At 34.1% G+C, this 137,794-nt stretch overlaps 8 protein-coding genes and 3 non-coding genes across 16 annotated transcripts; 6 read left to right on the forward strand and 5 right to left on the reverse strand.

Annotated features, from left to right (window-relative positions):
- The first annotated feature begins 785 nt into the window (after positions 1–785).
- LOC102628344 (kinetochore-associated protein KNL-2 homolog) lies at positions 786–7,122 on the forward strand. Of its 5 annotated transcripts, none has more exons than XR_003065926.2 (9): positions 787–1,040; positions 1,139–1,224; positions 2,302–2,446; positions 3,028–3,124; positions 3,246–4,690; positions 5,357–5,569; positions 5,732–5,790; positions 6,667–6,721; positions 6,823–6,842. XR_003065926.2 is itself a non-coding variant. In XM_006480709.4 (9 exons), exons 1-9 carry the CDS (start codon positions 906–908, stop codon positions 6,861–6,863), a joined length of 2,145 nt encoding a protein of 714 aa, XP_006480772.1. In that variant the 5' UTR covers positions 789–905; the 3' UTR covers positions 6,864–7,122. The 5 variants fall into 5 exon arrangements, 3 of the variants coding, with proteins under 3 accessions (XP_024955587.1, XP_006480772.1, XP_006480773.1); XM_006480709.4 differs by having other exon boundaries at positions 789–1,040; positions 5,357–5,438; positions 6,823–7,122; XM_006480710.4 differs by having other exon boundaries at positions 790–1,040; positions 3,252–4,690; positions 5,357–5,438; positions 6,823–7,122.
- Positions 7,123–8,798: 1,676 nt separating this feature from the next.
- On the reverse strand, positions 8,799–9,149 carry LOC102629016 (hypothetical protein). The gene is made up of 2 exons (XM_006480712.4): positions 8,968–9,149; positions 8,799–8,845 (listed from the first exon to the last, which is right to left on the reverse strand). Exons 1-2 carry the CDS (start codon positions 9,086–9,088, stop codon positions 8,799–8,801), a joined length of 168 nt encoding a protein of 55 aa, XP_006480775.1. The 5' UTR covers positions 9,089–9,149.
- Positions 9,150–9,608: 459 nt separating this feature from the next.
- LOC102629303 (origin of replication complex subunit 2) lies at positions 9,609–12,750 on the reverse strand. Its single transcript, XM_006480713.4, has 6 exons — positions 12,340–12,750; positions 12,148–12,254; positions 11,667–11,799; positions 11,076–11,370; positions 10,203–10,430; positions 9,609–10,122 (listed from the first exon to the last, which is right to left on the reverse strand). The coding sequence occupies exons 1-6, from the start codon at positions 12,466–12,468 to the stop codon at positions 9,923–9,925; spliced, it is 1,092 nt and encodes a 363-aa protein (XP_006480776.1). The 5' UTR covers positions 12,469–12,750; the 3' UTR covers positions 9,609–9,922.
- Positions 12,751–22,773: 10,023 nt separating this feature from the next.
- LOC102629767 (histone H4) lies at positions 22,774–23,469 on the forward strand. The gene has a single exon (XM_006480715.4). It carries the CDS (start codon positions 22,970–22,972, stop codon positions 23,279–23,281), a length of 312 nt encoding a protein of 103 aa, XP_006480778.1. The 5' UTR covers positions 22,774–22,969; the 3' UTR covers positions 23,282–23,469.
- On the reverse strand, positions 23,270–26,911 carry LOC102630056 (THO complex subunit 4B-like). Of its 2 annotated transcripts, none has more exons than XR_003065934.2 (6): positions 26,288–26,516; positions 26,004–26,153; positions 25,494–25,562; positions 25,228–25,412; positions 24,266–24,787; positions 23,270–24,123 (listed from the first exon to the last, which is right to left on the reverse strand). XR_003065934.2 is itself a non-coding variant. In XM_052443489.1 (6 exons), exons 2-6 carry the CDS (start codon positions 26,441–26,443, stop codon positions 24,577–24,579), a joined length of 771 nt encoding a protein of 256 aa, XP_052299449.1. In that variant the 5' UTR covers positions 26,444–26,516; positions 26,889–26,911; the 3' UTR covers positions 24,128–24,576. The 2 variants fall into 2 exon arrangements, 1 of the variants encoding a protein (XP_052299449.1); XM_052443489.1 differs by lacking the exon at positions 23,270–24,123 and adding an exon at positions 26,889–26,911 and having other exon boundaries at positions 24,128–24,787.
- A 12,500-nt stretch (positions 26,912–39,411) lies between these two features.
- On the forward strand, positions 39,412–39,515 carry LOC112498739 (small nucleolar RNA R71). Its single transcript, XR_003066157.1, has one exon. It is a non-coding gene; the product is annotated as a small nucleolar RNA R71 (small nucleolar RNA).
- A 12,339-nt stretch (positions 39,516–51,854) lies between these two features.
- On the forward strand, positions 51,855–57,860 carry LOC107177392 (uncharacterized). The gene is made up of 4 exons (XM_052443770.1): positions 51,855–52,037; positions 52,484–52,545; positions 56,487–57,519; positions 57,606–57,860. The coding sequence occupies exons 1-4, from the start codon at positions 51,855–51,857 to the stop codon at positions 57,858–57,860; spliced, it is 1,533 nt and encodes a 510-aa protein (XP_052299730.1).
- An 8,952-nt stretch (positions 57,861–66,812) lies between these two features.
- LOC112498725 (small nucleolar RNA R71) lies at positions 66,813–66,920 on the reverse strand. Its single transcript, XR_003066143.1, has one exon. It is a non-coding gene; the product is annotated as a small nucleolar RNA R71 (small nucleolar RNA).
- A 6,597-nt stretch (positions 66,921–73,517) lies between these two features.
- Positions 73,518–74,012, forward strand: LOC107177393 (uncharacterized). Its single transcript, XM_015531138.1, has one exon. The coding sequence runs from the start codon at positions 73,518–73,520 to the stop codon at positions 74,010–74,012; it is 495 nt and encodes a 164-aa protein (XP_015386624.1).
- Positions 74,013–84,740: 10,728 nt separating this feature from the next.
- Positions 84,741–90,442, forward strand: LOC102630665 (cation/H(+) antiporter 20). Its single transcript, XM_006480718.4, has 4 exons — positions 84,741–85,088; positions 85,215–86,246; positions 88,794–89,720; positions 89,899–90,442. The coding sequence occupies exons 1-4, from the start codon at positions 84,909–84,911 to the stop codon at positions 90,286–90,288; spliced, it is 2,529 nt and encodes an 842-aa protein (XP_006480781.1). The 5' UTR covers positions 84,741–84,908; the 3' UTR covers positions 90,289–90,442.
- Positions 90,443–126,617: 36,175 nt separating this feature from the next.
- On the reverse strand, positions 126,618–126,721 carry LOC112498724 (small nucleolar RNA R71). Its single transcript, XR_003066142.1, has one exon. It is a non-coding gene; the product is annotated as a small nucleolar RNA R71 (small nucleolar RNA).
- Positions 126,722–137,794: the final 11,073 nt, after the last annotated feature.

The following is a 137,794-nucleotide window of genomic DNA, read 5'->3' on the forward strand; positions in this document are numbered from 1 at the left end:
GACAGGCAAGTGGGACAGGCACCTGTCTCATATAAAACCAGTAAATTTATGTGAGACAGGTGCATGTCTCACTTGTTCTGGGCTTCAGTTTTACTCGATTTTTCAGGGGTTTCAATGATTGATTTTCATTTCTCAACTCAAACTAACTACTTTAACAAGTCACATTATTTTGTTAATGAAAAATAACAACATTTGCAATAAAAACTCACTTCAATTTTGAACTCAAATAATAAAATCAATAGATTAAAAGTTTAGGTTATGGTAAGAGTATAAACTAACCTTAAGAAGCTCTCTAATTGATAATTATATCTTCAATTATGTAATGTTTGTTTGATGAAATTTGCTAATTTATTGAGAGTGATGGAGTATGTTGAGTGGTGAAGTTTGTTAAGTTGAAAAGGGAAAAGTGGTGGAGGTGCTGGAATTGAAGAGGAAAAATAGCATGCCTTTGTAAATTTGATGAAAATGATGAGGGTAATGTAGTCCAAAAATAGGATATTTGGCTAGTTATGATAGAAAAAAATTTGAGGGGTTAAAGTTAAAAATTACCTAATTTTTTTGACTATTTTTGTAAATTTCTCAAATATAAGTGGGATTCACTAATCTATCATACGATACGACAGAATATCTTTGTCCTGTGTTAAGTTAGTGAGCCCACACAAGTTTTTCCCATGAAAAAGGGCCGTCGTCCGGCCCACAATAAAAGTGGTATTTACCGTCTAGAACCAGTAAACTGGCAAAAAAGGACGTACACGTGTAACGTGGTCAGCGTGAGTACGGACTTGAACTTGATTTTCCCGCGATATTTCTACAGAAAGCAAAAGCCCTAGAATTTCAATTTCAGAAAAAAGCCCTAGATTATCGTTAGTCATTTTGATCATTTCCCCAGCGGTGCACTTTGGAGTATGATATCTCTTATTAATAGACTCCTATCCCCAAAATCTTCTACACCTGCTCCCAGTCGAGCATCTGAAAACAGCAACAAAAGCGATGACGATGACAACGGCGACGTATTAGCTAGCTCTCGTTTCCAGAAAACAGTTGAGTAATATTTTTTTTCGCTTCTCAAAGGCAAATTCCACTTCCTTGCGTGCTTTAAATTTTCCTTGATTTTTTTTTTTTTTTTGGTTTTCTAAAGGTCATCTTATACAATTGGTGGCTGGTTAAAGCAAATACGGATCATGAGGGAAACAGACTTGCCATTGCTGGTTTCACATCCAGAGAGTAAAGTTCTCTATTCCATTAGGGTTTTGCTTTAATTCATTATTAAATTTTCATGTCTGCTTGTGAACGTTGTATCTAAGAGAGGAAACACGGCTCGTGTATTGTTGCATTTCTAATTCTGGTGGATTCCTGTCCAGCCTAGATAGATCACCCTGCTTGGTTGTGAAGATGAATTGGAATAATAATTCTACGGGAAACTGGGAATCAACCAACCAATGGAATTCCGATCCCTCCTTCATTCCTTCCCCTTTTTCATTTCATTCCTTTTGCTTTTTCCATTCATTTCAGTTCCCTTTCCAGTGTGCCAATCAGACATGTCCTCAGTTCTTAAACAGAATATAAGAAATTTTTTGTTAAAGTTAACAAAATCTAAAAGCTTAGGGTATGTTTATGTTTGGGGATTGATGTTACAGTTGTTGTAGGAGAGGATCACTGTATGTCAAGCTTTAACGGGAGGGTTGGTAAACATTAGTTTTCCAGTAAAAGCGATTGTTTTTTCCGAATACTTTATAACTAAAATGCTTTCAAAGTTCAGAACAAGCACAACAATCCCAAACATACCTTTTTTGTTTGTGCCTCTGCTTTACTTTCAAAGTTCTGTTGCTAAAGTATTTGATAATCACCCACTTTCACTAGGTTGCTAATATTTACCTACTATCCACCCACTTATAATTGACAACTAATGATTCCATTCCATAGAAGTTAAGCATAAAAAACCATGGTCGATTCCAAACTTTCCCTGAAGCTAGTAAGCAGAACGGTAATGGTGACAAACTAACACACCCCTTCACAGGTAAAGTTGGACTTATTTGACAGACTTATTATGTGGTTCGTCTTGAAAACCACTTTGATGTATGAACACAAGACCGTTTGTTGGGACTGAACACAAAACTATTAAGGCAAACTTGGCTTTGATACCAGTGTTAAAGTTACCCAGAAGCTTAAAGTTATAGGTATTATTAAGTTCAAACATACACCATTCAGATAGGAAGTAGGTTATGATTTTATATTTTCAATTTCTCTATTACAGAAACTGCATTTCATTAAAGCAATACTTTGTTTACCATTCTGTTACAGGCTACAAGCAAAGCGCGTATTTACCTCTGCACCCATTGCTAAAAGTTATGATCCTTTTTCGCTTGAAACGTCAGATGGAATCTACATTATAATTAGAGGACTCATAAATAAGTCACGCACATTGGAAAATGGGTTTTCATCCGACGTATGTTCCTCTTACTGTTTGCCTTTTTCCCCCTTCCTTGTTGCATGTGATTTATATTTTGCAGCATATGCCTTAGAAACTAGCCAATACATCAGGCCATTAATCTACTGTTTTAATTTTCTTCTATGGGATTTGGAAAGTGAATTTGAGGATGCATCCTTACTCTGTGTCTTTTGATTTATCAATTTGATGGTCAATAGTTATTTGCTTGTTTTATAAAGTGACTTTATATTCCGCGAAATGGATTTCTGCTGAATTTTTTTGCTGGCTTTGTGTATTTAAAGATTTTTTTCACCCACTAAGTTTGCTTTATGCAACCGAATCTAAGTGCATATGATTTATTCATTTGTGTAACATCATTGCTAACAATTTCCTTGTTATATAATAATTCAATAGGTTTGATGTGAGATTGTGCCGTAGCTCATGTGCATAGTTAGTGATTGAAATTATTTAGACCAATGTGGATTAGATATGGTGTTTCTTTGTGACCAAATCAACAAGCATGTCAGTGGGAATTCTATATTTTGCCTACTTCAGAAATTCCTAACTGAAGGTTGTGCTTTCCTTTTCTATCCAAACAGGTTTTTAGTCACTTTAATCTCGGGTTTCATTATGATTGGAAAGCATATGCTGAAAAGTGTTTCATGAAAGAGGTCGAGGCAGCTTTAGATCCAATATGTATGCTTTTAACCTCTAAATTGCACTTCCAATGGGACATTATTTTGATGAATTTGATAGTTCTGTGCAGCCACTCACTTTGCTTCTTTTTTATTTCACTGTATATCCATGTGCTGCAAAGTTGCAGCTGATGCAGGTACAGCAAATTTGGATTCAAATGCAATTCCAGTGGATCACAAGAAAGTAAAGGGCAAGAGGAAACGTAATGCGGGGGATATAAACAAATCTTTTGAATATTTCTCCGAGAATACTCTTGCTATTGCATCCAAAAGTTCCGACTCGTCCCGCCATGCTGCCAACCACAAAGACACTGTTAATACAAACAATCATGCCTCAACAAATTTTCCACAATTAATGAAGTCTGAAAAAGACAATGTTAGTTCATTGGAGGATAACTTAGCAGTGGCGGACACGGCGGAACCTTCAGGCTATTGTGTGAGAGGATCTTCTAAGAGAATGGCCAATTCGACAAGCAGGAGGAAAGGCAACACAGGGACAGCGGCAAAGTCAAAAACCGAAGAAAGATCAAAATTAGATGGTAATACCATGAAGAATGTTGCTTTAGGAACATCTCCGGTACCTGAAGGTTCTGATACGGACAATGCTAATCCATCCAACTTGGACCCAGCTGTGTCCTTGGGAGATTCAGAAGTAGCGTTGGGAATTCCAAGGACTTCAGAGAAGCATAAAGAAAATGATAGAAGTAAGGATGGATTGGATTATCAAAATATAAATAGCTCCCCTGCTTCTTTGCCCCAAGACTTTGACACAAATATCAGATGTCCTGGTGAAAAATCAAGTGGGATTGCAAGTTCATGTTTGCTGAATGTTGGCCATATGGTGATGGGAAATTTGGAAAGTAGAAGGAAAGGCAATATGGGGACAAAAATAAAGTCAAAAACTGAGAGAGCAAGTTCAAAAGGCATTACCGTCAGGAATGCTGCATTGGAAGATTCTCCTGCACCTAAAGGATCTGATGTGAATAATGGTAATCCATCCAATTTGGACCCAGCTCCATCTTTGGAAGATTCAGAAGTAACATTGAGAATATCCTCTAGCGAGCTGAAGACTTCAGAGAGGCAGAAAGAAAATGACAAAAGTAAGAAAAATGATCATCTGTGTGGTGAACTTCAAAAGCCAGGATATGGTACTTTGGTAAGAGGCAGAGTAAAAAGTGCACAAGGTCAACCAGAAAAAATATCTCAGGCTGGAGCACCAAGGCAGAACAATAACCCAAGTCGTAGTAGGTTGGTCAGGGACAAATTAAAAAAAGCACGAGGTCAACCAAAAAGAAAAATTCAAGCTGGGACACTAGGGCAGAACAATGACCCAAGTCGTAGTACTTTGGTAAGAGACAAATTAAAAAAAGCACAAGGTCGATCGAAAAAAAATTCTCAAGCTGGGACACCATGGCAGAACAAGAATAACTCAGTCAAGTCTCCCTGTGTGCCTGATGATATTGGGCATGATTGCAACTTGGAAACTGCAGTTGATGAAAGAGAACGAAATGCCAACGTAGTCTCGTCAAGGAAGAAAGCTCAAAGGAAAATTAATTTTGATGCACATGTAAGTTATTTTATCGACAGGTTTAGGAGCAAACAGTTTAGAAATTTATACTTGGAAAAACTTGTATCATCTGCAATAAAAAAAATTGGATTAGATATAAAAATAATAGAACTGAAAAATTCTATGTAAGAAATGTAAAGATGATAGTAAGAAAGAAGAGGTATGTTAACTAGAATACCTTCTCAGTTGAAGGTGTGTCCACATTTAACATTTAACATGCACCTTTTTATTCGAAAGATTGTCATCTTATGGGTTTCCACATTTGTTGTGTGGTTCATGTGATCAAAACATAATTTAAAAGCTAGGGATATGTTATGTAACTAGTGGCTTTCGGCTTTATGTTGTTGCCAAAGGCAAGTGTATGTACCTGGACCAGGCAGTATTAGCATTAATCACATTATAATCCAAGATAACAAGCAACGGGGCTCTATATATTTTGGGTAAATTTAGTGCTTATGTTTTTCTGTTAGATATTCATTTTTATTCATGCTTTCATTTGGCGATGATAGTGTTCATGTTGCTCTGGTAAATGACTGAAGCTGTCAGCAGGTTCTGCATTTGCAATGTTCCTCACAATTCATTAGTTTATCATGGTTCATTTTGGTATTGTTACTTGTTTCTTAAATCTTTTTTTGAACTTTTATTGAAGATATTTTGTCTACTTAGGCAAGCCCTCATACTGAGGAAAGAAGAGAAAAATCTTCTATAGTCTCTCCAGAATCTCTGAGTCTCAAACGATCCAGATCAGGTGATTGCAATCCGAACTTGGATAATATCTTGAAGCTCTATTCAAATAAAATCATGTACGGCATATACGTTTGAAGTAAGTTATCAAAAACATAAGTTCAGAGCATATTAGTTCTAACATCCTCCACTCAGGTAAACTTTCCTGAATATTGCTTGTTTGGTAATAGTCTTTTTCAGTTCTTGGATGGTTAAATGTTGAGCGATGTTTGGATAATCCTGTATATGTTAAAAATAAAGTTATTATTGCCCTGTTTTTGCTGCTAAACTGTTTAGTTGGATTTGCAAATATTTCAGGGAGACTACTCGTACCTTGCCTAGATTTCTGGCGGAATCAAATTGCAGTTTATGATGCGGTTTGTTTCATCTTAAACATTTTATCTGTTCCATTTCAGCTGATTGTTCTCACCTTCCTAAAAAGATTTCTTTATTAAATAAGCTTGAGTTTAAGATGACTTGTGCCATCCCTGTTATGGTGCTTTTGATGGTTTTGCAGTACAGCTCCACTCTTTTATAGACTGGAATACGATTTTTTTTATTTTTTTTTAGAGGTAAGGGGGTGGGCCAAATCCAAATAATTTTTATTTTCCCCTTACCTCCCCTAAGGCTCGAACCCAGGTGATCAGCTGTTACAAGCTTCATGCTGTTACCAATCCAACCACGTCCTTGGAGGCTTGGTATTTGTATGCAGAGGAGATTTTAATGCCTTGACTTTTGCAGTTAATATTTTGAGATGGGTTTTAAAAAAAAAGGATAATCTAGGCAGAACAAACAACTCTGCACGCTAGGTCGCAATTAAACACTGGGCATTCATTTAAGACATAAGCACATGCTTATTCTAGTATCTGGTAATTAGTACACTTTGATAGAGGTTGTTGACATTTTTTTCTGTCAAAATACACTTGATTTAGCAATATTCAACAAATGAAGTCTCTAGACCAATACTTCAATATCGAACAATTTAACCGTTTTGCTAGTTTTTTGAATGGATGCTGATAAGTTGCGACTGTTCTACTGCCCCCTCCTTACTACACGATTCCTTTCTCCAATCTTACAGATGGTTGAGATGGTTGACTTAAGATTAAGAAACTAAGCATGCTATGCAAAAATAGTTGAAGGATCTTGTGATTTACAAATTATTAAGACATGCATGCTTTTGATATAAATGATTTCTTTTTTCCTTGTGGTTTTGCTTTTGTAAGGATGAGAACTTATCAACTTTGTCCGTTCAGGATCGTAATATTACGGGAATTCAGGAAGGATTAGATGTTTTGAGATCGCCAAAAGGTTAGTTTTCATCCAACTTCAACTGGCCATTCGAATTTGGTATTATTATGTTGTTTAAGCTGTATATCACAACCACCAATGGTCCGGCGTTTTGCTCCCAGGGATGAAATCGGAGCCACCAATAAGGAAGGGGAAGAATTGAGTCATCACGGGAGCTTTGACTCTCATTACTGCATTTCGAATGCAAAGAAGGATAGCTCAACGTTTGCATTGGCGAAGTGGTTACATCACAAATGCTGGACGGGCCAATGATGACAGATGCCATATGTTTGGGATTTGTTTTACAATTTACCTCTACCATGCTTCAGTGGTAGCATTATGGAGTACTCTGATACTCGGTATGTACTTTGGAAATCAGATTAAAATGCTGCTCGATGTATACAAGAAGTTTCTTTTTGACAGTCCTCAGTTTGTGAATATTTAAGCACGCAGGAAAATGAAGTCAGCGACCATAAAAAATTTCACCAATTGCAGGTCACTACAAGGTCAATCACCATCCTAAGTTGAAAACGAGTGCAACATTCATAAACATTGTTTAGGCAATGCTTCAACCTCAATGATTCATATGAACAGAGAATGAGGCCATGGCTTGGACAATATCCTCTTAACTCTGCAATTGTTTCAAATGGCATGAAATACAAAATGACGGGCAGTGCCTTCATTCACAAACCTGAAATTAAACAAGCGATACATCTTCCATGGAACCAAGTTCATAGATATAGTCGGTTTCAGTTTTTCAGCCAAACATGCAACTGGAACTCCAAAACATTCCCATAAACCACACATGATCAATCCATGGTCTAATTGAGTCAAAATGGGGTCAAATCCCACATGCTTATAAATTCATCAAACAGATTCAGCTGTTTTCTCATTACAAGTCAAACAAATAGGCTAAAAATGAAGAACAATTTTGGTTTTTTTTTCAATAGAAGCTCAAAAGAAGAAAAGACAATAAAAATATCTGGGAAAAAAATTCAACCATGTGTTTAAACCGTTTCCTTTTTATTGAATAACATGAAACCGATGAACTTCCATAGAAACTCAATCCTGGTGACCTCTGTCCTTCCCAGGGGCTTGAAAGTTCACCTACAAAAGGTCAAAGGCTTCATAAGAATACTGAATGGTCTACGAAATGTTAGACAAATAACATATTTTTAAGGCCAACTGATAAGGGGGTAAAAAGAAAATCATAACAGAGGAAAGTCCCAAAAAATAACCAGCAAACAGAAATCAGTGATGGTCAATGAATCATGTCTAATAGAATATAAGACCCATGTGATAGGAGAGAAAAATCTTAACAGCTATATATTCGAAAATACTCTTATTAAGAAAATTTTGTTGGAATAAGATTTCATTTAGAGTTGATGACAAGATGAGTCAAGATGCATCTAACTTAAGTGGCAAGTAGCATATAAACCATTGACAAAGACTTCAAATTGGACTTTCTAACCAAAAAAAATCTGAGGCAAAACCATATTCGATTCTCTGTGCAATAATATAATTTGGAATATCAAGTAATCACATAATTGGAGGACTGCTTGAATGAGATTACACATTATTTAAAGGATTTAATCATAAACCGCTTTCCAACATAATTTAAAAGAAAAAGCCCATCATCGTATACAGTTATATCACATAAAAGAAAATAATCAATCATGCATGGTTTAATGTTTTAAGGCCAAAATTTTATATTCATATGCTTTAAAGACATCATGAGTAAGACCAGAGAGAGATATAACAGAATCTTTGTCAAGCTCATTTTGTGAAATGTGAATTTCCAATCATCATTGGTTTGTAATACAATGCCAAACTACTTGTGTTATTATCTCAGTTAAACATCTACTTTGAGAACGTAATTTAAAAAGCATAACTTTTTTTTTTTTAATTTAAAAACATACACACAGAAAGAGAAAAGTAAAAGTAAATTGGTGAGGCAAAGCAAAAGTTCAAGCAACAAAATAAAACCCTAATTAACACTAAGCAGCAATTGAACTAAATGGGTGAAAAGCATTATTAAAGAAGAAAGTAGGCCATATTTGTAATAAATAAGGGAATTTAGGGTTAAAAAGGAGAGGCATTACCGCTTATGCCTCTGCACGAAGGGGGAGTTCTTAGCATCTTCCTCTGAAAAAAGAAAAAGAAAAGAAAAGAAAAGGAAAATTGAACAAATCAGAATTCAATTTGTGATGAAGCGCATTGAATAGAATGAAAATAAATAAACTAAAAAATAAATGAAAGAAAAATACCAGTGAGACCAAGAGAGAACTTGGTGATTATGGTTCCTGTAATGGCGAAGCCGACCAGAAACGGCCAGTTCCTGTTCCATTCTCTCCTGAAGAATACGGGCCATGGATCGAACTTTCTCATCTTCCTCTCTCTCTTTCTCTCTCGCAATCGACTTTCACTTGACAAACATTTTGGCTCAGCTTATGGACCATATAGCGTGTGAGGATGATTGTGGGTTACGCGCCTAGGTGCCGCGAGTGGGGTATGTTCCTCAAGTCAAGCAGCGTGTGACACAGTCCGTAAATAACAATGTATGTCCGGTCGGGTCGGGTCGGGTATCCACATTCAAATTGTTTCTGGTTTTACAAAAGCTACAAAGAAGTAAATATTTTTTTAACTTAATTTAAATTATTTTCTGAGATTTTAAATAATGGAATGTTAGAAATAAATTAAAATGATCAAAATTAGTCATATAACTACACAATCAATACATAAAAATGATAAGAATCATGAATAAGTAAATATTTGAATTGATCATTGGAAAGTCTTATTTAGATTTTGGTCTTAGGTTCGAGTCTCATCTAGTACGCATGTGTTCAATTAATAAATATTTTCCCCAAAAAATTAAAAAAATTATATAAAAAAAGCACATCAATCATCATCAAATCAAACAAAGTAACATGATATCCTTATTCCTCACAACTTTTAACAATTCCATATAAACGCTGACTAAAGAAGTCAGCTCGACCAGTACATGAATACCTCCTCCCGGATAACAAAATTTCAGTCCAGGTAGAAATCTTCGACTTTCAATTTTGCTCAATAGTGATCAAGTTTTATGGCTTAAAAACAGCTGGCCGTATAAGATCTAACCAAGCGAACTATTATCAACCGCTATCTTGCGCTTTGCGTCACTTATAGACACGATGAAACTGTTACTTGCAAATTAAGCAATCTGCAGTCGGCCAAAACATCCTATTGATTTATCTCTGATAACAGTTTCTCGAGAGCTTCAGATGCAAGAGGGATGTAAAAGCAGTCCTGACCATCAGAATGCCTTCTAGTCTTGACCAACTCATGATCTTTGAATTCTGTCAAATGGGAGTTCAAAGTAACCTGACTGCTTACCAAGAAGCGCTCTCGAGAGGTTGAATACAGAGTATCAATTGGCATGCCTGAAAAGTGAAAAATAAAATAGAATACATATAAGAAATAATATGTGGACACATGTTTCAAGTTATATATAGATACTTGCCTTCTTCATCAGGATGAGACAGTTGATATTCCGCCAGAATTTTGAAGACACTTTGAGCATTTGGTGTCAAACTTTGTAAAACAATTGCAGCTGTTTTGGCAGTTTGAGCGCTGCTGCCATGAGCTAGAATCAAAGGAAAGAACATTCCTTCAACCTTGTACGGTGCAAAGGTAGGCACATGATACCAGTGCCATTTAAACTGAGTGTGAACCATTTTCTTGTCCCACACTATCAGAAGATTCAAAATGAGATTTATTAGGGTCAATGCATTAAATGCCACTTAAAATAGTCTAACAGCAATGCTACACATCTGTATCCCCTTTACTCAGAAAATAATGTTGAAAACATCATGCTAATATATTGAAGTTGAAGACTAGGGACAGGTTTTGCTCTCTGATTGTTACATAGACAGATGTACTTACATCTATCTGGGGTTCATATTGACATGGCAGCATGAATTATGGGCTCGACTTCGTTTAGGAAGATATATCCTATAGCCAGACCTAATTGACTGACTAAATCAATCCCGTTTCACCTTCTGCTTCAGAGTAAATTAGATTAAGAATATTGTTTCAAAAAGAGAAAAGATCAAATGTGTAGCATATTCTTTCAAGCATAATGGACTCCCACCACATACAAGGTTTCACTGGTATATCAACCATTAACCATCTCTCCTATGGACTACTAAAGAAAAAAGGTGGGAATAAAACTCAAGAGCTTCCAACTTCATCTTACACTAATTTTCAAGAAAAGAAGTACCTTAAGGATTTAAAAACAGCATGGACAAAAGAGTGGATGGGAATAAGTAACATAAACGATAAGCTAGCTAAGCAACTATTGATAATAATAATTTTAAAAAAAAAACATACGTACGAAGAGGAGCATTCACATGGTCAATAGAGGCAATCATACGAATATGGGAACAGAAAGCAATTCGTCCAAGATGCTGCTGAGTTTCAGAGTCTCTTAACCCAGGCCCATCAATGTTGTGAATGACAACACACACAAAATAATCATTCTCCTTCAGTTCTGACCCATCCAAAAATGCAAAAAGATCATCCATGGAACGAGAATTAAATGGTTGTTGAGCTCTAGGCAAGTTCCCGGAAGGGGTCTTTCGTTTGGATTTGCATTGATTCCATAGAACTTCAGCTAATGTTATCACAACCTACATTGCAATCATTTAAAATTCATAACTGAGATGCAAGAACATATAATCAGGTCTATGACCATTATTTCAAGCCACAAGCCATTTCCACTTTACAAACTAAACGACAAAAGATACAGTCTTTATAATGTTTGCAACATATATTATGATTTACGTTCCTACCTAGAATAAATCATCCAGTATTCATTTCATTTTATTAACTTCATTTTTTGTATCTTTAGACATAGATATATCTGTATGGTGGCTGAGAAAATAAATCAGATATAGTCCATGACTTAAATCCAGAATGATGGTACCTGTTTTATGTTAATTGACTGAAGATAGCCGTTGATTACAACTACAGAATATTCAGTCAAAGCTGTCGAAGCAAAATCCTCAAGCAAAGCCTTCTTCGATCCAAATCCATACATTAAAAGGCCAAATCCACACCTAGCACCATAAAGCATGAATCAAGATGCAGAAAGAGATTTTTTGAACAGCCAAGTTACGGTCATTAAAACACTCACCAGAATAATAAAAGTGAGCAATCTTATTCAACTTAAATGGAAACGGTTCAAATCAAAGTGTGTTTGTTTAGTTCAATTAGGAATAATAACAACTTCACAAACAGACAAAGTTAGCCATTAAGATTGTTTCGAAAAAAATTATCTTCATTAGGTAAAATACACAAACAAGTAGCATCCTTCAGAGACATTCACAAACTTAGTGGGAATTACACTCAACAATTGAAACAATAAAATAATAATAATAATACTATAAGTGAGTGCGGCTCCATACCTTAGCATAAAAACCCATCTAGAATACAAGCTTTTGTAACTATCTATTAGAGAAACAATCTCTTTCTCGTGCTTGGGTTCAATATTAGATGCTGCTGCTCTCAGCTCCTGCAATAAAATCACAAATATCAGTTCCTAAGCCCAAAATTTCAGAAATGTAGGTTAAAATTTAAGTGAAATTGAAAGCAAGAACCTGTTCGTCAACGAGGTTGATATCAGAGAGCTTATGGATTGATTTCTTTCCAGAGGCGGCCAAATCTTTTGCCAGAAAATAATTTCTAGAAAATCCAAATTCTTCTTCTTCTCCATCGTTCAATTCCATGACTTTAAGATTCAAACTTAACAAAGAAGATACAAAAGTAAATTTTTTTGAGAAACCAAAATGTATAACGAGAGCCAATTGGGAAAGAGAGAAAGAGAAAACTGATCAGAGTATCAAACAGACTACAAAGCCCTAGGCATTTTCCCGCGAATTTCTTTTTGGGGGGCCCAAAGAAACAAAGCGGTTCGATTCGGATTGGTTTGAGTTCCACATTTCGGTTTGCGCTTGCGATTCGGCTTAAATTTTGTGCTCGCCCAAAAACAAAAAAAAGGTAGAAAGAGAGTTCTCAACTTATTTGAGTGTTCGATTGTGGGACACAATCTTAAATTATTAGGGCTTATAAGATGACTTGTTTTTGTTAAGGTCCTGGTACGCAATACATACCTTAAAAATTACAGTATGCATTTAGTAAATATTAATTGTTATGGTTTTAAAGTTAAATTAATTTGATCATATACTTATATGATGAAAACTTATAGGTAGCGTTTATTTTTTGGATTAAAGTGTAAATCCTAAAGAGTGGGAATCCTAGGATTAGGAGTGTGGAGTGTGGAGTGGGAGTGAGAGTAGGAGTATGTTGTTTACTTACACTGGAATGGAAGCATAAAATGAAAATTAGAATTCAATTTATGTGTTTACTTTGTCTTGGATTATGAGTAAATAGTTTTAAATTACAATTTTATTCTTATTTAAAGAATTATAATTTTTAATTACAAAGCTAATAAAAAATATATTTAATGAATAAATATTTATTTTATTATATTTGTAAATTTATAATAATTATTAATATTCTTAATTATGAACATCACAATTTTTATTAATTTTAATTTTAATATAAAATGAAAAGTTATTTTATTTTATTTAATATAATTATATTAATTTAAATATAATTATATTAAATTTATTATTATATAAAATAATAATATAATATTATTTAGTACAAAATTAATATTTTCTTAGAATAAACATTTTATTATTATTATTAATTATTAATATATAATAAATATAGTACTATTATTTTTAAAATAAATATAATAATATTATATTTATTAATTCTCTATTAATATAATAATATTATTTTTAAATAATTTTAACTTAGAATCAATGCAAATTATTATTTAGTTAAATATAATAATATTATTTAAATAAATTTAATATTATTTATTTTATTTTATTAATTATAAAACATTAAATTGAATTAAATAAAAAAAGGATAGAAAAGGGAGAGGTGGGACGTGGGAGTGGATTCCCACTCCCACTCCCCACTCCAAAAATGGGTGGGGCCCACGGAGTGGGATTCCCAATCCCTTCCTAATTTAGTGAAGTAAACACTGGAGTGGGAAAAATTTGCATTCCTCACTCCCACTCTAGAAAGTAAACACAACAATAATATCTTTGTTATTTTTTAAAAGTTATATTTACAACACATTATTAACTTTTATATAATTAATAATGATAGAGGTACAAATGCCTTGTACAAATAAGTGTTTACCAAATACTAAAAGTATTTCGTAAACATTAGCTGTTGTACCTTAAAAGTTAAATTGATTTGATCAAACACTTATATAATGAAAAAAATTACAATATTTTTGTTATTATTTTCAAAATTATTACGTAAGAGTTATATTTACTGTAAACTATTTATTTTTATATAATCAGTAAAGATATAGCTACAAACACTTTGTACAAATAAGTGCAAACAAACTAATATGGTATGAAGAAATTGGTTGCATGAAATCATCATCAAACCCACATAACTGAAAAAAAAAATAACTATTAATTTGTACATGCTTCTTTAGATAAAACTGTTTTAAGCTCTGTCATACTTCTTTTTTCCACAATAATTATGGTTTAAGGATTATAACACTCCAATATTAAATTAGGCCTAAATTGAGAAAATAACTAGTTGGACAAAAATGTAGTAAGCATTTGGTAAATTAAAATATTGAGAGTGTTGTGAGCTGGCAAAGTTGTTTTGTTGCATAATATAGTTATTAAAAAATAGTATAAAATTTTCTATTCTAATTGCCGCATCTTTTAACACCAAATAAGTGTTTTTTTCCATATGAGTATATTTTCTAGTGATGAAAATTGCAACTATGATATATTTATGTCCAAAGATGGCCAACAACGTCAAAGGAAGACCCACGAGGACCTGCGGGTTGGCACAATACAGTGCACCATGCAAATGGGCAATTTCATGTTGTGCCATTTTTTTTTTTTTTGAGCTCAAGTCTAGCATGGCGCATAAAAAAATAATTATAAAAAAATAAAGGACACAAAATTTACGTGGTTCGACAATATGTCTACGTCCACGGGAGTAAGAGAAAAATAATTGTATTATTAATAATTATTTTAGTACAAATTTGAGTAAAGAAATCTCACTTTCCCAGAACCTAAATACACCCAGTACTCTCTCACACACTTTCCAATTGCTCACACTCTCAGAACTCTCAAAAGCTTAGAAACTTATAAGCTTAACAAATTTTGGGATGAAATGAAATGAAGAAATGCTCTCTATTTATAGGCTTGAGCTAGTACTATTCCACCTAATTCCTCTGCAATTTGTCAATCTTCATCTCTGTAAATTTGACAAATTTTGCTAACTTTTCTATTTTTCTTCATTTGGTGTAGGATTGGCAAATGCCAAATATTTTACAGCTTGCAATTTGGTGCCGACTTTGAAAAACAAAAGCAATGCATGTGGCTCACTTTTCTTTTTCAACCAAAACTCTTTGACTTTTCAACAATTCTCCACCTCGACGAAGATTTGTCCAAATCTGAACTGACTACCAACCAATCATCATCCCCAAAGTGGTTGCATCTCTGTGACTGCCTATGTACCCAAAATTTAGGATCAAACCAACCGTAGTTCAAAATTCCAGAAGAACATAACTTAACATAATCGAAGGATTTGAATTAGTTTCAAACAATGTTGAAACTTAACTCCAGAAACTATCTTCGTCAACATATCTAATGGATTATCTTTTGTATCAATCTTCTTCAACAACACAACACCGCTCTCGATAATCTCTCTCACATAATGATATTTCACATCTATGTGCTTCGTCTGAGCGTGATATGTTTGATTCTTCGCAAGGAATATCGCACTTTAATTATCATAGAAGACCGCAATGTTCTCCTGGATTACTCCCAAATCACCTAACAAGCTTTCAACCAGATAACTTCTTTTACAACTTCAATTACTGCCATATACTCTGCTTCTGAAGTGGACAGAGCAATTGTCGATTGTAAAATCGATCTCCAGCTAACCGGACCTCCACCCAATGTGAATACGTAGCCCGTTATTGATCTTCGCTTGTCAATGTCTCCAGCGAAATCAGAATCACAATACCCAACACATTGTTGACCACAATCCTTCTTGAACAATAAACCAACATCAACTGTCCCATACAGATATCGGAGAATGCACTTTACCGCAAGCCAGTGATTTTTACCCGGATTGTGCATGTATCTACTAACCATGGTCACTGCTTGAGATATATCGGGCCTTGTGCATACCATAACATACATAAGACTACCCACAGCACTAGCATATGGAACACGAGCCATGTAATCGTACTCCTCTTGAGATCTAGGACATGAAGAAGAGCTTAATTTGAAATGAGGAGCTAAAGGTGTACATACCGGTTTAGTTTTGTCATCCATGCCGAATCTTTCTAGCACTTTCTTCAAATAAGACTTTTGAGTCAACCATACGCTCTCATTCTTCTTGTCTCTACGAATCTCCATCCCAAGTATTCTCTGTGCATCACCCAAGTCTTTCATCTGGAACTCAGAAGCCAGCTGCTTCATTAATCTTTCGATCTCATCTCTATTCTTCGAAGCTATAAGCATATCGTCGACATAGAGTAACAAATAGATGAAAACTCCATCTGGTAGTCTTCTAAAGTAAACACAATAATAGTGTTTACTTCTGGTGAATTTCTACCCTTGTATAAATTGATCAAATATTTTATACCACTGTCTTGGCGATTGTTTCAGTCCGTACAAAGATTTAATCAACCTATACACATGATTCTCCTTTCCAGTAACTCTGAAACCACAAGCCTGAATCATATAAATTTTCTCCTCCAAATCTCCATGTAAGAACACCGTCTTAACATTCAATTGAGCCAACTCTAACTCATATTCTGCAACTAAGGCAAATAGGATACAAATGAAAATATATTTTACAACTAGAGAGAAAACTTCATTATAGTCAATACCTTCCTTTTGAGCAAAACCTTTTTGCCACGAGCCTTACTTTGTATCGAGGAGTTGATTGATTCGAAGATCCTTGCTTCTTGGTGTAGACCCATTTATTGCTAATAGCCATTGTCCCCTTTGGTAACTCTAAAAGTTCCCGAGTTTGGTTTTGATGGAGAGATTTCATCTCTTCTTCTATGGCTAACTTCCATTGATCACTTTCACTGCTGCGTAATGCTTCACTGAAAGTGTTGGGGATGTCATCATCAATAACTGGAAGTGCATAGGCTACCACCATATCTTTAGTAAGCCATCTGGATTTCTTTATCTCTCTTCTTGGCCTCCGTATTGCTATAAAATCATCATTATCTACATCATCAATTGTTTCTTTATTTTGTGGGACATCAAAAGAAACAACATCTTCTTCAACTCTAGGTGTCACCTCCATAGTTGAACCTTTCTTTGATGTAGAACTAACTGGTACATATGGAGTTACATCAAACTCCACCCGCTGACATACCTCTTTGGTCTTATTCTCCACCTGTTGAGAACTTGAAGTTTTTATCATTGAAGCTTCATCAAATGTGACATCTTTATTATACACAAACTTTTTGTCTTCGATATCCCAAAGCTTGAAGCCTTTTACTCCACCTTTGAATCCCACAAAGATAGCTTTTCTAGCACGAGGATCCAATTTACCATGATAATAAGCTGGACACCCGAATATACGAAGGGAATCATAGTCTTGTGCATGCTTTCCAGACCACATTTCCATAGGAGTTTTACCTCCAATTGCAACAGAACCGGTTTACCAAGTGACTTGCGTAGCTCACAGCTTCAGTCCAAAACTTTTTATCTAAACCATCATTAGATAACATACATCGTACCTTCTCCAGTAAAGTACGATTCATACGCTCAACCACACTGTTCTGTTGCGAAGTATGTCTCACCGTAAAATGTCTTTTAATACCCTCGTTCTGGCATACTTGCAAGAATGGATCAAAAGTATATTCACCCCCATTATCAGATCGTAATACTTTGATCTTTCTGTCAATTTGAGTCTCCGTCAATTTCTTCTATTTCACGAAAATCTCTAAAACCTCATCATTTGCTCGCATGGTGTACACCAACACACGTCTAGAGAAATCATCAACAAATGTAACAAAATAATGGCTTCCACCAATTGATGCAGTCTTGGTTGGTCCCCATATATCACTGTGAACATATTCAAGGATCTCACAAGTATCGTGATTAGCTGTACCAAACTTGATCCTTGTTTTATTGCCTACTACATAATGCTCATAGAAATTTAATTTACAGGTTTTGATACATTTTAAGAGTCCGTGCCTCATCAGAGTTTACAAAGACTTTTTGCCAGCATATCACAATCGTATATGCCATAGCTTGGTGGTGTCACTGTGCGCCTCAACAACATTTGCTTCATCAGTTGTACCTCCCTTAAAATAGTATAGATTGTGATGTCGAACTGCTCGTAGAATTACCATAACCCCATGTATAAACTTCATTATACCATCTTTAATGGTAACCTTGTAGCCTTTAGCTTCCAAAGCACCCACAGAAATTAGATTTTTTTTTTAAAGCTGGAACAAATCTAACCTCTTTGAGTTCTCTGATCATTCCATCAATCATTTTAAGTTGAATTGTTCCTATCCTCATTGTGCGATAAGGTTGATCATTCCCCATCACAACTACACCGGATTCCAGATTACGAAAATCCGTAAACCATTTCTTAATTGGACACAAATGATAGGTTGCTCTAGTATCAAGTATCCACTCACTCGAACTAGCTACGCATGCTGCAGGAGTAATACTTGTGAATAATCAGAGTTTTCATCTTTCCATGCCATGTTTGCTGCTGTTGGTTTCTTCCCATCTCTCTTTTGAGCCTTTGGACAATCTTTTCTCCAATGGCCCTTTTCATGACAAAAGGCACACTCGTCTCGAGCTATATTTCTGCTTCTCGATTTGGATTGAGAATTCTTTCCACCACGCTTTTTCTTTTTCTCCATCGCCCAATCTCTGCTCACCAAAGCTTTAGACGATGCTCGTTCATAATTTTTATTATTATTTCGAATCTCCAAGTTAGTCAATGTTGTGCAAACATCTTTGAAGATGATCACGCTTTTCCCATATATCAAGGTAGTCACAAAATGGCTATATTCCTCTGGTAGTGAGTGTAACAGAATCATAGCCTTAACTTCATCCTTAATATCTTCATCAAGATTCTTCAAATCAGCAAGTAACTTTTCAAATCTTGAGACATGATCGTGTATTGACACCTCAGGCTTCATTCGAAAATCATATACTTGGCTCATTGCATGAAGGCGATTTTCAGGACTTTTTAGCAAGTACTTCTCCTCCAATGTACGCCACAAAGTCATCGCACACTCTTCATCCTTCACCAAGTATTTCACCTCCTTGATCAAACAAGATCTGATCTGACCACAAACTTTTTCATTCATACGATCCCAAATTTCTTCATCATACAAATGTCTTTTATTTTTCAGAACAACATTGAGATCGATTTGAATAAAGGTATCCATAACTTCGTGCCTCCGCATGCCGAAGTTGATTTTCCCATCAAACTTTTCAACATCGATCTTCTGGCCTCCTATAATAGGTGCTGAATAGCGATTTGACAAATCTCACCTCCCACCTGAAGTGTCTCCTGAAATAGTCTCGGTAGATCTCTCCCCAATTCTGGAAGTTTCACCTTCTACCATTTTCTCAACGAACTATTTCCACTTGAAAAACAGTCTCTATGATGTTAATTTCGCGTGAATAAATGCACCAGAAAGTTCCCAGGAGACTGGATGGGAACTCGGTCCCAATTAAAAACTAGAATCCTTAGACTCTTATCGCCTTTGTTGACAGAACTTTCCTAGACATACAAAAATACACACTACTTATAATAGACTGTCTCCCAAGTACAAATGACCGTCTCCACCGTATTTGCGAACAGTACTGTATACGAGAATAGTATTGTATACGAGAATAGTACTGTATACGGGAATAGTACCATATACGTGAATAGTACTGTATACGGGAATAGTACCATATACGTGAATAGTACTGTATACGGGAATAGTACCGTATACGTGAACAGTACCATATCTCCCCAAGTACGAACCGTCGGCTTTGATACCACTTGTTGTGCGCGGAATGCGGAATCAAGCGCACTAAATAATTATAGAAAAATAAAGGATACAAAATTTACGTGGTTCGGCAATATACCTACGTCCACGGGAGCAAGAGAAAAATAATTGTATTATTAATAATTATTTGAGTACAAATTTGAGTAAAGAAATCTCACTTTCTCAGAACCCAAATACACCCAGTACTCTCACACACACTCTCCAATTGCTCACACTCTGAGAACTCTCAAAAGCTTAGAAACTTATAAGCTTAACAAATTTTGGGATGAAATGAAATGAAGAAATGCTCTCTATTTATAGGCTTGAAGCTAGTACTATTCCATCTAATCCCTCTGCAATTTGTCAATCTTCATCTCTGTAAAATTGACAAATTTTGCTAACTTTTCCATTTTTCTTCATTGGGTGCAGGATTGTCAAATGCCAAATATTTTATAGCTTCCAATTTGGTGCCGACTTTGAAAAACAAAAGCAATGCATGTGACTCACTTTTTTTTTTTAACCAAAACTCTTTGACTTTTCAACAATAACCCCATGTTTGCAGTGTTGGGCTATGTCTGAGAAAAAGCATGACAAACTTTTTCTCATTTTTTTCATTGTTAGCAGGCATTTTCCAAGCCCATGTACATTTTTTTTCCCATATGCCTTAATCAAATTCAATAGAATTAAAAGTTCAAAACTCAAGTTAATATTTAATAATAATAAATTAATATTAGAATTATTTTTTAAAAATAACAACTAAATTTTTTATTTTGTTAATTTTAGTTAGTAATTATATTACAACATCTATAAATTAATAACTTTGATTAAATAAAAAAAATTATTAGCAAGTGACTAAATTGATAATCTCACTATATGCATAAAGTGATTTTTTTTTTTGAAATCTTTTAGGCCCAATGAAAAAATAAATCAATAATTAATCAAATTAGGGGTGGGGAAATATGATCAACCTGATCGGGCTTTAGGTTAAACGTGTTAGGAAAAAAGTAATTCGAATTCAGCCCAAACTTGTAATCCAATCGATCCAAATATAATTCAAATCAAATCAAAAGTTTGTTTTTGTATCTGATTTGATCCGAACCCAATTTTGCGGATCGGATCAAGTCGGGTTGGGTAGGGTTATTTGCCCTCCCCTAAATCAAGTACAAAGATATATTAATAAAAAATAACATATAAAATTGATATTATTAAGAAATTTTTTTAATTGACAACTTCAAATTTCTCAATTCAACTCATTTCCAAAATATATGTCCAATGACTTGAGACTAAAAATAAAACTAATGAATGATGTGTTTTTAGAGTTTATGTTCTATGTACTTCAACCATTTAAAATATTTTATCTTCTGGTGATAGAGTTACGAACTCTTACTAAAACTTATTTTGTATAAACTGATGTGATATAAATGCATTGATTAGATGAAAATATAAAATAATAAAAGTAAATGATATAGGCCAAGAGGTATTTAATCATGCCATATTATTTTGTACAAAAACAAGTTTACACAAAAATTTATATCTTTATTATTATTCAATTTGAAAAGTATGAATATCAAATTTATGCTTATATACAATATATTTACATTAATTATTGGCTCGTAAGTAGATGTTCTAACATTTATTAATATTTTTTTGTATGTGTGTGATAATTTTTTAAATTCATACATGAATTTTGGTCAAAGGCGCAACATAAGTCCTAAGATATCACAAGTAATTAAAAAATATTAAACTATTCTTATATTAATAAATATTTATTTACTAATAAATGAATAAATTATTCATTTATTGATAAATTATATATCCTTATTAAGATAATAGTTTTCTTAGTGCTTATTTGATATGACTTATCTAGTGGCCATAAGTGCTTATTTAATCAAATTAAGCACTTTTGAAATTTTTTTTGGTGTTTGATTATTTTTTTAGACTGAAATACGTTAATTTACATTTACTAAAAAATGGCCCAAAATTTGAGCTTTTGAGAGTAGAAGTTAGAAAACTTTTCTAAAAAATATGTAATATAAAAAATACCCTTAAATATTTCATCAATTACATAATATCCTACTATATACAAAACTTACACAATAAAAATTGTTGCTGCCGTATAAACGTATTGTTGCCACTTCACTTTTTTTATTTTTAAATAAAATAGTCGGCACTTTAATCATGTAAAATCCTACACATACCCAATACTTGAGAGAAAACTCATAGTCACAGGGCTAGTTTAGGATTGTGGTTGAAATTTAATAAACTGCTTATTCCATAATTTTTCATGAAAATAATATTCGGTAAATTTTGTAAAATCAGCTTATTTTATAATTTTCTCTACTTTGTCAGTAACTTTTAAATCAGCTTATTTAAATGGCTGGAGCTCCATGGACGAAGGAAATGGAAAATATTTGGCAGGGAAAATAGCGTCATTTTTGGCTTTAGTAAATGATGCGTTTCATTTTCAGGGTTTGACCCGTGTAAATATTATTTTTGTTAGATAAATTATATCAAACAAACACCTATATTGTAATGAATAATTATCTATATTTAATTCTTGTTTCGAACGGTTGAATTAGTCGTCACAATTAGTTGAAACGAGAAGAATTAATCGTCACAATTAATTGCAACTTGCTGGCGGGAAATTACGAGCCTAGGGAACTAGCGTTCAATCAATTTTCCCGATTATACTGAAAAATAATGCCATGTCACCAATCCGTTCAAACAAAAACGCACCAATGAGCTATAGTAATGCTACATAACAAGCACAAGCGTCCGTTCATTTAAGCCTACTAGACGGCCCAAACCCCAGAAAATCGAAATGACGGGGATTCCCAGTCCTATCCGTTGATAACATGCCATCCAGCGGTATAGATATCCCATCTCCCATTTTAATTAAACAAAAGCAAGCCACTCGTATCTCACTTTTGAACCGTGGATAGCACTAAATCCAACGGCTGAAGATTCCCCTCTCAGTCTCTCAACCTTTTCACTCTACCTATATAAAATACCCACCACCACCTCATTCCATATTTCACTACAAAAAAAACGAGCAAAGGTTGAGAGTGGGGGAAAAAAGAAAGAAAAATTCCCAATTAGTTTGAAAACCGTAATTAGCATTTTAATTTCGTAGCAGAATGTCTGGACGCGGCAAGGGAGGCAAGGGATTGGGGAAGGGAGGAGCCAAGAGGCATCGCAAGGTGTTGCGTGATAACATTCAGGGCATCACCAAGCCGGCTATTCGCCGTTTGGCCAGAAGAGGAGGCGTTAAGAGAATCAGCGGTCTCATCTACGAGGAGACACGCGGCGTCCTCAAGATCTTTTTGGAGAACGTCATTCGCGATGCTGTGACCTACACTGAGCACGCTCGCCGAAAGACGGTGACCGCCATGGATGTCGTTTATGCGCTCAAGAGGCAGGGCAGGACTCTCTATGGGTTTGGTGGTTGATGTGGCGTCGTTTTGTATTTTGTGTTTTAGGGTTTTCCTTTTTTCCTGTAAATCAGTGAACGTGGTTGTGTCTAGCGAGTGGGTTTAAATTGGAGGCAACTTGTATTTGCCGTTTCCTAGGGGTTTTTTATTTTTTTGGTTCATTGGTGTTTTCATCTTTTGCAATGAGAATCTAGTTGTTTGCTACATTGAATTGTTTTTCTTTGATATTTTGATTTGCCTTATGAATCTGTTGTTGAATTTAGTGTAGTATCGTGCAAACGAAATTGATAGCAATCTGCAAATTGTAAGCGTACGGTAATGACTTCGAAAATGTTTAGACAAATGGGTAGTTCATTTACGAGGATTGAGCAAAAAAGGCTTATGGGGAGCTGTCAATTTTGAATCTGGCGATGTGATTAATGTTTATTGCTTACTTGCGCGAGGAAATTTGGTCGCGTATTTAGTTAAAGTTCCCAAGGATAAGACCCTCTCTTTTCTTGCTTCACTGCATCTGATGAACAAAACTTGTATATTACAACTACTACCCAGACAAAATACTTGTACGATTCTAGTGAAATTGATCATCATACCAAGGAGCAGCCACCAGTGAAGCATTCAAACGGTTAATAGTGTGATTATTTCTCCATAATTTAAAAATGGGGAATAAAAGACTGCCACAGTTCAGGACAGCATCAGCAGTTGTCAAAAATATGTTCAGGCTTCATTTTCTATAAGCTTGTTTTTTCACTGCTTCATCATGTAGTTCAACTCAGCATATATGGTGCGGTTAACAGTAAAGTTGGAACAAACCAGTTATGAGTTCCACAATTGTCCATCATTACTAGTGTTGTCAACAGCACCTAATAATGCAAAGAGAATGAATGTAGGTAATGAATCATAAGTTTGGAACCGATTACCTTGCACAAAAGGCTGCCGGATCAATGACAACATGACACAAATTATAAATCCATGGTCAAGCCATCTTGAAATATAAATTCTCACCTGTTTAAGAGCAGAAGGAAGCCAGGGGTTTGATCCAAGTCTTTTGGTTTCTTGCAGCCAAGCTCCAAGCACTTCAAGTTATACAGCTCTAATTGCATCTCTAACTACTACGACCCCAGTCAACAGCCAAGGGGTGATACGGAAAAATGCAAACAAAAGAAATGCAAGATTGGCCCAGGTACAGACAAAAACTAGACAAACACTATTTCTAGGCAGGTATGACATGTACTTCCTCTTATATAAGTAGCCATGTTGACAGAAAAGAACATACTTAATATGATACTAAGGTGCTAAACAGCCAATTGAAAAACTCAATGAACCATGCCATCTGATTGCTTTGCTTCTATATGGTACTTCTCCAAATCTGCATCAAGATCTTCTACAGAAAGGTTTGGCTTTGCACCTTGACCTCTACCTCTTCCACGACCCCCCCTGGCACCTCCCCTGCCTCCACGGCCACCGAGGCCACCACGGCCATGGCGAGGCCTTTCAATGGGAATGGCACCTCCCATTCTTAGGTGACTGTCACATGTACAAAAATTTATCAGTTCCAGGAAAACAGAACTTTTACTAATTTACTTAAAAAATAAGATGGTACTTTCATGTTCCAAAAGCATTAACTCTTTACAAAACCAACTGTAAGAAAATTATATACTGATGTACCATGTAACAACCAAACAATCATGGTGATAAGAGTTATTCTACACATACTGATGCTCCCTAGAATGAATTTTTCAGATCTCAGTACACAGATAGGAGTCAATCCAGAATCAACAACTTAGTTCCGTCAATTCATTACTATTTTACATAAGAAACGCGTGAGAGCATTGACAAAAGAGTTCTTTTATACTTATCCTGCAAGATGAAGCAGGCTTGTATGCTACTTTACAATTTAATAAATAACACGGGTGTTAAGCAACTTTATACAAAAATCTCATGAAAAGTTTTTTTCAAATGCTAACCTTCTTGAAGTGCCAATTTCGTTTCCATACATGACATTTGTAATTGGAAGCACAGCAGCTGGAGGTCCAATATTTGTTCCAATTATCTCAATTTTCATTGGTTTTCCATCTAGCTGGACATTATTGTATCTCTTTACAGCTGCTATAGCATCAGCTCGTCGTGTTAAGACAACTTCTGCAGTTCCCTGGAAGAAATGTCAATATGCATAAGTATGTGCGGAAGAAACAGTAACAAGACTATGATTATCCCAAACTTGATAGGCTACCTTTGATCTTCCACTCCTATCAAAATGAACAGAACACCGTTTAAGTTCACCAACCTCTGAAAAAAGCTCCTGCAGAAAAAAAGAAAAGTTCAAATTTCACACAGAACTCCATATGCAATCATCTTCAAGAGTGAAGACGGAACATAGAAATCATAAAAAACGTAAGAATAAATAAATCAAAAGCAAAAAAGATCCTTCTCTCTAAGGTAGCTTAAAGAAACTGATTTTACTTCACAAATTTCTCTCTCCTATCCCTTCAACTCGCTGGTACCTCAAACTACCAAAAAATTTTGTTGTAATCATCTGTATAAATTCTAAGATTGCATATGAAAGATTAATGCATTATCACGTTCTCAGCCAATCATCATCAAATCACTACAAGGTTTATGCTCCTCACTCACTACTTTCATATTAAACTAATAGAACTAATCAAACTTACAAATCCAAGTAAAATAAACGAGGAAAACGACACGGTTCCATTAAAAAGAAAAAAATAAATTAGAAAAATACCTTGATGTCTTCATTAGAAACACCGTATTCCAAGTTTGAAATATAAAGTTTGGTGCCACTCTCTATCGATGAAGATCGAGCCGCAGCAGCTGCAACAGCACCGTTGAAGATCATGTTCTGTGGCCACGTGGCTTGCGGAGCTTGAACCGGCTATAACAGAAAAAACTCCTTTTCAATTAAATCGACAAAGACACATCCAATCCAAGAATCAAAGTAATTTCAAACACGAAGCAGCGCTGAAATTTTCTTTTCTTTTTTTTTTGTTTTTTAAAGAAAATAGTGACCTTGGAATAGGGCGCCGTTCTGTTGACGCTGCGCTTGAAGGTGTGACGGGCGGGGCCTAGGCCCGAACCTCTGCCGCCTCCGCCGCGCCAGCGAGAACTGGACCTCTTGTTGGATTTGATGATATCATCGAGAGACATGTCCAAGGCGCTAGTCATCCTTGAAGAAACCCTAAATGGGCTGTGAAGGTTGCGACTAATGGCTAAGACAAGCAGGGCCTCGAGGATTAAGCTAGGGTTTTACAGGAAATGAAAGGAACTGGGTCAGAGCGGTTATTTAATTCCATAATTTATTATTATTATTATTTGGTTATTTTTTGAGGTAGAATATTTAAAATATTAAATAAATTATTATATCTCAAAAAATAAAGATTTCAAATTTAAGCTTTTAGAAGTTAAAAATATTTTCTAAATATTAAAATATTTTAAATATTTTTTTATTTATTTACTGATTTTTATTTAATTCATTTGTTTAAAATTATCTTCATGGTTTTTCATAAAAGCTTTGATGAATAATTATAAAACTAAAATTTTTTGGTGAACAGAACTTAAAAGTTTTGTTATATAAAAGACAACGTAACATCAAATTCGTATGAAGTTTTACCATGAGCAGATTGTATGATTGTATCCATTGGGCAAATATCAGTTCGATTAAGATTTGGGATAGACACCAGTCGATACAAGCAGAATAACTAACCAAAGTACGTTCAATTTCATCACTCCATTGGTGAAGCCGGGGGTTATCGGACTTAGAATTGGGCACACCTGTGCAAAGTGGAATCAAACAAATGAAAAGAGTAACCCATAAGCAGCTGCATTAGCTAATGTAATATTCTTCCATCGCTCTTTCAAGCAAGATAGGGGGCACCTGGAGAATGTTATCAATTTGAATGTCTGGATGCGGATGCGGATGCAGTAAATGGAAGTTGGGCTCGACCAACAAGAGAGTAAGCGACAGCAATTGGCATCAAGCGCTGTCGTGGTTGAGTTGGTTATCACGTCAGTCTAACACATCGAAGGTCTACGATTTGAGCCAGGGCAACACCATTAGATTTTTTTTATCCCCATTTTAAAAACATTTTGCCGACTAAGACTTCTATTCTTGACCTGGGCATCAAAAGAGGCTTGGGTCTCGGCTAGGATTTAAAGCCTAATGGGCACTTTATTAAAAAAAAAAAAGGGATAAAATATTTATGATATGTAGTGTTATCGTAAAATATTATTTTAATTTTTAAATATCTAGATATGATTATTACTATCTGTCGACGAAAAGTCAAAACATCCACCTTAATTAGAGGAGAAGAGAAAATAAATTTACCAAATAAAGCCCATGGCACATGTTAAGACTTTACTTTCAATCCAAGTTTAAAAGAAAATTAGATACTCATAATTGAACTAAGGGTAAGATAAGAATTTATTAAAATACATAAAAAATATAAGATGAAGAAGGAATTACAGAAAATAGAACTAAAAAATAAATTCAGGGATGTCAAATTAGGGGGGGAGCCCCCCTTTTTATAAATATTTTGAGTAAATCATGGTTATCGGATTAAAAATATTTTGGACGTTCAAAATTACGCCATGTGTCAATAGTATACGGTTTGACCACACGGTTTGAATAGTGACGTGGTTTGATCACATGGTTTGAATAGTGGTTCGGTTTGAACAGTGAGACGGCATGAATAGTGACGCAGTTTGGTTGTAAATAATCCCATGTATAGGCATGTACCGTACGCACGATTTTTGGTCCACTAACATGCTGCCACGTCACTGATCAATAATACATAAGAATTTTAATCTAATAGGATCGTGACACCTCATCAGTCAATGCCACGTCATCGGTCAATGCCACGTCATCGTTATGTAAATATGAACATTGTCGTGAATAGTAACATGGACAGTACCGTACATGTGAACAGTGCCATTTTTTCTTTATACTCCTAAGGTTTTCGACTGTCCTGAGTTCAAAAGTGATGTCCGTTTTATTGTCTGATCTCTCGTTCATTGTGAAATGACCATGATGCTCCTAAAATACATAAAATACTTAATTCTAATACAACACACATAATTAAATCACAAGAGACTTAAATATATAAAAGTAGGGGTGTTAGTAAGACTTGAAGTGTAAAATGAAGATTTTCTCCTTTATAAATATACACTTTCTAATATTCAACATAACCCCCAACCAACTTATTGCTAGTCCCTAACAATTAAAGCGAAAACAAAATTCAAACCCAAAATGATTGTTTTTTAAAAATAATTGTGTTTATTTAATCAGACTAATGATAACAATCAAATAAAAGTATAAGTATTATCTCCAGTCTAAAAAAATATCACTCCCACATCAACCATCGCATGCATCAATTCAGAAGACTTTATCATAGCTATAGTAATCAAGCCACTTTCAAGAATGACAATGTCAAACCCCAAAATCTTACTGGAAGTAGTGTCACTCTCACAAAGAAATTAAACCCAATAAAAATAGTTACTCCAATGAATGGTAAATTGAGAGAAAATAATAAAGAAGTGATATCACACACTCTCACACACTCTCACCAAGATGAAAGAAATATGCTCACAGCTAAAAAATAACACGATCTTAAGTCAAACAAAATGCTAGTCAACCCAATGTATTCATTTCTTTTATTTATTATTATTTTTTTATGTATCACTACATCTTTTTAGCTCATATAACTACCTTCTACTTCAAACTATAGATCCCTAAAATCAAGAAGGACTTTTATTAGGACGTAACGTAAGCTAGGGACATTGTTAACAAAGGAGAGGAAATAAGGAAAATAAAGTATATGTTTGAGAAAAAGTAGAAATCTTTTGGAAATTACAAGGTGGATTTCACTTATTTATTATTGTTATTTTTTTTGAAACAACAATTTTTTTTTGTTTTGCTTTTGTTTGGCACAACTTCAATGTACAAAATAATTACTTACATTTTTCTCAAACATAAATAAGTGATAAAACTTGTAAGATATCAGGTAATACTCCAAATCGGAGTAGGTCAAGATGATAAGTTTGACAAAGAATTTTTTTTAAATAAATAAAAGGCTCAAAAGGGTTAACTATGGATATTTTACAAAAAGGAATGGCTACAAAGGCTCAAATGAGTCAAAGAGAGCATTTTCATCGTCTTTTAGGGCTTTAAATAATCTTCTATATCTACTAGTTAGATGGATCTCCAGAAGTAGCAACACACTTTTTTTATTTTTTTATCTTACAATTTTTTTTAGAGGGTTAACTCAAAGGAAATCTAGAAATCATGTATAAAATAATAAACTGCTAAACTGTATGAAGAATGAGAAAAAATGATTACTCTCTAAGAAAAATGACAGGCTCAAAACCTCACTTGGAATTTATTATGACATGTGCATTCCTTCAAGCAACTTATATTTGTCTCCGACATCAACATATAGAGTAGCAAACATGGCGTAACATCACTTAAGACCAAATATAATACAAATACTAAAATTTGAAAGTCATCATATCATCCAATGTTAAAAAATCAAACATTTTTTTTTTAAGGTTCAAAGGATATTATACCCCCCAACCTATTCTAAACATGAAAAGAAAATATACATGCAGAAATGTGAAAATGATGTAGAAAAATTAATTAGAAAAGTTACACTTAAATTAATTGAAAAAGAAAATGTTTGAATTTTTTTTAACTATGAAGATGCTTTTTTCAAGTCATTACACTTTATATTCAGTCATTTTCGACTCAAAAATTTAAAAGTGTATATTTATAAATAAGAAATTAAAAAGGAGAAGTTAGAAAAAAATGATTGTCAAAGCTTAATTAAAAAAAAGAAAATGTCTGAATTTTTTATTTTTTATTTTTTTACTTTCAAACCAAGAAAATGTGTTTCTAGAGTCACTATATTCTATATTCAGTCATCTTTAACACAAAAAGTTAGTCACGGTTAGTCTCCACAACAAAAATCAGTAAAAAGTTAACCAAGATTCCACAATTGTCAACTATTCCCTCCCTCCAACTAGAACGAAACATTGTCCTCAATGTTTTAAAAGAAAGAAGTAAAGTTTAAAAAATATCACCTGGGTGGTGCAACACAGAAGAAAATATTTACAAGCGGAGAGTTAAATCTAATTTGCACTTCTTACTGCAGCTACTATTACCATCATTATTTGGATACTCAAACACTAAGATCCTAGGGTCTGGCTCTGGTCTATAAGCTTGTAATAGATCAAGTAGCTCATTAACAGTTTAAGCACAAATAAAAAAGTTTTTTTGCTATGGAAAGAATGAAATAGCTTTTTATTGCATGGTTAAGAAATATGATAAAGCCATCATAAAAATTATTGACATTTAGCAAACTGATGGGTTTCTGGTGAATATTCAGATGGGCCCAAGATGCTAATGTGATAAGTGCTTATAGGGTTGCAAGATTTCCTGGTAGGAAAATAAAAGTATCAATATGATTAAGCATTTAAGTTATTATCTCTTGCATACCTGAGACGACTAATTATTCTCCAGTCGATGAGTCAGACAAATTACCCAAATGTTTTAGGGCTCTTGGGATGATGCCTAACACTTAGCTTCCTCTGACAAAAGCAGTTTCTGAAACCAATTTTGATAACTCTCGATTACCTCCATATACCAAGTGTAATTTTCTCTCTGCTATACTTCGACCAAGACTTATGGCTACCTCAACAAACTCTTTATGTTTGTCATAGTTAAATCCAAAAAGCACACAAATGTTCTTGAATTTTTTATTGGGAGTAGCTGCCATTGGGATACTTCTCAAAAATAATTTGTGGGTGCTTAACAAAAAATCATATTTAAGAATCTTGGCGACAGTGGGTCACACCTGTGTATGAGGTAGCATGTCTGTGTCAATTAACACGTAAAGTACATGGCTTGAGAGTAAAAAAACAAACAGTAAAAAAAAAAACAATGATAAAATAAAATTATTAAAGACAATAATGTAAATGGTTAAACAATAGAGAAATAAAAGAATATTTATAGGTAATTGTGACTGTGTCTCACATCTTCCTCTGGTTTTACGTGCAGAAATGACTTGAATGCCCTCTATGGGTCGAGGATGGGCTTCCCATCCAGTCTTCTTATAAACTGGGAAACAGGGTCATTTATAGTCAGATTCTCGAGACTATATCGTGCATGCTCTTTCTGGAATAATGACCATAACTGGAGAACTGCTCCTTGTACATATCTACTAGGATGCGTTTCAAGAGACAAAATGATATGATCCAATGACTCCTTATTTAAGCCATCCCTAATGAATTGAATTTTGTCTTCCTTGTTATCAGACACCATTCCTAAAGAATATTGTTTTTTATTGCATCTTATTTTAGCACACTTTTGACAAGCAACAGAAATTCTTCGAGCTCTTTATTTTCTTGCATAATTTCCTTTACCACAACTAGGCATGTATGCAATAAATTTTGGAGGCAACTCACCTGCCAATCGTACGACCTCGATTAACCAATGGATGTCAGCAGGTATGTTATTCCTCATAAGTAATCGCATACTTTTGGACCAAACTTTATAGATTGTAAGGAGGACATTCTGAGGAAGTGAAGGGAATCGATTGTAAAGCTTTGCTAAAATCTCGTTTCTATCCATACCTTCACCTTAAAAGTCAGTTATTATAGGAAACTGAAGTAACTGACTTGAGTTTCACGGAGTACCGTTATCCGCCACTTAACCGGGGTTACAACTAAAGCACACGAACATAGTAAGAAACTAAAACACACAAAGAAAATTATAATCGTTCTCTTATTGAATTTACCTCAAGCTCCAATTGGATATCGTAGATACCTCCCTCAATATCTCTGAGTTGTCTTTCTAAATCCTCAACATAGGATACTAACGCTGGTGGTTGTAGATCCCAAATATAATGTGTTTTACAAAATCGTATCTGGCCTCTAAGATGAGATTTTACACGTTAGAGTTATCTAAGAAGGTTTAAGAGGATCTGTCTAGCTGAGGCACTCATGATTAACAATGATAAAAGAAAACTTAATAGTTAAACGAACACACTTATGTAAAAATAATTTCAATTAGCAAAAGAATAATAAAAAGAAAGAAAAAAAATCAAATCACCAAAAAAAAAAGAAAAATCTTAATTCAAATATGATAGGTCACTCAAATTTATTTTAGTGTCTTCTCTATGTGGTTGGTACTCTAGATATGACTTTAATCTGTGACCATTAACTTTAAAAGTGACAACGTTCTTTAGGTCCTTAATTTCAATTGCTCAATGTAGAAAAATAGTGTGAACAATAAAGAGTCAAACCATCGAGAGCGTAACTTACCTAGGAATATGTGCAAACGAGAATTAAATAAAAGCACTTTCTAACTTGAAGTGAAAGATTTTCTCATAATTTGTTTGTCATCAAAGACTTTTATTCGTTGCTCGTGAATCTTGGCATTTTCGTATGCATCGTTACAAATTTCTTCAAGTTTTACCAACTGTAATCTTCTTTCTACTAGCTTACTACATGTCAAAGTTGAATTTCTTGATGGCTCAGTATGCACGATGCTCGAGTTCCACAAGTAGGTGGCAAGCTTTTCCATACAATAGCCTGTAGGGTGACATCCCAATCGGGGTCTTGAAAGTCATTCTATATGTCCATAATGCATCATCAAGTCTTAATGACCAATCATTTATGTCTAGGCTCACCATATTTTCTAATGTGTGCTTTATTTTTCGATTGGAGATCTCAACTTGGCCACTGGTTTGTGGATGATATGGGGTCGCCACTTTGTGAGTGATGGAATACTTTGTCAAAAGAGCTCTGAATGATTTATTATAAAAGTGGGTACCACTATCATTGATTATTGCTTGAGGGAATCCAAAGCGTAAAATAATGTTACTTTTCAAAAATCCTATCACCACCTTGTGATCATTGGTTTTACATAGAATTGCTTCTATCCATCTCGATACGTAGTCAACCGCAATCAATATGTATTGATGGCCAAAAGAATGGGGAAAGAGTCCCATGAAGTCGATACCCCACATATAAAAAATCTTAACCCCTAAAATTAGATTTAGTGGCATCATATTCTTTCGTGTAATGCTCCCCATTCATTGACACCTATCACATGAAGAGTAAAAAGTGTAAGCATGTCGAAATATAGTTGGCCAATAGAAACCACATTGTAAAACTTTAATAGTTGTTTTCTTAACGCTGAAATGGCCTCCACAAGCTTGTTCATGGCAGAATGAAAGGATATTTTGAAATTTATTTTTTGGGACACATCGTCTAACAATTTGATCTGCACAATACTTGAACAGATAAGAGTCATCCCAAAAGAAATTCTTTATTTCTGTAAAAAAATTTAGTACTTCCACACTCATCAATTGTTCATTTAGAAATAGCTGATTCAATGTTAATGGTACTGTAATTTTGTCAAAATTAAAGAGAGAGAGATGATCAGCCACAACATTTTCTGTGCCTTTCTTATCTTTGAATTCCAAGTCGAATTCCTGTAAAAGTAACACCCAACGGATTAGTCTAACTTTTGCTTATTTCTTTGTGAGAAGATATTTAAGAGCAATATGATCTGTGAACATAATTATTTTACAACCAATGAGATAAGATCGAAATTTCTCTGATGCAAACACTACTGCTAGCATTTCTTTTTCAGTAGTTAAATAGTTCAACTGTGCATCATTTAATATCATACTAGCATAGTAAATAACATGGGAAATTCGATAAACTCTTTGTCCTAATACTGCTCCTACTGCATAATTGATGCATCACACATGAGCTCAAATGGTAAGCTCCAATTTGGAGGCTGAATGATGAGTAACGATGTCAACAACTGCTTTAGTTTTTCAAATGCCACAAGACATGAATCATCAAAGAAAAAAGATACATACTTAGCAAGTAGATTGCATAAGGGTCTAGAAACTTTGCTAAAATCTTTAATGAAACGTCTATAAAAATCAGCATGCCCAAGTAAAGATCTTACTTCTCTGATTATTTTAGGTGGAAAAAGATTGGAAATGAGATCCACCTTGGCTTTATCAACCTCAATACCTTTGCTCGAAATAATGTGACCGAGAGTAATACCTTATTTTACCATAAAATGACACTTTTATCAATTTAAGACCAAATTCTTCTTTATACATCTATGTAGAACTAGTGTTAGATGATATAAATATTGATCGAATGAATCACCAAAAACAGAAAAGTCATCCTTAAAGACTTTAAGGAATCATTCAATCATTTCAGAAAAAATGCTTAACATGCATCGTTGAAATGTAGCAGGTGCATTATATAATCCAAATGACATCATCCTATATGTAAAAGTGCCAAAAGTGCAAGTGAAAGTGGTATTCTCTTGATCTTTTGGTGCTATGAGATTCTGATTATATCTTGAGTAGCCATCTAGAAAACAATAAAATTCATGGCCTGCTGATCTATCAAGCATTTGATCGATAAATGGTAAATGAAAATGATCTTTACGTGTGATAGAATTCAATTTTCTATAATCAATGCATACACGCCATCCTGTAGTTACTCTAGTGGGTATCAATTCATTATTAGTATTGGTAACTACTGTGATTCTTGACTTTTTGGGGACAACTTGCACAAGACTGACTCATGAACTATCAGAAATGGGGTAAATGATACATGTATTTAATATCTTAAGAACTTCAGTTCTAATAACTTCTTTCATGTTAGGATTTAATTGACATTGTATTTCCCTAGTACGTTTAGCATTTTTATCAAAGTGAATGTAATGCATGCAGTCTACTGGGTTTATACTTTTTATGTCGGCTATGATTTATCTAATGCTCCTTTGTGCTCTTTTAAAACTTCTAACAACTTACCTTTTTGTTCGTCATTTAAGGATGATGAGATGATTACCGACAGAGTGCTTTCTTCTCCTAAAAACGTATATTCTAAAGTGTCGGGTAATGGTTTGAGCTCGAGTTTCGGTGGTAATTCTGATGATGGGTTGAGTTTCTTTCTGATGCTGCTAGTTATTCAACTCTTGACTTCTATTTATTAGTGTCCATGGATGCTGCTAAGTCAAGTAGGGCGTTAACCTCATCGACTGATTTGTCAATATCAAAATCAAAACTATAGTGAGTTAAACATGTTTGTAAAGGGTCATCACTAAGGTTTGAAAGAAAAGTATTATCAACTAATACTTCTATTAAATCCACATCAACAATTCTATCATCTGCTTTATGAGGTTGTTTGGCAATGTTGGAGATGTCTAGCTCCATAGTCATGTTGTCAAAGGACAACTATATATTTCCAGTCCTGGATTGAATGTGAGCATCGACAGTTGCCAAGAACGGTCGAACTAGGATAATGAGGATGTGTTTCATTGAATTCTGGATTGGTTGAGTGTCAATTACAATGAAATCAATAGAAAAATAAAACTTGTCTACTTGGATAAGCACGTCCTCCATAATACCACGAGGTATTTTCGTGGACCGATCTGCAAGCTGTAACACCACTGGAGTTGGGTGTAATTCTCCCAGTCCAAATTTCACAAATACTGAATAAGGCAACAAATTTATACTAGCTCCTAAGTCCAACAAAACATTCTCAATTGTGTGGTTCCCTATACTACATGAGATAGTGGGGGAGCCTATGTCTTTGTATTTTAGAGGAATTTTGTATTGGAGTATAGAAATAACATTTTTTGTTAAAAATATATTATTTTTAACGTGAATATTTCTCTTTTTAGTAGAAAGGTCTTTAAGAAACTTGACATAAGATATCACTAGTTTTATAACATCAAGTAAAGGAATGTTAACACTTACCTGTTTGAAGATTTTAAGAATCTCACCTGTGAATTTTCCTTTCTTTCCTTTAGCTAACCTATGAGGAAATGGAGCTTTAAGAACGTATTCTCGTGGGTTGATTTCTTTTTTCTCCTTTGATGATGATTCCTCAGCATTTACAAGTACAATTTAATTTGTTTTTGTCGTCAGCATCTCCACTTTGTCGTCGACTTCTTTCCCTTTTTGCAAGGTCATGACAACTTTGACCTCTCCATGCTGCTGTGGTGAACTGATACTTGCTTCATGCACTCCTTTAGGATTATGCACTAGTTGACTTGGAAATTTACCTTTCTCAACAGTCATTGCCAAAGTTTGAACTGAAGAAGCAAGCTGTCCCACCATCTTCTCGAGGTTTGAAATTGATTGGGCTCGTGAGTTGAAGCCTACTTTCATCTCATTTCGTAGTTCATCAATGATGTGATTTTGTTGCTCAATCGTGGAGTGAGTAAGATTCTTGAAATTCTGGAATGCATCATCTTATGGTCTGGGTTGAGAGCAATTCTGGTTCTGATTGTATGGTCTAAATGGTGGCTGAGAGACTTGATGAACTTGAGGAATTAATTGCATTGGTAGAGCTGAAGTTGCTGGACTATTCTGTTGGAATCCTTGAGACCATGAAAAATTAAGGTGGTATCTCCATCCAGGGTTATATGTGTTGGAATATGGGTTGTAATTTGATGGGTTTCTCATTACACTTATAGCATTGGCTTGATTTGAGTATGAATTATGGACATGTGGTTCTGTTGATTTATCAGTCGTTAACGATGCTATTTTTTGAGAAAGACCATCAACAATATCTTTGACTTCTTTAATTCCCGAATTTGATTTGCTAATGTGAACCTTATTTACTCCTTTAATTCTTTTAGTATTCCTGAGTGATCGACTCCGTTATTGGGAATTATTTACTTGTCGTTGGAAGAAATCTCAAATCTCTGATGCACTTTTTGACATTAGCTGTAATGCCCCAAATCTAACACGTGCGAAGCACGTGGAAAATGAGGTTACTTACAAATCGTAATCCTTACTCATAAATTTCAAACTAAAATACCTCAAATTCTTATTCAAATAAATCCACAAATTCACACATTCTACACTAAATAGTCTCTCCAAAAAATAACAAAAGTCTCAAACTCCAAATTACAAGTTCATAACAGAAATAAACTAAATAGAAACATGAGTTCATTCATTTTCTTATTCAAATAGCAAGCGGAAATGAAATCACTAACTTCAAAGCTAGGCACACCTTTCAAACGGAACTTAATCTGCAAAAAGTAATGACGAGGGGTGAGCCGTCAACTCTGTAAGTAAAACCATTTCTAACACACTAACCCAACCGATACCAAAAATATTGCAAGCCTTCTTTTATTTAAAACATATATGCTACAATTCATAAATTTCATAAAATGATATATCGCGATAAAATAACATAAATTCATTGTATCTCAGAAAATCAAAAGCATAGTTACTTACGAAAGCAAATCAGATATCACATTCACAGAAAGTATATAGTTAGCTCATGTCACATAGTATCACCCATAGTCCCGGTGATCCGACCAGAAACAGAATTCAGAATATCGTGTGCACACTCAGAACAGAAACCCAGTACTGGTCCAGACAGATATATCATATATTACGATCAGAATCAGAATCAGAATCAGAATAACTATGGACAATGAGCCAAAACATTTGAAATCTCATACAATCATCAATAATTGAAATCAGACATGGGTACAAAACATTCGTATCAAATTCATAAAAGTCCATAACAATAATTTAGGCTTGCACAATATTTTATAGACAAAATTATAAAAGGCCGTCATGTCATAAAATAATTTACATATTGAAGAGCATTCATGAAATATTTTGTAAAAATGATTTAGATTTGAAAACATTTCCATAAACTGATTTTGTAATGAAAATCCATTAATCTTCTAAATAGTATAAAAACTCTTATAATAATATCAATATACTTATACATATTCAATATATTAGGAATGAAGTTACTTACCTCGATAAATGGATTTGAACTAACACACCTCTAAGCCTCTAAAAGTCTCAATCACCTCCAATACCTTAACAAATATAAGATATAACTATTAATAACTTATCCTAAGAATCTGATTTGCTAATTCATACCCGTACTAGTCTAATTCTTAAAATTTTAACTTTTAATCTAAAGCTCAAAATGACATAATATTCTATAAAACCATTCTGGACATCCATGGGTACCTCATATAAAATTTCTAAGAGGATCCGATACCAAAAACATTTTCAAAACTATTTATTACTTGACAAATTCAAACATGTTTCACAGGATCTTAACCGAACAGAATGTATTCTGAGAATTGTATAAAATCAAATACTGATCAGACAATTATGAAATTAAAAATGGGAATACTAGACACATGTATCAACTCTTATATAAAATTTAATAATGTTTTGAGTTCATTTAATAGTACAAATAAGTTTATGAATCTGATTGCCTTGCTGGAATCACAGTTTTTCAGTGTATTAGTGTTCGATTAAAAAATCCATATAAAATTGAAAACAAAGTCAAATCTTATGAAATAAAATTTAATCAATAAGCTCTACATGTCTAGTTTTCAGAAATATAAATTTCTTAAGAAAAATCATTTAGAAAATATATGTTTAAATTCGAGATACTCATATTGTCCAGAATTTATCCAGTGTGCTTAATACACCAAGGGTTGATTATTAAAACCTACAATAAATCAAAACCCTAAAGAGAAACTAAACACACCTTAAATCATGTATTATAATCTGTATCAATCTAAAATCATGCTAATATAAACCCTAAATAGAGTGATTGGAAATCTCATGGAAAATAAGGAGAGTAAACTACCAATTGCTTTGATTCTCTCATAAACAAATGTTTTAATTCCTAGGTTGGATTGAAAATGAAAGGGGGTTAGGGGTATTTATAGGATTTCTTAAGGCTAATTGATGGCTAGAATTTTGACACCACAACTCTTGATCAATGGTTGAAATTATCCTTCATAAATACCTTACTAGTTTCTAGAATTCTTATCTATCTCTACAACTTTCTTACATAAACACTTATGTCATAGATTATGTCATTATTTCCTAGTCATTGCATCATCACTTATGTCATTACTTCTCTTAAAATTAAATATTATATATTATTAATATTATTTTAATACTTAAAGGGGCTTGTTAGCTCAAAATGAATTCTACTATATTTAGGTGAGAGAATTGAACCTTACATTAGCTCTCCTCCACTTGTTGCCATTAGCCATTCTTGCACATGTGGCAATAATCCCTCATTGATGCCATTTCTCATACCCATGATGTGGACACTTCAAGAGTAGCCCATTGAATCGCTCCCATGTTTCGAAAAACTGCTCGTCTTCTCTCTGGATAAACCCTGAGATTTCCCTGTGAATAACATTGGTTTTACGTACTGGGAAGTATTTATTTAAAAATTTTATTACCATTTGTTCTTATGATGTAATGCTATTAGCAGACAATGTATTGAGCCATAAACAAGCTCCATCCTTTAAAAAAATGAGAATAATCTAAGTTTACCATCATCGTCTGAAAAATTCTCATATTTAAAAGTTTGACAGACAACATGAAAATTATTCAAATGATTATATGGATCCTCATTTTCTAGGCCATAAAATGTTGGGAGACAATTTAGCACACTAGGTTTTAACTCAAAACTCCTAGCATCTACATTTGGGTATCTTATGCATGAGATGCTTAAGTTAGCTAAGGGACTTAAGTAGTCCTTAAATGGCCTCTCCTGTGGTGCTTGTTGTTGTTGTTGCAAATCCATTTCACTTTTATCTTTAATTACAATGTGTTTGTGTGTGCGAAGTATTTTTTCAAGTTCAAAATTTATGGGCTCAAGATTAGATAATAATGACTTTCGACCATGCATGCAAATAATACAAAAAGAAATGAAACAAAATTAATAAAAATAAAGAAGAAGGAGAAATTACAGTACTAACCTTATCCTCTATTACAACCTTATTATAACACACTAAAAAAATACGTGAAATAAATTAATAAGATAAATGAAACATTACAAAGAAAAATAATTTGAAAATTAAATTACAGAACTTTAAAGAAGAGAAAAAGAAAATTCTTACCTCAAAATGCAGATTCACTTTTTTTTTAAATAAAAAATTACAAGAAAACTACTAAAAGAACTTATTTACAAAAATTAATTCTACGAATTAAAATAACTTACCTCTTCGACAACAGTGCCAAAAACTTGTTGTGCAAATTTTATTGAACTCGCAAGTGCACGAATCTATTGTAAAATAGATTAATGGTGACGAGTGTCGATCTCACGAGGAGATAGATTTTAATTATGTGTAGAATTAATTTTCTAAGTGGGTGGTTGGATTTGTGGTGAAAGTGACTTAGATTATCCTAAAATTTGAATTAAAATGACGAGAATAAATTGAAGAGAAATCTATTGAAATGAAACACTTTGGTATCTGGATCTGCATCAACATGTACCATGGGCTAAATTTTCTTATTAATATCAATTAAATCATGAGGGGGGGGTTTCCACTCTTCATAAACCACACTTTAATCAATATGGTACTAAGAACTTATCGTGCCAAATAGTAATAACCTTGTACTAGGGAGTCGGTTAAACCAGTGTGGTATCTAGACAAGATTATTACTATCCGTCGACGAAAAGTCAAAACATCCACCTTAATTAGAGGGGAAGAGATAGTAAATTTACCAAATAAAGCCCATGACACGTGTTGAGACTTCACCTTCAACCCAAGCTTGAAAGAAAATTAACTACTCATAATTGAAATATGGGTAAAATAGAAATTTATTAAAATACGTAGAAAATCCAAGATGGAGAAGGAATTACAGAAAATGGAACTAAAAAATAAATTTAAGGATACCAAATTAGGGGGGAGCCCCCCTTTTTATAGATATATTGAGTAAATCAAAGCCATTAAATTAAAAATATTTTGGACGTTCAGGATTGCACCACGTGTCAACAGTACACGGTTTGACCACACGGTTAAAATATTGACGTGGTTTGACCACGCGGTTTGAATAATGACGAGGTTTGAACAATGAGGCAACTTGAATAGTGGTGATTTGGTTTTTGATCCACTAACATGCTGCCACATCACCGATCAACAGTACATAAGAATTTTCGTCTAATAAGATCGTGCCACCTCATCAGTCAATGCCACATCATCGGTCAATGTCACGTCATCGTTCCGTATATGTGAACAGTAACATGGATAGTACCATACATGTAAACAGTACCGTACATGTGAACAATGCCATTTTTCCTTTTATGCCATTTTAAAAGTGATATCCGTTTTGCTGTCTGATCTCTTGTTCTTTGTGAAATGACCAGCATGCCCCTAAAATATATAAATATACATAATTAAATCACAAGAGACTTAAATACATAAAAGTAGAGGTGTTAGTAAGACTTAAAGTGTAAAATGACAATTTCTCCTTTATAAATATACACTTTCCAACACTCAATACAGATCTCATGCATATCCTGAAGGAAAAATTGAAGATGTACTAGTGAAGGTAGACAAATTCATTTTTCTAGTGGATTTCATTGTACTAGATTTTGAGGTCGATAAAGAGATACCAATTATACTTCAAAGACCTTTCCTAGCAATATGGAAGACTCTAATTGATGTGCAAAAAGGAGAGTTAACTATGAGGGTGAATGTCCAACAAGTCACCTTTAATGTATTGGAAGGTATGAAGAGTCCTGATGATGTAGAAGATTGTAATTTCATGAGTGTTGTAGATCTTGTTGTAACAACAAGAATCAATAAATACTGCAATACAGAAGTCATCAAAGTTGTCACTTTTAAAAGCCTTGAAGAAGAGGATGTTGCAGCAGCTCAGATAGCATGGACGAGAGAAAAGCAATATGACAGACATAACAAATACTTTGAATCTTTAGAGCTCTCAAACATTGAAGTAAAAATAATTGGCCATCTATTGAATCACCTCCAGCTCTTGAATTAAAACTTTAACCTTCACATTTGAAATATGGATTACAGGAAGCTCAACAAAGCCACAAGGAATGATCATTTTCCATTATCATTTATAGATTAAATGATGGACAAACTCGTTGGCAAACAATACTACTGTTTCCTTGATGGGTATTCAGGCTATAACCAAATTACTATAGCACCAGAGGATCAGGAAAAGACTACATTCACCTGCCCTTATGGAACGTTTGCTTTCAGATGGATGCCTTTTGGTTTATGCAATGCTCCAACAACTTTCCAGAGATGTATGATGTCTATTTTCTCAGATATGGTTGAGCAAACATTGGAAGTCTTCATGGTCGATTTTTCGGTCTTGGGAGAAACATACACTGATTGTTTACACAATTTGGAAGAAGTGTTCAAGAGGTGTGAGACAACTAACTTGGTACTAAATTGGGAAAAATACCATGTTTTGGTACAAGAGGGCATAATGTTGGGTCATAGAGTATTAAAAAATGGAATAGAGGTAAATAAGGGCAGAATAGAAGTGATAGACAACTGCCACCTCCCACTTCAGTCAAGGGTATTAGAAGCTTCTTAGAACATGCTGGTTTCTACAAAAGATTCATCAAAGATTTTTCCAAAATAGCCAAACCATTATGCTCACTGCTAGAGCATGACAAGCCTTTTAATTTTGATGAAGATTGCCTCAAAGCTTTTAGTGAGTTGAAGAAAGCTTTAGTAACAACACCAGTTGTTATAACGCCAGACTGAAGCCTATCATTTAAACTGATGTGTGATGCCAATGATCATTCTATTGAAGCAGTGTTGAGGCAGAGAAAAAATAAAGTTTTTCACTCCATCCATTATGCTAGCAAAACTCTTACTCATGCTTAGATTAATTACACTGCTACAGAGAAAGACTTTTGATAAATTCAGAGCTTACCTAGTGGGCACTAAAGTAACAGTCTACATAAATCATGCAGCAATAAGGTACTTAATTTCCAAAAAAGATGTCAAACCAAGATTGATAAGATAGATCTTATTGTTACAAGAATTTGATTTGGAAATCGTGGACATAAAAGGGACTGAAAACCAGGTAGCAGATCATCTATCATGATTAAAAGCAGATGCCAACACATTAACTAAGCCTGGCATTATTGAAACTTTCCTTGATGAACAATTGCTTATGTTACAGCATGCACAAAAGTTGCAGTAATATGGACTTCCATGGTATGCCGACTTTGCCAATTATTTAGTAAGTGAATTGCTGCCACCTGAGTTGAATTATCAGAAAAGAAAAAGTTTTTTTTTTTATGATGTTAGAAGCTATCAGTGGGATGAACTTTATCTATACAAGTTATGCTTAGACCATGAGATTCGCAGATGTGTCTCAGATGAAGAAATTCCACACATATTGCATTTCTGCCATACTACAGCATATGAAGGACATTTTGGTGACCATAGAATATCTACTAAAGTTTTACAATCAAGTTACTACTAGCCTACTATTTTTAAAGATGCTTATGAGTTTGTTAAATGCTGTGACAGTTGCCAGAGAATAAGAAACATATCTTAAAGACATGAAATGCTATTGACAAATATTTTAGAAGTAGAGATCATTGATGTATGAGGGATAAATTTCATGGCCCATTTCCACCATATTGTGGGAACCTATATATACTAGTTGCTGTAGATTATGTGTCTAAATAGGTGGAGGCTACAACATTACAAATAAAATTATGCCAAAGCAGTAGTGAGTTTTATTTAAAAAAAAAATACTTTTTCAAGGTTTGGAACTCCACGAGCAATCATTAGTGATGAGGGTACTCATTTCTGCAACAAAATATTTACTGCAACAATGGCCAAATATGGAATCAAGTATAAAATTACTACACCATATCATCCACAATCTAATGGTTAGGCCGATAGATTAAAAAGATTACGAAGAAAGTGGTTTACCCCACCAAAAAGGATTGGTCATTGCACTTACATGACTCCTTATGGGCTTACAGAACAACATATAAGACACCACTTTGCATGTCTCCCTACCGAATTGTGTATAGGAAAGCTTGCCACTTGCCACTTGCCACTCGAGCTAGAGCACAAAGCATACTGGGCACTGAAGCATTTAAACTGGGACATGCATGCTACAACAGATCAGAGGACGATTCAACTATGTGAGCTTGATGAACTAAGATTGTTCTCCTATGAAAATGCAAGGATCTATAAGGAGAGAACAAAATAATGGCATGACAAACACATCCAACAAATGAGTTTAATGCCGAGCCAATTAGTTTTACTTTACAATTCCAAATTAAAACTTTTTCTAGGAAAATTGAAATCTAGATGGTTTGGTCCTTTCAAGTTAATAATAATTTATTCACATGGGGCTGTTGACCTTTTGGATGAGAGAACAAGCCAAGAGTTCAAATTCGATGGGCAATGAGTAAAACATTTACATGAATTCTGTTATGGATCATACAAAAGAGCATGAATTCTGTTATGGATCATACAAAAGAGCATGAATTCTATTATGGACCATACAAAAGAGGTTTTACTCCTCAAAAACCCAACATTGTGAGCTAATAAAAGACTTTGGGAGGCAACCTAACAATTAGAAAAGTTATTTAGCATTTTCATTCTTTTCTTTACAAAAAAAAGTTTTTCTTCCCAAGTTTATCTATTTTACCGGAATTCTTTTCGAAAATTTTAATTTATTTTAACCTATATAAGGGTTTCACTGTTCACCTTACCCTCTAATACAATTTTCTTTCTCCTACGCAGTCATACTCCCAACAGATCACAATCTATTCTTAATGTTTCACTCTTGGACATATCACCACATCCATTCCACTGCTGCAACAATGCTAAGGTATAAAAAGCCAGCCAGCCGATTAAAGGATCCTTCTCGATTTCAAAGTTACCATGCGGAGGAGAAGTATAAAGAATTTATTGAACTGCGTAAAATCTTAGAAGAAAAAGGGTTTCAGCTCCCACCTCAACCCTCAGACATTGTGCAATCACTGTACGCTGCTGCAATAAAACGCGGGTGGCTGGAGTTTTGTTTCCATCCTCGAGACCCTGTGTTGCCGCTAGTAAAAGAATTTTACGACAACCTACTAAGCCCCAACCACCACAATATTTGGGTACAAAATTCTCTTGTACCATTAGATTCTCGAGTTATTAATGCTTTCTATAATTTACCCGTTAAAGTGGACTGCGAGTATGCCAAATTACTTGGCAACATAACCCCACAAAAATGGAATAAGATCTTCAAAATATTTACCATAGAGGGTGCATCTTGGGCTAATGAAGAAGAGCGTGTGATTAATAGGATAGACTTGAAAGCCATTGCTAAGGTATGGGTAAAAATTTTAAAATCCATATTAATGCCAACCACACACACCACCATTATTTCACAAGAGAGGTTAGTATTTTTGTATGTCATTATTACAGGGTTGCCCATAGATGTGGGAATTATTATAGAAAAAGAAATTCGAGAGTGTGCTATGAAAAAGCATAAAACGGTTGCTTTTCTATTTCCTTCCCTTATCACCAACATATGTGTGGTATCGGGAGTCCACCTTGATGCACAAGATGACCGTGTTAAGCTCTCACTGCACGCACCATTAAGCGAATTATCAGTGAAGCTGCTGCAGCCCCACTAGAACCAGCTGTTGTAGTAAGGGCGAGAAGAGTTGTTGGTTTGGAGAGGAGAATCTAAGAACTGAGCACCAGTATCACTCAATGTGCTGAAGCCTAGCAGAGGGAAAACAATCGGTTTTGGAGCTATTTGGAGCACTTGGAGGACCAACTCCACCAAGTTGCTGTGTACATGAAAAATACCCACAAAAATTTCCCTGATTCATTGCTGCAACAGTTCGACTTTGGTACCTCCGCCACCGATGCTCCAATAGAAGTCAATGAAGATGCTACTGATGCAGATGAACCTAAGGAAGAAGCTGCAACAGAACCACAAGCAAATGCCAATTTAGATGTTGACGATCAGTCAGACCAGCCTAAAGAAAAAAGGGTGTTAAGTCTATAATAGACAGTTCCCCGATAGAGGCGGATGAAGACCCCGAAAAAGAACTCAAGAAACCCTCGAAAAGAACATCTTTCAAGTCTAGGAAGAAACACATCATAAGAGAAGAGGAAGATGAACCTATAGAGGAGCCTCCCATTCCAATCCTCTCTCGGAAGGGCAAAGAAAAAGTGATCATCCATTCTGCATCCGAAGATGAAGCAGAAGACATTGATGCGGAGTTGGAAGTTGTAGCAACTAGGGTTACTCGCACACCCACAGAGATAAAGCACCTACTCGATATCATTGCCGTAATCACGGGCGAATGGTCTACAGCCGAAAAAACTGCTCCAACTACCTCATAACAAACTTTCAGCAAACCCATTCTCACTAGTCCTAAAGGACCCAACAAGAGAAAATGGGGCATTTCTGGAGCTGTTACTGCCTCAGACACACCAGCGCAAAAGAGGACCAGATCTATTCCACCCTGAGAGGTTGCACCCACTGGAACTCCCCCAACCAGCCCATTACTGAGAAAGAAAAAGTCGTTGTCCGCTACCTCACCGCAAGGGTCTCCTAAGGATCGTCTGTGAAGCTCCTTAAAAAAGCGGTGAACCTATTGATTTCTATTGTAGCAGTGATGTCATCAACAAGGAAGTACCCCCTACCTGCCAGTTTATTTTACTTCTTTTTGAAAAACTTCTCTTTCGTTTAGTTTTAATTTTCTGATTCATTCTGCCGGTTTTTTTTTTATTTCGTGCATGCATGTGTGGTTAGTGTTATTTAATTTTGTGTGCTTGTGAGGACACAACACCTCTTAAGTTTGGAGGGTGTTTTGTGCTTGTGTTATGGTGTGAAGTTCTGTTATCTAGTATTTGTGTATGGATTTGAAAACTTAATGAAGATAAATTGAGTGTTATTCAATATTTATGAGAATACCAAGTAGAGATAGTTAGAGATGGATGTTGGAATTCTATCCCGACACTTAAACTTTGATTGAGTTTTATGAGATTGCTGTAGCAGAGCCAAGAAAACTAAAAAGAGTAGAAAATATCTCAAGTTTGGGAAACAAATTTTGTGTACTGTGCTTGTTATGAAATAAATTTTACTCTTATGGCTTAAGTTGCTGAATAACCAGGGTTGAGTATGAACCACATATGCAAACTTGAGTCCAAAGGCAACAAGAGTTATGAGCATTGCTGTAGCAATAAAAATTTTTTTTTTGAGGTCCTCTGTCTAGGATATTAAGTAGTTAGGTCTGTTCATGAGCCCCATGTTCAACCTTGAGTTAAAGATATCTTTAGATAAGACTATGCTATGAGGATTACTGCAGCAACTCTGATCTGTGCATTGGTTGAGTAATTGGGTGTCATCATTATAAGTGATCGACATTCACATGAAAAATCAATGATACATTGGAGAAAGTTTTTTAAAAAAATATTGTATTGTAGCCTAGTTTGAGTTTATTTATGAATTCTGCTCCCCTGTATGTGAATATATTTGTGTTCTACCTTTGAATTATATGGAATGTCTGTGTAATGCTGTAAGACCTCTAGAATTTGATCAAAATGACACACACACACTTTGGACAGAATGAGGCCTAAGTCTAACACTTGAACTGCTATGGCAATTTTGTATCATTAAGAGTGTGATCTGAGGGTTGAGGAATCTTTACAAATTTGATGACAGAGTTAAGTTAATTGTTGTTAATTGTTGCATCATTGTGTGATTGAAGTGTTAGTGTTGTTATCATTACTTGAGGATAAATAATGGTTTACGTTTGGGTGTGTGATAACTCTATGAAACGAGAGTTATCATGGCACTTTTAGACTTAAATCAATACCACTTAGAGAGTAAGACCTTGTTGTGAAATTTAAGCTCAATTGCTATTGGTGTCAATGTGCAAGTGTACACAATAAGTAATAAAGTGATGAGTATTCAAGATCGTCTTCACATGGACTGATGTTACTTGAAATGCTACAACAATCACAACAGTATAAACTTTCTTCTATCTTAACTTAGTAAAATTAATAAGATTGACCAACTAATGAGAATAACAATTCAATAAAAGTATATATGCAATTATAAATTAAATTGTACGTTCAACACAAAACGAATTCAATAGGAGTGGAGTAATTGAATGATCAAATTCTCTCGATGGGGTGACTGTTTTGTCAAATTAACACCAGTTGCTACAATATTTGTTATAGCACTGGGCAGAATTACTTTACTTCCTTAGCTGTTGCGTGTTGGAATTCTCATACCCTTATGCAGTGTAACAATGACTAGTTGTTATGTCAACACAAGATACGACATTACAAGCATGTACTCTCTCTCTACCCTACAAGGTGAATTCCTATATCTAGTTCATCACGAATCTTAAATTAAGTGTGACCCTTTTGGGATTCAATTTAAACACAATCCAGGAAACTTAACTTAAGATCAAGTATTGCTTTAACAAGTTCCACTAAGACAGACCCTTTTATGACTCTCTCTTAACTAGTATCATTAAATGAGAGGTCAACCGAAATAATGAATATAATAAGATTTATTAAAGCAAAGTGCTACAGCAAGCATGCAACAACTCATAATAACAGTAAAGAACCCATCTAAATTATTCGTCACTCAACCACAATCAAATTTAGTTCATAAATTGTAAAAGAAAAACAAACGATAAAGTTCCAGCCATCAAGTACATATTTCCAACCAAAGAATAAAGAAAAAGAACAATAGTTGAATGAGAAAAGTTGAATTCCAAATATTCTGCAGATTTTGTTATTGGTGCAAACTTGCGTCATTTTCTTCAATCTTCTCCTTTATTTCTTTATTGTTTTTCTTTCAATTGCGATTGACGACCCCTTTTGTTTCCTATGATGTGTGCTCCTTTTATAGTTAAAAATTAGGGTAAACGGAAGCCTAGGTCGTGTGTCTTTCAGATTAGGAAACTGCAGATCGCAATATTCTACAAAATCTTCCTATGTCGTTGTTCTAGGATTGCTACAGCAATAACTACAGCAACTGCACTGTTTCAGATTTGTTTCAATTCTTCTGTAGACAAGTTCTTTTCCATCTTTTGCAAGCCTATTGCAGTAGCATTATTTCCTTGAAATTTGAGCTTCCGGTCACCTACAATTATGCATATGATTTAAGCACACAATTTATTCTAATTCAAGCAAACTTTATGAAGAATAAACTAAGATGAATAATTATGCAAAATTTAATAAAAATGCAATGAAAACACGCCATTTACTCTCTAAGTAGTATTGATTTAAGTCTAAAAGTGGCATGATAACTCTCATTTCATAGAGTTATCATATACCCTGAAAGTATTGTAGTATATTTGATAACAGAGGAAATAAAAGGTATATAAATGACAATTTCCTTAATTTGTTTTGTCATAATATATCTGAAAAACTTGTCTTTGAAAACAATTAAAATTAGTCAATTCCAAGAGTAATAATGTAAAGAAAAAGATATAAGCATAGAATTTAATAAAGACATATGTATAAGATGTTTTGAACAAGTTATAAAAATATGAGAACCAAACTACGCATTTGCTCTAAACCGAAAGAAGTAAAGGCCATTTACCTTATACAGAAAAAGAAGCAAGTTGAAAGGCTAAAGCCAAAATGGTATAGCCAAGGTACATTTACTCTTATTACCTCTTCCTATCTTGCTCTTGCAACTCCACAACGATAACAGTTAGCTAATTCAAAGCAGCCAACCCTCCAAGACGCAACACAAGTTTTTTCTTTTTTAAGTAAAATGATTATTTTATTATTTAACCGTGGCTTACTTATACTAGCCAAACAAAGCAAAACAATAATGGGAATGAGACAAAACAATCTTTATAAATTAAAAATTGGATATTGACTAACTAAGCTGATAATATCTCAACCAACTTAGACTTATTCAACTATACTACTGCCTTAGACTTATTCAATTAAACCGAACATGTCCAATAGCTCAGGAAGCATATCAACTCTCTCCTACTTAAAGTTCTCCTTGGTCCTCAAAGGTGATGTTTGGAAATTGTTTCTTGATAAAATTTTGATCTTCCCAAGTTGCATCAACTAGGGACATCCTCTACAAGTGGATAAAAACCTCTTGCTTCTTCTTTCGGATTCGTGGATCAAGTATTGCTTGTAGCATAGGCATAATTTTCTCTTAATTAAGTATTGTTTTAGGTAATGTTTGCTGCATCTCCATATGCTCTCCAATTTTCTTCTTTAGGAGTGCAACATGGAAGACAAAGTGAATGCGAGAACCCAAAGGCAATTCTAACTTCTTGGCTACTCCAATTTCTTTGTAGCATTTTGTAGGGACCATAATTTTTAAGAGTAGTTTGAAATTTTTTCTCATAGATACTGAGAGTTGTCTATAAGGCTGTAGCTTTAGATACACCATATCCCTTACAGAAAATTTCCTCTCCTTGTGCTTTGAGTGATAGATGTGTTTCATCCTAACCTGGGCTTTTTTAATCATTTCCTTGACTTCCTTGATAATTGCATCCCTTTTCATCAACTCTTGTTCAACTGATTCAACTTTAGCTGCCCTTGGAACAATATGCCAATAGGGATAAAGGAGCTTTTCCTGAGACTACTTCAAATGATGTTCTCCTAATTGATAAATGGTTGCTAGTATTATAGCAAAATTCTGCCCATGTAAGCCATTTTACCCAATTATGTGGTCGTAAACTCGAAAAGCATTTTAAATACATCTCAAGCATACTGTTCACCACTTCACTCTTCCCATCTATGTGAGGATAGTAGGCAGAGCTCTAGTTGAAAATGTGTCATTGAGTTGAAATTGTTTTCTCTAGAATGTACTAGTGAAAGTTGGATCTCTATCACACATAATAGAACGAGGCATACCTTGCAAGCAAGTATACATGAGCAATGCCAACAACAATATAGGAATGCGAGATGGTAATAAAATGTGCATATTTTAATAACCAATCTACAAAAACAAGTATAGTAGATTTACCATGAAAATGTGGCAACCCCTCTATGAAGTTTGTGGCTATATCTTCCTATATTTGAGCTGGTATTGGAAGAGGATGTAGAAGCCTTGTAGGCATTACTTACTCAACCTAGATTTGTTGACAAACATTGCAGTTTCTAATAAGGATTTTAATTCTATTTCACATTCCCTTCCAATAGAAATTTACTCGAATTTAGTGGAAAGTCTTCAAAAAACCTCCATGTGTGCTGTTATAAAATTGTTCAATGATGTCAGGAGTAAGAGTTGCATTTTTTTAAAGTATTTATTTTCAAAAATAAGAACCTATTTTATAACCTCCATGGACCTATGGCCTAACCATCCTTGACCATCTATAGTAGTTGCTGGAGAGAGGTTTTAGATTATATTTCTTCTTTGATAGCTTTAACCCAATTAGGCAACAATCTAAAGATAACATGATTTTCCTCTAGAACTTCCTCTTTATAACATGATTTTCCTCTAGAACTTCCTCTTTCTTGTTTTTCTTAAAAGTGCATCAGTTATTATATTTTTCTTTTCGCTTTGTAGTCAACCACAAAATCAAATCCCATTAATTTATAAAGCAATGTTTACTGGGCTCTGGTGCTAATTTGCTGAGAGTAGAGATGCTTGAGACTCTGATTGGTCAGTGCATACTATAAACTGCCTACAAAGCAAATAAGGCCGCCATTTTTTAACCGCCAAGACAAGTGCTAGAATTTCTTTTTCGTAAGTGGACATGTTCGGTTCGAGTGAGAATTTCAATTATGGGTCTTTCTTACAATAATGTAGCTTCTATTTCGAACTTGGAAGCATCGCATTCAACAATGAATTTCTTTGTAAAATCCAGTAGTGCCAATACTGGTGCCTGTGTCATAGCTTCTTTTAGCCTCTCAAATGCTTCTTCAGCTGGTGGATCCCATTGGAATGAATTTTCGTTTAGCATTCAAGTTAGTAGTCCAATTATTTTCCTGTAATTTTGTATAAAATTATAGTAATGGCCAGTTAATCCTAGAAATCCACGAAGAGCTTTAAGATTTTGAGGTTTGGGCCAACTCATCATTGATTCTATCTTTCTTGGATCAACAACCACACCTGCACTTAGGCCTAGGTACTTGACTTGTTTTTGGCCAAAAGGACATTTTTCTTTATTTTACATACAAACGGTGAGATCTTAAAATAGAAAATACAATCTTTAAATGCTAACATGATCAGCCTGTGAATTTCTATATACTAAGATATCATCATAGAAAACTAAAATAAACTTTCTTAAGTGAGCTTAAAATATTTCATTCGTGAGAGACTGAAACGTTGATGGAGCATTTATGAGACCAAATGGCATCACCAAGAACTCATAGTGGTCCTTGTGAGTTTTAAGGTAGCGTTTGTATTTTAGATTGGAGTGAGAATTCTAAGGAGTGGCAATCCTGAGATTAGGAGTGTGGAGTGGGAGTGGGAGTAAGTTATTTACTTACATTGGAATGGGAGCATGGAATTGAAATCAGAATCCAATTAATGTGTTTACATAATCTTGGATTGAGAGTAAATGATTTTAAATTACAGTTTTACCCTTATTTAAATAATTATAGTTTTAATAAAATAAAATATATTTGAAAAATAAAATATTTATTTTATTATATTTGCAAATTAATCGCAGACGATGAGGCCTTCTTCTCAAACCCCTTTAATAATGATTAATATTCTTAATTATGAAAATCACAATTTTTATTAATTTTAATTTTAATTATGTAAATAAAAAATTCTTATTAAGAGCAACACAAATGAAACATTATTATTAATAATATAATACAAAATTAATATTTTCTTAGAATAAAATATTGATTATTATCAATTACTAATATTAAATAAATATAATAATATTATATTTTCAAATAAAAATAGTGTATAGTAATATTATTAATTCTCTATGAGTATAATAATATTATTTTTAACTAATTTTAACTTAGAATCAATGTAAATTATTATTTTTAATAAATATAATAATATTATATTGAATATGTTTAATATTATTGTTTTTAATAAATATAATTTATAAAATAATATAATAATATTATTTAAATTAATATGATAGTATTTATTTTATTTTATTAAATGTAAGGGTAAAAAGGGAAGAGGGGGGTGTGGATTCCCACTCCCACCTCCCTTCATGGGAGTGGGAATCCCACTCTGTAGGGATTCTCACTCCTCTCTTAAAATTGATAAGTAAACATTGGAGTATGAGGAATCTAGACTTCTCACTTCTACTTCAGGAAGTAAACATTACATAAATGCAGTCTTTTTGATGTCGTTAAGATATACCCTGATTTAATGATATTCGGATCCAAAATCTAGCTTTGAGAAGACTTTTGCACGATGTAATTCATCCAAGAATTCTTCAATTACTGGAATCGCAAACTTGTCTTTGACAGTAACTCAATTTAAAACCCTATAACCAACACAAAAGCACCAAGACCCATATTCTTTCTTCACTAAGATGACTGGAGAGGAGTAAGGATTGTTACTTGGTTGAATGACACTTGATCTCAGCATCTTAGCTACCATTTTTTCTATTTCTGCTTTTTGAAAATAAGGGTAATGCTATGACTTTACTGTTACTGGTCTTTAGTTAGATTGTAGTGGTATCTTGTGGTCGTGGGCACGCCCTAGAGACAGGGCTTTAGGTTTAGAAATTACATCTCCGTAAGTGTTTAAAATTTGTTGTACTTGTATCGGCACTACAAGGTTTTCATTTTGAGTCTTATCAACATTTAAGTGTAGTAAAAAGCCTTTTTTTTTTCCTTTTCCTCATCACTTGTTGGCATTGAAGGTAGCTTACTAATTTATTTTCCAGAGTAGATAGACCTTGCAAAACTACGTCCTTCCCTGTTACCTTAAATTTTATTGATAGCTTAGAAAAATCCCATTCAATAGAACCCAATGTACTTAGCAACTGAGTGCCTAAAACAACATTGTAGCCTTCAAGGGGTAATAAATAAAAGACCACAATTAATAGAACTCCTAATAATTTAATTGGAGTTTGCAGACATGTACCTAGGTTGCTCAATCTTTCACCGAAAGCCACCATCACATTGAGCTGCTTAATTGGTATTAGTTACAGCCCCACCTTTTTCGCCAACTCTTCTTGGACAAAATTATGGGTGCTTTCTAGTGTTAATAAGTACTGTCACCACCTTCTGTACCAGTCTTCCCATAACTTGCATCATTTTAGGAGTTTGAGTTCTAACCATGGCATGGAAAAACATTGTAGGTTTTGTCCCAGTTTGTTCAATAACTTCATCTCCCTCGATCTCCATCTCTACATCTTATCATTATCTTCAAAATTTTCTTGAATTAGAATCAACCTCTTATAGCAATAGCCAGGGCTGAATTTTTCATTGCATTTAAAGCATAACCCTTTCTTTTTCTGCTCGTTCAACCCTTTAATTGTTATCTTTTTTATCGGTCCATGAGACAAGTTTGTGGGTAACATACTGTGAGATTAATAACCCCTTTTTATGGCTATAATGGATGACTTGCTTCTAGAGGTTTCTCTTGCTTTATACAACCGAGCCAACTAGATAACTGAAGTTAGACTATCTAGTCAGTTGGCTTATACATCGGTACGAACTGATTCACACAGACCGGTGATAAAGCAGCTCAATTGACATGCATGAGGTAGATGCCCTACTTTAGCTAGGAGTTTCTCAAACTTACTTTGATATCCTTTGCACTTCCAGTTTGCTGCAATTTAGTTTGCTCTCCAAAGAAATTGAGAAATTTGTTAGGACATACCTTGAGTAAATCCCTTCTTTGAATTCATTCCAGGATATGTAAACTGATTCCTGTTTCAGCATTTGGTACCATAATTGTGCATCGCCCTCTAAGTGAAATGAAGCTAAAGAAACTTGATCAATAGTAAGAGTTTCATAAATTTCAAAGAATTGTTTAGCTTTATACAGCCAGCTTGTTGGATTTGGCCCACCCTTAAATCCTGAAAAATCTAATTTTACTAGCTTTGGTGCATAGCAGTGGCTTGAACTAGCTTGATGCGTGTTGTCATTGCTGCTGCTACATACTCCTTGGTTATGTTGAGGAGTTGAAGAATCTTCAGCCTTATCGTTAGCCGCTTGACTTGATATTTGATCTATCCACACACTCAGCCTCTCAAACATTAAGCTAATTGGCTAACAATTTTATTTTGGCTAGTACTTAGCGACTCCATACCCTTTTCAATATGCTCCACTCTTTGATCTACAACCCAGTTTTGATACCAATTTGGTACATGCAAGGTAATTTTACTCTTCCCATCTTGCTCTTGCAACTTTCAAATGATAACAATTGGCTAATTCGAGGAAGCCAATCTCTCTAAGATGTAAACACAAGCATTTTTTTTTTTGAAAGTAAGATGATTGATGATTATATTATTCAACTGTGGCTTATTTATACTAGCCAAACAAAGCAAAACAATAACAGGAATGAGAGAAAATAATTCCTACAAATAAGGAATTGGATACTTAACTAACTAAGCTAATAAAATTCTCAACCAACTTAGACGTATTTAACTATATTACTACGTTCGACTTATTCAATTAAACCGAACATGTCCAATAACTTAGGAAGCATATTACAAAATTTGTCAACGATCACGCTTGATTACACTTTCACTTTTGAATGAATCTTTTTAAAACTAAATTTAAGCATAGGATAACAAAAAATTTAAATCTTGAATGTCAATAACAAGCATTACGTGTACCCCTTGACTTTGGCAAAAAATGAAAAACCAAAAGCTTATCCATTGAATGTCGACTGAAAGCAGCTCCAAGCCACAAGGTATAATCCAAAATTTGGTACATATCCTTTTATTTGATGTCAAACTGTTTCTTGAACAACAATAACTTTTATTAATCGGAGGAATGTAGAGCATTTCCTTATTGAACAGGTCTCTACCTAAGCGATTTAGAAATTTTTATTTACACTCCTTTGTTTCTTGTTAGAACATTCTCTAAATTAACTTTCTAGCCTTGCATGCACAAAGAAACGCTGGCCAATGAAAATGCTGACGATGGTGGATCCAACGCATTATGATTAAGAGTTTAAAAGATGTGCATCATTTTGCCACCTATCACTTAGATTTGGTCAATTTAATTAATAGTTTATGTGGTTCTTTTCAGTTTTATGTTTCTTATGTAATGAATAATCCAATCGATGCTTTATAAGCTTCCACCCATCTTTTCATTAATAATCAATCAATAAACCTTTGTTCCAGCAGCTCTCGTTGTCTCACATTCTCTCGTAAATAAAAATTCTGAAAGGATCTTAGTCTATTGGGTTACTATTTTTCAGAGTTAATTCGAGAGTATTCACAAAAGGTGAAATCAACAAGTTGTTGATTGTGTCAGATTTCTTTTACGACAAGGACTGGTATTTCGCGGCCATGATGAATCTGAAGAGTCAAGTAACCGAGGTAACTTTCTAGAACTTCTCAAATTTTTGGCTGATCATAATGAGGATATAAAAGCTGTTACATTAGAAAATGCCCCGTCATTTTTGAAAGTGACATGTCCTGATACCCAAAAAGACATTGTTAGTGCTTGTGCAATTGATACCACTAATGCCATTATAAGAGAGATGGGTGATGCATTTGTTTCTATTTTGGTTGATAAATCTCGCAACGTATCAATAAAAGAGCAAATGGTTGTTGTCTTACGATATGTAAACATTAGTGGACAAGTGGTTGAACATTTTAAAGGCATTGAACAAGTTGTTAGTACTACTGCTCAATCACTTAAGGAATCTATTGATAGACTTTTTTCTAGACATGGGTTGAGTATGTCTAGGTTGCGAGGGCAAGGTTATGATGGAGCAAGTAATATGCAAGGAGAATTTAATGGCCTTAAAACCATAATTTTGAGAGAGAATGAGTGTGCTTATTACATTCATTGTTTTGCTCATCAACTCCAGTTAGCTCTTATTGTTGTTTCAAAAAATCATATTCAAATTGAATCGTTTTTTGCTATAATTGCCAATGTGGTGAATGTTGTTGGAGCCTCATCTAAACGTTGTGATGCTCTTAGAGAGAAACATGTTGAGGAAGTTGTTAAAGCACTTAATCTTGGAGATCTCTCGAGTGGGCAAGGCCTAAACCAAGAGACTACTCTAAAACGTTGTGGTGATACACGTTGGGGTTCACATTATAATACATTATTGAGCATTATTAACATGTTTTCAGCAGTAATTAGTGTATTGGAAATGATTATTGATGATGGACCAAAATCTGGGCAAAGAGGAGAAGAAAAGAATTTACTAGAATTGATGTTGTCATTTAATTTTGTGTTCTGTTTACATTTGATGAAGAATATTTTAGGGGCTACAGATGAGATATCACAAGCATTACAGAGGAAAGATCAAGATATTGTGAATGCTATGAACTTGGTTAGGTTATGTAAACTACAACTTCAAACAATGAGACAAAGTGGATGGAATTATTTGATTGATGAAGTTACTTTTTTTGTGTGAAGCATGATATTGATGTGCCTAATATGGATGATATGTTTGTGGATAGAGGGCGTGATATGTTTGTGGATAGAGGGCGATCACGACGTAAAGCTCAAGAGATCACAAATTTGCATCGTTATCGTGTTGAATTGTATTATGCAGTCTTAGATATGCAACTTCAAGAGCTTAATTCTCGTTTTAATGGGACAAACACTGAGTTGCTTCTTTGCTTAGCATGTTTATCTCCAAATGATTTATTTTCAGCTTTCAACAAGTAGAAGCTATTACGGCTAGCTCAGTTGTATCCAAATGAGTTCTCTACAATTGATATCATGGCACTTGGGACTCAACTTGATACATATATTTTGGATATGCGCACTAGTGGTGAGTTTTCAAAATTAAAGGATATTGGTGATCTTGCAATGCGGATGGTCAAGACTAAGAGACATAATGTATATCCATTAGTTTACTTGTTAATAATATTAGCATTGACTTTACATGTTGCCACTGCGAGTGTAGAGAGAGCATTTTTAGCCATGAACTTTTTGAAGAATTGGTTACGAAGCCGAATGGGAGAGCAATTGATGAATGATAGTTTAGTTGTTTACATAGAAAAAGACTTATTTAATAATATTGATAATGAAATTGTAATGCAACGTTATCAATGTATGAAAACTCGTAAAGGACAATTGTAAACATATATTGAAGTATGATAAATCTTTCAAATTTATATATTTATTACTTTTAAAAATTTTTTTATCGCCGTTGAGTAAGCCCCCAGTCAATCAATATGTTGTCTCCGCCCCTGTCAACAACCCATGAAAGAGATCCGTTCTTTGTCCCTTTCCTCCTCTCGGACTTGACATTTTATTTCACCTTTTGGAAAACCTCTCAATGGTTATGTCAGCTTATGTTATTGCTATAGGCAATTAAAACTTCATATTGAATATTATGGGTGCCATTTAGTTAGTTGAGGTGATAAAATAGTTTGTCTTTAAGATAAGATATCTGGAGTTCAAAATTCGTTTATCAAGGGTTTTACATTTAATTTTTTTAATTAATTCTGAAAGTTTTCCAAAATTATAGTTATCCCCTTTTTTCCATAATTTTTTATTTAAATTTTCAATTAATTAATATAATAAATTATTCAATTAATTATTTAAAGAATTCATATTTCTACCACCAAACAACCACCAAGGGAAAAAATGGTAAGATCGATTAAAAAGTTAATTCTTAGGAGGTTTTGGTTGCATTTTAAAGGGGTAAAAACTTGTTTAGTCTTTATATTTTGAGAATGGTGCCCATTTAGTCCCTATTTTTTAAAAATACTTCAAAACATCCATGCCGTTAAATTATTGACACCCTTGCCGTTACTTTTGTTCCTTTTGACTTGCTTTTATAAGATTACTCTCCTACAATAATATTTCTTTTTTGGACATTAATAAAAAAAAAATTAAATTACCAATTCAATCTCAAAAAATAAAATAATAAATATTAATTTTTGTGGAATACTTTGTTGAGTAGATAATATATTAATTTTTTATTAATGTCCATAAAAATTGTAATTTAATTTTTTTACAATATTAATTTTTTTTGGACATACATGAGCTTCCACATAAATTTATATATATATTTTAAATTTTATTTTTAAGGTTAAATTGATAATTTAATTTTTTTTATCAATGTCGTAAAAAAAGAAACATTATTGTTAAATGGTAATATTGTAGAAGCAAACCAAAATGAACAAAAAAATAAGGGCAAGGGTGTCAATTACTTAATGATAAGAATGTTTTGAAGTACTTTTAAAAAAATAAGGACTAGTTGGATACTAACCTTAAATTTTAAAGATAAATGAGCTTTACCCCATTTTAAAATATTAGGAGATTTCGATTAGTTTTGTCAAATAACATAGCGTTCCGCTCTTTTTCTTCTCAATAATGAAACAAAAAGCCTACATATGCAATTGATGGGCAAATAATTTGATGCAAACCGATCCGATCTGACCAAACTCCATAGAAAAAAAAAATCAGGTTTGCATCGAATCAAATTATTCACCCAATCCGAACGAATGAGATTATAACCAACCTGATCGGATGGGATTATAAACCTGATCCGATCGTCCGATCAGATTGGTCTAAAAAAAATCTAAAACTAAACAAAAAAGTAAAATCTAATTGAAAGTGTAGTGACAGCCCACAGTCATAGCCTTCAATGGATCTGCTGCTCCCTACTGGATTTGCTCCTCCAATCTCCAACCAAAATTTTTGACGATATATTAATTGTTAATAATATGTATTGTTAACAATAAAATTAGAAAAATTTGGGTATTGAAAATTTTGAGTTTGATTGATTATGTAATGGTAACTTGTATGCTTAGATCAAAAGTATGATTTGAACTTTGATTCATTATTTATGAGTTTGCTTTGCGTTCATCCTCTCAGGCTGTTTCTTCTAGTGACTTACTTTAGTTGTCATTTAATTGAACATAATTATAATTAATTAGGTGAATAATTATATTATTTTTGGGTGTACAAAATATTTAATTCATTATATATATTCGTACATGTGTGGATCCAATTCCGAGCTGATTCGAACTTCACCCGATTTTTTTGATCCGATGCGATTTGAACATGTTTGAGACGGAGTCGGTCAGTTATATGTTTGAATTGAGTTTGGATGATTTTTTTTCCCAACTGATCAACCCAAAACTTAATTAAATTGATTTGAATATGATCCAAACCCGATTTTACTTACGCTAGTGCCACACGTTTAAAATTAATGATTATGTTATACTTTAAAATAGTTTGATAGGGAATATAACTTATATAGCGTCGTGAATCTCGTGATGAAAGGGTTATATAAGACAACTAAAATAAATTTCATTGTTTCGCAGAGTATTGGTACACATATACATATAAGATTAATCATGTCTGAATTTTTTATGCTAGTAGATATAATTTCAACCATCTCTTTCCCATTGACATTTTATAAGGATGCTTTATCCAATTCACGAAATTGTTGATGATTCGTTCCAGGCTTCCAGCTTGTGAAGACTTAAACGCCGAAGACTTTGTGAAAACAACATTTACAATATGATCGATGACAATCATATAAAAGTGATGACATAGTTAAAACTTGGCATATACAGTAGTAATGTAAGCTTAAAATTTAATTATTGTCGGCAACTCTTCACATTGAATATAAGAAATGCTGGCGAAGAAAGCAACATCGTATTCCTCACTTTAAAAAAATGTTGTCTTAGCAATTATTACTGATCATTTACGTCTTTTTGAATACCATTGGTCATAATCTTTCAATTATGCTCATCTTTTACATATTTCATTCCGCTTTGTCCTTTATATTTGGCTTATGCAAAGTTTTGATTAGATCATCAGCAAGTAGTTATTCTTGTCCTACTTATTTAAAATAGCGTAGAAAGGAAGGAGCTTCGGCTAAAAATGCAAGGTTATTGTCACGTATCACGTTATTTTAGGATCTTAAAAGTTTTTATTTTGGTATTTCTGATATTTAATTAGAGTCAATTATGATATGTGTTTTTATACTTATTTCTATTATAATTATGAATTAGTTTTTCTTTTTAAGTTAACTTATGGTGTGTTTACTTGAGAGTTTAGGGAATGAGAATGAAACTCATATTTACTTGACCAAATGTAATTTGAGAAAGAGAATAAAATGTGTGGGTCCTATACAATTTGAGAATAAGGAATAGAAATTCCATTCCCATGGGGGGTTGGGAATGAGAATGAAACTCATGTTTACTTTTGTATCCCTCTAATTTTTTCATATTTCCCAAGTTACTCTCATTCAAATAACAATTAATTTTATTATTTTAAATGTCATTATTATTATTATTATTAAATTTTATTAACTTTATTATTTTAATTTTTATTAATTATTATTACTATTATTATTATTATTATTATCAAAATTTATTAATTGTATTATTTTAAATGTCATTATTATTATTATTATTATTATTATTAACTTTATTACTTCAATTATTATTTATTATTTTTATTAATATTATCATTATTAACATTTATTATTATTATTGTTATTATTAATTTTATGTTTTTAATTAATATCATTTTTATAATAATATTTATACATGTATCTAGTTAATGAAAATTACATTATTTAATACTATAGATATTTTGGTAAATTGATTCTCATTCCCATTTATTTTGCCAAGTAAACCCATAAATGACATTCCAACACATTCTCATTCCTATTTATTTTTGCCAAGTAAACATTGGAATCTCATTCACATTCCTCATTCCCAAGACAACCCATTCTCATTCTACCCCATTCTCATTCCATGAAGTAAACGCATCATTAGTGAAGTATGTTTACTCTAGGATGGCAATGAGCATCGCCCGCTACGGGTTTGCCGTTATCAAAACCGCATCCGCAAAAAATTTAAATTACCAGACCCGCCCGCAACCTACAACGAATTTTTTGCTGGTTTTCTCATTTAAAATCATGAATATAAAAAATATATTTAATAGTGCATAAAAACTTAAATTATATATTTCGAACTATAAAAATATAATAATAGCCTAAAATATCCGCAAACAATATTCAATTATAGATTTTATCAATGTAAATAAGAAATTAAAATTTCAGCATTAAAAAAAACACAAAATACATTGATCTAACTCAAAATATTTCTATTGTAGGCAAATCATCGTCACTAATATCAATGCCTTACTTCATCTTTTAATCAATATACAAGTATTGTCAATAATATCAACAAGTAGATTTTATGCAATTATCATTAAGGAAAAACAAACAAAATCAATTAAAGTAAAATAAAATATTAGTAATAAAAGTTATAAAATTTCTACTTATTAAAGGCTTATTATATATATATTGCAATAACATAAGTTAGGTTTAGGAATTTGAAACATTAACTTAAATATATTTATGATTAAATTTTTTTATATAATTTTATTGACTAAAATAAAAATATAAATAATGAAAAAATAATGTGGGTTGGTGGATACCCATGCTGGTACCCAGGAGATTTTTTCTCAATACCAAACCCACCCGCAACCCGTAGTGGATTTAAGTTTAAATACTAAACCCACCCGCAACCTGCAAAATTATCTGTACCGAGCGGGTTTTTACGGGTGGGTTTGGGCAGGTTTGCATGTTGGCGGGTAATTTTTCCATCTATATTATAAATATGGAGGTCTTATTATTATTTTCATAGCCTTCAATTTTTCAACGAAAACACCACTTTTATAATTCCTTTGAAATTATCTATCAAAATCTCTTTTGCAGAGTCAATTGGATTAGAGAGTCATCTAATCTCACTTAATCCATTATTAAAATCTTATTGAGTTGTTGGGATTTGAACAAGATCCAATCACGCTTCAATTGAAGCATAACATAGTCGCGTTGGCTTGATTCGGTGTAGAATGATATATAGCATCTATATACCCTATCAATTCTGATTCTGCTACCTCGTTCTAGCACTGGACCAAGTCAATGCAATTAAGTTACGCTCTAATCAAAGCATGATTAGATCTCGTTCTAATCGAAACGACTCAATGAGATTTTAACAATATGTTAAGCGAGATTAGATGATACTCTAATCCAAGTGACTTTGTAATAACTCTATGAAATGAGAGTTATTATGGCAATTCTAGACTTAAATCAAGATCACTTAGAGAGAAAATGATGTGTTTTTATTGCATTTTTGTTACGCTTTGCATAAACATTCATTTTAGTTTAGTCTTAATAAGTTTTGTTTGATTTAAAGTAATTCGTGCTCAAATCATGTGCATAATTGTAGGTTTCTAGAAGCTTATAATTCATGGAAGGGATGCTGATACAGCAGGCTGGCAAAAAGGAGGAAGAATACGGCCACAAAGAAGTGAAACAAAATCTAGAGCAGTGCAGTGCTGTAGTCGTTGCTAGAGCAACCATTGTTGTAGCAATCCTGGAACAAACAACAGAGAAAACTTAGCATAGGATATCTGCAGAATTGCAATCTGCAGTTTCCTACTCTGACTCATGTGCGCCATAGGCTTTTGTTTACCCTAGTTTTCAGTTATAAAAAGGAGCGCGCATCACATAAAATGACGGCAAGGAATTAACATTGGAAAAATAGAGAGGAAAAGAAGAAAACAATCAGAATTCAAGAGAACGAAGTCTGCATCAGTGAAGAATCCAACAGAGTTATTTGGATTCAATCTTCATCGTTCTCTACTTGTTCTTTTCTTTACTCTTTGTTTGAACCGATGTATTTCATGATCAATATTTTGCTGTTTGTTTTTCTTTTTCAAAGTATGAACTAAATTTGATTGTAGTTGAGTGACAAACAATCTAAATGAGTTTTTTACTGTTCCTATAGTTGTTATATAATTGATGTAGCATTTTACTCTAGTACCTATTATTATAATCATTATTTCGGTTGACCATCCATTTAATGGTTCAAGTTAAGATAGAGCCGCAACATGGTCTGTCTGAGTGGATATTATTAGAGTAATACTTGATCTTAATTTAAGTTTCCTGGATTAAGTTTTTCTTGAATCCCATAAGGGTTATACTTGAAGTTAAAATTTGTGAAGAACTAGACATAAACATTCACCTTGTAGGGTAGAGAGAGTAGTTGTTCATAATGTCATACCTTAGATAGAATAGCAACTGGTCATTATTAGGATATTTAAGGGTATGAGAAGTCCAATACGCGGCAGCTGAAAATGATTCTGCCCAATACTGTAGGAATTATTGTAGCAATTGGTGCTAATTTTATGAAAAGCAGTCAATCCATGAAGAGAGTTTGATCATTCAGCTACTTCATTCTCATTTGATTCTTTTACGCAATTTATCTAATCTATTTCATTACTACAGTTATTTGTTTTATTCTCTTACAATTGTTAATTTCAGTAGTAATCAATTCTAACTAGGTTCATCTTGAAATAAAGGTAAATTGCATTATTGTGATTGCTGTAGCATTTCTAGTAACATCAGTTTCTGTGGAGACGATCTAGAATATTCATCACTTTATTACTTGTTGTGTACTAATAACTCTAGGAAATAAGAGTTATTACATAAATTATAGACTTGAGTAAAGGTCATTTAGAGAGCAAATAATGTGTTTTGATTACATTTTGGTGACCTTTTGCATAAACATTCATTTTAGTTGGGTTTTAACAAGTTTTGGTTGAATCATAGTAGTTTGTGCTAAAACAGGTTTTAATTTGTAGGTTTTAAATTCATGAAAGGATGCGGAGACAATAAATGAGAAAGAGGAGGAAGAAGATGGTCACAAAAGAAAGAAAGCACAATCGAAAATAATACAAGAGATGTTGCGGATGTGAGAGCAACCAGTGCTACAGCAATCTGGGAATAACGCGGGAGAAAATATAGACGTGGTCAGTAATTAAATCACGATATGCATGTTTCCTAAATTAAACACATGCACGCTCATGGGTCCCGGCTTTAACCTAATTTGCAATATATAAAGGAGGCATGCACCACATAACAAGCGGCGCGCGGGAGTGGTTATCATCCTAAAATAATTACAAAGGCAAGAAGGAGAAGAAGATTAAGGGTGGCTGTTCGGTGTCGTTGAAAAACTTAGAAGGATCTTTAGACTTTCATCGTGCTTAATTCATATTATCTTTCGTCCTTTGATTGATTAGATGTATTCTGTGATCAGCATATTTATGTTTACTTTTCTTATTCAGAATATGAACTAAATTTCAGTGTAGTTTAGTGACAAATAATCCAATGGGTTCTTGACTGTTCTTATATGTTGTTATGATAATGTCGTAGCATTATACTCTAATAGTTTTTATGATCATAATTGTTATTTCGGTTGACCACCCATTTAATGGTTTCAGTTAAGATAGAGCAGCAAAAATGCATGTCTTAGCGGACATTATTGGAGTATTACTTGTTCTTAAGTTGAGTTTCCTGGATTAGGTCATCTTAAATCCCATAAGGGCAATACTTGAATTAAGATTTGTGATATCCTAGACATAGATGTTCATCTTGTAGGGTAGAGAGATTAAAGTTCATAGTGCCATACATTAAATTTATGAGCAACTGGTCATTGTTAGTAGATTTAAAAGTATGAGATTTCCAACATGCGACAGCTGCGGAAGCAGATTTGTTCTACCCAGTGCTGCAGCACTTGCCATAATAACTGGTGCTAATTCTGTAATCAACAGTCACCCCATTAGGAGAGTTTGATCATTCAACTACTACATTCTCAATTGAATCTTAAGCATAATTAACTTAGTTTATTTCGTACAAGTATTAATTTAGCTTTATTTCTCATAAATAGTGGTTACGGAAGAATAATTTGACAAGTGTTTGATTCGATCTTTAGTTGGTTGCATTATTGTGATTGCTCTAGCACTTTAAGTAACATCAATCCCTGTGGAGACGATCTTGAATACTCATTAATTTATTACTTGTTGTGTATACTTGCACTTTGGCATTAGTAATAATTGATTATATAAATCAATCAACAAGTTTTTAGCGCCGTTGCCAGGGATTGATTGATTATTTTTAAAGTGTGAAGTGAATCGTGATAGCACTAAACTAAACTTGATTCATTTTGATTAGCAGATCAGTACGTGCATGCGCAAGGACGGATCTGTGATATTCCAATTCAATCCTGAGATTGAATGGACTATCAGGAGATTGCGAAGAGAACAAAGAAATTCAAAGACTGTTTCAGACATGAATAATTTACAAGTTGAGGGAAATTTGAACCCTAACGGGCCTTTACAACCAGCCAACATTCAAGAAGAGCAGAATGAACATGCTAACAGGAGACAGCTAGGCAACAACAATATTATTTACATGGCTGATGACAGAGATAGATCTATACGAGATTATGCCGTGCTAACTCCTCAAGTTGTCCATCTTGGCATCATCAGACCTGAAGTAGATGCTGACAACTTTGAGTTAAAACCAGTGATGTTTCAAATGTTGCAAACATTTGGACAATTCAATAGATTGCCAAATGAAGATCCTCATCTCCATCTTAAATTGTTCTTGGAAGTGAGTGGTGCTTTCAAAATTGCTGGAGCAACGCAAGATGCTTTAAGACTGAGGCTCTTTCCTTATTCCTTAAGGGATCGAGCAAGAGCATGGTTAAATTCATTACCATCTGATTGCATCATTACATAGAATGAATTGGCTGATAAATTTTTAATGAAATATTTCCCACCAACAAAGAATGCAAAATTACGGAATGAAATTACCTTTTTCCATCAAATTGAAGATGAGAGTCTGTACGAGGCTTGGGAAAGGTTCAGGGAATTGCTCAGAAGGTGTCCTCATCATGGTACTCCCTGTTGCATTCAATTGGAACTTTCTACAATGGGTTAAAGCTGAGTACAAGGTTAATGGTGGATGCTTCAGCAAATGAGGCTCTGTTATCCAAACCCTACACTGAAGCTTATGAAATTTTGGAGAGAATTGCCAATAATAATTACCAATGGCCTTCAGCTAGGTAACCAGTAGCCAGAAGATCAATAGGGGTACACAGCATTGATGCAATTACGACCCTATAAGCTCAAGTAACTTCATTGACTAACATGGTAAAAGCCATGACAGCTGCTCCAGCAACAGTAAAGCAAGTTACTGAACTTTCTTGTGTTTACTGTGGTGAAGATCATGATTTTGATAATTGCCCTGGAAATCCAGCCTCAGTAAATTATGTGGGTACCTTCAATCGACAACCTCAGAACAACCTTTATTCAAATACTTACAACCCAAGCTGGAAACAACACCCAAATTTCTCATGGGGCAATCAAAATCGAAATGCTCCAGCATTGAATGGACTAAATAGAAACACACAGCCACAACCACCTGGTTTTCATTAACAAAGTCAAGGGCAAAAGCATATCAGTCAGGATCCAATCATTTCGTTGGAAGTATTGATCAAGGAGTACATTGCAAAGAATGAAGCAATTATGCAGAGTCAAGCTGTGTCCTTGAGAAACCTTGAAAATCAAATAGGACAATTAGCTACAACAATGAGTAACAGAACTCAAGGAAGCTTACCTAGCAACACAGAAGATCCTAGGAGAGAGAGCAAAGAACACTACAAAGTGATTAGTCTGAGATCTGGAAAGCATGTTGATATTCCAATTGAGGTAACTAAAAATGGGATGGAATGCAATTTAGTTAAAAAACCAACTCAAAAGGGAAGCTTATTACAGCAAACTCCCCATTAAGACACTGATGCAAGGGATCCAGCTACAGCAATTGCAAAAGAAATTCAACCAGATCTTGCTGAAAAAGACGTTACAACACCAGTAGCCACAACCTGCACCAACTTAAACAAACAGAGTTTGGTATCTTCTGAATGGAACCAGCAGTTTAGACATCCACCACCCTTCCCTCAAAGGTTCCAGAAGTAAAAACAAGACAAGCAGTTTAGTAAATTTCTAGAAGTACTGAAGCAATTGCACATAAACATACCTTTTGTAGAAGCCTTGGAGCAAATGCTAAATTATGTGAAATTTCTAAAAGATATCTAGGCGCGAAAGAGAAGACTGGGAGAATTTGAAATTGTTGCTCTAACACAGGAAAGCAGCCATATGCTTCAGAGTAAAATTCCCACAAAATTGAAAGATCCAGGGAGCTTTACAATACCCTGCTCTATAGGGAATAGGTATGCTAGTAGAGCACTTTGTGATCTGGGAGCTAGTATTAACTTGATGCCATTATCTGTGTTTAAGCAGCTTAGAGTGGGGGAGTGCAGACCAACAACTGTCACTCTACAATTGGCTGACAGATCTCATGCATATCCTGAAGGAAAGATAGAGGATGTACTGGTGAAAGTTGACAAATTCATTTTTCCAGTGGATTTCATTGTGCTGGAGTTTGAAGCTGACAAAGAGGTACCCATTATACTTGGCAGGCATTTTTTACCAACTGGAAAAACTCTGATAGATGTGCAAAAATGAGAGCTGACCATGAGAGTGAATGACCAGCAAGTCACATTCAATGTACTAGAGACTATGAGAAACCATGATGAACTAGAAGACTGCAATTTCTTAAGTGTAGTGGATCTTGTTGTAGCAGATAGAATGGACAGGTGCTGCAGTAATGTTCTTAACAAAGTCACCACCTTTGAGGAGGTTGAAGAGGAAGATGTTATAGCAATTCAAACTGATTGGATGGACAAACATCAATCTAATAGGCACAACAGAACAATTGAACACCTGAATCTCTCAGACAGAAAAGTAAAACCAACTTTACCATTTATTGAATGATCCCCTAGTCTTGAATTAAAACTGTTACCTTCACATTTAAAGTATGCTTATCTTGGCCAAAATAACACACTCCCTGTAATCATATCGTCTACTTTGGATGCAGGTCAAGAGCAAAGCTTAGTGGATTTGCTGGGAAAATACAAAAGAGCAATTGGATGGACCATGTCAGACATAAAGGGTATCAGCCCATCAATCTGTATGCATAAGATCCTCTAAGAAGACTATTCCAGCAGTTCAGTGGAGCACTAGAGAAGGCTAAATCTTATTATGAAAGAAGTGGTAAAGAAGGAAATCATCAAATGGTTAGATGCTGGAATCATATACCCAATATCAGACAGTTCATGGGTAAGCCCAGTTCAGTGTGTTCCAAAGAAATGAGGGATAACAATAATGGCTAATGAGAAGAATGAACTTATTCCTATAAGGACAGTGACTGGATGGAGAGTGTGTATGGATTACAGCAAGCTCAACAAAGTCACAAGGAAAGACCATTTCCCACTTCCATTCATAGATCAGATGCTGGAAAGACTTGATAGAAAACAATATTACTGTTTCTTAGATGGATATTCAGGCTACAACCAGATTGCTATAGCACCAGAGGATCAAGAGAAGACTACATTTACCTGTCCTTATGGAACATTTGCCTTCAGAAGAATGCCATTTGGGTTATGCAATGCTCCAATAACTTTTCAGAGATGCATGATGTCTATATTTTTTGACATGGTAGAGTAGACTTTGGAAGTTTTCATGGATGATTTCTCAGTTTTTGGAGAAATATACAGCAACTGTTTACATAACTTGGAAGCAGTTCTTAAAATATGTGAGATAACCAACTTAGTACTTAATTGGGAGAAGTGCCATTTCATGGTGCAGGAAGGAATAGTGCTGGGTCACAAGATATCCAAGGATGGTATTGAGGTAGACAAAGCCAAGATAGAGGTAATCGATAAACTGCCAATCCCAACTTCAGTAAAGGGGATTATGAGTTTTTTAGGTCATGCTGGATTCTACAGAAGATTCATTAAGGATTTTTTCAAAGTAGCCAAGCCTTTGTGTTCATTGCTGGAGCACGACAAACCATTTCAATTTGACAAAGAATGTCTTCAAGCATTTGGAGAATTAAAGAAAGCCCTCATTACTGCTCCAGTAGTTATATCTCCAGATTGGAATTTACCATTTGAATTGATGTGTGATGCTAGTGATCATTCTGTGGGAGCAGTATTAGGGCAAATGAAGGATAAGGTTTTTCATTCCATATACTATGCAAGCAAAACTTTCACTCCAACACAGATCAATTACATAACTACAGAGAAAGAGTTGTTGGCAGTAGTTTTTGCTTTTGACAAATTCAGAGCTTACCTGGTAGGTACTAAAGTAACTGTTTACACAGATCATGCAGCTATCAAATATTTAATTTCAAAGAAGAATACCAAACCAAGACTAATGAGATGGATCTTATTGCTTCAAGAATTTGATTTAGAAATTAAAGATAGAAAGGGGACTGAGAATCAAGTGGCAGACCACTTATCACGGTTGGAAGCAGACATTAGTACATTGACAAAGAATGGTATCACTGAAACTTTTCCTGATGAACAGTTGTTGGTAGTACAGGAAGCACAGATGCTACAGCAGTCAGAATCTCCTTGGTATGCAGACTTTGCTAATTATCTAGTAAGTGGGTTGCTACTACCTGACCTGAAATTTCAAGAGAAAAAAAAGTTTCTTTATGATGTTAAGAGCTACCAGTGGGATGACCCACACCTATATAAGCTATGCTCAGATCAAGTAATTAGAAGATATGTTGCAGCAGAAAAAATACCTCATATACTGGAGTCATGTCATGCTGCAGCATACGAAGGACATTTTGGGGGTCACCGAACAACTGCCAAAATTATGCAATCAGGTTATTTTTGGCCCACTATTTTTAAAGATGCTTATGACTTTGTTAAAAGTTGTGACAGATCTCAAAGAACAGGGAACATAACTAGCAGATATGAGATGCCATTGACCAACATACTGGAAGTGGAAGTTTTTGATGTATAGGGAATAGATTTCATGGGAACCTTTCCCCCATCCTTTGGGAACTTATATATCCTGGTTGCTGTAGATTATGTCTCCAAGTGGGTGGAAGCTACAGCATTACTTACCAATGATGCTAAAACAGTGGTAACCTTTCTTCAAAAAAATATTTTTTCCAGGTTTGGCACTCCTAGAGCAATTATTAGTGATGAAGGTGCACATTTTTGCAACAAAATCTTTGCTTCCGCAATGCTGAAATATGGAGTCAGACACAAGGTAGCAACAACATATCACCCACAATCAAATAGTCAGGCTGAAGTGTCCAACAGAGAAATTAAGAAGATTTTAGAAAAAGTGGTGAACCCAACAAGGAAGGATTGGTCTTTACATTTGCATGACTCTTTATGGGCCTACAGAACAATATACAAAACCTCACTCGGCATGTCTCCCTATCGAATTATTTACGACAAGGCCTGTCATTTACCTCTAGAGCTCGAGCATAAAGCACACTGGGCACTGAAGAAACTAAATTGGGATATGCATACTGCAGCAGAACAAAAGAAGCTTCAACTTTGTGAGCTTGATGAATTAAGGTTATTTTTGTATGAAAATGCCAGAATTTATAAAGAAAGAACAAAACACTGGCATGACAAGTATATTCAACACAAGAAGCTCACCCCTGGTCAATTAGTGTTGCTCTACAATACAAGACTAAGATTGTTTCCGGGAAAGCTCAAGTCACGATGGTCTAGCCCATTTAAACTGTTAAAATCTTACCCTCATGGGGCTGTTGATCTTTTGGATGAACAAACAGGCCACCAATTCAAGGTTAATGGGCACAGGATTAAGCATTACATACATCCAGCAGCATAAGGTTCAAAGGAGGTGTTACTCCTTCAAGAACCCAGCCTTTGAGCAAAGACAGAAGGTCAGGCTGAAGGACCTTAAATCAAGAGCTTCATGAGAGGCAGTCCATTAAGGAACCAGCCAGTATAAACCAATTTTGATATCCTTTGGTTTTATGGACAATTATTCCTATTTACTATTTTCGTTAATCGTATTTTTCCATTTTTATCATTTTAAATTATTGCATTCCTTATTTTCGATGTCATTTAATCTACTTATTTTCATAATTTTAGATTTACTTTTAGTGTGAAATAGAGGTGACAATTGAATTTCATATTGACAAGTGCAAGAATCTGGTGACAGAATTCAGAGGACAACAACCACGTGTCACACGCTTTGGTATGGATTCTGTACCCGTTATTGGAATACACAAGGGGGGGCTGCAACAACAATTTTTCCCGTTACAGTAAATTAAAGGTTGGAGCCTTCACTTACCGTTGGAGATGAAAACATGACAGATGGACGCTCGGATATGGATAGAAATTGCATAAACAAATCTCTGAAATCACAGTTTTAATTTCAATAACTGATAATTTTGGGATATGCACATTTAATTCAAATATTTTATTCCCTCAATTATCTCTAAATTACTATAGTTATCTCCACATTATAGTCCACTATAAAAAGGAATCACTGTGCTTAGTGTCCACGCCACTATTCCCCATCTCTTTCGCAAGTCCAACTCTCTAAATTCTTAATTGGTTTTTCTCTTTTTATTCTCAGACACAGTAGCTTCAATCTGTTATTGTTGCAGCAATGCCGAGATACAAGAAAACAGCCAACCGCTTGAAAGATCCATCATGATTCCAGAGTTACCACGCTGAGGAAAAATACGAAGAATTCATAGAGCCGCATCAGATTCTGGAAGAAAAAGTATTTTAATTTCCAGACCAACTCACTGGAATTGTGCAAACAATTCATAATGCTGTAGCAAAGAGAGGATGACTAGAGTTCTGCAAACACCCTCGCAATCCTGTACTGCCGGTGGTAAAAGAATTTTATGCCAATTTGGTAAGCCCTGATCAGCACAACATTTGGGTAAGAAATATTCTTGTTCCATTGGACTCCCGTGTTATCAATGTTTTTTATAACTTACCTGCTGAGATTACTTGTAAGTGTGCTAAATTGCGTGATAAGTTAACCCCGAAAAAGTGGACCACCATTTTTACAACTCTTACCATCGAAGGGGCATCATAGGTTAACGAGGAGGGGCATGTAGTTAACAGGATAGATTTGAAACCAATTGCTAAGGTGTGGGTGAAATTTTTAAAATTTAGGCTTATGCCCACTACTCACACGACTACGGTTTCACAAGAACGATTGGTTTTGTTATATGTCCTTGTAAAAGGGCTTCCCATAGATGTGGGTAGCATCATTGCAAAAGAAATCTGAGAATGTGCGGCCAAAACTCACTGAACTGCTGCTTTGTTATTTCCTTCACTTATCACCAGCATTTGTGTAGTTTCAAGTGTTCGTCTTGAAGCCAGCGATGAGCATGTCAAGAATGATGGTGCCTTCACGGCACGAACAATTGAAAGAGTTGCTGGCGAGAGTGCTGGAACAACAATTGAACCAGCTGCTGTAATAGGGGCACGACGAACTCTTGGCTTAGAACAGACTATCCAGGCACTAAGCACCAGTATCCATTAGTGTGTGGAAGCTCAGCAGAGGGAAAATGGTCGGTTTTGGAGTTTTCTACAGCACCTGGATGGACAACTACACCAATTTAATGAATACATGAAACGCAATCATCGGAACTTCCCTGCGTCCCTGCTCCAGCAATACAATTTTGACACTAGCACCACAGGTGCTCTAGCAGACACCAGCGAAGAAGCCACTGCTTCAGATGAACCAGCAAAGCAAGCTGCAACTGAACCACTAGCAGAAGTTGACTCAGAAGATGCTGAACCATCTGACCCACCTGAGGATGAAGGGGACAAATATGAGACTGATAGCTCACCCTCAGAGGCAGAGGATAATTCAAAACAAGAACAAGAGGAACTGCCCATCCCAACCCAATCCAAAACCCGGAAACAACACATTATTCAAGAAGAGGAGGAGGAAGACCCTGACATGGAACCTCCTATTCCAGTCTTTTTAGGCAAAGGAAAGGCCGAGGGTAAAGAAAAACTGACAACACCTCAAACCTCTAACGACGAGATGGAGCGAATCGATACTGAACTGGCTACTGCAGCAACCAGAGCCATGCCTACATCTGAGCAAGCCAAGTAACTACTTGAGGTCATCGCTGCCATCATGGCTGAGGGCCAGGCAGCTGATGGATTGACCCTGAAACCACCACAACAAACTCCTAGCCAGCCTATCCGCACCAGTCCAAGGCAACCCAGCAAACAAAAAAGTAGTACAACTGCGAGTACTGCTACAGTAACCCCAACCACAACTTCTCTCACCAGCCCTGCAGCGAAAAGGACAAAGCAATTGCCAGCCACTTCCCTAAAGGCTTCACCAAAAGATAAGCTGCGCAGTGCCTCCAAGAAGCGCTGACAGCATCAATATCATGGGCTGCAGTCCCCACCACAGGGGAGTACTTTTATCTCATTCGTTTACGTTTTCTTAAAAAAAAAAAAACTTTTTGTTGTTATCCATTTGTGTGCTTTTATATTTTATTTGCTTGTGAGGACACAACACCTCTCAAGTTTGGGGGGGTTGTTTCCGAATGCATGTGTCTTATGTTTGTGTTGTGTGAAGCTCTATTATCTGTTATTTGTGTATGGATTTGAAAACCTAATGAAGATAAATTGAGTGCTATTCAATATTTATGAGAATGCCAAGTAGAGATAGTTATATATAGAAGTGAAATTCTGTCCCAACACTTAGCCCGTGATTGAGTTGTATGAGACTGCTATAGCAAAACCAAAAGAATAGAAAATGTCTTAAGTTTTGAAGGGAGAAGCATGTTGATTGAGTGTGATATTTATGCTCCAATGGTTTAAGTTGCTGAGTAACCAGATCTGAGTATGTACCTCATATGCAGAAATGTGTAAAAAGGCAGCGAGAGTTATGAGCAATGTTGTAGATATTGTCCTCTGTCTAAAAGTATTGAGTAGCCAGGTCTGTTCATGAGCCCCATGTTCAGCCTTGAGTCAAAGATATCTTGAGATAAGACTATACCACAGATATTGCTACAACAACTCTGATCTGGACATGATTTGAGTAATTGGGTGTCATCATTACAAGTGATAGACATTCACATGAAAAATAAATGTTACAGTGAGGGGGCTGATTATCCCTCAGGTTATCAATGTTAAAGCTATCACAGTTTGAATATGTGGAATCTATGCTACCACTTGTAAGAATGAAGTATATCACTGCTGAAACTTCTACAATCCTTTGGTAATGTTACAGCACATCTGGAATTCAATCACAAAGGCAGCACACACACAATATGGACAGAAAGAAGCTTAAATCTAGAACTGGTCTACTATGGGCATTTTGTATGATTAGGATTATGATCTGAAGGTGGAAGAATCTTTGTAAATTTGATAAAAGAGCTGAAGTCGTCTGCATGTTTGTTTGCGGGAAATGTTAATATATGTCATTACTTGAGGACAAGCAATAGTTTAAGTTTGGGGGTGTGATAACTCTAGGAAATAAGAGTTATTACATAAATTATAGACTTAAGTAAAGGTCATTTAGAGAGTAAATAATGTGTTTTGATTACACCAAAAAGGTCATTTAGAGAGTAAATAATGTGTTTTGATTACATTTTGGTGACCTTTTGCATAAACATTCATTTTAGTTGGGTTTTAACAAGTTTTGCTTAAATCATAGTAGTTTGTGCTAAAACAGGTTGTAGTGCTTAGGAGTGGTTAATTACTTCAATCAACTCTAAACACTTCCCAAGATCACAATCAAACAAACAAGATGCACCAAGAATCAATCCAGCCAAATACACACAGAGACTAGAACTAAAAAGAATAAAGAAAAGAACAAGAGTTAACGTGGTTCAGCTAGCTTCAATCTAGCTTACATCCACGGGAGAAACAGAACCCATTTGTATTGATTGTTCATAGAAGTTACAGAGAGCTTCTCAAGCTGATTACAGAGTCTTTCAAGAAGCCTATGTTTCAATCTTCATAAAACTCACAATAACTCTCACTCCCTCTCTCCTCTGTTGACAGAATCAGTTGTATATAACAACTTGTTAACGAATCAGTAACGAACCCAAAAGCCCACGTGACTGGCACGTGAATTAACTGATTCTAACGAACCAAGAAAGCAGCTTATCCCTGTACGTGGAACTCTCGTGCATCACTTAAACTAAAACGACCTTCACCCATGTCGTTCTCAAGTGTAAGTGTTGCTTTCCAAAATGCGACATCAGCTAGTCGTTTTACCACTGATTTGATTCACAATACAACACATGTTTTAATTTGTAGGTTTTAAATTCATGAAAGGATGCGGAGACAATAGATGAGAAAGAGGAGGAAGAAGATGGTCACAAAAGAAAGAAAGCACAATCGGAAATAATACAAGAGATGTTGCGGATGTGAGAGCAACCAGTGCTGCAGCAATCTGAGAATTACGTAGGAGAAAATATAGGCGTGGTCAGCAATTAAATCACGATCTGCATGTTTCCTAAATTAAACACATGCACGCTCATGGGTCCCGGCTTTAACCTAATTTGCAATATATAAAGGAGGCATGCACCACATAACAAGCGGCGCGCGGGAGTGGTTATCATCCTAAAACAATTACAAAGGCAAGAATGAGAAGAAGATTAAGGGTGGCTGTTCGGTGTCGTTGAAAAACCGAGAAGGATCTTTAGACTTTCATCGTGCCTAATTCATATTATCTTTCGTCCTTTGATTGATTGGATGTATTCTGTGATCAGCATATTTATGTTTACTTTTCTTATTCAGAATATGAACTAAATTTCAGTGTAGTTGAGTGACAAATAATCCAATGGGTTCTTGACTGTTCTTATATGTTGTTATGATAATGTCGTAGCATTATACTCTAATAGTTTTTATGATCATAATTGTTATTTCGGTTGACCACCCATTTAATGGTTTCAGTTAAGATAGAGTAGTAAAAGGGCATGTCTTAGCGGACATTATTGGAGTATTACTTGTTCTTAAGTTGAGTTTCCTGGATTAGGTCATCTTAAATCCCATAAGGGCAATACTTGAATTAAGATTTGTGATATCCTAGACATAGATGTTCATCTTGTAGGGTAGAGAGATTAAAGTTCATAGTGCCATACATTAAAAATATGAGATTTAAAAGTATGAGATTTCCAACATGCGACAGCTGCGGAAGCAGATTTGTTCTACCCAGTGCTGCAGCACTTGCCATAACAACTGGTGCTAATTCTGTAATCAACAATCACCCCATTAGGAGAGTTTGATCATTCAACTACTACATTCTCAATTGAATCTTAAGCATAATTAACTTAGTTTATTTCGTACAAGTATTAATTTAGCTTTATTTCTCATAAATAGTGGTTACGGAAGAATAATTTGACAAGTGTTTGATTCGATCTTTAGTTGGTTGCATTATTGTGATTGCTCTAGCACTTTGAGTAACATCAATCCCTGTGGAGACGATCTTGAATACTCATTAATTTATTACTTGTTGTGTATACTTGCACTTTGGCATTAGTAATAATTGATTATATAAATCAATCAACATGTAAACTTGCACATTGACATCAATAACAATTGAGTAAAAATTAACCAACACTCTACAAGAAATAGTTTGATAGATAATTCTGAAGGATTTATAAAAGGTGTTTTTTTTATTGAATAATTGAAGGTGAAGCTATGAAAATAATAATAAGACTTCTCTATTTATAATAGAGTAAACATATTTCCCTAAGTTAACTTAAAAGAAAAACTAAATTACAATTATAATAGAAACAAAAGACTAAAACACATACCATAATTGACTCTAATTAAAATAGAAAATACAAAAAATTCCTAAATAAAAAAATTTAAAATCCTAAAATAACATACTCTATCAGCCTTCCGCTCTTGAAGAAAAACTCATCCTCGACTTTTTCTAGATAATGGAACCTTAAGTGAAGCATCAATACATCTTGGAGATTGAACTCATAGCCTCACTTGTTGTTCATGTTTGAAACTCAAAATTCTCCATGCTTCATCTTTTTCGTGCGCTTATGAGTAACTCTTTGAAAAGGTGAGGTCTTATACGAACAAATCACTTCCAAGCCTTTTAAGTCTTTTGCCAAATCTCGCTCAATGATCTTGCTAACTAACTTTATGTTTGTAGTCAAATCTTTTTCAAGAATATCCTTCTTACAATTCAACGTGGATAGGCATAATCATATCAATCATTATTAGGTCTCTTTAACTTGATTTTGCTGCACAAACTCAATCGTACCATTAAGCTCAATGCTAAAATCAAGAATAATTTGTACATCTTCTTTAAAAGTATTATATAGATCAACAATCTCATTATCTTTTACTTTTATCTGCGTAAAAAGAGATGGTTCAATGTCATCAATAAATAAAATAGTCTTCCACTAATTGTCTCATATAAATCCATTCTTTGATTTCTTTTTGCCTTTGTTGAATCCTTGATTCTTATAGTTGTTCCCACTAATCTAAAGTGTCACCTGTCAACTTAAATGATGCATAAGCAACAGCTACTTTCGATGAGCTGATTTGAAGAAAATCATCAATCATTCATATCGAATCAAAATATCATCAATGAGAAAATATAAAATGTGATACTCTATCTTTATCATTTTTTCTCAAGTTAGAAATACAACTAATGGTAAAATTGTAAATAAGGGTCAATTCTCAGGTTTAGTGTTGCTGGTGCCTGGTGGCCGTGATTTGGAGTGGTGATGATCTGATCTAGTATATATAGTGGTAAGGAATGCAATCGTGACCACATGCTAAACATAATTGCAGTGATTAGATCAAAAAATCAACTTGAAGTAGTGGTTCTGGTGCTTGGTTGTGTTTCCGCAGCGGAAATTATGTAAGCTAATTGGACTTGGTGATTGTTGATATTGGATGTGCGGCTTGAGGGAAGTTTGATGATGACGTGTGATCAATGGTGAGGCTACAATGTTGGTGGTGGCGCTAGCGATGGAACTGCAGGTTTTGGGTGATTTACGGTAGTTACGAGCAGTAGTTGTGGTTGGGCTTCTTAGGGTTTGGTCATAGTGGATGGTGAGTATGTTGGTTGTAATGGCTAGAGATGATAGTGGTCGAATTATGGAGGTAGTAGAGGTGACTGTGGTAGCTAAGGTTTTGTGATTCGGGGATTTTGATTTTTTTTTCCTTTTCAATGGTGGATTCAGTAGGGATGGATGTAGGATAGCTAGGAAAGCTATGCAAGTAGATAGAACCCGCTCTAATACCAATTGACGGAGCGGGATAGCAAAAGGAAAGTTGATAGGGTATATGAGCACTAGATGTAGTTCGAGCATTGGACCAAGCCAATGCAAATAAGTTACACTCTAATCGAAGCATGATTAGATCTCGTTCTAATGCAAACAATTCAATGAGATTTTAAATACATGTTAAACGAGATTAGATGATGCTCTGATCCAAACGATGTATAAGAGAGATTTAAATAGATAATTTTAAAGGAATTACAAAAGGGGTATTTTTTTTAATAACGGAGGCCACGTTATGAAAACAATAATAATATCCCCCTATTTATAATAGAGTAAACATACTTCTTTAAGTTTACTTAAAAAGGAAACTAAATCACAATTATAATTGAAATAAAAGATAAAACACATAAAAACTCTAATTAGAAATTAAAAAAAAACCTAATTAAAATTTTTTTAAGATCCTAAAATAACGTCCTACATCATAATATCTTCTTTTCTTTCAAAATATTAATTTCCCAACTAGGGTGTCTGCACAAATTGGATAATCCAATTTTTCCTATGGATAATAACTAATCAAAACAGCCAGATGATATAACAAATGATATTTGGGTCCTTATTTCGGCATCAACTTACTAGGAAACAGCCAGGCATATGACATTGATATAGCCGCAATAAATACTTTTAATCAATTAATCGAAGATAGCAGTTTCTCGATTAACGATGACAAGCAAAATATTTTTGGCCATGACTTTTCTTGATAGTGGCTTCCTTTAAAATTCATCTGAATGTAAATTAATGTTGGTGGATTCTCCATTATTCAAACTTCAATGATCATCCATTAGAATTTCGATCGATATTATGGTGTTTGCCGACCGCTAAATAGGTCCTCCAAACAAAATCAATTTGTTATGTGATTGATGCAAAAAAGAAAAAAAAAATTGAATTATTTGTTTGTGGCTTTGAACCATTTTCTTAGGGGCAGTTGAATGTACGTAAATCTTCTTAATTAATTGTTAGTAAGTGATTTCTGTGAAGCGCAACCAGATTTCAGTACTTTTCAGGAAAAATAAAAATGATATAAAATTTGTGTGGTGTACGATGCATTCACCATGCTTCCAAATAAATAGCATAATTGGACAATTAATGGAAATGAAAACAAAAACACTATTGTGACTGATAATGCTATAGCTTGCTAGTTGATGATGTTTTGACTCACGGGCAACTTGCGTTTGCTCTTGATCTGATTGGAAAATAAAATGGTTATTGCCATTGACAATCCATAACCCTAATGCCAACTACATCGGATTTCGTCTTCGAATTGAAAGTGAAAGCCCCATTTGCTCGTGCGACGAGGACCCATTGATGATGAATCTAGTTATATTGTAGTTTGTGAAATTAAACTGCATAAATTCTCCATTTCCTACCGACAGTCAGGACCCAGAAAATAGATTCCACTTTCCACAACTGTGTGTGTATAATAGCAAACGCGCATGCAAATCCTCTGACACTCTTGTGGAAACAATGATGGTTGATATTGCGACCAAAAGCTGGAATAAACAAGTTTAATCAATCAACATATATAACTTGGTCATTTCTTTTACATTTGCATCCCATAATAGCCGTGCTATTTATCTTATACGTACACATGTCACAATGGCGGTAACGCTTTTTGTATATGCATGTTATAATATTGGCAGCAATTTGCCCCCACCAGCCTGCGCAAGTGGTTTTCGAACAATTTAATTTAGAGTAATTATTTACCATCCACTTTTTTTTTGTATTTTTTTAAAAATATACAATTCTTAATTTTTTTTGCTGAGTTCCACTTGAAATTATATTTTTTTATACATGTCCACTGCCGTCTCCAAACAATTAAGAAAATTAACAGAATATTGTCCAAATTACATAGGTGAAATTACCATTTTACCCTGATGATCTCAGCAAAGTTTTAACGGTTTGAAGATGGCAGTGGACAAGTGCAAAAAAATATAATTTCAAGTAGAGCTTAGCAAAAAAATTAAGAATTGTGTATTTTTAAAAAAATACGAAAAAACAAGTGGACAGTAAATAATTACCCTTTAATTTATTTAACTGCGATTTCAAATCTTGATGGGAGTAGGAGTTAAAAGATTTTACCCACCCCTTCAACCTTCTACAAAGCGAACAACATTAATAATGGCAGCAATTTTGACTCACAAATCATGATAGACTTCATTAGTTGTCTGGATTGAAAAGCTTTTCACCATGACTCATATAATTGATTCTTAATGATGTTCTTATCAGTAATTGAGAGATACTTATTTGCCTTTGCTCCAGTGTCTTCTGAAACCAAAAAAAAAAAAAAAAAAAAAGGGAGAAGACACTTTGTCAAACACATGCGTGCAGATTAACTTGTATATAAACCATAGAAGCTAGATTGTTGAGATAATAAAAATTCAAGATCAGTTCTCCAATGTTTAAAAATATAATCTTGAATATACAACTATAAGGGCTAGACTATGTTACATAATGTTACATATAGTAAATCTATGAATGGTCATCCATGACAACTCAATTGTTTTACATACAATAATTTTTTTATTTTAAATAACAACTCAAGAAAAACGTACGGCAGTCCACACAACCCAATCCTTAAAGTATAATTAATGTATGCATAAGTTGAGTAATATATATCCATTAATGAATCGATATCTTTACTCAAGATAGGAACCAATAATTGAACCCAACTGAGGTTTTGAGGTGATTTGACACTCCCAATGATCTTATCATCTTAATATCACATTGATGTAGTTATTTCAGGGCAGTAACAAGATGCGTACATATGAATAGAATGGCCATCAGATGCCAAATCTCATCAACCAGGGAAGCTAGCAAAAATGACGACGGCTTACTTTAAATAACTTTTTGCAAGGATCTCGTGATGATATTATATATGCTAATTAAGACGCCTTGTTGAATAAAAAGTTCAACACGGATGATTTTGTCCAGCTTATCAGCGCCGTTAGGAAATTGTGGAGGTCGATGATCTCGTCCCAAAAAGTAAACGTTATCTTAAAAGATTCAAATCTTAATTGTTATTCTTATTATTTTTTTTACCCCTTCAGACGTTCACACTTTTAGGTATATGAATTTAGCCTATATAGCTGTGTACAGGTGATAATAACAACATCAAATACTACACAAGAATTTTATTTTTATAATAATATTATACTTATTTTGTGGGAAATTTAATTTATATTTTAATTGTGTGATATTAATTATTTTATTATTATGATAATAAATTAATAAATGGCACATGTGATAACCACCGATCGAGATATAAATTAATTATTTCAAGTGAGTAAGTATAACATCACCATTCTTTTTAACAGCTTCACTACATATAACATATAAAATTAGCCACTGATAAACTACCATGCATCCGCACCTAATTTCACACTCCAAAAATATATATTTTAGTGTAGCCTAAATTATATTTTGACTTTAATTTGCTAATAATTAATTAATTAGTTTCATAGCTACGGGAAGTAAATAAAGCTTTCTAATGTGACAAAATTACTTCTACACATATTAATAATGAAAAATCGTTATACTCTTTTACTATTTATTTTCAAGTTTAAGCAATACAATATTGTTCTAATATAGTTTTACAACAATTATATATTTTATAAGATATGGACGTTAATCACGTTATTACTTGAGAATTTTAAAATAATTTGCTACCCTTACGTGTTGTCATAGGTAGCGGTAAATTAAGAAAAAGCTTATATGAAAATAACAAAAGATGACTACTTTAATAATGAATTTGGAGAACATGTTCTGATGTTCATATATCATCATCATCATGTTGACTTTTTTAAATCAGATTTTTATTGAGTTTTATTTTCTTGTCACAAAATAAGTTATGTTATCCGGCAACTCGTCCAGCCATATTTTCCTGAAACACGTATGACGATCATATCGGCAAATGCCAACTCTTCAACTCTCGTGACTTCACACAAATTTCTTGTTTTCTACTTTACAACTTATAAATAATTAAGAGACTTGAATGGATAAAAATAATTCATAGTTGGAAATAGTCAATTGTCCACTTATAGTTTTTCTAATGTTCAAAAATATCTTAAAAATTTAAATTTATTCAGTGATCCTTTCGGATTTTACAAATTGTATCATTTGTTTACATTACTTGTTAACATGTTTTAACTTTTTGATGGTGTCAGAAGGATAATTTAAAATTTAACATGCTAATATTTACAAAACCTATCAATTTTTGAACCAATGATAGTAATAAAAGAAAAATCACTTTTTCACCCGTAATTACAAAAGGTAATAATTCTCCGGACTTTGTTATATTACTTCAAGAGAAATATAATCATTTTGTTAAGTTTTTCTGTCATGTTTAATGGAAAAGTAAAAAATTGTTACACTTTGTAAATTTTAAATGTAGCCCTGAACAAATTTTAAACTTTTTTCGCTCATTTTATCCCCTCCTATTTCCTTTTCATTCCTCTTCTTTTCTACCATTTACTCTACAGAAAAAGAAGCTTAAGGATATTTTTGAATATGGAGAAAAATTTGGGTTGACAATTGATAATTTACCTTCATAATGATTGCAATTTTCAAGCTCTTTAAACTTCCACAAGTGTGAGCGCGTCCGACGCCACCTCTACTGTTCCCCACTACTGCCACGTGTAGCTCATGATTCACATCTAAAATTACATTATTACTCTCAAGTTTCATCAAGGCCGAATCTGAGACGCCACCAGAGAGATAACTGGAGACGGTAATAACGTGTACCGTTGAAGTGGAGATTCATTGGCTTAGTCGGCGAGGAATCTTTTTCTTTATTTATTTTTAGTACTTTTATATTCTGAATTAAAAGTTTGAGAATTAATAGTGACGTGCTCATAATAATAATAATAATTATTATTATTATTTTCAAAAGAGTGGCTTCCGCCTTCCCTTCCTCGAGCTCTGGCTGCTTACAATTATTTTATCAGACTCTAGGAGGCGTCTTGGAATCAAGCCAATTGTTTCAATTTTCCCAATTGCTTAATTGGAATTGGAAGAAACTCGTACGTTGAATGAATTTCATTGGCAAAATAATTATTCTATGATAATATAATACACAACAAAAGTTTTACTAAACTACTACAAACTTGTATAAAAAAAAATTGATTAATCCCCTCATGTAATTGTCGTCTTTGGTTTCTTATTATTTTGATGAACGCATTGGTGATTGTTTCATTTGTTAAAAATACTTCAAATATTTTTTAATTTTTTAATTTAAAAAATTGTAGCCTACATAGAATTTTGAAAATTTTAATTTTTTTTAAAAATTAAGTGTACGAAGTATAAATAATTGTATAACTTAATATCTCTCTTAAGATCTGTATTCGATGAGACGATAATTAATCATAAAAAAAATATTTAAAAACCATTGGTCAACTCACTCAACCAAAAATTACAAATTTGGGCAGAAAAAACTCGTGACACCATTCACAATTTCGGGGAACTAACAGTGATAACAAAAGCAGTAAAGCACCGAACCTTTTATCGAAGGATACGTACAAAATTAGCACGCAACGAAGGCAGCTGCCTCTATAAATTGCTTAAACTCCCTCTTCATTTTCCACTTGCTTCTAAGTTCTAACTCTCCACACCCTTCCTTCTGCAACTTTTTCCCATTCATGATAATTATCATAGCAATATAGCATAGTCAATAACTATACTCATCAATACACAGCCTCAAGTTATTATATTAATTAAGTCAAAATTGAAAAAAAAAAAAAATGCCGTTCAATATAACTTCCATTAAAACCTCATCAAATGGAGTATGGCAAGGCGATAATCCTTTGGATTTTGCCTTCCCATTATTGATTGTTCAAACAACTCTAATCCTTGTTGTTAGCCGCTTCCTCGCTTTCCTCTTCAGACCCCTTCGCCAGCCCAAAGTCATTGCTGAAATTGTTGTACGTATTTTAAGAAAAAATAATAAGTAGTAATAATAACCCCAATGTTAAATAATCAAATAGTTTCTTTTATTTATTTATTTATTATTATTATTTTTTTTTTTGTGTGGTAATTTTTTCTTTCAGGGCGGAATTGTGCTGGGGCCATCAGCTTTTGGCCGAAACAAAGAGTTTATGCATCACATATTTCCAAAATGGAGCACTCCGACGCTCGAATCAGTGGCAAGCATAGGTCTTCTCTTCTTCCTTTTTCTTGTTGGCCTTGAGCTTGACTTGAGCTCAATTCGACGGAGCGGCAAAAGGGCCTTTGTCATAGCTTTTGCCGGAATCTCTCTGCCTTTCGTCTGTGGCATCGGCGTCGCGTTCGTCCTCAGAAACACCATTGACGGCCTTGACCAAGTTGGCTACGGCCCATTCTTGGTCTTCATGGGCGTCGCTCTCTCCATCACAGCCTTTCCTGTCCTCGCCCGTATATTAGCAGAGCTCAAGCTCCTCACAACTCGAGTAGGCGAAACCGCCATGTCCGCCGCAGCATTCAACGATGTCGCAGCGTGGATCCTCCTAGCCCTAGCCGTTGCCATAGCCGGAGACGGCACCGCTTCCAGCGGAGAAAAGAAGAGCCCAGTTATAGCCATATGGGTACTCCTCTCCGGCCTCGCTTTCGTTATCTTCATGTTGACAGTCATCCGGCCGGCCATGAGATGGGTCGCCCGCCGCTGCTCTCCTGAACACGACGTCGTAGATGAAGCTTACATTTGCTTAACGTTAGCTGGCGTCATGGTATCCGGATTCATGACTGACCTAATAGGAATCCATTCTATATTTGGGGCATTCGTTTTCGGACTAACGATTCCGAAAGGAGGAAATTTTGCGGAGAGATTGATTGAGAGGATTGAAGATTTCGTGTCGGGCTTGCTGCTTCCGCTTTACTTTGCGTCGAGTGGATTAAAGACTGACGTGGCCACCATACGCGACGCAAAGTCGTGGGGGCTGTTGGCGCTTGTGATAACAACAGCATGTGCGGGCAAGATTCTTGGAACATTTGCTGTGGCCGTGATGCTTAAGATACCGGCGAGAGAGTCCATAGCGCTCGGCGTGTTGATGAATACGAAAGGACTCGTGGAGCTCATTGTTCTTAACATTGGCAAGGAGAAAAAGGTCAGTTTCAATTTTTTGCGTTCGCATGAATTTGTCTGTTCTCTTGGAAGCAATTTTTTGGCTTATCTCTTTTCTTGTTCCTTGGACCTTCATTTTAGTATGGAGTAGTTGGGTCAAAGGTAATGAATGGGTTGATTTGACTATGATTGGAAAGCTAATCAAGTGCCAAACGAAAGAAACTACTTAAATTTCTAAGGTAACTATAGGAGATAATAGACCATCTAATTTAATTATAAGTTCTTATACTTTTCGTCGAGCAATGAACTGCACGCAAAGGTTGTCTCATTTTCGAAAGAAATTAAAATAAGAAAGTTCGAGTCGATCAGTTGAGCAATTGAGTCGGAGGAACCGCTTTTCGCCAGACTTGACTTTGTCAAATTACAAGTCATATTTGGCTGTCCGGAATTCATGCACGTGAAAGACTTAAGTAGGAGGGGTAAGAGGGGGTGTACTGCGTACACCTGTGACCCACCCGTTGAATAAGCAAAATGTTATTCAAACACTAAGAAAACAGTGTCATAATAAAAAGTTAAAAACGATAGAATTGTAGTATAAATAGCATTTGTCATTTTTGTTATGTTATATTAATATTGTAACATGAACAGAATCACATTTTCTGTCTTGGTGGTGTCTTAGTTGTGTTTAAATATTAGTGATCATTCAACAAAATAAAAAAAAAACAATTGGAATACAAGTTGCTAATAAAAAAATATTAAAACAGATTCATTTTAGGAATTGACTTAATAAAAAAGACTTGTTTTATGTTTTCTTTTTTGGTCAAACAGTTTGTCTAAATTTTTGGTTGAATATCACCTTTTACGAAATCTTAACATATATTTATTTTAAAATTCAATAATAGTGATGATAATTAAAAAAAACTACATATGGTTAATTTTAAATGTACGGTTCTATTGAGATAGCTTCACATTCACATATATATAGCAAATGAGATATTCACATACAAATATTGATTAGTGATTTAACTTTATACTAATTCTTTAGGTTCTTCTTCCTCTCGTAAACATCTCCAATTTCTATGGCTTGTGTTGAAACAATGATGGGTCATTGATTGTCTAATATAGCAAGAGGATAAAAGTATATGACTGATTGTAGCTTACGTTTGTCTTGTTGGGGATCACTTGGAATGTCTTGTTTTTTAATTAATATTGTCTCTTTGTGACAATTGCTTGAAAATTAGGAAAATCAATAATAAGGTATCGAAATTAACAGACGGTTTAGCGGGAAAAAAAATAAAAAAGTGAAAATGAATGGAAATTTTAAATTTTGGATAACTTAAGTCGTATACATATAATTAACTTGTGGATGAGATTATTCTTAATTTACATATTTATAAGTTTATCTATGAACTTAATTTTATCGAAAGTGAAAATTTGAATTTTGAAAGTAAAATAATTTGGAGTCGGCTTAATTGTAGCTAGTCCATAACTTGTCATTATATTTAAAAATTAAGTCTAACATCTTGCAAATTATAGCCACAAAATTATTGCCATATGTACCAATTTTAGCTTTTCTTTTTACTTTCTACTAGACAGCACTAGCTCTAGTTTCTCTGCTTTTTACACACCGACTTGGACACTTACGAAATGTCTGCATATATACCCTTTTGATTAGAAAAAATGTCGAGTATTCCCAAACTATTATTTCTTTTCCATTCACTCTTTTGCGACTATTATGTTTCAACTAACTATGACAGTATACATACATTGACAGACATTACAAGCAATGAATGGAAAGTCTAAGACCTTTGCCTTTGATTTTCTTTCAAGACAACCCCACGTGTTGCAATCCCAAAGACCCAGGACTCTGTGACCTGAGTTTATGTTGTCCTGTTTGACCATTATTATCTTACCGCCCTTCGTTCTTCTTTAAAAAGTGTACCAATAGGAACAAAAAGTTGGTTTACGATAACATATAGGAAATTGTCAGCCGGCTTGACTAATCAAAACTTTATTTAAATATGTCTAGATAGCTCGGTTTCTTTCGAATTGTAAAAGCATAATGCTAAAATTGCTTCTCACTATGACTTTCGTATGATTTATCGTTGGCTTGATTTAATTATTTCATACCTCACCTCACCAGAAACCGTCCAGATCCTTCCTTTGAATTAAGTGGCATTGCTACCTTTAAATTTAGCTGATATAAGTTAAGAATATTTCTATGACTTGGATACATAATTAATCAACATGGCTCAGTAAGTGATGAGAAGCACCGAAGCATCCACTAGCAAGTGGAATAGATAGATACTAGTACTCAAATTAAGGGTAACTACACCATAGTTTTAATTATTGTGATATAAAAATTAAACTAAAATAATACAAGGATCTAGAATTTTTTATACAACCTATAATTAAAGATTGTTAGATAAGAATATAAAAATAATTCACTTAAATTTGATCATACATTATTGTATATGCACACGTAACAAAGAATAAAAAATGATAATAATACATTAAGATTATGTGAGTGAATTTTATGGACTGAAGTAATATACTGACATTTCTTTTCCTGCAAAATATTGTGCGACAGGTGCTAAACGATGAGTGCTTTGCAATTCTAGTACTCATGGCGTTGTTCACCACCTTCATCACAACCCCAACAGTCATGGCCATCTACAAGCCAGCTCGCGAAGGCACCTCAGCGGTCACTCACCGCAAGCTACGTGATCTTTCTGCCACCAGAGAAGCTGCTGGCTCAAAGGACGTGTTCAGAATCCTCGCTTGCTTCCACGGTCCAGGCAATGTGTCCTCACTCATCAGCCTCGTTGAAGCAACAAGAAGCACACAGAAACAGCTCAAGCTCTTCATCATGCACCTAGTCGAGCTTACTGAGCGATCTTCTTCCATCATCATGGTTCAACGCGCCAGAAAGAACGGCCTCCCGTTCATTAATCGCTTCCGGCGCGGCGAGTGGCACGACCGAGTTGCAGGTGCTTTTCAAGCCTACAGTCAACTCGGCCGGGTTTCTGTTCGTCCCACTACGGCCATTTCTGCCTTGTCAACGATGGATCAAGACATCTGCCACGTGGCGGAGAATAAGAGGGTGACGATGATTATTTTACCTTTCCATAAACAATGGAGGGGAGCGGACGATGAGTCAATGGAGAATCTGGGCCACGGTTGGAGAGGAGTTAATCAGAGGGTGTTGAAGAACGCTCCGTGCTCCGTGGGAGTGCTTGTGGACCGTGGATTCGGTAGTGGGTCCCCGACTCCAGGGCCCACTGCCACAGTGGCGCAGAGGATCTGCATAATATTCTTCGGTGGGCCCGATGACCGGGAGGCTCTTGAATTAGGTGGTATGATGGCCGAACATCCGGCAGTTAAATTGACCGTTATTAAGTTCGTCGAGAAAGAAGGATTGGAGAGTGACGGCGTTATGTTACGGCCGTCACCATCTAGGTGCAGTGAAAAGAATTACAGCTTCTCCACTGCCGAAATGAACCGAGAAAAAGAAAAGGCACGTTTGCAACTTCATTTCTAAACTCTTATAATTCCATACATTCTGGCCTTAGGTCTGGATTCAATCGTAAATGGTCTAGGCTTAGGTTTGGATTCCACCTTAAATGCCTGCGTGAGGTAACAAAAAAGTAAATTTATAATATTGTGAAACTAACATAAAATTTATTGTGATTCAGGAGCTAGACGAGACTATATTGGCTGAATTTAGGAGCAAGTGGAATGGTGTGGCAGATTATACGGAGAAAGTGACTAGCAGCATTGTTGAGGGAGTGTTGACGCTTGGCCGGAGTGGCGATTATGATCTTATAATTGTCGGTAAAGGTAGATTTCCGTCGAAAATGATAGCAAAGCTGGCGGACCGGCAGGCTGAGCACGCGGAGTTGGGGCCAATTGGGGACATATTGGCGTCGTCGGGGCAGGGGGTCGTGTCTTCTGTGCTTGTCGTTCAACAGCATGACATGGCTCATGCTGAAGAGACACCGGTGGCAAAGATTGTGCAGAGTGACTGTGAGAAGTACAAAGCTGATGAGTCGTCAGGTGCGGGAGAAATTTCAAAGGCTGTGTAATTATAATTATATATATATATATAGAGAGAGAGAGAGAGAGAGAGTATCTGGTATCCATGCAAATTGCATATGCTGTTGGTACCGGCTTTATAGTTTCCAAAATTTGAGATTTGTGATTATGATTGTTATACGGTGACTTCATTTTTTATTTTCAGTGCTCGCAGATCAATTCTGTCTCCATAAATCATAATACTTTAAAACTAGTTTTTCTAAATTTATACCTTTAAAACCCCGCAGTTTTAAAATTTAGAACCAGAAAACTACTATATATATATATATATAAATGTTCCAATCTGAAATTTTAAAGTACGGGAACATTCAGAAAAACGTATAAATCGTGCGGTTTAAGCCTTTAAAACCCTGCGATTTTAAAATTTTTTTGAACTTTTTCCGCACTTTAAGATCTTGAATAAGAAAATTACTATATATATATATATGTTTAAATTTGAAGCAACAGTATTTAGACATAGATCATAAAATTGATATCCATGCAAATTATATATGCTGTTTGTACTGGCTTTGTAGTTTCCAAAAATTTGGGATTTATGATTACGGTTGTAATATGGTGACTTCATTTTTTATTTTTAATTGAATAGTGCTACATATCTTAACCTTTTATTTTAAAAAGGAAAAATTTTAGAATACCTCTACTATAGTTAAAGGTGGCAATAGCACGACCTATTAAATCAAGGCCCGCGAGGGTCCACAAGGCAGCAATTTGGTGGGCCATGTCGTGCCATGCTCAATTTTTTTGTTAAGACCAGCACGGCCCACTGCACGAGTCCACACGTGTCGTGCTTGGGCCGTGCCCAAAAAAGTCTCATCAGTATATATATTTTTTTCATTCAAGCCCATGTGCTTTTCCAAGCCTATCAGCCTATCTAATAATAATAATAATAATAATAATAATAATAATAAAAACAACAACAACAACAACAACAATAATATTAACTATTAAGAGAACAATTAACATTTTATTATCAGTTTATCACAATTTCGTAACTATATATTTACATATTTAATTTCACAATTACCAATTCGATTATAACACAACAATATTATTTAAACTGCAGTGAAACAAATTACACTGAATTTTATTTGAACTATTAATATTATAATTGGACTTGAACTCCATTGAATGAAAATAAAACTTTTAATTTATCAAAAAAATAAAAAAATTCATTCATAATTTTATTTTTTTGTGTATAAATATGAAAACTATTTTATTCACAAATCACAAATGGCACATATATCCGTTAACTAAATTACGATTTCATAAATGAAATATTAATTGTCGTAAAATTTTGATATATCATTTATAAAATCGTGATATTTATAATTTTATTATTAAAATTATGATATTTATTTATTCATTTAATAAATGATAAACATAAAACAATTAGAATTTTTTTAAAACTAAGACTTAAATTAATTTAATAAAATATATTAAAATTTTAATTTTAAAATATTTGTAAAATCATAACATTTTATTTTTACTTTTTATTGAAAAATTTTACTTTAATATTCTTTGCCTCATGTGCTATTGATGGCTCACGGGTTGAGTGCTAGCCCACCAATGAATCGTGCTTATTACGTGCCTTTTTGCGTGCCGTGCTTTGGCCCCGCTAATCGTGCCGTGCTTTTAAGGCCCACGTGCGTGCTGTGCTGTTCCACGTGCCTTGACGAAACATGCTCGTGTCGTGCCGTGCCATGTGCCACCTGGCCCGTTGGCCACCTTTAACTATAGTATATCACCTATACAACAATCAAATTATATTATGACATGTGTACATTTATCTTGAAGAATCAGTATGCAATTGGTGGTTATATAAAACTCAATTACACATACATATCATACATAAATTAATTGATTATGTGTTACCTCTGATGTATTCTAGCATTCTTCTTTAAAAACTATCCCAAATGATGTGGCACTATTAATTGGTTGATAAAATAATACAATTAATTTACTTAGATTTTATAAAAAGTTATCAATTACTTAATGAATAACATATCATTTGAGATAAAATTTGACACGTCTATCTTTACTTATTTTCAGTAGTTAAAATGACAATGGGCTCTGGTAAGGCTAATTCTATCTCCCTAAATACACGCACGCACACACACATATATTGTTAAATTTGGGGCAATGGTAGAAAAATTTGACATATATAGTATGCGAAAAAAAATTATACATAAAGCTTGTTTTTAATGTGAATATTGAAAAATATTAATTAACTTAGTAAAATATATGTCTATTGTAACCGCTGCTCTTGCTTCCTTCACTTACTGCCTAAGAAAGGAACAAGCAACTTTGAGGCACATACCAGCTTGCATTACTCCAAATCAGCAACGTTGAGAGTAATGACAAAAACAATGATTAGGGTTTCTTATTAGAATTCCACCTGTATAGATGGACAGCGAGATTTTGATTCAATATATTTCCATCAAGAGGCACTTGACTAATAGTGACTGCAGAGAGATTTTTATTTTTTTTTGTTTTTTGTTTTTATTTCTGGGAGTCCAATACCTAGCCTCAGTTTCTTCTTATTTGCCCAAGACAAATGCTGAAAATTTATAATCTTTGCCTCAATTTCTTCTTATTTGCCCAAGTGCGTTGCAATTTGACTATTGTTATAGATGAGAAGTGCTTTTTAATTATTTAAAATTAAGAAATTTAGAGTGTACCACGGATTAAATTAATTTGTTTTCATTTGGTTCTCAAAATTTCAGGATATTTCAAAAATTTGATGGGAACCCACAATTGCATCTTTCCCGTGAGAAAACTGAAATATGTTGAATTATAATTAAAGAGATTTGAATCAAAGAAGAAGATGGATTTTAAATTTTAATATTCAATATCAAACACTGTATACTCAAATTACTAGAACAAGAAACAAAAGTTGGAAAAGGCTCAACTTTGGAGAGAGGGATAAACTTAAAAACTTTGCCATGCTAGTTGGCTCCCCATTGAAGAAGAAATTAAGTGTACCATGATTGAGTTTTGCAGTGGGTTCTAAGAGAGAGTTAAAAGTATAAAAATTTTATTTAATTATTGTTTGTCTATAATAGTAGTTTAGGCTATAGGCAACTGTGTAATAAAATTTTCCATAGAAAAATGAAATGATTTAATGGATTCAACTATTTTCACCCTTATTCTAAGGGTGGGCCTTTTAGAAAATAAAATTGATGAGAATTTTATTATCAAAATAATTTTTGATAAAATTAATTAATATTAACCTTTTTCTTCTTTTTTCATTCTCAATTCTTCAATTCTCATGATTTTTTTTTATAGAATATATTTTTTAACTACAAATATTTAGTTTTGTTATAGGCTATCACAAACCAAGAGGAGTGAAACTTATTATTAAAAAATAAACATTACAAATTTTTACCAAATATAAAAGTTAATGAATATCAAGAAATATATTTACCAACATAAAAGCCACTAAAAAAAAACTTATATAAAAAGCATGAAATAGAGATTATGATTTATTAAAAAAGTTTTAAAAAAATAAATTCAAAAGAAACTGGAATTGAGAGTTTTGTTTGTAAAATGTGAGAATAGAAAGACATTACGCAATCATGGGTAGAGAGAAAGAGATTAATGAAGAGTAACTTTAAAATTTTAATTTTTAATAATGAATTTATTTTTGAAATTGGTGTGAAGATAATTTGATGGGTTCAACTAACCTCATCCTTATTTTATTTCACTGATTATCAAAAGCCACAAAGATTAACCATCTTCACGTGCTATACAATCTTTTTTTTTTTTTTTGAAAGATGGATTTTTGCTGCAATCTTCAATCGCTAAGTCAATAATTAAAAAAATATTGCAAAAGATGCCCACCTCTATTCATTTTGAATTGAATCATGATTTTAATATGTTCACCCAACTTTGGATGTACTTGAGGGGTAAATTCTTAGGTGCTCCTAAAGTATTGTTTTTTTTTAACTCATTATAATCTGTATGTTTTAACTAATCATATTGATATATAAAGACATGACAAATAATTAATAGATAAGGAATAAAACTATTGGAGGACCGTGTCACACTTACAATATATATTTAGAGTGGAGCTTTTAACGCCCCTCTAAAATTCTCATGACATCCCTTTTAAATATATTTCCTAAAAGACCATCAATTTAATTGATAAATTACAAATCCATGTATTAAAATTAACTATCTTCCCATAAAATTTTACCCTAAAAAAATATTTCTTTTAAATTGCAAACAAATCCTAAAATATTAAATTTATCTGAAATCTTTTCTTCTTATTGTATAATTTCTATCTTCTCAACTCTAAACTCTTAGAATTTTCTCAATTTTTTTGTCAATTAAAATTTAAAAAATAAATATAACTTATGAAATGGGATGAATGCAAAAAGTATGCTAAAAGCATGACTGATCTAAGCGTTTGTTTGTTGCATGTTTGCGAAGAAGCTTTGTCATTGATTATTTAATAAGTTTCAAATTACTCTTCCTTATCTGCATTCGGTTGTTGACCTTTGGGAAATTATTGTGAATTATGACTTCAGTCCTCAACTTGCAAACATTTGGATTTACCACTTGTTTCTATCTTTCCTCTCTGATTTGGACGACAGGGAATATGTTGCATTTTGAAGATGCTCCCGCGTCCTTTCGTTGGGTCACGACTGATTGTTTCGCTCTTACACCTTTCTTTACACGGGATACGTAGGTTATGGTCGTGATCCTGGAATCTTGCAAAGCCTTGGTGTTCCGCATATTTACATTTTAAACTGGCGGCCTCCTGATTTTGGTTGGTGTAAAGTCAATATTGATGGCTTGAGCAAAGGCAATCCTGGGCTTTCAGCTTGTGAGGGAGTTTTCAGAGATAATATTGGCACCTTTTTGGGTAGTTTTGGCATTTCCCCTGGTGTCAATACAGCTTGCTTTGCAGAGGCAATTATTCTTGCTGTGGAATTGTCTGATTGTTGGTGGAAATTATGGCCAAAGGCTGAATCCATTTTAGTAATTCATCTTCTCTCTAATCACTCTCTCTGTAAAGAATTGTGAAAGTACTCAATTCGTAAATATCTTAATCACTGGGTACAAGGATCTTTATATACAAATTTACTGGAATTAACTAAGAGCAGTCTAATAAAAGCATCAAACAGTCAAATAATATAAAAGGAAAGAATAAAAATGTGAGTTATTAGAATGAAGTAAAAATGCTAAGTTAATGGCTAAGATCAAAGATTTTTTGGTTCTTGCTTTAATACTCTCAGCCCTCATTGGAGAATTCATAATCATTGGTTGAACTGCCTCGAGCTAGTTAAGACAATGGAGTTTCGTTTTACTCATGTCTTTCGTGGGTGTAATAGCGTTGCTGATCACTAACTAATCTCGGCCTTGATTTTCAGGAGCTTCATGGCGGCATTCTATAATGGATCAGCACATTCTTCTCCAGATTCTCATCCCACAAATCAAGCCAAGTCAAATGATTCTCCAGATTCTCATCTCACAGTTCAAGCCATGTCAAATGTAATGACACCAATTTAGGATTGTGATTGTATCAAATTATTGTAATTATATATGTTAGAAATATGAGTTGATATTGTTTCTATAAAGTCCAAAACCAGCCGAATTAACTCCTTCATCATGAAGAAAGAAGGTTGCGGGTACTGTTCACGAGCACTGTTTATCCGGCACTATTCACGGCAGCAATTATAAAATCATCAAGGTGTGTGCAATGCACTGTCCTTAAGATCAATTTCCGCTCCTCTAGGAAGATTTTCCAATACAGTAAGGACACAAATAATGAGAATTGATCTCCAAGATTCAATGACGCTATTGTTGTGAGGTTGCATTCCAAACAACAATGTAGAACAATAAAAGAAAATTATAAAGGACAACATGGAATAGGAGGAGAGGTAATATGCGTTTTATGTCTCCTTTATATAGAGAAACTCTCTATAATCATTTTCCTAATTCAATTTGAATTAGTCACACACTTTCTTTATTTAATTTAAATTAGTCATCCATGAGTAATTCATTTTCCTAATTCACAATTTAATTCAATTTGAATAATCTAAATCACATTTAGATTTGACTTATTCAATTCTAACTTATAATTAAATCAAACACATAACTAATTTCAAATCAAATATAAAAGTGATTAATCTCACTTCCCTTCAATGTACAAAATTAGTATTTTGAAATACCAATAAAATTCCAACAATTATATCTCTAAGACTTTAGGTCTTAATTTATACACGCTGTAAGTAGCTCCAGTGATTGTATATAAATATTCACATCTTAATGAATAAAAATATGTCCATCTTATCACTCAATTGTTTTCCTTATATGGTATCAGAGCTTTTTATAGCTTTACAGAGCAAAATCCTTCCTTCTTTATATATTTCCTTTCTTTCTTCCATGGCCACCGATATTACCAAGAGCAATGAATCACCAATTGTCAATTCTTCAATCCCATCTTCATCTTCATTTAATCCTACAAAGATTCCCACTATTAATACTGCTCCTCATTTGCCCTTGAAACTAACTCCTTTAATTTACCCTTCCTGGAGAGCACAATTTAATTCTCTACTCTTTGGTCTTGATCATCTTGGTTTCATAGATGGCACTCTATCATGTCCTTCATCTACCATTATCTCTAATGGAATCCCCAATCCCAATCCTCAGTATACTTCATGGATGCGACAAGTTCAACTAATATTGCATGCCATTCTTGCATCTTTGTCTAAAACAATGATCCCTCTAATGTCACCTGTTAGCATAGATGTATCCATAATGTTGATTTTGATGATAACAAACAAGATTAAGAATGATTAAGGTTTTAAAAGCTCAAATTATTTTTCATACATTTTAAACAAATCATTATTTTGATAATATAAGGTTTTATACTTAAAGGAAAAATGATTTTATAGAACTGGTTAGTTTTCAAGTTCATGGTCAAATCAAAAAAGTTTTCAAACTACGGAAATAGACTGATTTGTAAAGTTTTATGACGATTTGGGCCATAGTATAATTATAGACAATTTTGGGGCAAAAATATAATTTTAGAAAATAGTTTCACTGTAGCAGTCATTGTAGCAAACGGCTAACCGTTTGTGAAAAATGGCGAACTGATAATTTCCAGCAAGCATGTTCTGCAAAGGATTGTTAAAATGATGATTCTGGAAAATAACGGTGAACCGTTTATGGAAAAACAGTGAACCGATAATTTTCAGATTGCTAACCTTAAACCGTTTAGTGAAAACAGATAGCTGAAGTTTATCTTGTAGGTCTCTGGAATTTAACGGTGAAAAGGTAAGCCTAAACGACAAACCGTTTATTTGAAATTCAGCCCAACGGTAACTTGGACTAGTCAAACCGGTTAACCGATAACGATTAAGGGTGAACCGTTTTCGTCCAGAAAGTCAATAACAACTAGCTTTTAGCTCCAACTATAAATAAGCTCAATCCAATTCAAATAAAGATAGATCCAAGAGTTATCATTGAGCTTGCTATTGAGCATAAAACTATTATTGGGCTTTGAACTTGTTTTTGTTTCTTTGATTCACACATTGAGCATTCATTTGTAGTCAAACACATTGTGTGAGAGAAATTTCATTTGTAATCTTTATCCTTGAGAGGTTGTAAATGTTGGGATACACTTGGATTAAGAGATTAGAGATAATCGCTTGTTGTAAAGGTCCATTGACACCATGGAATTCAATTGTAAGCGTTTTGAAGCCTTGGGAGGTTTGGATAGTGAAATCACCAAGCTCGGTGTACTTGGAGGCGTGGACGTAGGCAGAGATTGCCGAACCACGTAAAAATCTTTGTGTTCGTTTTCTCTTCCCTTACTCTTTTATTATTATGCTTGATTGAGTTTATTGTTTTTTATTCCATTAAGGCATTGGACTAAATTATTGTGTAGTTTCCTTAACTTAATTTTTAATAACCCAATTCACCCCCCTCTTGCGTTGCTTAGATAGTATTTCATTTGGCATTAGAGCAAGGTGCTCTTGTGTAGACTTAACCGTCTAGAGTTAAAGATCCATAACAACCCAAATTAGCTCAACCTTCATGGAAGGCAAATCCACCATTAGACCTCCATTTTTTTATGGTAATGACTATCCATATTGAAAAACTAGGATGAGAGTATTTTTACAAGTCTTAGACTATGAAATTTGGAAAATTCTTAATGATGGTCCTTTTATGCCTACTACTAAAAGTGAAGAAGGAAAAAAAATTCTAAAACTTTCTAATCAATGGAGTGGATTAGAAAAAGAAAAAAATGTCTTTAAACTCCAAAGCAATGAATGCTTTTTTTTGTGCTTTAGATAAGAAAGAATTTCATAGAGTTTCTAGTTGTGAAAGTACTTATGAAATTTGGAAGAAACTTGAAGTTGTATATGAGGGAATAAATCAAGTCAAAGAGTGTAAAATTAGTAGATTCACTAGGCAATATGAGATGTTTCAAATGGAATCATATGAGTGTGTTCATGATATGTACACTAGATTCATCGATATTGTAAATTCTATTGAAGCACTAGGAAAGACATTAGTAATTGTGAAAAAGTGAAGAAAATTATTAGAACATTGCCAAAAGAGTGGAGACCAAAGAGAACAGCCATAGAAGAAGCAAAAAATCTTAATACTTTATCTCTTGATGATCTTATTGGTTCACTTATTTCATATGAAGAAGATATGGCTAATGAAAGAATTGATGAAGACAAAAAGAAGAAGAGCTTTGCTTTTAAATCTTCTATAATTGAAAGTGATGATAATGGAAGTGACTTTGAAGATGAAGTCATTGAAATGATTGCTAGAAAGTTTAGACGGATTTTCAAGAAGTAAACCAAGAGAAGAAACTTTAAAGATCTCATGAGAGAAAACCTTAAGGTGGAGAAAAGGAAAAATGAGGCAATTGTTTGTTTTAAATGCAAAAAGCGTGGCCATATAAGATCGGAGTGTCCACTTCTCAACAAACTCAAGAAGAAAGCCATGGTGGCTACTTAGGACGATAGCGATGAAGAAGATTCGCAAGAAGTGTCAAACCTAGCACTTATGGCAATAAAAAATGATGAACTTGATGAGGTAAATGATCTTCCTACTTATGATGAGTTATATAATGCTTTTAAAGAATTGTATGATGAATTGATGAAAATTAGTAAAAAGAATGCATGTCTTAAAAAGAAAACGGTAGAGCTCACAAATGAAAATGAATCTCTAAGTGCAAAGATTAGTTGCCTAGAATTAAAAAATAAAACATTGCATGATAGAGTTGCATTATCAAATGAGAAATCTAGCACTTCGCACAAGCATCTAGAATCACATGTAGATGACTTGAAAAATGAAAAAGATGCCCTGCAAAAATACAATGTTTCATTAGATGAAAAGATCAAAGAATTGGAATTAGATAATGAAATGTTACATAATAGGATTACATCATTTACATGTAAAAAAAGTACTTTATATGAGCATGAGAAATCACATGTTGATGAATTAATAAAAGAAAATGAAGTGCTTAAGAAAAAGAGCAATAATTTAAATGAGATTGTCTTAAAATTTACAAATGGACAAAAGATGTTGGATAACTTACTTAATTCACAAAAATGTGTATTTGACAAAGGAGGTATTGGCTATAAGCCAAATTTGAAACAAAAGTATTATAAGAATTACTTTGTGAAGAGTACCTCCATTAATGATCAAATTGTATGCCATTATTGCAATCAAAATGGTCATATGAGTTTTAGATGTCCAATTAAGAGAAATGGATATTATGGAGCAAAAAGTATTTGGATTCCAAAATGAATCATTGCTAACACTCAAGGACCCAAGAGTATTTGGGTACCAAATGGCACAACGTGAATGTTTTCTTTATAGGTACCACAATCAAGGAATGACGGAGAATTCCTTGATGAAAGCTTATGAGGATAATCATTTGATCATGATCTAAGAGAAAATGATGAGTAAGATGATTTAATTGCTTTGGTTACAATTCTTGCTGTATTGATTTTGTTGAATAGATCATGATGGATGGATAATAGCTTGAAGTTGCGAAAGTATGCTTGTATGTTTACATGATGGAATTATCATTGTGTATAACATTGAGTGATTTATCATGATGCCTTTGTTTGATTTTGATAATTGTATGAACTTTTCATTTCATCTTTTTAATTGTCTATCATCATGTTTCATGTCATTTATTCATCTTCCTTATTTGTTCATCACTTAGGTATGTGTGAATTCTTATGTTATTTATTGTATTATATCATCATTCATTAAATTGCCCATATATTTAGGGGGGGCATACAATATGATTTTGAATAATATGCATTTTGAATTTTTTTGTTATCCAAAGGGGGAGACAAAGTAATATATCATTTCGATGTTGTCAAAATGAGGAGAATAATATGCACTTTGAGTATTGTTTTGATGATTGATATGTGATTATGGTGATGATTTTGATGAATTTGAGGTATGATGATGATTTGATTACATGGTTGTTTTATATGATGATTTTATGTTATAAGTTGCTAATTTGGTAATTGATAAAATGATGGTTCATGATCTTTTTATGGTTGATGGATTATGTGATGATTTGTGTATGGAGTTAGTTTGTATGATGATTTATGATATTTTGAAAGTGATATTACTAAACTTGTATTTGAGGTGATGCTTGTTGTTAGGGGGAGATTCTATCGAAATTTCTACTCGGACAACATGGGTAACAAATTTGCTACTCTTATTCTTTTCCTTTAAGTTTTCTTTTTGATGATGAAGGGGGAGAATAATGCATGTATTTAAATTTGTTATTTTAGCTAATTGGCAAATTGTAAGAGAAGCTTACATTTAAGGGGAGTAATTTGTGGAATCATTCTTTAAATACATGTAAGGTTTGTCATCATAAAAATTGGAGAGATTGTTAGCATATATGTATCCATAATTTTGATTTTGATGATAACAAACAAGATTAAGAATGATTAAGGTTTTAAAAGCTCAAATTATTTTTCATACATTTTAAACAAATCATTATTTTGATAATATAAGGTTTTATACTTAAAGGAAAAATGATTTTATAGAATTGATTAGTTTTCAAGTTCATGGTCAAATTGAAAAAGTTTTAAAACTACGAAAATAAACTGATTTGTAAAGTTTTATGACGATTTGGGTCATAGTATAATTATAGATAGTTTTAGGGCAAAATATAATTTTAGAAAATAGTTTCACTGTAGCAGTCATTGTAGCAAATGGCTAACCGTTTGTGAAAAATGGCGAACTGATAATTTCCAGCAAGCATGTTCTGCAAAGGATTGTTAAAATGATAATTCTGGAAAATAACGATGAACCATTTATGGAAAAATGGTGAACCGATAATTTTCAGATTGTTAATCTTAAATCGTTTAGTGAAAACAGATAGCTGAAGTTTATCTTGTAGGTCTTTGGAATTTAACGGTGAAATGGTAAGCCTAAACGGCAAACCGTTTATATGAAATTCAGCCCAACGGTAACTTGGACTAGTCAAACTGGTTAACCGATAACGATTAAGGGTGAACCGTTTTCGTGCAGAAAGTCAATAACGGCTAGTTTTTAGCTCCAACTATAAATAGGCCCAATCCAATTCAAACAAAGATAGATCCAAGAGTTATCATTGAGCTTGCTATTGAGTATAAAACTATTATTGAGCTTTGAACTTGTTTTTGTTTCTTTGATTCACACATTGAGCATTCATTTGTAGTCAAACATATTGTGTGAGAGAAATTTCATTTGTAATCTTTATCCTTAAGAGGTTGTAAATGTTGGGATACACTTAGGTTAAGAGATTAGAGATAATCGCTTGTTGTAAATGTCTATTGACACCTTGGAAGTCAATTGTAAGCGTTTGAAGCCTTGGGAGGCTTGGCTAGTGAAATCCTCAAGCTCGGTGTGCTTGGAGGCGTGGACATAGGCGGGGATTGCCGAACCACGTAAAAATCCTTGTATTCGTTTTCTCTTCCCTTACTCTTTTATTATTATGCTTGATTGAATTTATTGTTTTTTATGAAATTGTTGTGTGGTTTGCTTAACTTAATTTTTAATAACCTAATTCACCCACTCTTGGGTTGCTTAGATAGTATTTCATCACCAACCAAAAACAACAAAGAAGCATGTGATCAATTAGCCGAATTTGATACCAATAATTCTCACACACACATCGTCTATCTCAAAGATAGATTATCTTCTATCACAAAAGGTTCAAAACCTGTTGTAGAATTTTATCATGACATTAAAGCTCTAGTAGATAAACTTGCTACCATTGGTGCCTCACAAGGAGATGTTGATTTCTTGATTTATTGCCTTCGTGAACTGAGACCTGACTTTAAAGAAATTGTTACCGCTCTTCGTGCTCATGACACTTCAGTCACCTTTGAGGAACTTCATGACAAGTTAGTAAAGCATAAAGATTTCTAAAGCATTCAGAAGTACCAACAGAGTCATTTCCTATCATTACAAATTATACCTGTGGTGACAATTCTCATTATTCTCAAACCAAACCACATAATTACAATTATAAAGGTGGTAAAAAGCAACCAACCTAGCAAAATCGTGGTCTTCTCCCTCTCCTACGAAGCCTAACTCAACAAATTTGCGGCCTCCTTCCATCTCTCCAAACCTAAATCTCTTCGCATTAGCCACCACAAAATGATAGCAGCCAAACTTTAGTTGTTTGTCTATATTGTTTTAAATAGAGTCATGAAGCACGAAAATGTTATATTTTTTTCTCTCACTTGCACCGAGCTTTGATGCCAAATCATACAACCACTTACACCCCTCATAATAGCAATTGGCTTATAAATTCAGCAACTTCTCATCATGTCACTTCAGATCTCTCAAATCTAACTCTTCACCAAAGCTATGAAATACCTATAAGATTGTAATCTGATGGTTGGGGTCTGTCAATCTTCTATACTAGTTCTACTACCTTACTTACTTGTTCTAATATTTTGTTCACTTTATAATGTTTTATGTGTTCCATCTATACACAAGAATTTGATTTTAGTTTCAAAGTTCTATAAAACTAACCAAGCTTCACTTGAATTCTTTCCTAACTCTTTTATTGTGAAAAATTTATGTATAGGGACACATCTACTTCAGGGTCAACTATGATGTGAATGAATGGCGTAGCACTGTGAAATCAACTATCTTATGTTCGTCACCTCCTTTTGCTTGTATTGGAATACCTCCTCAAATTTGGCACAACAGACTTGGTCACCCATTTAACAAAATCACTAATTATTTAGCTAGTCAAATTTATTGTCCTTGTTGTCTAAATTATCTTCTGATTTTCATTATGTGTCGTGTCATTATAATAAGAGTCATTGCTTACCACTCGAAACTTCTTCATTATAAATTTGAAGACCTCTTGATCTTATCTATACAGATGTTTAGCGCCCGTCTCTCATTTTGTCACCTGATGGATTTAGCTATTATGCAAATTTTATGGATCATTTTACAAAATATATTTGGCTTTATCCATTACGAAAAAAGTCTGACATTGCTTCAATTTTTATTTGCTTTAATTTTATAGTTGATTTTTTTCAAAACCTCTGTAGTTACCATATTATGATGGTGGTGGAGAATATATCGCTTTAAAATCTTTTTTTTTAGCACTCACAACATCCAACACCTTAAAATCCCTCTCTACACTTTAAAGATGATGGTTCTGTTGAAAAAAGACACAAACATGTTGTTGAAACCAGGTTTACTTTCTCTGTAATGCCTCCTTCACTTTTGATAACTCTATGAAATGAGAGTTATTATAATATTTTTAGACTGATATGTTTTTATTGCATTTTTAGTTACATTTTACATGAGCAGCTCTTTAAGTTTAATTTTGATAAATTGATTGTGTTTTAGATTATTTTGTGCTCTGATTATGTGTATGATTGTAGGTGAGTATAAAGCTCAAACTTTATGGATGGAATGCTGCAGCAACAAACTTGTAGAAATAACAAAGAACTTGCCTACAGATGAACTAAAACAAGTCTGAATCATAAAAGATGTTGTAACAATTGTTGTTGCAATCTGGGAGCAAGCTCAGACAAGTCTACCCACGTGTTAACTGATAAAGCAGTGACGGGTGGCATAAAAAGATATGCGATCCAAGGTTTACAAAAAAAGAGATACATGGCCACATGTTTTTGTTGCCCTAGTTCCATTATATAAATAGAGCACACATGAAAGAAAAAAAAAGTAAGAGAGAGCCGTCACTCAAGAAAAATAATAGAGAAAACAAAAGAAAAAAGAGAATAAAAGAGAGTTGAGGGTTGCAGCAAGGGATTTCAAAGAAGAGGAAGGAGAGATCACAAAGACCTATCAGAATTCAATTCCTCATCTTTATTTTCTTATTTTCTTCTCTCTATGATAATGTATTTTATGGCAAACACAAGGTTTGTTACTATTTTATCATGTATCATGAACTAAACTTTGATGTGGTTGGGTGTTAAACAAGTTTAATGTTTATTTGACTTATATATGTGTGTTACTTAAAATCTACTATAGTATTTTGTCGTGACTTTACTTATTGCAAATCTCTATTTCGGTTGACCACACATTTAATGGATATTAGTTAAGAAGGAGCCTAAACAAGGTATGACTTAGTGGAACAAATCAAGATAATACATGATTTTAGATTGAATTTTTCAAGTTGAGTTAATCTCGATTTGAATAAGGCCATGCTTAATTTAAGATTAGTAAAGAATTAGGCATAGTGATTCACCTTGTAGGGCAATTAGAATTTAGAATGCATAATGTTATACCTAATGTTAGCATAACAATTGGTCACTATTAGGTTGTATATAGATATAAGATATCCAACATACAATAACTGAGGATGCATGAAGAATTCTGCTAAGTGTTGTAACAGACGTTGTTGCAACAATACCGTAATTAAAAAATAGTTCATACCATTAAGTGAGTTTAAAACTCAACTATTCCTTTCCCATTGAATATATCTTTATGTTTGACTTTAGATTTTTCCTTATTGCATTTTTAATTTTGTTAGGTCATTAATTTCATCAATAATTTTATTTTTAATTATACTGAAATTGCACTGTTAAGATTGTTGTAGCTTAACAATGCTCTTTTTCTCTTGCCATGTTAATGAATTAAACATGAATTTCCTTTTCATTTTAAACCTCAACCACCTTCTACAACACTGTCATCTCTTGTTCACATATGGCCAACTCAGTCTTCTTCACTAGCCACCCTATTTCCCCCTTATTCTACTATTAGTTGTAAAATTAACAATCATAACTCACCTTCTTCTCTAATAGATTCTTTTATAGCCTTTAGCTCTCACAGTGCTACTGCGACATCAATATCTACTACTTCTATTTCGTATTAAACGTAACCTAAGTACCTTCTCTCGTTATAAAGCCCATCTTGTTACAAAAGGATTTTATCAAAGGCCTCGTCTAGACTTCCAAAAGACCTTCAGTCATGTAATCAAGCTAACTACAATTTGCTTAATTTTAAGTCTTATCTTAAATTATGGGTGGAAAATTTGACAGTTGGATGTTAATAATTATTTTGCATTGTATTCTTGGTGAGGAGGTGTTTATACAACAATGTTGGGTGATTTCTAATGCAATGTATCAATGTGCAAGTGTACACAACAATTAATATACTGATGAGTATTCAGATCGTCTCCACATGGATTGATATTATCATATTTACTATAGCAATCTTAACAATGCAGATTTATTCTAAATAAAAATAAAACAATTAATGAAACTAAAGAAGTAATTAAAATAAAAAAATGCAATAAAGAAAATTTTCATGTCAAACATAAGCATATAATCAATGGGAAATGAATAGTTGAGTGATTAAATTCACTTAAAATGGAAAATGAGTAGTTGAGTGATTAAATCCACTTAATGGCCTTGACTATTTTTTATAATCACAGTACCGTTGATACAACATCTACTACAATACTGGGTAGAATCCCTCATGCATCCTTAACTGTCGCCTGTTAGATATCTTATATCTAATACAACCTAACAATGACTAATGATTATGCCAACATTAGATATAATATTAAACACTCTAGGTTCCATTTGCCCTACAAGGTGAATCCATATATCTAGTTCTTCACTAATTTTAAATCAACCATGACCCTATTCAAATCAAGATTAACTCAACTTGGAAAACCCAATCTAAAACCATGTATTGTCTTAATGTATTCCACTAAGTCAGATTCTTTTGATGTTCTTTCTTAACTAGTATTCACTAAATTGGTGGTTAGCCAAAATAGGGAATTAAAATAAGTAAAGCCAAGACAAAATAATGTAGCAAATACAGAACAACATACACATATAAGTCAAATAACCATTAAGATTATTTATCTATAGGCACCTTTGACTCAAGACTGAACATGAGGCTCATGAACAGACTAGCTACTCAATATCTTAGATAAAGGACAATATTTTTATTCAATTGCTACAACAATGCTTATAACTCTCGTTGCCTTTTTACTCAAGTCTATATATGGGGTACATACTTAGCCCTAGTTACTCAGTAACTAAGTCATTAGAGCATGATTTATTACATATTTAGCAAAGTTTGTGATAGGTTCCCCTCTGCCCCCCAAAACTTGAGATATTCTTAACCTTATAGCTCTACTTGGTTTTACTACAACACCCTCACAAAACTCAACCAAAGCATAAGTGTTGAGACAAAATTTCAACCTTCATCTATAAATTATCCCTACTTGGCAGTTATTCATTCCCCATTTTAACACTCAATTTATCCTCATTAGGTTTTTTAATCCATACTGGATAACAGAGCTACACATAACACAACACAAACAAATTCACTCACAAACACATCTTAGAATAATACAATCCCCCCATGCAAACAAAATGATTTAAAGACAACATGTATAAACTAATAAAAATAAATGCTTAATAAACAAGATGAAATAAATAAAAGAAAAGAAAAGTTTTTAGAAATATAAAAATTAAACTAGGCTGGCAGGGGTTACTCTCTTGTTGTTAGAATCTTTGCTGCAACACAGGTTGACAAGGTTCACTTATTCTTTGATCTACTTCACAACCGTTTCTTAGGTGAACCAAGTGGTTTAGTAGTTGGCTGTTATTTTTTCTAGCTTTTGGTCGGGCTAATTAAGGTCCAACAACTTATGTGACTTTAGGCACCTCCAAAAGGTTGTGCCCATTTTCTATTATTGGATGGCTTGGGTGTTGCTACATGAGACTTGGTGGGAGTTATTCTTGTTGTAGTTGGTGTAAGAGTTATTGTTACTGGTTGTTCAATAGTGATGCTAGCAATGATTTCCCTTAAACTCCTCCTCTTTGCTTCCTCTGTCCTCGTGGCCCTGTTGATGGCCTCTTCAATTGCTATATTAGCATCTTTTTCCCACTTATACTCAGTCTCTTCCTCATCAATCAAAATCTTTTCTTTACCCTTGCTCTGGGGTGTCACAATTGGTGGCTTCTTTTCCTTTTCCTCTTCTTCACTTTCTTTTTCTTCATCTGCTTCAACCTCTTCAGTTTCCCTTTGTTCCTACTGTTGCTTTTCTACTGACTCTCTTTCACTCTATATTTCTTCACTTTCTGCTGCTGGAGCAGGCTCCTCGGTTCTTTAAAAATTGAATTGTTGCAACAGTGACTATGGAAAATCTGCATGCTTGTTCTTCATATAGATAGCAAATTGATGCTTCTGAGCTTTAAGGTGCACTAAGTATGTCCAAAACCTCTTATTTTCTTCTTTTTGTGCTTAGACACATGCGTTTATACTGTCATTGAGCTTCTTCAGCATGTGCTCAATCCCTGCTGCTTGTTCTGCTGGAGTTGTAGCAGGGTGCTCTGGGTTGCTGCAGCAGTAGTTTCCACAACAATTCTCTCAATTGTCCTAGTTGTGATGGCCCCATCATTCTTCACTCTCTTATCTTTTACCTCAAATTTCACCCCAAAGGCCTCATAAATACCCGTGATCAATGACACAACTTAAAAGTGATTTCTAACTCCCAAGTATAAGAGTATCTTATTATATTATAACGAGAAATTATCATTCATATACTCTATATTTGGTCTGTTATTAAAAATACTACAATACTTTGAGGGTGTATCAATCGTCCACCCTTAGTTGCCAAAATGTATCAGCCGACCACCAAACCGTTAGTTGTCGTTTGAAAGTTAACGGAGTTACAATGAATTGACGATTTTACCCTTGAAAATTGTCAATTGTATACCATTAAATTCTCTTTTTATCACTTGTATACCCTTAAATTATCACTTGTATCATATGAAAAGACCAAATTACCCTTCTGACGTCATCATACTTAAACGGCAACTAACGGTTTGGTGGTCAGCTGATACATTTTGTCAACTTAAGGTGGACGATTGATACAGCCTCAAAGTATTGTAGTATTTTTGATAATGGAGTAAACTAAGGGTATAAAAATAATAATTTTCCTATTATAACTCGTTGAGTCCGAGGTCGATCCACAGAGAAAAAATTTAACTTGTTTATTTTATTTTGTCTAAGAAATGAAAATAAAACTTGAATATAAACAACTTAATTTAAATGAAATTACGAAATTGAATTAGTTAAGGACTTAGGGTCATGGATCCACTCTTAGTAGTAAATAAAATTTAATAAATTATTTTTGTCATTTTTTTATATTTAATGCCCAAAAGATTAATTATATAAATCATTATTATTTTCCCATTAATTTTATTATGGATTAAGCATTTATTGTGCCAAAATTTAATTTGTCTATAATAAGTCAAAATACCATTTTACCATACCTTGTATTAAGATATTAAGAATTTATTGTGCCAAACTCCTTTGTTTGTCTATAATAAATTAAAATTTCATAATATAAAATATTTATAAAATTAAATAGAAAATAATTTAATTTATATGATTAAAAATAGAATTTAATTAAATCACATTTATTTCCCAAGAGTTTCACTTTACCCTAACAATTATTATTTAGCTAAGCATAATTGAAATAAAAATAATTATTAAAATTAAATTACTTAGAATTAAAAGTAATAAAAACAACTAAAATTGAAAATAAAACTAGATTTATTTATAAAATAATTATACAAAATATTAAAAATACACATGAAAAACAAGATTATAGGGAAATTGAGAGAAATCGAGGAGAAGAGAGATGATTAAAAAACTAAAAATGAGGCTCTATTCATAAAAAAATAAATTCATAATCCATTATTTTGTGGTCCATCATAAACTTTATGCTTGCACTCTACACAACCATTAGATTAAGATCCAACGGTTGGTCAAACTTCAAAAGTCAACATTACATGTGTCATCTTGTGAAGCGTCCGATTTGGTCAAAGAACGGTTGAGATTTGGCCGGATAATGGGTGGATCGGGTCAACTCGAATACAAAGATTTGAGTCCTAAAACTTGCTTCACCAACCATTGCCACGTGGCACAATCGTGGCCATATTGATCAATAACAAATGCAGTTGCTCACAACGAGCTTTGTAAATTTTCCTGAGGGTATTATGAGGGAGAGAGGGAAAATGCTTATGCAGTTTATGTTGTATTTCTTCCATGTTTGATTTTGGGGTTTTAGTTATTGTGGGAAACTGAAGATATCTACTTAAGAAGTCACATAGTACCGTTATCTGCCATTTATATAGGAAAATAAATCAAAATACACCAAAATAAAGAGAATCAAAACTGCAAAATCAAATCAAACGTGAAAGTGAACAAAACAATAAAAAGAAAAATGAACTTACATTCGTTCTTTCATTGAGTTGACCTCAAGGTCCAATTAAAATTCATATACACCACTTTCTATTTCTTTTAGTTGTCTTTCTAGATCCTCAACGTAGGACACTAATATTGATGGTTGCAGATCCCAAATTGGATGTGATTTACAACTTTGTATCAAGCCTCTTAAGTGAACTTTCACACGCTAAAGGCTTTAAAATGTGTGAGCAGGAACTTTCTTGTTGAGGTACTCGTGACATACAATTGTCAAACAAACAAGCTTAAACATGAAACATAATGCTAAAAAAAATGTATGGTGCACATCACTCATTAAAGACTTAATCAAGATTTGATGGGTCACCCAAATTGTTTTCGGTATCTTCTTTACGTGGTTAATGTTCTAGATATGATTTTAATATTTGACCATTAACTTTAAACATGACACTATTCTTTGGATTCTAAATTTCTATGGCTCCATATGGATATACATTTTTTTTTACAACAAATGAGCTACTCCACTTTGACATTAACTTCCCTGGAAACAAATGAAAACGAGAATTATAAATCAACACTTTTTGACCAATCTTAAATGTTTTCTGAAAAATTCTTTTATCATGAAAAGCTTTTGTTCTTGCCTTAATAATTCTTGAATTTTCATATGTATTATTCCTTAATTCTTTAAGTTCATTCAATTGCAATTTTCGTACATTACTAGCACATCCAAATTTGAGTTAAAAACTTTAATAGCCCAAAATGATTTTTGTTCAAGTTCAACATGTAAGTGACACGGTTTACCATAAACTAGCCGATAGGGTGACATTCTTAATGACGTTTTAAATGCAGTACGGTATGCCCAAAGTGCATTATTAAGTCTAAGAGACCAATCATTTTGGTTTGGGTTAACCTTTTTTTTCCAAAATTTATTTTATCTCCCTATTTGCTAATTTAACTTGACAATTTGTTTGAGAATGATAAGGAAGTAATAACTTTATGTGTAATTTCGTATTTCTTCATCAAAGACTCAAATGATTTATTACAAAAATGCTTACCTCTATCACTGATAATGGCTTGAGGGATTCCAAATTGACTTAAAATGTTTTCTCTTAAAAATTTAACCACAGTTATTTCAATAAGAAATTGCTTCAATCCATTTTAAAACATAATAAACTGCAATTAATATATACACAAATCCGATGATGGAGACAGACCCATGAAATCAATTCTCCAACAGTTAAATATTTCAATCTCAAGTATAGGATTTAAAGGCATCATGTTTCTTTTATTAATTGATCCCAATTTTTGACATTTTCACAAGTTTTACAAAATTCATATTTATCTTCAAATATGGTAGGCCAATAAAATTTACACTGTAAAATTTTAGCAGTAGTTTTTCTTGAAGAAAAATGTCTACCACATGCTTCAAAATGACAAAAATTAATGACACTACTTACCTCACTATTAAGAATACATAGCAAAAATTTTGATATGTGCAATATTTGAACAAGTAAGAATCATTTCAATAAAAATTCTTTGCTTCAACCAAAATTTTCTTATTCTTTTGAGCATTTCATTGCAAAGGTATTTTACCTGTAACAAGGAAATTAATAATGTTAGCATACCATGGCATTAAAGTAATAGAAAATAAAAATTCATCAGGGAAAGAATCATTGATGGGTGTTATGTGTTGAGTGTTAGAAAATGCATATTTATAAAGGAGAAAACCGTCATTTTACATTTCAAGTCTTACTAACAACCCTTACTTTTATGTATTTAACCTTCTTGTGATTTAATTACATGTGTTTTATTTTAATTAAGTATTTTATGTATTTTAGGGGCATTATAGTCATTTCACAATAAAGGAAAGATTAGACGGCAAAACGGACATCACTTTTGAACTCAGGACGGTCGAAAACCTTAGGAGGAGCATAAAAGGAAAAATGGCACTTTTCATATGTACGGTACTATTCACATGTACGGTACTAACTACGTTACTGTTCACAACACTGTTCACATAGACGGATCGATGATGTGGCATTGACCGATGATGTGGCATTAACTGATGAGGTGTCACGATCCTGTTGGGCTAAAATTCTTATGTACTGTTGATGGTGAAGTGGCAGCATATCAGTGGATGAAAAATCTCGCGTACGGTACATGCATCACACAAGATTATTTTCAACCAAACCGCGTTACTGTTCATCCGAGTCAAACCGCGTTACTGTTCATCCGAGTCAAACCGTGTTACTGTTCATCCGAGTCAAACCGTGTTACTGTTCATCCGCGTGGTCAAACCGTGGACTGTTGACTGATGATGTGGCGTAATCCTGAGCGTCCAAACTGTTTTTAATCCGATGGCTATGATTTACTCCATGTATCTATAAAAAAGGGACTTCCCCCCCCTAATTTGATATCTCTGAATCCATTTTTGGGATCCATTTTCTGTAATTCCTTCTCCATCTTGTATTTCTTCGTATTTTAATAAATTCCCATTTTACCCCAAGTTCAATTATGAGTGGCTAATTTTCTTTCAAGCTTGGGTTGAAGGTGAAGTCTCAACATGTGTCATGGGCTTTATTTGGTAAATTTATTTTCTCTTCCCCTCTAATTTTTGTGGATGTTTTGACTTCTCGTCGACAAATAATAATAGTCTTGTCTAGATACCGCCTTGGTTACACCGGCTCTCTAGTACAAGGTTATTATTATTTGGCACGATAAGCCCTTAGCACCATATTGATTAGAGCGTGGTTCATGAGGTGTGGATTCCCCTCTCATGATTTAATTGGCATTAATACGGATTATTTAGCCCATGATGCATGTTGATACGGATCCAGATACCCAAGTACGTCATTTCATTAGAATTCTCTTTAATTTATTCTCGCCATTTTAATTTAAGTTTTAGCATATTCCAAATCATTTTTACCATAAATCCAATCACCCATTCATAAAATTAATTCTACACAATTAAAATCCACCTCCTCGTGGGATCGACACTCGTCACCATTGATCTATACTACAATAGATTCGTGCGCTTGCGAGTACATTAAAATTTGCACAACAAGTTTTTGGCGCCGTTGCTGGGTAGGTAAGTAATTTTAATTCATAGAATTAATTTGTGTGAATAATTTCTTTTAAATTGTTGTCTTGTATTTTTTTTTTAAAAAAGAAAAAGAAAAAAAAAGTGAATCTGCATTTAGAAGTTAGTATTTATTTTCTTTCTCTATTCTTTATAATTATGTAATTTAATTTTTAAGTTATTTTTCTTTGTAATTTTTGTTTGTCTTAATTTAATTTTCTTTATTAAGCTTTAATTTAATTTTTAGTTAATTTCACGTATTTATTTTTGTGTATTTTTATAGAAAGATTGTAATAGCGCAATAAGGTTAGTATCGTAATTTCTCCCTCTTCTTTATTTTTATTTTATTTTTTTGTTCCCATCTTTATTGTTTTTATTTGTTTTGCATGCATGGTCGTAGGTCATTATTACCTAATCTTGAACCTATAGACCTTGAACTAGAAAAAACACTTCGCACACACAAACAAATTAAAAATAAAATGGATTTGCAACCACAGGAGAGGCCATTTAAGGACTACTTCAGTCCTCTAGCTAATTTGAGCACATCATGCATAAGATACCCAAATGTAGCTGCTAGGAGCTTTGAACTAAAACCTAGTGTGCTAAATTGTCTCCCCACATTTTATGGCCTAGAAAATGAGGACCCATATAATCATCTGAATGATTTTCATGCTATTTGTCAAACTTTTAAATACGAGAATTTTTCAGACGATGATGTTAAACTTAGATTATTCCCATTTTCTTTAAAAGATAGAGCTCATTCATGGTTAAATACTTTGCCTGCTAATAGCATCACATCATGGGAACAAATTGTTACAAAATTTTTGAATAAATATTTCCCAGTGCATAAAACCAATGCTATTCGCAGGGAAATCTCGAAATTTACCCAGAGAGAGGACGAGCAGTTTTTCGAAATATGGGAGCGATTCAATGGGCTACTCTTGAAGTGTCCACATCATGGGTACGAGAAATGGCACCAATGCCAATACTTTTTGGAGGGATTACTACCAAATGTGCAAGAATGGTTAATGGCAACAAGTGGAGGAGAGCTAATGTCAAAAAGTGCATCAGAGATTTGGGAATTCTTCCAGCGACAAGCGGATAATTCCCAACAACGGAGTCGATCACTCAGGACTACTAGAAGAATTAAAGGAGTGAATGAGGTTCAAATTGGCGAATCAACTTCAGGAATCAAAGAAGTCAAGGAGATGGTTAAAGGTCTTGCTCGACAAATAGCATCGTTATCGACTGCTAAATCAACAGAATCACATGACCATGACTTATACTCAGATCAAGCCAATGCCATAGGTGTAATAAGAAAACCATCGAATTACAACCCATACTCCAACACATATAATCCTGGATGGAGAGACCACCCCAATTTTTCATGGTCTCAAGGATTCCAACAGAATGGACCAACAGCTCCAGCTCCACCAATGCAACCAATTCCGCAAATTCCTCAAGCCTCTCAGCCCCCATTTAAACCATACAATCAGAACCAGAACTACTCTCAACCTAGACCGTGGGAGGATTCATTCCAGAATCTCAAGAATCTTACTCACTCTACGATTGAGCAACAGAACTGCACCATTGATGGACTACGAAATGAATTGAGAGCGGGCTTCAACTCACAAGCCCAATCAGTTTCAAGCCTCGAGAAGATGGTGGGACAACTTGCTTCTTCAATTCAGACCTTGGCAATGACCGTTGAGAAAGGTAAGTTTCCAAGTCAACCAGTGCCTAACCCTAAAGGAGTGCATGAAGCAAGTACCAGTTCACCACAGCAGCATGGAGAAGTCAAAGTAGTAATGACCTTGCGAAAAAGAAAAGAAGTCGACAACAAAGTGGAGATGCCGGTGACAAAAGAAAATCAAATTGTACCTGTGAATGTTGAGGAATCATCACCGGAGGAGAAAGAAGAAACCAACCTACGAGAATACGTTCCTAAAGCTCCATTTCCTCAGAGGTTAGCTAAAGGCAAAAAGGGAAAATCCACAGGTGAGATTCTTGAAATCTTCAAACAGGTAAGTGTTAACATCCCTTTACTTGATGCGATTAAACAAGTTCCATCTTATGCCAAGTTTCTTAAAATCCTTTGTACTAAAAAGAGAAATATGCATGTTCAAAAGAAGGCATTTTAAACAGAAAACGTTAGTTCTATCCTCCAACATAAAATTCCTCTAAAATGCAAAGACCCAGGCTCCCCCACTATCTCATGTAGCATAGGGAACCACACAATTGAGAATGCTTTGTTGGATTTAGGAGCTAGTGTAAATTTGTTGCCTTATTCAGTATTTGTGAAACTTGGACTGGGAGAATTACACCCAACTCCAGTGGTGTTACAACTTGCAGATCGGTCCACAAAAATACCTCGTGGTATTGTGGAGGACGTGCTTATCCAGGTAGACAAGTTTTATTTTCCTGTTGATTTCATTGTAATTGACACTCAACTAATACAGGATTCAAGGAAGCACATCCCCATTATTCTAGGCCGATCTTTCTTGGCAACTGCGAATGCTCACATTCAATGCAGGACTGGAAATATGCAGTTGTCTTTCGACAACATCTTCAACATTGCCAAACAACCTCAGAGTGCAGCTGATGGAATTGTTGATGTGGATTTAATTGAAGCATTAGTTGATGATACTTTTGTTTCAAACCTTAGTGATGATCCTTTACAAACATGTTTAACTCACTTTGGTTTGAATTTTGATATTGACAGATCGGTCGAAGAGGTCAACGCCCTACTTGACTCAGCACCATCCATGGACACTAATAAATGAAAGTCAAGAGTTGAACAACTAGCACCATCAGAGAAGAAACTCATCCCATCATCAGAATCACCACCGAAACTCGAGCTCAAACCATTACCCAACACTCTGGAATATGCATTTTTGGGAGAAGAAAGTACTCTGTCGGTAATCATCTCATCATCCCTAAATGACGAACAAAAGGGTAAGTTGTTGGATGTTTTGAAAGAGCACAAAGGGGCATTAGGATGGACCATAGCAGACATAAAAGGTATAAACCTAGTAGACTGCATGCATTACATTCACCTTGATGAAAATGCTAAATCTACTAGGGAAATGCAACGTCGGTTAAATCCTAATATGAAAGAAGTTGTTAGAACAGAAGTCCTTAAGCTATTAAATGCAGGTATCATTTACCCAATTTCTGATAGTTCATGGGTCAGTCCTGTACAAGTTGTCCCCAAAAAGTCAGGAGTCACAGTAGTTACGAATGCTGATAATGAATTGATACCCACTAGAGTAACTACATGATGGCGTGTATGTATTGATTATAGGAAGTTGAATTCTGTCACACGTAAAGACCATTTTCCTTTACCATTTATTGATCAAATACTTGATAGATTAGCAGGCCATGAATTTTATTGCTTTCTAGATGGCTACTCAGGATATAATCAGATTCCCATAGCACCAAAAGATCAGGAGAAAACTACTTTCACTTGCCCTTTTGGCACATTTGCATATAGGAGAATGCCATTTGGATTATGTAATGCACCTGCTACATTTCAACAATGCATGTTGAGCATTTTTCTAATATGGTGGAATGATTCCTTGAAGTCTATGGATGATTTTTCTGTCTTTGGTGACTCGTTTGATCAATGTTTACATCATCTAACACTAGTTCTGCAGAGATGTATCGAGAAGAACTTGGTCTTAAATTGGGAGAAATGCCATTTTATGGTAAAACAATGTATTGTTCTCGGTCACATCATTTCGAGCAAAGGTATTGAGGTTGACAAAGCCAAGGTGGATCTCATTTCTAATTTTCCTCCACCCAAAACAGTCAGAGAAGTAAGATCTTTCCTTGGGCATGCTGGTTTCTATAGACGTTTCATTAAAGATTTTAGCAAAATTTCTAGACCCTTATGCAATTTACTTGCTAAGGATGCACCTTTTGTCTTTAATGATTCATGTCTTGTGGCATTTGAAAAACTAAAGCAGTTGTTAACATCATCACCCATCATTCAGCCCCTAAACTGGAGCTTACCATTTGAGCTCATGTGTGATGCATCTGATTATGCAGTAGGAGCAGTATTAGGACAAAGAGTTGATCGAATTCCCCATGTTATTTACTATGCTAATATGACATTAAATGATGCACAGTTGAACTATTCAACTACTGAAAAAAAAATGCTAGCAGTAGTGTTTGCATTAGAGAAATTTCGATCTTATCTCATTGGTTGTAAAATAATTATATTCACAGATCATGCTGCTCTTAAATATCTTCTCACAAAGAAAGATGCAAAAGCTAGATTAATTTGTTGGGTGTTACTTTTGTAGGAATTTGACTTGAAATTCAAAGATAAGAAAGAGACAGAAAATGTTGTGGCGGATCATCTCTCTCGTCTCCATTTTGACACAATTACATAATCATTACCATTGAATGAGTCATTTCCAGATGAACAATTAATGAATGTGGAAGTATTACCTTGGTATGCTGATATCGTTACTTACCTTGTTACAGGTAAACTTCCAGAGCATTGGACCAAGCAAGATAAGGCTAAATTCTTTACAGAGATAAAGAATTTCTTTTGAGATGACCCTTATTTGTTCAAGTATTGTGCAGACCAAATTGTTAGACGATGTGTCCCAAAAAATGAAATTCCGAATATCCTTTCATTCTGCCATGAACAAGCTTGTGGAGGCCATTTCAGTGCTAAGAAAACAGCAACTAAAGTTTTACAATGTGGTTTCTATTGGCCAACTGTATTTCGAGATGCTTACACTTTCTGTTCTTCATGTGATAGGTGTCAACGAATGGGGAGCATTACGCGAAGGAATATGATGCCACTAAATCTAATTTTAGTGGTTGAGATTTTTGATGTATGGGGTATCGACTTCATGGGACCCTTTCCCCTGTCTTTTGGCCATCAATACATATTGGTTGCTGTTGATTACGTATCGAAATGGGTAGAAGCAATTCCATGTAGAACCAATGATCACAAGGTGGTGATAGGATTTTTAAAAAGCAATATTGTCTCACACTTTGGATTCCCTCGAGCGATAATCAGTGATGGTGGTGCCCACTTTTGTAACAAAGCATTCAAAGCTCTTTTGACAAAGTATTCAATCACACACAAAGTGACGACTCCGTATCATCCGCAAACCAGTGGCCAAGTTGAGATTTCCAATCGAGAAATAAAGCACATATTAGAAAAGACGGTGAGGCCAGACAGAAAAGATTGGTCATTAAGACTTGATGATGCATTATGGGCATATAGAACTGCTTTTAAGACCCTGATTGGGATGTCACCCTACAGGCTAGTGTATGGAAAAGCTTGCCACCTACCTGTGGAACTCGAACATCGTGCATATTAGGCCATCAAGAAATTCAATTTTGATATGCAGCAAGCCAGCTCAAAAAGAAGATTACAGCTGGCAGAACTTGAAGAAATTCGCAATGATGCATACGAAAATGCCAAGATTTACAAGCAATGAATGAAAGTCTTCCATGATAAGCAAATTATAAGAAAATCGTTCACTCCAGGTCAGAAAGAGCTTTTATTCAATTCTCGCTTGCACCTATTCCCAGGTAAGTTACGCTCTCGTTGGTTTGGTCCCTTTATTGTTCATACTGTTTTTCCACATGGGGCAATTGAAATTAAGGACCCAAAGAACGGTGTCACGTTTAAAGTTAATGGTCAAAGATTAAAGACATATCTAGAATACCAACCACATGGAGAAGACACCGAAATAAATTTGAGTGACCCACCAGATTTGAATTGATTTTTTTTTCTTTTCGTTGATTTGATTTTTTTTTCTTCTTTCTTTATATTATTCTTCTGCTAATTGAAATTATTTTTGCATAAGTGTGTTTGTTTAACTATTAAGTTTTCTTTTATCGTTTTTAATCATGAGTACCTTACTTAGTCCGTTCCTCCTGAACATTCTTAAACCACTTCAACGTGTCAAAACTCATCTCAAAAGGCAGATTCAATTTTGTAAAACACATCGCATTTGGGCTCTACAACCACCAAAGTTAGTAGCCTATGTTGAGGGTTTAGAAAGCCAACTTAGAGACATTGAGAGAAGTGTTTACGACATCCAGTTGGAGCTTGAGGTAAATTCAATAAGAGGACGATTTTAATTTTCTTTGTGTGTTTTAATTTATTTTTCTGTTTGTGTGCTTTAGTTTGTTACCTCGGTGAAGTGGCGGATAACGGTACTCCGTGACAATCAAGTCGGTTACTTCAGTTTCCCATAATAACTGATATTCTGAGGCGAAGGTATGGACAGAAACGAGATTCTAGCGAAGCTTCACAAGCGATTCCCTTCACTTCCTCAGAATGCCCTCCTTACGATCTATAAAGCTCGGTCCGAACGCATGCGATTACTCATGAGGAATAACATACCTGCTGACATCCGTTGGTTAATCGAGGCTAAAGTACGATCGGCAGGTGAGTTACCTCCAAAATTTATTGTATACATGCCTGGTTGTGGTAAAGGAAATTATGCAAGAAAACGACGAGCTCGAAGAATTTCTGTTGCTTGTCATAAGTGTGCCAGAATGAGTTGCAATAAAAACCCATGTTCTTTAGGAATGATGTCTGATAACAGGGAAGATAAGATTCAATTCATTAGGGATGGCTTGAATAAGGAGTCATTGGATGATATCCTTTTGTCTCTTGAAACGCATCCCAGTGGATATGTGCAAGGAGCGATTCTCTAGTTATGGCCATTATTCCAGAAAGAGCATGCACGATATAGTCTCGGGAATCTGACTATAAACGACCATGTTTGCCAGTTAATAAGAAAACTGGATAGGAAGCCTATCCTCGACCCATAGAGGGCGTTCAAGCCGTTTCTGGACGTAAAACTAGAGGAAGATGTGAGCCACAGTCGCAACTACCTGTAAATATCCTTTTACTTTATTCTTATTTTATTTCACTATTGTCTTATTGTTTGCATTATTGTCTTTAATAATTTTATTACTGTTTGCTTTTTCCTTTTTACTGTTTTCTTTTTTACTTGCGAACCACGTGCTTTACGCGTTATTTGACACTGACATGTTATCTCATACACAACTGTGATCCACTATCACCAAGACTCTTAAATGTGATTTTTTTTTGTCAAGCACTCACAAATTGTTTTTTTTAGAAGTATCCCAATGGCAGCTACTCCCAATAGACAATTCAAGAACATTTGTGTGCTTTCTGGATTTACATATGGCAAACATGAAGAGTTCGTTGAGGCAGCCATAGATCTTGGTCGAAGCATAGCAGCGAGAAAATTACACTTGGTGTATGGAGGAGGTAATCGAGGGTTATCAAAAATGGTCTCAGAAGTAGCTTTTATCAGAGGAAGTCAAGTGTTAGGCATCATCCCAAGAGTCTTAAAACCATTGGGCAGTTCGTCTGACTCATCAACTGGAGAAGAGTTAGTCGTCTCAGGTATGCAAGAAAGAATAACTGAAATGCTTAACCATGCTGATGCTTTTATTTTCCTTCCAGGATATCTTGCAACATTAGAGGCACTTATCACACTAGCATCTTGGGCCCATCTGCACATCCACCAGAAACCCATCGGTTTGTTAAATGTCAATAACTTTTATGATGGCTTTATCGCATTTCTTAACCATGCAATAAAAAACTATTTCATTCCCTCTAATGCGAAAAAACTCTTTATTTGTGCTCACACTGCTAATGAGCTACTTGATATGTTACAAGCTTATAGACCGGAGCCAGACCCCTGGACCTTTGTGTTGGAGCATCCAAATAATGATGGTAACAGTAGCCGCAGTAAGAAGTACAAATTAGATTTAACTCTCTGCTTGTAAATATTTTCTTCTGTGTTACACCACCCAGGTGATGTCTTCTAAACTCTACTTATTTTCTTTCAAACATTAAGGACAATGTTTCATTTTGGTTGGGGGGAGGGAATAGTCGACAATTGTGGAATCTTGGTTAAGTTTTTACTAATTTTTTGTTGTAGAAACTAACTATTGCTAACTTTTTGTGTTGAAGATGGCTGAATATGGAGGGTAGTGACTCTAGAAACGCATCTTTATCGTTTAAAAAAAATTAAAAAACTAAAAAAAAAATCAGACATTTTCTTTTTCTTTATTATGTTTTTATGTTTATTTTTCTTCTTTTTAATTTCTCCTCTATAAATATACATTTTCCAACTTGTGAGTCGAAGATGGCTGAATATGGAGTGTAGTTCCTCTAGAAACGCATCTTCTTTAAAAAAATAAAAAATATTTTCGTTTTCTATCATTTTACGTGTAACTTTCTAATTAGTTTTTATGCATCATTTTCACATTTCTGCATGCATATTTTCCTTTCATGTTTAGAATAGGTTGGGGGGTAGAATGTTGTTTAAAAAAAAAAAAATTTTTTTGTGATTTGTTTTAACATTGGATGACATGATTAATTTCAAATTTTAGTATTTGTATTATCTTTGGTCTTAAGTGATGTTACATTATGTTTGCTACTCTACATGTTGATGTCTGAGACAAATATGAGTTGCTTGAAGGAATGAACATGCCATAATAAGTACCAAGTGAGTTTTTGAGCCTATTATTTTTCTTGGAGAATAACTTTTTTGCCCACTCTTTATACAGCTTAGCAGTTTATTATTTTACACACGATCTCTAAATTGCTTTTGAGTTAACCCTTAAAAAAATTGTAAAATAAAAAAAAAAGAAAAAAATGTGTGTTGTTACATTGGGAGGCCCATCTAACTAGTAGATATGGATGATTATTTAGAGCCCTAAAAGACGATGGAAATGCCATCTTTGATCCGTTTGAGCCTTTCTAGCCATCCCTTTTAGTAAATATCCATAGTTAACCCTTTTGAGCCTTTAAAAAAAAAAAAACCTTTTCTTTGTCAACTTATATCTTGACCCACTCCGATTTGGAGTATTACCCGATGTCTTATAAGTTCCATCACCTATTTATGTTTGAGAAAAATGTAAATAATTATTTTGTTCAGTGAAGTTATGCCAAAAAAAAAAGAGAAAAAAAAATAAAAGTTGTTGTTTCAAAAGAATAAAAATAAAATAATAGGTGAAATCCACCTTGCAACTTAAAAAAAAAAAATCTCTGCATTTTTCTCAAACATACACTTTGTTTTCCTTATTTCCCTTCTTTGTTAACCATGTCCCTAGCCTACGTTACGTCCTAATAAAAGTCCTTCTTGATTTTAGGGAACTATAGTTTGAAGTAGAAGCTAGTTATATGGGCTAAAAAGATGTAGTGATGCATAATAATAAAAAAAAAAGATAAATAAAGTGGGTTGACTAGCATTTTTGTTTGACTTGAGTTCGTATTATTTATAAGCTGAGGGCATATTTATTTCATTTTGGTCAGAGCATGTGAGATCACTTCTTTATTATTTTCTCTCTCAATTACCATTCATTGGAGTGACTATTTTTATTGGTTTTAATTTCTTTGTGAGAGTGTCACTACTTCCAGTGAGATTTTGGGGTTTGACATGTCATTCTTGAAAGTAGTTATGACAAAGTCTACTGGACTGATTCATGTGGATGGTTGATGTGGGTGTGATGTTGCTTTAGACTGGAGATAATGCTTATACTTTTATTTGATTGCTATCATTAATCTGACGGAATAAATACGAGTGTTTCTATTTAAAAAAATATATATATTTTGAATTTGAATTTTGTTTTCGCTTTATTTGCTAGGGACTAGCAATAAGCTGGTTGGGGGGTGTGTTGAGTGTTAGAAAATGCATATTTATAAAGGAGAAAACCGTCATTTTACATTTCAAGTCTTACTAACAACCCTTACTTTTATGTATTTAACCTTCTTATGATTTAATTACATGTGTTTTATTTTAATTAAGTATTTTATGTATTTTAGGGGCATTATAGTCATTTCACAATAAAGGAGAGATTAGATGGCAAAACGGACATCACTTTTGAACTCAGGACGGTCGAAAACCTTAGGAGGAGCATAAAAGGAAAAATGGCACTATTCATATGTACGGTACTATTCACATGTACGGTACTAACTACGTTACTGTTCACAACACTGTTCACATAGACGGATCGATGACGTGGCATTGACCGATGATGTGGCATTAACTGATGAGGTGTCACGATCCTGTTGGGCTAAAATTCTTATGTACTGTTGATGGTGACGTGGCAGCATATCAGTGGATGAAAAATCTCGCGTACGGTACATGCATCACACAGGATTATTTTCAACCAAACCGTGTTACTGTTCATCCGCGTGGTCAAACCGTGGACTGTTGACTGTTGACTGATGACGTGGCGCAATCCTGAGCGTCCAAGCTGTTTTTAATCCGATGGCCATGATTTACTCCATGTATCTATAAAAAGGGGGCCTCCCCCCCCTAATTTGATATCTCTGAATCCATTTTTGGGATCCATTTTCTGTAATTCCTTCTCCATCTTGTATTTTCTTCGTATTTTAATAAATTCCCATTTTGCCCCTAGTTCAATTATGAGTGGCTAATTTTCTTTCAAGCTTGGGTTGAAGGTGAAGTCTCAACATGTGTCATGGGCTTTATTTGGTAAATTTATTTTCTCTTCCCCTCTAAATTTTATGGATGTTTTGACTTCTCGTCGACAAATAATAATAGTCTTGTCTAGATACCGCCTTGGTTACACCGGCTCTCTAGTATAAGGTTATTATTATTTGGCACGATAAGCCCTTATCACCATATTGATTAGAGCGTGGTTCATGAGGTGTGGATTCCCCCCTCATGATTTAATTGGCATTAATACGGATTATTTAGCCCATGATGCATGTTGATACGGATCCAGATACCCAAGTACGTCATTTCATTAGAATTCTCTTTAATTTATTCTCGCCATTTTAATTTAAGTTTTAGCGTATTCCAAATCATTTCTACCATAAATCCAATCACCCATTCATAAAATTAATTCTATACAATTAAAATCCACCTCCTCGTGGGATCGACACTCGTCACCATTGATCTATACCACAATAGATTCGTTCGCTTGCGAGTACATTAAAATTTACACAACATTATGTCAGTACAGAATTCAAACGTGAGTCTTGATAAATTATCAACAACGACATTTTCGGTACCTTTTTTATCTTTGATGATAAGGTCAACTTTTTGAAGTAACAAAATCGAATGGATTAATCTTGGTTTGACATTGCGTTTACTCATTAAATATCTCACAATAGCGTGGTCAATAAAAATAATAGATTTAGAGCTAAGCAAATATGAATGAAATTTGTTTAATGTAAATACTACAGCAAGTAATTCTTTTTCAGTTGTAGAATAATTCATTTGAGCACTATCAAAAATCTTACTCGTGTAATAAAGCACAAAGGGCTTGCCATCCCTTCTTTGTCCTAAAACAACACCAACAAAAAAATCACTTGCATTACACATTAACTCAAAAGGCAAAGACCAATAAAGATATTGCATAATAAGTACAGATGTTAAAAGACAAATTATTTTCTCAAAAGGTTTTTTGCAATCGTCAGTCAATTCAAATGATGCAACTTTTGATAAAAGATTACAAAGTGGTTTAGATATAGAACTGAAGTTTTTTATAAACCTCCTATAAAATCCTGCATGTCCTAAAAATGATTGCACATCTCTAACTATTTTTGGTCGTGGCAATTTAGATATGACTTCTATTTTTGCTTTGTTAACTTTAATCACTTTAATAGATACAACATGACCCCAAATAATTCTGAAAGTAACCATGTAGTGACATTTTTTCCAATTCAACACGAATTCTTTTTCAACACATTTTTTTAAAATTTTCTCAAAATTATCAAGGCAATCATCAAAAGAATTACCAAATACAGTCAAATCATCCATAAAGACCTCTAAACAATGTTTAACCATATCACATAAAATACTTAGCATACACCTTTAAAATGTTGCAGGAGCATTGCAAAGCCCAAATGGCATTCTTTTAAATGCAAATGTTCCAAAAAGCCATAAATATAGTCTTTTCTTGGTACTCAAGTGTTATAGGAATTTGACAATAATCTGAATATCCATCTAAAAAGCAGTAGCAAGGATGTCCAGCTACTCTTTCTAAGATTTGATCAAGAAATAGTAATGGAAAATGATCTTTTCTAGTGGCTTCATTTAACTTTCTATAATCAATGCACATGCACCAAATAGATACAATTCGTGTTAGAATTAATTCACCTTTTTCATTTTTAACAATAATGCTTTCAGATTTTTTAGGCACAACTTGTGTAGGACTTACCCATTTGCTATCAAAAATAGGATAGATAATTCCCACATCAAGCATTTTAAGGACTTTTGTTTTGACTACCTCTTTCATGTGCGGGTTTAATCTTCTTTGAGGTTGTTGACATGTTTTAGCATTTTCTTCTAAATTAATTATATGTGTGCAAATTGAAATACTAGCTATGCAATCCAAGAGGGGGATGAATTGGGTTTTTAAAAATTATGAAGTGCTTGAATAAAAATTAATACAAATATAAAATAAATTCAAAAATAATAACTAATAAATAAAGCAATCAAAATATAAAGAGAGAAGGGAAGAGATAATCAAACAAAGAGATTTTTACGTGGTTCAGCCAACCCTGCCTATGTCCACGCCTCCAATCTCGCCGGGCTTGAAGATTTCACTAATCATGCCTCCAAGGCTTCAAGAACTCTTACAATTGACTTCACAAATGTCAATCAACCTTTACAATAAAAGATTATCCCAAATTTCTTAACCCAAGTGTTTCCCACACTCACACTTTCTCAAATACAAGATTTTTCTCACACACAATCTATGCGTTTACAAATGTATACCCAAGGTGTGATTTAAATAATGAATGAACAAATTAAAGCTCAAGAAATATTGTATTTTTATAATATGCTCTTTTGTATTCGTTGGATTCACATTGATTTCGATCTAATGCAGTCTTTTTATAGTTGGAGCTGAAAACTAGTTATTATTAACTTTCTGCACAAAGTCGGATCACCGTTAATCCTTATCAGATTTAGGGGTGGCTTTACCGTAGTTTCTCCTTCTTCTTTATTTTTATTTATGTTGTTCCCATTTATTTATGTTCTTTGCATGCATGGTCGAATGTCATTATTACCTAATCTTGAGCTTATAGACCTTGAATTAAAAAAACCACTGCGCACACACAAACACATTAAAAATAAAATAGATTTGCAACAACAAGCACCACCACATGAGAGGCCATTTAAGGACTACTTTAGTCCCTTAGCTAATTTGAGCACATCATGCATAAGATACTCAAATGTAGCTGCTAGGAGTTTTGAACTAAAACCTAGTGTGGTAAATTGTCTCCCAACATTCTATGGCCTAGAAAATGAGGACCCATATAATCATTTGGATTATTTTCATGCTGTTTTTCAAACATTTAGATATGAGAATTTTTCAAATGATGATGTTAAACTTATACTATTCTCATTTTCTTTAAAGGATAGAGCTTGTTCATGGCTCAATACATTGTCTGCTAATAGCATTACATCATGGGAATAAATGGTAACAAAATTTTTGAATAAATATTTTCCAGTGCATAAAACCAATGTTATTCTCAGGGAAATTTCAGAGTTTACTCAGAGAGAAGACGTGCAGTTTTTTGAAACATGGGAGCGATTCAATGGGCTACTCTTGAAGTGTCCACATCATGGGTACGAGAAATGACACCAATGCCAATACTTTTTGGAGGGATTATTGCCGAATGTGCAAGAATGGCTAATGGCAACAAGTGGAGGAGAGCTACTGTCAAAAAGTACACAAGAGATTTGGGAATTCTTCCAGCGACAAGCGGATAATTCCCAACAACGGAGTCGGTCACTCAAGAATACAAAAAGATTTAAAGGAGTGAATGAGGTTCACATTGGCGAGTTAATTTCAGAAGTTAAAAAAGTCAAGGAGATGGTTGAAGGTCTCTCTCGACAAATAACATCGTTATCGACTGCTAAATCAACAGAGCCCCATGACCATGACTCATACTTAGATCAAGCCAATGCCATAGGTGTAATGAGAAAACCATCAAATTACAACCCATACTCCAACACATATAACCCTGGATAGAGAGACCACCCCAATTTTTCATGGTCTCAAAAAATGGACTAACAGCTCCAGCTCCACCAATGCAACAAATTCTTCAAATTCCTTAAGCCTCTCAGCCACCATTTAGACCATACAATCAGAACCAGAACTACTCTCAACCCAGACCATAGGAGGATTCATTCCAGAATCTCAAGAAATTACTTACTCCACGATTAAGCAGCAGAACTATACCATTGATGGACTACAAAATGAGATGAGAGCAGGCTTCAACTCACAAGCCCAATCAGTTTCAATCCTCGAAAAGATGGTGGGACAACTTGCTTCTTCAATTCAGACCTTCGCAATAACTGTTGAGAAAGGTAAATTTCCAAGTCAACCAGTGCCTAATCCTAAAGGAGTACATGAAGCAAGTATCAGTTCACCACGGCAGCATGGAGAGGTCAAAGTAGTCATGACCTTGCGAAAATGAAAAGAAGTCGACAACAAAGTGGAGATGCCAGTGACAAAAGAAAATCAAATTGTACCTGTGAATGTTGAGGACTCACCATCGGAAGAGAAAGAAGAAACCAACCTACGAGAATATATTCCCAAAACTCCATTTCCTCAGAGGTTAGCTAAAGGAAAGAAGGAAAAATCCACATGTGAGATTCTTGAAATCTTCAAACATGTAAGTGTTAACATCCTTTTACTTGATGCTATAAAATAAGTTACAACTTTGTACTAAAAAAAGAAACATTCATGTTCAAAATAAGGCATTTTTAACAAAAAACGTTAGTTCTATACTCCAACACAAAATTCCTCTAAAATACATAGACCCAGGCTCCCCTACTATCTCATGTAGTATAGAGAACCACACAATTGAGAATGCTTTGTTGGATTTAGGAGCTAGTATAAATCTGTTGCCTTATTCAGTATTTGTGAAACTTGGACTTGGAGAATTACACCCAACTCCAGTAGTATTACAGCTTGTAGATCGGTCCACGAAAATACCTCGTAGTATTGTGGAGGACGTGCTTATCCAGGTAGACACGTTTTATTTTTCTGTTAATTTCATTGTAATTGACACTCAACCAATACAAGATTCAAGGAAGCACATCTCCATTATTCTAAGCTGACCTTTCTTGGCAACTGCGGATGCTCACATTCAATGCAGGACTAGAAATATGCAGTTGTCCTTCATTAAAGATAAAAGGTGCATCCTTAGCAAGTAGATTGCATAAGGGTCTAGAAACTTTGCTAAAATCTTTAATGAAACGTCTATAAAAACCAGTATGCCCAATGAAAAATCTTACTTCTCTGACTGTTTTGGGTGGAGGAAAATTAGAAATGAGATCCACCTTGGCTTTGTTAACCTCAATACCTTTGCTCGAAATGATGTGACCGAGAACAATACATTGTTTTACCATAAAATAACATTTCTCTCAATTTAAGACTAAGTTTTTCTTGATACATCTCTGCAAAACTAGTGTTAGATGATGTAAACATTGATCAAATGAATCACCAAAGACAGCAAAGTCATCCATAAAGACTTCAAGGAATAGTTCAACCATATCAGAAAAAATGCTTAATATGCATCGTTGAAATATAGCAGGTGCATTACATAATCCAAATGGCATCCTCCTATATGCAAAAGTGCCAAAAGGGCAAGTGAAAGTGGTATTCTCTTGATCTTTTGGTGCTATGAAAATCTGATTATATCCTAAGTAGCCATCTAGAAAGCAATAAAATTCATGGCCTGCTAATCTATCAAGCATTTGATTGATAAATGGTACATGAAAATGGTCTTTACGTGTGACAGAATTCAACTTTCTATAATCAATGCATGCACGCCATCTTGTAGTCACTCTAGTGGATATCAATTCATTATCGGCATTCGTAACTACTGTGACTTTTGACTTTTTAGGGACAACTTGCACAAGACTGACCCATGAACTATCAGAAATGGGGTAAATAATACCTGCATCTAATAGCTTAAGGACTTTAGTTCTAACAACTTCTTTCATGTTAGGATTTAACTGACGTTGCATTTCCCTAATATGTTTAACATTTTCATCAAGGTGAATGTAATGCATACAGTTTACTGGGTTTATACCTTTTACGTCCGCTATGGTCCATCATAATGCTCCTTTGTGCTCTTTTAAAATATCCAACAACTTACCTTTTTGTTCGTCATTTAGGGATGATAAGATGATTACCGGCATAGTACTTTCGTGTCCCAAAAATACATATTCCTAAGTATTGGGTAATGGTTTAAACTCAAGTTTCGGTGGTGATTCTGATGATGGGATGAGTTTCTTCTCTGATGGTGCTAGTTGTTCAACTCTTGACTTCCATTTATTGGTATCCATGGATGGTGCTGAGTCAAGTAGGGCGTTGACCTCATCTACTGATCTGTCAATATCAAAATCCAAACCAAAGTGAGTTAAACATGTTTGTAAAGAGTCATCACTAAGGTTTAAAAGAAAAGTATCATCAACTAATGCTTCAATTAAATCCACATCAACAATTCCATTATCTCCATTATGAGGTTGTTTGGCAATATTAAAAATGTTCAGCTCCATAGTTTCCTTCAAAATTAGCCATATACATCACTTAACAGCACTTTAATCTCTTGCTATTAAGATCAATATCAATATCAAATATTGATATTGCTTTTACCCTTTACAGTTTTAGTTTTAATTCAATGCAATTATAGTGCAATAAAAAGAAAAATAAAGGATAAAAAACACCTTTAATCTTTTCCAAACCAATGGGTGATAAGCACTAATTTGAATTTTCTATTATTCGTCCTAAAGATCTCACGAAGGAGATTATGAATCATTCACGCAAGAATATTTCCTCAATAGATATCTAACTCAAAATTAGCCTTCAAATAATTGAATGCTTATTTAATTCCTATATTTTAACTTAATTATCCATTTAGTTCATGTCTTGTGGTTTTTGAAAAATTAAAACAATTGTTGACAACATCACTCATCATTCAGCCTCCAAACTGGAGCTTACCATTTGAGCTCATGTGTGAAGCATCTGATTATGCAGTAGGAGCAGTATTAGGACAAAGAGTTGATTGAATTCCCTATGTTATTTATTATGTTAGTATGACATTGAATGATGCACAGTTGAACTATTCAACTACTGAAAAAGAAATATTAGCAGTAGTATTTGCATTGGAAAAATTTTGATCTTATCTCATTGGTTGTAAAATAATTATATTCACAGATCATGATGCTCTTAAATATCTTCTTACAAAGAAAAATGCAAAAGCTAGACTAATTCGTTAGGTGTTACTTTTGCAGGAATTTGACTTGGAATTTAAAGATAACAAACGCACAGAAAATATTGTGGCAGACCATCTCTCTCGCCTCTATTTTGACACAATTACAGAGCCATTAACATTGAATGAATCATTTTCAGATGAACAATTAATGAGTGTGGAAGTATTACCTTGGTATGATGATATAGTTAATTATATTGTTATAGGTCAAATTCCAAAGCATTGGACCAAGCAATGCAAGGCCAAATTTTTTGCGGAAATAAAGAATTTCTTTTGGGATGACCCTATTTGTTCAAGTATTGTTCAGATCAAATTGTTAGACGATGTGTCCCAAAAAGAGAAATTCGGAATATTCTTTCATTCTGCCATAATAAGCTTGTGGAGACCATTTCAGTGCTAAGAAAACAGCTACTAAAGTTTTACAATGTGGTTTTTATTGGCCAACTATATTTCGAGACGCTTACACTTTCTGTTCTTCATGTGATAGGAGTTAACGAATGGGGAACATTACACAAAGGAACATGATGCCATTAAATCCAATTTTAGTGGTTGAGATTTTTTATGTATAGGGTATCGACTTCATGGGACCCTTTCCCCCTTCTTTTGGCCATCAATACATATTGGTTGCTGTTGACTATGTATCAAAATGGGTAGAAGCAATTCTATGTAGAACCAATGATCACAATGTGGTGATAGGATTTTTGAAAAGCAACATTGTTTTATGCTTTGGATTCCCTCGAGCAATAATCAGTGATGGTGGTGCCCACTTTTATAACAAAGTATTCAAAGTTCTTTGTCAAAGTATTCAATCACTCACAAAGTGGCGACCCCATATCATTTGCAAACTAGTGGCCAAGTTGAGATCTGCAATCGAGAAATAAAGCACATATTAAAAAAGACAATGAGGCCAGACATAAAAGATTGGTCATTAAGACTTGATGATGCATTATGGGCATATAGAACGGCTTTCAAGACCCCAATTGGGATGTCACCCTACAGGTTATTATATGGAAAAGCTTGCCACCTACATGTGGAACTCGAGCGTCGTGCATATTGGGCCATCAAGAAATTCAACTTTGACATGCAGCAAGCTAGCTCAAAAAGAAGATTACAACTGACAGAACTTGAAGAAATTCGTAATGATGCATACGAAAATGCCAAAATTTACAAGCAACGAATGAAAGTCTTCCATGACAAGCAAATTATGAGAAAATCTTTCACTCCAGGTCAGAAAATACTTTTATTCAATTCTCGTTTGCACCTATTCTCAGGTAAGTTACGCTCTCGTTGGTCTGACCCCTTTATTGTTCATACTGTTTTTCCACATGGGGCAATTGAAATTAAGGACTCAAAGAACGGTGTCACGTTTAAAGTTAATGGTCAAAGATTAAAGTCATATCTAGAGTACCAACCACATGGAGAGGACACCGAAATAAATTTGAATGACCCACCACATTTAAATTGAGTTTTTTCTTTCTTTTCGGTGATTTGATTTTTTTTCTTTCTTTTTATTATTATTTTGCTAATTAAAATTATTTTTGCATAAGTGTGTTTGTTTAACCATTAAGTTTTCTCTTATCATTGTTAATCATGAGTGTCATAGCTAAGCAGTTCCTCCTGGACATTCTTAAACCACTTCAACGTGTAAAATCTCATCTCAAAAAGCAGATTCGATTTTGCAAAACACATCGTATTTGGGCTCTGCAATCACCAGAGTTAGTATCCTATGTTGAAGATTTAGAAAGCCAACTCAGAGACATTGAGAGAAGTGTCTACAACATCCAGTTAGAGCTTGAGGTAAATTCAATAAAAGAACGATTTTAATTTTCTTTGTTTGTTTTAATTTATTTTTCTGTTTGTGTGCTTTAGTTTGTTACCCCGGTGAAGTGGTGGATAACGGTACTCCGTGACAATCAAGTCAGTTACTTCAGTTTCCTATAATAATTGATATTTTGAGGTGAAGGTATGGACAAAAATGAGATTCTAGTAAAACTTTACAATCGATTTCCTTCACTTCCTCAGAATGCCCTCCTTACAATCTATAAAGCTCGGTCCGAACGCATGCGATTGCTCATGAGGAATAACATATCTGCTGACGTCCGTTGGTTAATCGAGGCTAAAGTAAGATTGGCAGGTGAGTGACCTCCAAAATTTATTGCATACATGCCTAGTTTTGGTAAAGAAAATTATGCAAGAAAACGAAGAGCTCGAAGAATTTCTGTTGCTTGTCAAAAATGTGCTAGAATGAGATGCAATAAAAACGTATGCTCTTTAGGAATGGTGTCTGATAACAGGAAAAATAAGATTCAATTCATTAGAGATGGCTTGAATAAGGAGTCATTGGATGATATCTTTTTATCTCTTGAAATGCATCCCAGTGGATATGTGCAAGGAGCGATTCTCCAATTATGGCCATTATTCCAGAAAGAGCATGCACGATATAGTCTCGGGAATCTGACTATAAACAACCCTGTTTGCCAGTTTATAAGAAAACTGGATGGGAAGCCTATCCTCGACCCATAAAGGGTGTTCAAGTCGTTTCTGGACGTAAAACCAAAGGAAGATGTGAGCCACAGTCACAACTACCTATAAATACCCTTTTACTTTACTGTTGTCTTATTTCATTCTTGTTTTATTGTTTGCATTCTTGTCTTTAATAATTTTATCACTATTTGCTTTTTCTTTTTTACTGTTTCCTTTTTTACTCTTAAGCCATGTGCTTTACGCGTTATTTGACACTAACATGCTACCTCATACACAGATGTGACCCACTGTCACCAAGATTATTAAATATGATTTTTGGTCAAGCACTCACAAATTATTTTTGAGAAGTATCCCAATGGCAGCTACTCCCAATAGACAATTCAAAAATATTTGTGTGCTCTCTGGATTTAACTATGGCAAATATAAAGAGTTCGTTGAGGCGGCCATAGATCTTGGTTGAAGTATAGTAGAGAGAAAATTACACTTGGTGTATAGAGGAGGTAATTGAGGGTTATCAAAATTGGTCTCAGAAGCTGCTTTTGTCAGAGGAAGCCAAGTGTTAGGCATCATCCCAAGAGCCCTAAAACCTTTGGATAGTTTGTCTGACTCACCAACTAGAGAAGAATTAGTCATCTCAAGTATGCAAGAAAGAATAACTTAAATACTTAATCATATTGATGCTTTTATTTTCCTTTCAGGAGATCTTGCAACACTAGAGGCACTTATCACACTAGCATCTTAGGCCCATCTGCACATTCACCAAAAACCTATCGGTTTGTTAAATGTCAATAACTTTTATGATGACTTCATCACATTTCTTAACCATGCAATAAAAAACTATTTCATTCATTCCAATGTGAAAAAGGTTTTTATTTGTGCTCACATTGCTAATGAGCTACTTGATATGTTACAAGCTTATAGACCGGAGCCAGACCCATTGACCTTAGTGTTGGAGCGTCCAAATAATGATAGTACCAGTAGCCGCAGTAAGAAGTACAAATTAGATTTAACTCTCCGCTTGTAAATATTTTCTTCTGTGTTGCACTACCCAGGTAATGTCTTTTAAACTCTACTTCTTTCCTTTAAAACATTAAGGACAATGTTTCATTCTGGTTGAGGGGAAGGAATAGTCGACAATTGTGGAATCTTGGTTAACTTTTTACTTATTTTTTGTTGTAGAAACTAACTGTTGCTAACTTTTTGTATTGAAGATGGCTGAATATGGAGTATAGTGACTCTAGAAAAGCATCTTCGTCGTTTGAAAAAAAAATTAAAAAAAATCAGACATTTTCTTTTTCTTTATTAAGCTTTGATATTCATTTTTCTTCCTCTTTTTAATTTCTCCTTTATAAATATATATTTTTAAATTTTTGAGCCGAAGATGGCGGAATATGGAGTGTAGTGCCTCTAGAAACGTATCTTCTTAGTTAAACAAAAAAAAAGCGTTTTCTATTTTTATCATTTTAAGTGTAACTTTTCTAATTAGTTTTTCGGCATCATTTTCACATTTCTGCATACATATTTTCCTTTCATGTTTAGAATAGGTTGGGGGGTAGGATGTTGTTTAAAAAAAATTGTGTGATTTGTTTTAACATTGGATGACATGATTAATTTCAAATTTTAGTATTTGTATTATCTTTGGTCTTAAGTCGGGTTACGCTATGTTTGCTACTCTACATGTTGATGTCGGAGACAAATATAAGCTGCTTGAAGGAATGAACATGTCATAATAAGTACCAAGTGAGTTTTTGAGCCTATCATTTTTCTTGGAGAGTAACCATTTTGCCCATTTTTCATACAGCTTAGCAGTTTATTATTTTATACACGATCTCTAGATTTCTTTTGAGTTAACCCTTAAAAAAAATTGTAAAATTAAAAAAAAATGTGTGTTGCTACATCTAGAGGCCCATCTAACTAGTAGATATGGAAGATTATTTAGAGCCCTAAAAGACGATGGAAAGACCATCTTTGATATGTTTGAACCTTTCTAGCCATCCCTTTTATGAAATATCCATAGTTAACCCTTTTGAGCCTTAAAAAATATATATATATATATATTTTCTTTGTCAAACTTATCGTTTTGACCCACTCCGATTTGGAGTATTACCCGATATCTTATAAGTTTCATCACCTATTTATGTTTGAGAAAAATATAAATAATTATTTTGTTCAGTGACGTTGTGCCAAACAAAAGTAAAAAACAAAAATTGTTGTTTCAAAAAAGAAAAAAAACAATAATAGGTGAAATCCACCTTTCAAATTCCAAAAAAAAAAAATTCTCTGCAATTTTCTCAAACACACACTTTATTTTCCTTATTTCCCCTCTTTTGTTAGCCATGTCCCATGTCCCTAGCCTACGTTACGTCATAATAAAAGTCCTTCTTGATTTTAGGGAACTATTATCTGAAGTAGAAGCTAGTTATATGGGCTAAAAAGATGTAGTGGTGCATAATAAAAAAATAAAAAAATAAATTGGCTTGACTAGCATTTTTGTTTGACTTGAGATCATATTATTTTTAAGCTGATGGCATATTTCTTTCATCTTGGTGAGAGCATGTGATATCACTTTTTTATTATTTTCTCTCTCAATTACCATTCATTAGAGTGACTATTTTTATTGGGTTTAATTTCTTTAAAAAAAGAGTGTCACTATTTCCAATGAGATTTTGGGGTTTAACATGTCATTCTTAAAAGTAGCTGTGACAAAGTCTACTAGGCTGATTCATGTGGATGGTTGATGTGGGTGTGATGTTTCTTTAGACTGGAGATAATGCTTATACTTTTATTTGATTACTATCATTTATCTGATTGAATAAACATGATTGTTAAAAAATATATATTTTTTGGATTTGAATTTTGTTTTCGCTTTATTTGCTAGGGACTAGCAATAAACTAATTAAGGGGTGTGTTGAGTGTTAGAAAATATATATTTATAAAAGAGAAAATCGTCATTTTACAATTCAAGTTTTACTAACACCCTTACTTTTATGTATTTAACATTCTTTTAATTTAATTACGTGTTTTATTTTAATTAAGTATTTTATGTATTTTAAGGGCATCATGGTCATTTCACAATGAACGAGAAATCAGACGGCAAAACGAATATCACTTTTGAACTCAGGACATTCGAAAACCTTAGAAGGAGCATAAAAGGAAAAAGGTCATTGTTCACATGTACGGTATTGTCTACGTTACTGTTCACGACACTGTTCATATAGACGGATCGATGACATGGCATTGACCGATGAGGTGTCACGATCCTGTTGCACTAAAATTCTTATGTACTGTTGATTGATGACATGGCAGCATATCAATGGACCAAAAATCTCGCGTACGATACATGCATTACACATGATTATTTTCAACCAAACCGCGTCACTGTTCAAACCGATTGACTGTTCAAACCGCGTGGTCAAACCGTGTCAATGTTCAAACCACGTGGTCAAACTGCGTACTGTTGACGAATACTGTTGACTGATGACGTGGCGCAATCCTGAGCATCCAAATTGTTTTTAATCCGATGGTCATGATCTACTCAATGTATCTATAAAAAAAGGACCTCTCTCCCCTAATTTGATATCTCTGAATCCATTTTTGGGCTCTATTTTCTGTAATTCCTTTTATATCTTATATTTTCTACGTATTTTAATACATTTCCATTTTGCCCCTAGTTCAATTATGAGTAGCTAACTTTCTTTCAAACTTGGGTTGAAGGTGAAGTCTCAACATGTGTCATGGGCTTTATCTGGTAAATTTATTTTCTCTTCCCCTCTAGTTTTTGTGGATGTTTTAACTTCTCGTCGACAAATAATAATAATCTTATCTAGATACCGCCCTAGTTTCACCGGCTCCCTAGTACAAGGTTATTATTATTTGGCACGATAAACCCTTAGCACCATATTGATTAGAGTGTAGTTCATAAGGTGTGGAATCCCCTCTCATGATTTAATTGGCATTAATAAGAAATATTTAGCCTATGGTGCATGTTGATATGAATCCAGATACCTAAGTACGTCATTTCAATAGATTTCTCTTCAATTTATTCTCGCCATTTCAATTCCAATTTTAGGATAATCTATATCACTTTCACCACAAATCCAAACATCCATTTAGAAAAATTAATTCTGCACACAATTAGAATCAACCTCCTTGTGGGATCGACACTCGTCGTCATTAATCTATTCTACAATAGATTCGTGCATTTGCGAGTTCAATAAAATTTGCACAACATTACTCAATACCAACAAGTTAGTTTTAGACTCTAATATCTTTTTTTAGACTCTAATATCTTGCACTTACACATTTACATATTTCCTTTGCAATGGATAAACTTGCTCAGTTCTTGCATCAACCTTCAGAAATTCATTGGTCTACAGTCAAGCGGCTCCTTTGATATTTAAAGTATACCACTCATCATGGGCTCCTTCTTAAACACAATCAACCTTTACATTTCAGTGCCTTCTTTAATGTTAACTGGGCTAGTAATAAAGATTATTATAGTTCTACAACAGCTTACATCATTAACCTTGGTGGAAATGCAATATCTTGGTGCTCCTATAAACAAAAATCAGTTGCTCGATCTTCAACAAAGGTTGAGTATTGTGCTCTTATATCCACTGCGATAGAAGTATTCGGCTAAAAATTTACATATCTCTCTTCCACTACCCCACCACTTATTGCGATAATATTTGCACGACATATCTTTCGGTCAATCCCATTTTTCATTAAAAAATGAAGCATATAGCATGATTTTGATCGTGATCATGTAACTATAACTAACTTTGGTGTCTCTTATATCTCTGTCAAGGATTAGCTTGCCCTTACTAAACCACTATATCACTAACTCATTATTACTCTTCGAAACAAGATTGTTATCTTCAATGGGAGTACCATCTTGAGGGGGCATAATGGATTAATCACATTTTTTAATTTT

The sequence above is a fragment of the Citrus sinensis genome, chromosome 6, assembly GCF_022201045.2.
Source record: "Citrus sinensis cultivar Valencia sweet orange chromosome 6, DVS_A1.0, whole genome shotgun sequence".
NCBI classification, from domain to species: domain Eukaryota; kingdom Viridiplantae; phylum Streptophyta; class Magnoliopsida; order Sapindales; family Rutaceae; genus Citrus; species Citrus sinensis.

Coding starts and splice junctions, on each gene's coding strand:
- LOC107177392 (XM_052443770.1), top strand. CDS start 51,855: ATGGGTCTTTCTTACAATAATGTAGCTTCTATTTCGAACTTGGAAGCA. Junction 52,038..52,483: donor AATTTTCGTTTAGCATTCAA/GTTAGTAGTCCA, acceptor TTTGTATTTTAG/ATTGGAGTGAGAATTCTAAG. Junction 52,546..56,486: donor AGTGTGGAGTGGGAGTGGGA/GTAAGTTATTTA, acceptor TGATTGTGTCAG/ATTTCTTTTACGACAAGGAC.
- LOC102629016 (XM_006480712.4), bottom strand. CDS start 9,088: ATGAGAAAGTTCGATCCATGGCCCGTATTCTTCAGGAGAGAATGGAAC. Junction 8,846..8,967: donor GTTCTCTCTTGGTCTCACTG/GTATTTTTCTTT, acceptor TTCTTTTTTCAG/AGGAAGATGCTAAGAACTCC.
- LOC102629303 (XM_006480713.4), bottom strand. CDS start 12,468: ATGGAATTGAACGATGGAGAAGAAGAAGAATTTGGATTTTCTAGAAAT. Junction 12,255..12,339: donor TCAACCTCGTTGACGAACAG/GTTCTTGCTTTC, acceptor ATTTTATTGCAG/GAGCTGAGAGCAGCAGCATC. Junction 11,371..11,666: donor AGTCAATTAACATAAAACAG/GTACCATCATTC, acceptor ATTGCAATGTAG/GTTGTGATAACATTAGCTGA.
- LOC102628344 (XM_006480709.4), top strand. CDS start 906: ATGATATCTCTTATTAATAGACTCCTATCCCCAAAATCTTCTACACCT. Junction 1,225..2,301: donor GCTGGTTTCACATCCAGAGA/GTAAAGTTCTCT, acceptor ATTCTGTTACAG/GCTACAAGCAAAGCGCGTAT. Junction 4,691..5,356: donor AAATTAATTTTGATGCACAT/GTAAGTTATTTT, acceptor TTGTCTACTTAG/GCAAGCCCTCATACTGAGGA.
- LOC102629767 (XM_006480715.4), top strand. CDS start 22,970: ATGTCTGGACGCGGCAAGGGAGGCAAGGGATTGGGGAAGGGAGGAGCC.
- LOC102630056 (XM_052443489.1), bottom strand. CDS start 26,443: ATGACTAGCGCCTTGGACATGTCTCTCGATGATATCATCAAATCCAAC. Junction 25,563..26,003: donor TTTCTAATGAAGACATCAAG/GTATTTTTCTAA, acceptor TTTTTTCTGCAG/GAGCTTTTTTCAGAGGTTGG. Junction 25,413..25,493: donor ATAGGAGTGGAAGATCAAAG/GTAGCCTATCAA, acceptor CATTTCTTCCAG/GGAACTGCAGAAGTTGTCTT.
- LOC107177393 (XM_015531138.1), top strand. CDS start 73,518: ATGAAACGCAATCATCGGAACTTCCCTGCGTCCCTGCTCCAGCAATAC.
- LOC102630665 (XM_006480718.4), top strand. CDS start 84,909: ATGCCGTTCAATATAACTTCCATTAAAACCTCATCAAATGGAGTATGG. Junction 86,247..88,793: donor ACATTGGCAAGGAGAAAAAG/GTCAGTTTCAAT, acceptor ATTGTGCGACAG/GTGCTAAACGATGAGTGCTT. Junction 89,721..89,898: donor TGAACCGAGAAAAAGAAAAG/GCACGTTTGCAA, acceptor ATTGTGATTCAG/GAGCTAGACGAGACTATATT.